We start from the raw sequence: 144,179 nt of genomic DNA, 5'->3' as shown, positions 1-144,179 counted from the left end.
CATCATTTTCCTCTAGGAGAAAACACCCAGGAGAAGGATGTGTTCAACATTTTGTCTCCATTTAGCAACCGGATACTCCAAATATCAGTTCAGAATTAGAATATTTTTATGCTCTATTAAAAGCCATTAGCTCTGTGGTAGAGCCTGTGCTTTGCATGCTGACAGTTTCCAGGTTCAGTCTGGAAAGACTCCTGCCTGAATCACCAGCTAGCCAATGCCAAGAAAAATAAGCAGTCCTGATTTTCCCTAATAGCCAGATCCAGTATAAGGCAAATTCTTATGTGAGTTGCCATGTTCTTCCTAAATAAACTAGCGTGATTCCTAAAATACATGAATGTAGAGAAAATGAAAGAGCCCAATCTCATGTCAAAAAATAGGGCTATCCCTTTGCCAAATGTGAAAAAGGACAAGTATTCCCCAACTTCCAAAGTTTCATAGATGATAAAATTATCCAGAGCAGCTTGAGTGACCAGCTGTATTCGCTTTCCCACCACTGTGTCCCCCAGATGTTTTGGACCACAACTTCCATCAGTCCCACCCAGCATGGCCAATTGTCAGGGGGTTTTATAACAGTTTTAACAGCTGGAAGTCACTAAACTAGAAGAAACTGAGCTCCATTTTCTCCCTCCTCCCTTCCCCTTGTTTATTTAAAAATTCTATACCATCCTTCAGCATAATTTTCAAGGCAATTTGCACAAACAAGATAAAAAGCGGAAGAAAATAAAACAAAAACAGCATATTAAATTGATTTAGAAGAAGAAAGGCAGAGGAAACATCGGTGTTATGAATTCTGGATTCTCTCCTTCTCCTTTGGAGCTTGCTTGGTGGAGGTGCAGTGGACACTATGATTCTGCTTCTTTTGTCCTGTGACTCTCAATAGATGCCCTCTTTTCCAAGGAGGGCTAAGCTAGTTCTCTCCCTGCTGTCCTTTTGCCAATAGGCAAGTGCCTACTTGTTCAGACTGGCTACTATTTGAACATTTAACGATTGACTAGCTACTGAAGATAAGGTTCTGAATGGCACAATAGGATGCTTTTTATTAAGGTGATTTTGTTGTTTATTCATTTAGTCACTTCTGACACTTTGTGACCTCATGGACCAGCCCATGACAGAGCTCCTTGTCAGCCATCACCACCCTCAGCTTCGTCAAGGACAAGCCAGTCACTTCAATGATACCATCCATCCACCTTGCCCTTGGTCAGTCCCTTTCCTTTTTCCTTCCATTTTCCCTAGCATTATTACCTTCTCCAAGCTTTCCTGTCTTCTCATTATGTGTCCAAAGTACTTCATGTTTGCCTGTAATATCCTTCCCTCCAGTGAGTAGTCAGGCATTATTTCCTGGAATATGGACTGGTTGGATCTTCTTGTGGTCCAAGGCACTCTCAGAATTTTCCTCCAACACCACAGTTCAAAAGCGTCTATTTTCCTTCGCTCAGCCTTCCTTATGGTCCAGCTCTTGCATCCATAGGTTATTACAGAAAATACCATTGCTTTAACTATGCGGACCTGTGTGTGATGTCTCTATTCTTCACTATTTTATCGAGATTGGTCATTGCTCTCCTCCCAAGAAAGAAATGTCTTCTCATTTCCTGGCTGCAGTCTGATACTTTAATATTATTACTGGTTGGTCTGTGTTTTAATATAAAACCTCACTATATGTTTTTATTAATTTATGTGGCCTAACTATCCTATAGGCACCAGCTCCTGTCTTATCTCAGAAGCTAAGCAGAATAATCTTTGGTTTGTATTTGTATGGAAGACCACCAACGAATACCAGGTGCTGTAGGCTATATTTTAGAGGAAGAAAGTAACAAAACCACCTCTGAGTATTCATTAACTTTAAAAAACTATGAAATTCATGGGATCACTATAAGTCAACAGGAGATGAAGGCACACACATACACATATTTTTATGTATGGCTTTTTAAATTCTCCCTATTCAGGGAGAAAGACAGGCTACAAATAAAAAGAATCAAAATAAAACTAATAAAGTTATCCCATCTTGGAAGCAACAATGTTCAAGATGGTTCTGATACACTGTGTGAGAATGTGGGAAGTGAATCTGATTTCTGTGGCCGCTTTTTGCTATCCCATCTTCCAAGATATATGAATATGCACAATGGACAGAGGCCTTCACCTTAGAAGATTACTTTGAGAAAGTCTGATGATCTTTGATTTAAACAGTCGGTAATATTCCTTTTAATCTGCACAGCAGGGGACACCAAAGGCTCTCAGTGTTCTCCCTAAAACACAGTGCTTAATTTCTAAAAATAAGAGACACCATCTCTCAAGCCAGCTTGAACATTATATTTAGAGATACAGAAGCCCTCTGCCTTGATCCCATGAATGTGGGCTTCTAATAACTAGGGAGGGAATGATGAGCACTTTGCAGATGCCCCACAGGAACTCGCTTTTGCACACGATGCTGAAAATAGGTTTTAGGACCAAGCCCCCTTGAGCCCTAATTAAGTTCTGAATTGCCTTGATAATAGAAGGAAATCTTCTTTGGCTCGCGGATGATATTTGTGACACACTGAGAAGTTGGATAGGGGCGGGGAGTCATAAAGGAAGTTTGGTAGAGCCAACGGTATTTTGCTGCTCAGGCAAGTACAGCTCAGAGCTCATGTCCTTGAAAGCTATTTTAAGTGCTTCTGGCTTGGACTACATTTTTACATCTTTGGTGGGACAAAGGAGACAAACAGCAGCAGCCAAAAAAAGAGGAAGAAGAATGGAGCCTGTTTCAGGCAGGTGCTTCAAAGACAATTGTGTTTTTGCACAGACATAGAAGTAATTTATCTTTACGCCCACCTGATAATGCCTGATGCAAATGTTACCAACTGCGGAACAAGAGTGGAGACTGCTGAGCATGTCTCTTCCAGTACCACAACGAAGAGTTTCAGGGTCATCAGATGTACTGACTTTTGTTGTTGTGTCTTTTTAAATTTGCAGTTTATGATTACCCTAAGATGGGGTTTTCCTGGACTCAGAGTGTGTGACTTGCCCAGGATCATCTGTCTTCCATCCACACTAAAGAATTATAACAGTTTGGCACCACTGTAACTGCCATAGCTCCATCCTATGGGATCATGGGATCTGTATTTTATTCTAGCACCACAGAATAAACTATATTCTACAGAATTTCATAGCATTGAATCTTAGCAGTTAATGTGGTGTCAAACTGCTATAATTCTACAGTGTAGATGCAGTCACAGTAGATTTTCATGGCCAAGTGGGTATTCAAACCGTGGTCTCCAAAGTGATAATCCAACACATGAACCACTATGCCACGCTGCTACACAGGGACTCTGGCCCCATCTACACTGACTTTTTGTTATCTGCAGCAGTCAGATAATAAAACTCCCACAAAAGTGCATGAAAGAAAGCCCTCAATGTACATTAATGCTTTGTGATTTGAGTAATCACCATCCAGACCTCAAATGAGTTTCAGGATTTCATAGAATCATAGAATCATAGAATAGTAGAGTTGGAAGAGACCTCATGGGCCTTCCAGTCCAACCCCCTGCCAAGAAGCAGGAAATCGCATTCATAGCACCCCCGACAGATGGCCATCCAGCCTCTGTTTAAAAGCCTCCAAAGAAGGAGCCTCCACCACAGCCCGGGGGAGAGAGTTCCACTGCCGAACAGCTCTCACTGTGAGGAAGTTCTTCCTGATGTTCAGGTGAAATCTCCTTTCCTGTAGTTTGAAGCCATTGTTCCGTGTCCTAGTCTGCAGGGCAGCAGAAAACAAGCTTGCTCCCTCCTCCCTATGACTTCCCCTCACATATTTGTACATGGCTATCATGTCTCCTCTCAGCCTTCTCTTCTGCAGGCTAAACATGCCCAGTTCTTTAAGCCTCTCATCATAGGGCTTGTTCTCCAGACCTTTGATCATTTTAGTTGCCCTCCTCTGGACGCTTTCCAGCTTGTCAACATCTCCCTTCAACTGCGGTGCCCAAAGTTGGACACAGTATTCCAGGTGTGGTCTGACCAAGGCAGAATAGAGGGGTAGCATGACTTCCTTGGATCTAGACGCTATTCCCCTATTGATGCAGGCCAGAATCCCGTTGGCTTTCTTAGCAGCCGCATCACATTGCTGGCTCATGTTTAACTTGTTGTCCACAAGGACTCCAAGATCTTTTTCACATGTACTGCCGTCTAGCCAGGCGTCCCCCATTCTGTATCTTTGCATTCCATTTTTTCTGACAAAGTGAAGTATCTTGCATTTGTCCCTGTTGAACTTCATTTTGTTAGTTTTGGCCCATCTTTCTAGTCTGTCAAGATCGTTTTGAATTCTGCTCCTGTCTTCTGGAGTGTTCGCTATCCCTCCCAGTTTGGTGTCATCTGCAAACTTGATGATAGTGCCTTCTAACCCTTCGTCTATGTCATTAATAAAGATGTTGAACAGAACCGGGCCCAGGACAGAACCCTGCGGCACTCCACTCGTGACTTCTTTCCAAGATGAAGACGACGCATTGGTGAGCACCCTTTGGGTTCGTTCGCTTAGCCAATTACAGATCCACCTAACTGTAGTTTTGTCTAGCCCACATTTTACTAGTTTGTTTGCCAGAAGGTTATGAGGGACTTTGTCGAAGGCCTTACTGATATCCAGGTAGGTTACATCCACAGCATTCCCTGTATCGACCCAACTCGTAACTCTGTCGAAAAAAGAGATCAGATTAGTCTGGCATGACTTGTTTTTGGTAAATCCGTGTTGACTATTAGCAATGACTGCATTTGTTTCTAAGTGTTTGCAGACCACTTCCTTAATGATCTTTTCCAGAATTTTGCCTGGTATCGATGTGAGGCTGACCAGACGGTAATTGTTTGGGTCGTTCTTTTTTCCCTTCTTGAAGATAGGGACCACATTTGCCCTCCTCCAATCTGCTGGGACTTCTCCCGTTCTCCAAGAACTCTCAAATATGATTTCCTATGGAATTATCTGCAAAGTAAAATCACTTTCTTCAATATCAGTTTGAAACTGCATTAAATGATCAGTGTAGATGGGGCCTCTCACTGCCAACCTTCATGCTGATTGCCTCTTCTAGGTTAGCAGAGTTTTCCAAAGTTTTGTTGAGCTTAACTTGCACATAATCCACGTGACCATGTTGGAGGAGGGTGTGCTAGGAACTGTGCTTCTGGATCAGAAAGGAGGTCAGATCAGAGCAAATTTTAGAGGTCATGTCAAGACAAAATGCATGGCATTAAAGCACCACACTGGTCATTGAGTCCTGTAACCGTGACATCAGTGGTCCCAAGTAAGTTCCCTCCAGAAACATTGAACCACATCTCCTATTAGCTCCAACAAGTATAGAAAAGTGGACGTTGTAGCCCAGCATCACCTAACAAGGCCTCAGATTTACATTACAATTTAGCAGGGATTTTCGCATTAAAGGAAATGTGTTGATGAGAATGCCTTGCTTCTGTCACTTTCAATTTCTATCAAGGACAACAAGGTAGGGAATGCACAAAAATAAGATAGAATGACAGGGTATGAAGGAGGAATGGGATCCAGTAACTTCATTGGCTTTGAAAAGTTGGTACTTTGATGGGTGAAGAAAACAGCAGTTGTTAACATTCCTTTGTGTATGAAACCACTAAACCTTTTTGTCTTTGTAAAAAGGTAAAGGTAAAGGTTTACCCTGATGTTAAGTCCAGTCATGTCTGACTCTGGGGGTTGGTGCTCATCTCCATTTCTAAGCCAAAGAGCCGGTGTTGTCCATAGACACCTCCAAGGTCATGTGGCCAGCATGACTGCATGGAGCGCCGTTACCTTCCCACCAGAGTGGTTCCTATTGATCTACTCACATTTGCATGTTTTCGAACTGCTAGGTTGGCAGAAGCTGGAGCTAACAGCGGGCGCTCACTCCGCTCCCCGGATTCAAACCTGTGACCTTTCGGTCTTTGTATCTCATAGCTAAAAGCCAAAGAGGAAATGTGGTTTGAAGGCACTATATCAGTTAAGCCCATAAAATCTTTAATTTTTCCTTTTTTAATAGTCCCACTATTTGCGCTTAGGCATGGGTTGCAAGACCCAGCTCTATATTATATACAGTTAAAATAACCTAGTTAAGAATGGAAAGAGCTAGTGTTTTCCAGTCCAGTAGTGCCAACATGTTTAGCTATCAATAGCATTTGGAGATGAAAAGTGCCGCAGATGCGTTAGCTCTTTCCGCCCCAGCTATGACTGCCCCACAAAATGCTGTCTCTGTATTTTGATGGTTCAGCTCTGGAACCAATAGAGATTTTTTAGAAGGCTAAATGCAATGCAGAAGAGATTATGAGAAAGGGGACAATTCTTCTCTCAGGTAGGAGATAAGAAATTGTTGGCCAGGAAAATCTTTCTGATCAGCCACTGATAGTAGATCTCAGATTTTTATTAGGTGGAATGGAGAAAACAGGGTATTGGGGGGGGGGGGGGTAGGGGAGAATTTGTATGAATGGAGGAATAGTTGGATCTTTCATGGACTGAGGTTCACTATTACTGCATTAATAAGATATCAACTTACAATGGATGTTCCTGACTTCTTATTAGTTGCTTCCACACTCCAATTCATCCCATTATTCTTCCAAAACTTGCAGTACAATCCTAGAATCAAGTAACCTGAAAAGTTCAAAAACAAAGTTTTACAGATATCTGCAAAATTCATCAGAGCCCCAAGATGGGTTCAGGATTTTGGACAGCTCATTTAAAGTCCAGACTAAAACCCAAAGGAGATTCACCCCCTATCTGATAAGACGTTACAAGCTGCTACTGCAACTTGCCAGTTTTTTTTTTATAAATGTGCTATGAACTATGTGATTTAAGTTTGGCAATTCATACACAATAGGTACCCAAACAAAATATGCTGGGTTGTTGTATGTTTTCCGGGCTGTATGGCCATGTTCCAGAAGAACATGGCCATACAGCCCAGAAAACATACAACAACCCTGTGATCCCGGCCATGAAAGCCTTTGACAACACAAAATATTCTGGCCTGCACATTTTGTATGCTCCTCTTTTTTTCTGTGTGAATAGGACTATTGAAAACAAACATGATTCTGTGCAATTGCGGAAACTAAAGAGCAGTTTCTCTCTTTTTTTAGAAAATGATTTTTCTCCTTCTCTTCCACTTGACTTTATTCTCATTTTACTCTGTTTTTGCTCTTAACTGTATACAGGGTATTCATTTATTTATCCAGAGGTTTCTAAATAATCCTATTAGCAAATAGGACAACTGGCTGCATTTTACAAGAACTGTTGTTGTTGTTGTTGTATTCATTTATACCCCGCTTTATCTCTCCCACAGGGGACTCAAAGCGGCTTAAGATAAAAACATTAACACAGCATTTAAAATATACAAATATATAAATATTGAAACAGAATTAAATATGAACAGTACTAAAAGATTCACAGTTAAAACCATTCAAACATAGTTGATGTGTATTCAAAGCTAAAACCACGGCACCTCCTGAATTGATCTGAAAAACCTTCATCTTTAAAAGCCTGACTGAAAAGAAAGGTTTTAGCCCGCCACAGGAAGGACAGCAGGGAGAGGGCCATTCTGGCTTCCCTGGGAAGAAGGGAGCTCCAGAGTCATCACTCCTTCCCACCAACTGAGCTTGAGATGGAAATGGGATCTTGGGATGGAAGTGGGAGCAAGAGAAGGGCCTCTCCTGAAGACCGCAGGACCCGGGTAGGTTTCTACAAGGGGATGCAGTCGGCCATTAAGAACTAAGGTGCTAGATCAAAACAGTTTACACATTTTCAGCTTCTCTGTAATGTAATCATAGTAATTAGCATTAGCTGATTGGCAAACCAGATCTTTGCAACCCTCTAAAATGTATAAACAAATTGGAAGGAAAACAATGTTTTATCTTTTCTCTCTCACACACCTTAAGCATGACAATGTGAAGATTCGCACTTCTGAAAGGTGTTTTTATCAATTCTCTTTTTTAATGTTTCACATATCTTTGGGGATATGATTTGAGTGAATCTAAACATAAGACCACTTGACTGACCTAGTTTTATTGACTCAGAAGGTGGAGAATTTTGGATCATTTGATAAAGTGGAAATTTACCCCAGGAGTTATAGCTTAGATTATGAAACACTGCAATACATATTTTCAAGTACATAGTCATAAAATATTGTATGCTTCCCACCATCCGAGAAAGGTATTTTTAAAAATAACTTAGGTAAAGGTAAAAGTTTTTCCCCTGACATTAAGTCTAGTCGTGTCCAAGTCTTGGGGTTGGTGCTCATCTCCATTTTTAAGCCGAAGAGCTGGCGTTGTCCACAGACACCTCCAAGGTCATGTGGCTGGCATGACTGCATGGAGCGCCATTACCTTCCCGCCAGAACGGTACCTATCAATCTACTCATTTGCATGTTTTCGCACTGCTAGGTTGGCAGAAGCTGGGGCTAACAGCGAGAGCTCATCTCGATCCCTGGATTCAAACCACCAACCTTTCGGTCAGCAAGTTCAGCAGCTCAGCGGTTTAACCTGCTGTGCTACCGGGGGCTCCTACCGAAAATAACTTAGGCAACTTGAAAGTAGCCAAGGGGGTGCTCATGAGACAGGGGTGTTACCTAGTGAGGCGATAACAAGTATTATAATAGCTGAAGTATACCAGGAAACCATTGTTCCCATTTGACTGGACTTTGTGGAGATATTTATAAAGGTCTTTTTCACACCATGCATCTGGGGATATAGACTTAGTTCACAACTTCATTCTCTCAGTTGTTCTCCAAGGTACTATAGGATCCCTTTGTATACTGTACTGATATTCCAGACTATCATGGCTATGTCTATAATTCTACTTCCACGTAGTACAGCCAATGATAAAATATGTTGAGTGTAATCTAGTCTAGAAGGCCACAGGTTTCTGAACCCTGTGCTAAGAGGTAGAAAGTTCTTAGTTCTTGGCGTTTCTTCTGCTTCAGAATAATGGTGGCACATTTATGACAAATTCCATTATGTTCTCTTCCAGACATGAACACATATAGCATTCAATTCATATAGAATAATAACTAGATTGAATATCAAGTTTCAGACTGTGGAAATACACCTTAAGAGCAGTTCTGGGGTCTCTGAGTTCACCTTGAGTTCAACTGGAGGAATGCCCAGTTTTCCGCTGGTCTTGCATCTGCTGAAAGCACACAAATACAGCCAGACCAAAGGAACTGCTTTAGTGACAGGATAGTACAGCCCAATTCAAAGAGCATTTAATTGGAGGTATTTGTGTTTTAGGCCCCTTCCACATAGCGGAATAAAATCCCACATTATCGCCTTTGAACTGGATTATATGGCAGTGTGGATTCAGATAACCCAGTTCAAAGTAGATATTGTGGGATTTTCTGCCTTGATATTCTGTTATATGACTGTGTGGAAATGCCCTCACCAATGCCCTGCCAGGAAGTAAATGGCATTTGTTTAAATGCATCTTAGAGCTTGTTCACATGACCACAGCCATATATAGACAGTCCCCAAGTTACAAACATCCGTGACATACGTGACTTACTGGTGCGATTGACTTAGGGCCCTTCCACAATACAATGACCTCTCTGGATCTTTAGGCCTCAGATATGCGATTTCCACCAAATGTTGATCTTCAGGTCATAGAGATAAAATGGCTGTGACGTGAACACAGATACACTGAAGCATCCATGCTAATATTGCTCCCATTTAATAATAGAATTGAACACCTGCAGATCCAGAGCACCCACTGTACACTGTTATAGTGTTTCAATTCCGATATAATGCCATGATTGCATCCTAAGGAATTCTGGGGTTTATAGTTTGGTAAGTCAGTGAAAGAGATCTCCGGCTAAGAATTCTAAATATCTTTCCCTAAACTATTAATCTTATGATTCCATAGGATGTGGCCATGACAGTTAAAGGTGAAATCAAAGTGGTATAATTGTGTGGTGTGAAAGGGACATTAGGCATCTAAGAATGAAGCCATAGGTAGGTAAGGTAGTAGGTTTCAACCAGAAGATGAATGTGGTACCTTCAGAACCCTCCAGTGCAGAAAGACGAATTGTTTCTCACAGCCATTTCTCCTCTGATCTCCTGACTTTGATACCACACTCTTAAGTTCCTGTTCATTACAGCAGGCAAGGGACAAATCATGCAGGCAATCTAACAAAAGAAGAAATGAGCAGGAAAAGGCTCTATGACGGTATGTATTTTCTCCATGCTACATTATATAAAGCTACAGCAATCTGTAACCCTTTCTGCTGGGAGCCATGTGGTACCAGAGCATACTATTTTTTCAGCACTTTTGCAATGATCAGGATTTGCCAAGGATCCTGAAACCCACTCTGTGCCTACTAAAGATACCCATTTTCTTTGGTCTCTCTCCAGTTTAAAGATCACTTTGCTGAAAAGTGAGAAATTCCAGGAGCAGCACAGAAGTGCTTAATTTCTTTCAGATAAGAGACTGATGGGATCTGTCTAAGATTTTTTGTTTACAAAATGAACAAGGGTCCCTAAAGGGGATAACTGTTAACATCAGGCCAGAAAAGGAGGAGGAAAGCCTTTCTCCTCCTCTCTCCTTCTTCCAGTTCATATTTTAAAACTTGAAAGAAAAAAATCCCTATTTCTCTGCAACTCTCAGAAGCTGCAATCCATTGTTTTCTAAAGTCAGGGAAAGAGATTTCTAGTAATTAGTTTCCATTCAGGGAACACTAGCTAATCATCTGTGTTAATTAGCATGCTATCACCCTAACCATGAATGGTCATACAGCAGCCCTGCAAGAATATTCCCTGCTCCCTCCACAAGCTATCCATCAGCATCATGTCTCACTCAGTCTCACCACATTTTGTTACACCCCCAATGCAGAGGCTTCTTCTGTCAAGGGCCACATTCTCTCACAGGTAATCTGTCATATTTCTGAGCAGAGCTAATAACAAAATACAGTGTGGCTATTATTTTCTTCTGTCTCGCTCCCTTGAATTTGCTGCCTTCTCTTTTTATCATCTTCTTCATCTGGTTAGATGTAAGGAAAAGGTCAGATCAAATTTGCCAGAGGTATCAAAAGATTAGTTGCAGAGGACTTTGGAATTAGAAATTAGACTACCAGGCATGTGTGGTTCTAGATTCTAGTACCACAAGTTGCTCACCAGAGTTGGACTGTGCATAAAGAAAACCACAGGAGCCAAAATTTGAATATGAAGCTAGTTGAACCAGTTTCCTGGATTTCATTAGCGACTGAAAGTGGGTTTAACTTTCATATCAGAGGGGTTCCTGTGTTTGCTGTTAATTGATTTCAGCATATGGTGGCCCTATGAATGAGAGACTGTCAAGACATTCTTAAATCAAGAGCCCTGCTTAGCCATGGAATCAATAAACCTGTAATGCAGTCTTCTTCTTTTCCTTTTCTTGCTTTTTCTAAAAAGTCACGTCCTATCATGATATGCCAAAGTACAATACCCTTTGTTTGGTCATTCCGGCTTCTAAACAGAGCTCAGAGTTAATTTACTTTCTAACCCACTTGTCTTTTTTACTTTTTTACTTGTCTTTTTATTCCATCGTATCTGTGGAATTCTCCACTCACACTGATATCGAGCTACAATTTGGTAGGGAATCCCCTTCTGAAGGGAATGCCCCGGCTGTAGGTTCGAAAATCCTGGCAAGGGGGGAGCCGCTATAAATCAAGGTTTTGCTGCAAAAATCTCACCCTCAGACATGAAGAAAGAAGACCGAGTTGTTTATTCAGTTCAGCTGAAAAGGATGACAGCCTGCGATCGTTCGTCAAGAAGCCATATCATGCATTACAGATCAGCAACTTTTATAATACAGAAAATGGGAGGCGCGTTTTGAATTTTGCGCTATTCATTTCCCCGCCTTCCTGCGTGCTGATTGGCCCCTGAGGGATTGGCGCGAATCCCTGTCCAATCAGGGAGCTCCTGGCATCTCGGTGTCCTCTCAATCAGAGGCGAGGAGGCGGGCTAAACTGGAAACAATGGTTTTGCTAGGGATTAGCGAGGGATTATGATTGAGTCATTGGGTAAATGTCCAGAAGGAAGTACCGAGAGTCTTTCCAAACTCTCTAGTTTCTAAACTGCTTCTTGGGGCGCAAATATATTTATTATTTATTCATTTTATTTACAGTATTTATATTCCGCCCTTCTCACCCCGAAGGGGACTCAGGGTGGATCACATTACATATATAAGGCAAACATTCAATGCCTTGACATAGAACAAAGACAGAAGACAAACGCAAGCTCCGAGCTGACCTCGAACTATACATATTTGTCTGTCAGGCTTTGCCAGATTCTGGTGAGTCAGGACGGATCAGATGGGCTGTATTTGTTTTTGAAAAGAGTCCAGTCCATGTTGACAGCCGGGACAATCGTAGGCTTTGATTGTCCCTATTGTAAGTGGTCCGAGAACCAGATTACCACCTTCCCATTAAATGGTCCTGTTTAATTGGGGGGGGGGGGGGGGAGAGACCAGATCTATTGTCCATGCAAGATTGAGTCTGACAGTTTCCTGGTGTGAGGGATTATCCCCTCTGGAGAGTGTTACAACTTATCTGTCCATTTGATTCCTAGGTCAGATTTCGGTCATTCTTTAATATAAAATATATTTCATAGTGATAAAGGGAAAAGGGGGCATGCAAGATACATAGGTCACATGTAGGAACATATTTCATCTTATTTTCCCAATCCCAAAGCCCAAGTTTTAATGTATGGAATTCATAAAGAAATAAAAGTTCAGAAAAAGGAGTTGAATCTGTGGCAATCTGGGTGAAGCAGCCTCACTGGGTCAAAGGTCAGCGGGGGGGGCACTCCGGAGATGAGGGCAGTTTATGGATGGAAGGCAGGGAGCCCTGGGTGGCCCCCTCCGCACCTAGCACGCAGTCCGAACCTTTGCGAGCCTGTCCTCGCAGAGAGAATCGCGCCATAGCACGGGGGAACTCCGTTTTTGACAGTTGACAGCTTTTGACAATCAGCTGATTTGCTTCCAAAAACTTTATTAATTTGCGAACGGGTGGTCTCCTTCTGACGGGGAAGCCTTTTGAGTTAGTGTTATGAAAGATGATCATGCTTGGGGTCAAAACAGGGGAGATATGACCGGAAATTGAAGCTAGGGTACCCGCAGCTCAGCGGCCCACCCAGCAAGGGAGAAAAGGAAGGGAGGGCAGAGCAGCGTGAGGGAATTCATGCTTCCATGCAAGAGAGGATACAAAATAGCTTTTATTAGAAGCTGCTACATAGTCAAAAGTTTTAGAAAGCAGAGGGAGAGCGAAAGATACATTTTAAGTTGCTGCTGGGGCATGCTTTTACGGTCGAATTGATCTCAGCATAGCTCCTTCCGATCTGCGGAACTCACTGCTGTGGGTCAGATTAAACTAAATGCAGATGGCCGCCCAGGTTCGACCACAACACCACTGAAATTAGTTCTCTCTTTTCTTGTGCATATTTATTCCTTCATTACTGAGAGCCAATCCTGTTCCACTCTAAATAATGATGCAACAGGGTATCTCTTTATGCTTAAAGTGGACCCTTGTTATCCACTAAGGTTTGGTGATGACCAAATTAAGGTTTATTTTGGGGAATTAATATATATATATATATATATATATATATATATATATATATATAGAGAGAGAGAGAGAGAGAGAGAGAGAGAGAGAGAGAGAGAGAGAGAGTATTTATACCCTGTCCTTCTCAAAGGGGACTCAAAGCAGCTTACAGAACACATATAAGGCAAACATTCAATGCCAATTATACAATTAACAAGGACAGACAACACAAACAGAGGTAAAGGCAGTTTTTCCCATCTTATTTCCGGAATCTTGGAGGTTGTGCACAACTCCAGCCATTGGGGGGGGGGGGAGGTGCTGTCACTTCATCTTCCATGCCGAGGAGCTTTCTTCCGATCAATGTCCTTAAGGGCACCTTTATTACCTCCCTACTAAAAGTGGTACCTATTTATTTACTCGCATTTCTGCTTTCAACCTGCTAGGTGGGCAGGCGAGCAAGGGTTAACTGCGGGTGATCGCCCCGACCCAGGCTCAAACTACTGACCCTCAATTGGCAGGATTTTTCTGCAGCACGGCTGTTTAGCTTGCTGGGTTGTAGTTTTTTTTTTAAGCCATTGATAGTTGAATCTGTGGCTACAGATTCTGATGCTATGGATGGCTCACTATACTTACTTAGGTACTTACACACACACTTTGAACTATCTATATTAAGAACTCTCATTCTTTCTATACATGCCATACTCATCAAGATGATAGGTGTTTTACTAATACAGGGATTCAGGGAAGTACTTAAGGCTGCGATACCAGGCATTACATGCCTCTTGGGGAGTGATGTTTAGAATTTCCTCATAAGTATGTGTTGCAACTGGACTTCTTCTGTTCTATGAAAGTTAAGAGACAGTAATGCCAAGGAATAGAGAAAGGTCAAAATGGGTATAATCCTGTTACTCTTGGCCTATTCACTTAAATGAAGTAAAACCATACTGCCTCAGACCCCAAAGCTGACATGTTTCATGACAAGTGACTTTCAGAAGTTTATTGACATAAAAGGAGCAGAAGAGGGAAACTCTCCCAAATTGATTGCAATTAATGTAATTAGGTCTTTATAGGATTTTTCCCTAGCCTTGTCTCTTTGCCTTAGAGACGTTCATTCACTTAAACGTTTATGTGCATCCTTAATTACTTTTAGTAAGTCAGCAGCAAAGGATAGATGCATCTCTCCCTCTCTTCATATTCCTCTACTCAAACAATAATGGCAGCACATTATTGGATTGAGCTGGAAATGAAGAAACTTGAAATGCGAACTCCACAGTATCAACAGGATCTGGATCCAATTAATGTCACTGTTTCTGAAGGATTATATTCAATCTGACTATTCAAGTTTGTCAGCCTAAACTGAGCAGCCAGTTATCTGAAATGATTGTGTGACTTCTCTGTTATCAATCTGATTTCCAGTTTCATCAGCTGAAGAATATTGGGAGTTATACAGTGTGTCCTTGGTATCTGCTGACGTCTGGTTCCAGGAAGGACGGATGGACACACACATAGGAAACCAAAATCCGTGGATGCACAACTCCCATTATATACAATTGAATAGTTTTTTCCGTGTCAGGAGCGACTTGAGAGACTGCAAGTCGCTTTTGGTGTGAGAGAATTGTCCGGCTGCAAGTGAAGTCGAGCCCCCAGGGGCCCCCTGCCTTTAAACTGATCTGACCTGCAGCAGGGAGTTCCGCAGATCCGGAAAGCCCCGTTGGGCCAGCCACTCATGAAATGTGCGCCCCAGCAGCAGCTTCAACGAACCGGGACTATCCTCATCTCTGCTTCTTCCCCCAACACTAACATTGTAACTAATCCCAAATAAAAGTATCATTGCATTTTAACTTTTTCCCTCTCATAGTGATACTGTGTGTCTCTTCACTGATACTACCTCTAACACATGAACCTTTCCTTTCCCGAGCTGCGGGAAGCTGCCAGCAAGCCAAAATTGCGTTCCTTTGAACCGTGGATACCGAGAACTCAGAAGACTCTGGTATCTGCGAGTCAACGGATTGGTTCCATTTTGATACCACATTGTCCTGGACTAATCCTAAGACTAACTGCTATCTCACTTTCTGTACTCTGGACTCCTACGCTTCGGGAAATAACCTTTGTTCAAAGGAACAGCTGATTGTCATCTGTGATTCCCCACCGCTGTGCTACCTCCACAGATGGTTTCTCGCTACCAGGGGAAGTTGGACTTTGTACTGGACTCAATGAATTCATCCAGATGACCCCCCCCCCCCCCCAATACTCATCAATCCCCCTCAGAACTTGGGCCACCTTTGCCCAACTATTTGAGAACCTTTCTGGAATCTTTTCTCCCCCGGACCCCATGTTTTCCCATATGATATATGAACTTATCTTTGACTTTTTGGATGGGTCAATATGATATATGAATATCCCTTGTGTGTCTCCCTTTCCCCAATGCCCATATATGAACTATAAAATATGAAGTGCCACCCTTATGTGACCCCAGCATCCCAGCCCCCAGGGAAACCTTCTCATCTCTGAGGGTGAATAATCCCTTAACAAAAATGACTCAACCAAAAACTCCTTGCATGGACAAGAACAATGAGCACCTCTCCAGGCTTTGGAGCAAGGCCACCTGGAGAAGGATGCCCCCTGGTAATCCTGTCATATTCCAATGAGGGACAATCTGCCTTCGAAAAGCTGAGATTGTCCCAACCGCTTCTTCCTTTGTCTCCACACCCTGGCCGAAACTGCTATCAAAATCTCACCTATTTGTTTCCATATCCAGTCCCCAAAGAATCCGGTTCCTGGCAGTCACGTCAGACTCAGATGTATATTCTCACTACTGGAAATAATACCTAGCTGGCTGGAGGACCCCTAGGGGTTATTGCCAGCTGCCGGACACCCATTAAGCCATTTTAATCCACTCAAATTCCACTCCCAGTCCTTTGTTTCCTGCTCAGACCACCTCCTCACTCTTGATTGGCTGAGAGGCCGAATCGGCGCTGGCTTTCTGATTGGCTGAGGCGTCCACGCCTCCTCTTCAGCTGATGACAACAACCAATCAGCACGGAGCCGGCAGAGGGGGGCAGGAGTGAGAGATTCAAAGTTTTTCTGCTATAAAGTGTGCTGTAATGCTTTGTGTGGTATGTCTGCTTGATGAATTATCGCGGTTTGACATCCTTTCCAGCTGGATCGCAATAAACAACTCGGTGGCACTTTCTTCAGCTCTGGTGAGATTTATTTGGGAAATTCAAGGGGAATTCTTTATATAGAGGCTCTATTTTCTCGCCAGGGTATCGGACCCTTATTTGATGGGTCTGTGGGCTCTCTCCTGTTGGGCGAGACCCTCCAAATTCTAGCTCGACTTCACAAGGATGTTGCCCAGGGGATGCCCGGATGTTTTGATGTTTTACCATTCTTGTGGGAGGCTTCTCTCATGTCCCCGCATGGAGCTGACAGAGGGAGCTCATCCGCTCTCCCCGGGTTGGATTGGATTTGAACGGGCAACCTTCAGGTCAACAACCCGACCTTCAAGTCAGCAGTCTGATGGCACAAAGATTTAACCCATTGCGCCACTGGGGATTCCTAAGTGAATAGTAACATCTTACCTATGCTTCATACACACACACACACACACACACACAAAGAAAGAGAGAGAGGGAGACGTCCATCCAAATACTGATGGCTGAGTATCAGGAAAGGATGTTTTCTGATGGCTGCACATGGCCTGATCTCATTGCCGTACTGCCACTGATTCACTACGTGACCTTGGGCACAGGCTGCCCTTGTAATCTCTTTGCAAAACAAGTCGAGTGACACTTGAGGAGATTCTTTTCCACAGAATCTAATCTGCTTCCCTCGTTAATGTTTGAAAAGGTCCTTCGTAGAGCAAGCCTCATTGTTCTGAAAAAGCAGTGATTGAATCCCTTTGTGCTTCCACAATTCAAAACAAAGCAGGAGGGGGAAGGGGGAACCGCTCCATTTCTTGAACTTTTCAAGCCATTAAAAACTTTTTTGTCAAAATGAATTAGAATATATAGGGCATGATCAAGCCCTTTGAAGCTGCGTGGAATTTTTGTACAGAGCTTTGAAAAGGGATTCTAAGGACTACAACTCACAAAATCCCCATCCTGCTATGGCCCTTGCAGTCCAAAATGTAACATTTCTGAGCTTTATGTGCTATTTTAAAACAATGGCCAATTTCTTAATTTGAACTCAAGGTATGGCTGTTTAGGGGGGATTATAGCAAGACAACACTTGAATTTCTCAGAACAGTTTGGAACTGTTCTGAGAAACCCTTCGGGACCATATTCTAATTTTGTGCTTAGTCAATATTCGCCAGCTGTGCGGATTGCTTCCTTTACTTCACAACTGCAGGAATCTAGGGACATCTAATGGAAAAGTTCTGCACTACAAATCTCAGTGCAAAAACAGGAATAGTCTTCTGTACAAACCATTGGCTTCTAGATTTTATTTTAAGCAGTTTTGCAAAAAACACTGAAATCAATTTTGGCATTTCCTGCGTTTCTGAAGTGAATTCAAACCAATATAAACAAATAGTTACAGATGGCTATCTTGTGCTTTCCATTCTTCACTAAGTATCATGCAATGGGTACAGTGCAGTTGCTAAGAGACCCAGGAACAAATCAGGAAGCCCCAAGTTCCAATCCTGCCTTCCCATGAACAAATCATGCCTTTGGAGGCAAGCTGTTATTGTCTAGATTTTATTCCATCCCCATCCCCTCAGAAACAGGCACACACATTCACACACACCTTTTTGGGTGTGTAGGCAATTTTGCTAATCCATATAAACAAAGCAGTTCAAGCAGATTTCAAACTCAGGGGCAAGTCTTTTATAAAGCTAATAGGTTGGGATCAGGGGTTCTCAAACTGTGCTCCATGGGGCTCTTGGGGCTCCATGAATGATAGTAAGGGGCTCCACAGTGCCATGCTGCTTCCCGCCTCCTCTTTCCTCCTCCTGAGAAATGCAGGGAAATTAAAGCTCTGAGCTACTGGAAATAACAACAGCAGCATCCTCCTCCTGGGGCACAGATTCTTTCTCCCCCACTTCCCTCGCTGCCCAAACTTTTTTCTCATTGCTCAGACCCCCCACCCCCACCCACCCCACCCCCATTCTTTGCTTCTAAAACCCTATTTTTCTCCCACCTATCAGAGGGTGCTTTGATTGTGTTTTTCCTGCATGGCAGAAAAGGGTTGGACTGGATGACCCCTGGTGTTTCTGCTATTATTGTTATCATCATCATTACAAAGGCTGGGTGGTCATCTGTTGAGGGTGCTTTGATTGTGCGTTTCCTGCATGGCAGAAGAAGATTGGATTGGATGGCCCCTGGGGCCTTGCACTGAAATGCTATTAAGTTTATGTTGGTTAAAATTGTTCTTCATTTCAGATATTGTATTGTTCTTTCTTTCCTTTTTTGCACTGTGTGAATTAATTCCAACAAACACCCCCCCCCCCCCCCCACCCATCCATCTGCTACTGGCCCGGCTCATGCCTGATATATACACATTATATATAATATAATATATATAATTTCTTGGGGCTTCATAAGAAATTTTTGCTTTAGAAAGGGCTTTGCAGTGGAAAAGGTTTGAGAACCCCTGGTTTAGATTGTAAGTTCAAGACGTAGCTAATCCAGCATTCTTTGCATTATGACAACAATGTCTAGTTGTAAGAAAATCCCATTCATCCCATCCCATCCAAAGAGGGGATTGCAGCTGCCCCAAAGGAAAAAAAGAAAAAAGATCAGGGGTTCTCAAACTTTTTCAGCCACAGAGCCCTTTTTGAAGCAAACGTTTCTCGTGGAGCCCCAAGCAATTTTATATAGTATAGCATATTATATATTATACTATATATACTGTATATAATGTATATATATCAGGCATGGGGAAACTTTTTGACCAACATAAACTTAACAGTATTTCAGTGTAAGACCCTAGGGGCCATCCAATCTAACCTCGGTCTTTTTGGAGCAAGATCGCCAAGGAAGAAAGGCTCTTGGCAGCGAGTGAGGCGGGGGAGGGGGAGGAGCAGGAATGAAGATGGAAAGCTTGGAGGGGGAGGGGGAGGAGCCAGGAGAAGGGAGAAGGCACAGAGCCCCTCAGTATCTTTCGCAGAGCCCCAAGGGTTGCACAGAGCACACTTTGAGAACCACTGGTATAGATGATAGCATCCTTGCTAATCAAAAAGTATTAGTGCTCTGATCTGAGAAAACTTGATGCTACTACACCATTGTTAGGAATATCCTTACAGTGCTATATAAATGTGCAGTAGTAATGCTAGTAGTTGCCAATTTTCTAACTACTAGGAAAAGTTAATTTTGGACTATAGTCCCTAGCCAGTATAGCCACTCTAGACACTATAGTCCAAAACATGTTTTTTCTAGTTCTTCAGGTGACATATTCCAGACTAAAAAGTCTTCTCAGTCTGTATCTCAAAAATGATCTGGAATAATTATTTTCCATTGGAAGTAAACTGTTTCTTATTGTTGTGGTCCACACCTTAGTTACTTCCCAGACTGGATTACTGCAATGTGCTCTATGTGGGGCTGCCTTTGAAGACGGTTCGGAAACTACAGCTGGTACAAAGATCAGCGGCCAGATTAATAACTGGAGCTAACTACAGAGAGTGGTCAACCCTCCTGTTTAAGTAGCTCCACTGGCTACCGATAAGTTTCTGGGTCCAATTCAAGGTGCAGGTTATCACCTACAAAGCCCTAAATGGTTCGAGACCTGCTTATCTCCGCAATCGCCTCCTCTCCTAGGAACCTGCATGGGCCCTAAGATCTTCCGGGGAGGCCCTTCTCTCGATCCCATCTCCGTCTCAAGCATGGTTGCTGGGGACGAGAGAGAGGGCCTTCTCAGTAGTGGCCCCCAAACTCTGGAACTTGCTCCCCAGGGAGATTAGACTTCATTGTCCCTCTTCTGCTGGAATCTGAAAACATGGATGTTCCTGTGCGCTTTTGAGTGAAGAGGCCACCAGCCATGTATCTTGTTTACAAATTTGTGCTGCACTTTATTATTGCCCCCCATTTTATAGGTTTTAGTGTTTTAACACGTTCGGTTCCTTGTCCTTCCCCGCCCATCCCTAACTTATTCATGGACCTTACTCAGAGTTTTTGCACTAATCACCCTCTATACGTAGCAACTGATGTCTTGGTGTTAATAATTGTCATGTTATGCAGTTTTATAACTATGTTATTGTATTGTGTTTTAAATTTATGGATTATATGTTAATTTATGTTGTGGTTGAATTATTTTCTCATGTAAGCCGCCCCGAGTCATAGAATCATAGAATCATAGAATCAAAGAATCATAGAATCATAGAATCATAGAATAGTAGAGTTGGAAGAGACCTCATGGGCCATCTAGTCCAACCCCCCGCTAAGAAGCAGGAAATCGCATTCAAAGCACCCCCGACATATGTCCATCCAGCCTCTGCTTAAAAGCCTCCAAAGAAGGAGCCTCCACCACAGTCCGGGGAGAGAGTTCCACTGTCAAACAGCTCTCATAGTGAGGAAGTTCTTCCTGATGTTCAGGTGGAATCTCCTTTCCTGTAGTTTGAAGCCATTGTTCCGCGTCCTAGTCTCCAGGGCAGCAGAAAACAAGCTTGCTCCCTCCTCTCTATGACTTCCCCTCACATATTTATACATGGCTATCATGTCTCCTCTCAGCCTTCTCTTTTGCAGGCTAACCATGCCCAGCTCTTTAAGCCGCTCCCCATAGGGCTTGTTCTCCAGACCGTTAATCATTTTAGTCGGTCAATTTGGGAGAGTCCCTTCGGGGAAATGGAGGCAGGGTACAAGAATAAAGTTGTTGATGTTGTTGTTGTTGTTGTTGTGCAAGTGATACAATAACCTGTTAACTCAGGCATCTGTGTCCTGCCACATTTCATAGTTGTATTGGTTCTTCCAAAACATGCAGCTATCTGTGGCATGTGCCAGCTCAGACGTCAGTGGAGGCATTGAGTCTACTTTGGGTTCTAGTTTGAACTTTAAAGAAGTTATCCAAAGGAGAAAACTCTGTCCCACTAATAAGTTTACTATCTTGGGTAGCTCTGGATATAAATTAACACACTTACAGTTTTCGTAAGTCAGATTCACAGGAAAAGTGACACAATTTCAATTATCCTGAGCTCAAGCTACTTAGGTAAAAACCAGTACCTTGAAATGTGACCAGAAACAAAGTAGACGCTAATGAAATTTTTCCAGGAGTTGTATAATGTAGTTTCCAACTGGCATTCCTGTCAAAAGCCTAGCTACTACATTTTTCACAAGCCGTAGTTTCCAAACATTTTTCATGGACAGCCCCACTTATAGCTCATTACAATAATGTAAATGAGAAGTGATTAAAGCATGAATCACTCTGACCGGATCTTCCTTCAACCAAAAGGATGCAGCTATCACACTAGAGAAAATTGGACAATTCACTTTTGGCCAGTGGCCATCACTAGCACCTGACCTTCCAGAAGCAGTGCTTAAACAATAAGCACTCCCAAGCTGTGTAGTTATTTCCATTTTTTCCCCAGGAGCATTCTGCTAGTTTTTCCACTTGTTTATTGTTTCTCTACAGACTGCAACACAGAAGAAAGGATTCAAATTGCAGGGGGGAAAATTCCATCTAAACATTAGCCAAAATGTTCTGATGGTCAGAGCTATTTGCAGTGAAATATTCTGCCTCAGAGTGTGGTGGAGTCTCATTCTCTGGAGGTTTTTAAGCAGAGCCTGGATGGCCATCTGTCAGCAGTACTTTGATTTGGGGGGGGGGGGGGGATTCCTGCATGGCAGAATGGGGTTGGACTGGATAGCCTTTGCAGTCTCTCCAAACTCTATGGTTCTATTAATATTGCTGCTCCCAGAGCAGGTTGCATCTCCAAATCCCACAGACCAACAAAGATCAGCAGGACCTCCATCTTGTCTGGATTGACCTTCCATTTTGTCACCCTCATCCAATCACTTATTACATGCAGCCAATTTTTAAGGCAGCCACTCTTCCTAGTATCAGTTCAAAAAAAAAGTTACAAATGGGTAACATCATCATATTGATGAGAGTGATTTCAAAAGTTCAGTTCACATCCAACAGCCCTACAGAATCATGTCAGGAAGTTTTTCCAAATATTCAAGTGGAATTTCTGACCAAAACACTGTCTGTTCTCCATCATCCCAGGTTTTGTGTCTGTGTAGATCTGCCCTTTTTCTTCTCCAGGCTAAATATCCCAGCTCCCTATACTGCTCCTTATAAAACATGGTTTCTATACTTTACCATTTTGGTTGCCATCTTCTGGACATGTTCCAGCTTGTCAATATCTTTCTCAAACTGTGGTGCTCAAAACTGGACGCAGTGTTCCAGATAAGGTCTGATCAAAGTAGAACAGAGTGGTCCTATTTCTTATCTCAATCTAGACACTATAGTCCTATCAATTCATGTTCAACTTTTATTCTGTTAAGTGTCCTAGATCCCTTTCACAAGTCCTAGTAGGTGTTGAAGAGCATAGGGGATAAAAGGAAACCAACAGACCAAAGGCAAAGTGTTCAGGGAGAGCACCCTGACAGATAAAATTGGAACCACCAGTAAATCCATTCCTGGATGAGCGTCACTGAGAGGTCCAGCAAAACTAATGGAGATGTCCCACCACCTAAGGCCATTTTCTGGTGGAAGTAATTGTATCTGTGTGACCAATGCTGCTCAGTTCCAAAAATTTGCCTGAACTCAGATGAAAAGGTCCAGAATTTTGTTGACAAAAGCTATATTAATCAGCAACATCAATCTTGCAATCTGTCTAAATAACAGTCCTCAAGATTTGTTCATTCAATGAGCCAGCATAATAGGAATTGCCATACTCATGTTACTAGTGCCATTGCAAGGCTCACCATGTAAACTGTTTGTGAAATATCATAAATAAAGTTCTCTGACAACAGAAGTCTTTATTCAGAAAACTAGGGAAATCAAGCAACTGTAAGTGTGCTTCCCATGTGAGTAGACCAGAAACCAGAGTTGCATTTCTGAACAAGCAACTGTCACTTCCATTTCTCCATCAGGCCACCCCAAAATTTTCCCACTAAGATGTCAAATACTTTATTTGACGGACAATCCTATTAAACCAAGTATGGGGAATTTATAGCTCCATAAATATAACTGGCTCCAGTTCTCATCCGCCCCAGCTAGCACAGCCAATTGTTAAGTCCAACATGAGTGACTTACTATGAGAAAGGTGGGATATATATTAAATAGATAAATAAGCAACAAATTAATTCCAAGATACAAACCTTTGTCCTTTGTGTAGTGTCTAGAACTATATCGAGTATTATAAATAAAAGCAATTCCAGGCAGTAAAATGTCTTTGACTGGCTCTGAATTCCAATCTACCTCAGTCTAGTCCTGACCAGGGAATATCCATTACTGTCCTCCAAGATTTTGCTAGTTCTCATAGTACGATGGGCCCTTGGTATTTGCTGGGGTTTGATCCAGGACTCTTTGTGGATACCAAACTCCATGGATGCTCAATTCCTATTATATAAAATGGTGTAGTAATATGGCATGCCTTATATAAAAAGGCACAATCAAACTTGGCTTTTGGGCTTTTAAAAATGTTTAAAGCCATGGATGCAATCCTCAGAATCTGTTGTTACAGAAGTCCAACTGTATTGTATAATGCTATTATATCCTGGTCAGAAGTAGAGGTGAGAATTACAATTCCCAGAAAATGTTGCAAGGAGATAGATCTCCATCGCTCCCTTGTACTCTCTCTTACAATCGAATCTCACACTTGCAAAATGAGCAATGTGAAGGACAGACTGGGAGCGATATACCTTTGCAGGAACTGTCTGCTTGCTTATTTCTAGTTGTGTACCTCACCACACAGTCTCAAGGCAAAGCTGAACAGTTCATTTCTTTAGATCAATGAAGGACACTCAAACAATTCACAGCCTTTCCTTCCTTTCGGAAGCACCTGAGAGTTACATGTCCACTGTGTTTTGGAGGAGGTGAAGGAGTAAAAAAACTTCAGCTCTTTACTGGCTTCTTTTTCTACCTTGACCCCACATCCTCCAGTCATGCACAGCTGCAGCCAAAGGTCCTATGTAGATGCAAAGAAGAGTGCATCTACACTGCAGATTTAATGTAGTTGACACCACTTTAATTCCTATGGTGCAATACTATGGAACCCTAAGATTTATAGCTTGGTGAGGCACCATCATTCTTTGACAGAGAAAGTCAAAATTTTATGAAATTACAATTCCTATGATTCCATAGCATTGATCCATGGCAGTTAAAGTGATGTCAAACTGCATTAATTCTACAGTGTAGATGCACCCTTAAGAAGCAGTGGTTTAATGCTCTGAAAAGAACAAATCAAAGACTTTTAGAAATTGTGAAAACCCATACAGGAGGCAACAGTGGTAATTTCATGCACTTCAAAGAAAGTGCATATACTGGTCAATGTGACAGATGCACAGTCAAGTTTTCAGGGAATGTCACTTTGGATTTTCTTCCTGAATCTGCTGCCTCCTATTTCATTCAAACAGACTGAAAAGTTTCAGTCTTTTCTCTTAGCTTTATACATCCCGGACTTTTTATTCCTTTCATCTTTTCTCTGAACTTGCTGCTTCTTTTCACAACCTGTTCTGGGGTCTAACTTCCCCCACCTCCAAATTCTGGAGCTTACTTTATCTTCTGGTTTGTTTATCCAACCAAAGAGTGAATCAGACCCTGAAGTGAGGGGAGGCAAATCCCTGCCCTTATCAGAAACTCTTTATCCACCTCTCTTTCATCAAGAGACACGTAATAATATGAACAATGAATGGAAGGCAGAATTCTCTACAAACACAACAGACAAGTGAATCGCCCGAGAAAATAATGTCACCCACAATATTGGGGTTCATAACATGCTTTGATACATGCCATCTATTGCCAGCCATCTGATATTTTTGTGTGGCTTCAAGTTATTTCACATACAGCAATCCTAGCAGAAGTTTTCTTTTGTTCAGACACTATGTGCCTTCTCCTTTCCTCTGAAGCTGACAGAATGTGACTTGCCCTACCTCATCCAGTTTATTTCTATGGCCAAGTGGGGATTCAACCCTGGTGTCCCAAGTCATAGTCCAATGCTTAAACCACTACACAATACTGCATTTTATATAGGTCAACAAGCCCAGTACCTATATATAAAAATAAATTGACATAAATATGACTACGTGGTATTGTAGAGCTGGAAAAGTCTGTAAGCTCCATTTATTCCCTTGCCATGCGATTGTGCTAAATCACCCCTAAGAGATGACTATTTAACTGTCATTTGAAGATCTCCAAATAAGAGTACACTTCCATCCAAGGCAATCTATTCCACTTCTGAGTGGTTCTTATAATCAATATGTTTTTCTAATGTTTGGGTGAAATCTCTTTTTGAATCCATTATCTTGTGTTTTATCTCTGGAGCAGCAGAAATTAGTTCACTTCATTTTCTACATGGGAAGGATCCAGAATCTTAAAGGTGGCTCTAATGCTCTGCTCAATCTTCAAAGACTTTGTTTCCAGACCTTTAACCATCTTGGTCAAAGGCTCAAGAAATCCAACACTTTTGCAGATATTGATGATGCACGGGGATTTTTTAAAGTCACAAAGGTAATCTATAGCCCAACAAATCATGGCATACACCTTCTATGTTCATCAAATGGAACCAAACTTCTGGATGATAAAAAAAAATCAATTGCACTACCTTGGAAAGGGCAGTACCATAACCTCCTTAACCGCAGCTCCAACATGGCCAAAGAGGTTCTCTTTCAAATCCTTTCAGCACTGCCTAGTTTGGAGGAAGTCAGGAAAGCCATCAGTCAACTAGAAAATAACAGTCAGAGGACCTAATATACTAGGTCAGCCTGTGCCTCAGGCAGAGCCGTCCTGAGGTAATTTTCCTTAGTAGGCAAAGGTACTCCCCCCCCATGGCACGGGAGGTGGGGCCACGCAGCACAGGGGGTGGGGCCAGGCCTTCCCGCCGTGGCCTGGCTGGGCCTTTCTGCCGTGTGGTCTGGCTAGGCCTTCCCCCAGCATGGCCCCGCCCCATGCCACGTGGCCCCACCCCCATGTGGCCCCACCCCACACAGCCCCGCCCCCCACAAGAAGGCCTGGAAAGGAGGAGATAGAGGCAGAGGGGTGGCACCATCTTCCTGGGGCCTCGATGGTGCCCACCGGATTATGGCGCCACAGGCAAATGTTTCCCTCGCCTGGCAGTTGGACCGGGCCTGGCCTCAGGCCTCTAGTGAGGAGTCAGGGGATGAGTTGCCTCTGGAGACTTTTCAGAGCCATGAGCAGGCAGGAATTCCAGACCCAAATCTGGATATAGATTTAGCCTCAAAGTGAGAGGCACAGAGGAGAATGGAAAGGTAGCAAAACCTCAGCCTGCAGAGACAGACCAGGAGCAAACTCTGGGTAAGGGTTTGTCTCCACTCTGTAATCAACCACCAGCTGTTCTTGAGCAGACCCCCAGCCCACCTGAGTCACTAAAAGAGCAGAGGCAACAGAGACTAAGATTTGCCTTAAAGTAAAGGCATAGAAGTGCTCATTCAGCTGCAAGGGAGCAGAGGAGAAGAACTGCCGAAGTGCTGTTAGGATCCAGCACATAGCTTGCTGGCTTACTATAAAGTTGTAAGTTGTGGGAGCAACTTGCATTCATTTTGTACCCAATGTTTATATTTCACTGGGAATTTCCAGACCTTGACCTCTGCTTTGGATCATTGTTGACCTGTTTGCTCCAGCCTTGACTTGTGTATTTGAAATTTGGACTACTCTCTCTGGATTATCCTTGGACTTGGCATAGTGGCTTTGGTGAATAGTATTCCCAGTTGTGTTCCTGTATGTTGGTGTGGCTGTTAATTGACTGTTCGTCTTTGGGATACCTAATGTCTAGGGTTAGCCAGCACACCTGATGGGATCCCTGCTGAAATCTTTAAAGAGGGTGGACCTGAGCTGACACAACAACTCCACCAGCTCGTTGAAAAAGTGTGGGTGACTTGAGAAAATCACAGCAGACTTCAAGGACCCCACCATCATTACCCTTTTCAAAAAGAGGGAAAGAACAGACGGTGGAAACTGTTGAGGCATCTTCTTTCTAACCTCTGCTAGGAAAATCATCCCAAGAATCCTTGCAAACTACCTTCTACCTATTTCAGAATACACCCTCCCAGAATCCCAGAATAGCTTCCGCCCTTCCAGGGGAAGAGTGGATATGATCGTCACTGCACAACAGCTCCAAGAAAAATGCAGGGAACAAAATCAACCTCTGTGCATGGCATTCATTGACCTTGCAAAGGCATTCGACACAGGGGATCATAGTGCTCTCTGGGCCATCCTCCAAAAAATCACATGCCCTGACAAATTCTTGAACATCCTGCAGCTCCTCCATGATTACATGCTGGCAACAGTCTTGGACAGCAATGGCTCTCAAAGTGACCCACTTAAGGTGGAATCAGGTGTCAAACAGGGATGTGTTATTGCCCCAATCTTATTCTCCATCTTCATCACCCAGATCCTTTCCCCCTCGCCTTGCTTGCTTTCAAAACCCTATTTTCCCTCCCACCAACTGGGGGGCTTTGTTGTGCTTTTCCTGCATGGCAGAAGGGGTTAGACTGGATGGCCTCTGGGGTCTTCCACTAAAATACTGTTATGTTTATGGGTCAAAAGGTTTTCCCATGTCTGTGATGTGATATATATATATATATATATATATATATATATATATATATATATATATATATCGTGTTTCCCCGAAAATAAGACAGTGTCTTATATTAATTTTTGCTCCCAAAGATGCGCTAGGTCTTATTTTCAGGGGATGTCTTATTTTTCCATGAAGAATTCACATTTATTGTTGAACAAAAAATTGAACATTTATTATATACTGTACAGTAGTTGTCATCACAAACCAGCATAACCAGACAAACTGTGAGTCCTATCAAGAATTTCTTGTTACTACCAATATTTCCATGTACAACACGTATATTTACCGATCCTGCATGCTCTGGTGTTCTGTTCAGCAGGCATGCTTCCAAACACAAACTTTGCTAGGTCTTACTTTCGGGGGAGGCCTTATATTTAGCAACTAGCTGTGCCCGGCCATGCGTTGCTGTGGCGAAGTCTGGTGGTATGGGAAATAAAGTATTGAGGAATTGGTGGTAGTTAAGTTAAAGGGTAAACGTTTTCCCCTGACATTAAGTCCAGTTATGTCTGACTCTGGGGGTTGGTGCTCATCTCCATTTCTAAGCCGAAGAGCCGGCGTTGTCTGTAGACTCCTCCAAGGTCATGTGGGATGTCTGCATGGAGCAGCGTTACCTTCCTTCCGTTTGCATGTTTTTGAACTTCTGGGTTGGCAGAAGGTGGGGCTAACAGTGGGGGCTCTCTCCGCTCTCCCAATTCAAACCTGCGGCCTTTCGGTCCAGAAGTTCAACAGCTCAGTGCTTTAACACGCTGCACCGTCAGGGGATATTATTTCCTAAAGGTTGTGAATATATAATATTTCTGATTGGGTTTTTTTTTGTCTGTTGGAGGCAAGTATGAATGCTGCAATTAGGGAAAATGATTAGGATGTAATGGCCTTGCAGCTTTAAAGCCTGGCTGTTTCCTCCCTGAGTGAATTTTTTTGTTGGGAGGTGTTAGCTGGCCCTGATTGTTTCCTGTCTGGAATTACCTTGTTTTCAGAGTGGTGTTCTTTGCGATATTTTATGTGCTTCTACTGTCTGTGGCCCTGAGAAAACAGAGGATTTGCCAGATTTGGTGATGGGAATACTTTGTTGGGAGGTGTTAGCTGGCCCTGATTGTTTCCTGTGTGGAATTCCCGTTTTCAGAGTGTCGTTCTTTATTTAGTGTTCTGATTTCAGAGATTGTATTGTTCTGTTTTATTATACCACATTAATTTTATATATTCTTATTTTAGTGTTTTTGAATACTTGGAGCCAGATTGTATTCATTTTCACGGTTGACCGCAACACAATAATAATAATAATAATAACAATAATACTAATAATAATAATAATAATAATAAAAGTAATGATAGTAATAATAATGACTTTAGTAATACACAGTGCTTCACTCCCTTCTCAGCTTCCTTTCTGGAAGAATCCTTTCTTGGGAGGTGTTAGCTGGCCCTGATTGTTTCCTTTGTGGAATTTCCAATTTCCCTGCTTTCTTTATTCACTGTTCTGGTTTTAGAGATTATATTGTTCTGCATTATTCTATCCCATTAATTATTTCATATTAAAGTAGAATCTCACTTATCCAACATTCGCTTATACAATGTTCTGGATTATGCAACGCAGTCTGCCTTTTCGTAATCAATGTTTTGTAGTCAGTGTTTTAAATTCATTGTGATATTTTAGTGGTAAATTTGTAAATACAGTACAGTAGATTCTCGCTTATCCAACATAAACGGGCCAGCAGAATGTTGGATAAGTGAATATGTTGGATAATAAGGAGGCATTAAGGAAAAGCCTATTAAACATCAAATTAGGTTATGATTTTAAAAATGAAGCACCAAAACATCAAGTTAGACAACAAATTTGGCAGAAAAAGTAGTTCAATATGCAGTAATGCTATGTAGTAATTACTGTATTTATCATTTAGCACCAAAATATCACAATATATTGAAAACATTGACTACAAAAATGTGTTGGATAATCCAGAACATTGGATAAGCGAGTGTTGGATAAGTGAGACTCTACTGTAATTACTACATAGCATTACTGCACATGGAACTACTTTTTCTGTCAAATTTGTTGTATAATATGATGTTTTGGTGCTTAATTTGTATAACGATTACCTAATTTGATGTTTAATCAGCTTTTCCTGAATCTCTTCTTATTATCCAACACATTCACTTATCCTACCGGCCTATTTATGTTGGATTAAGTGAGACTCTACTGTATATTGATAATCTTATATTATCTGCTTAGAACTGGATTATATGAGGCCCCTTCTTCACAGCTGTATAAAATGCACACTGAAGTGGATTATATGGTAGAGTGGAGTCAAGATAATCCAGTTCAAAGCAGATAATATAAGATTATAAATGGGTTATATAGCTGTGTGGAAGGGACTTGAGTCTACACTGCCATATAATCCAGTGCAAATTAGATAATCTGTGGAAGGCCTAAGTCTGCCTGTCCCCTGGGTTGCTAGGGGACCAAGTGGGCAGAGATTAGCCCACTAACTGACAGCAATTAGATAAAAACAATTAATCATATCCCTCTAATTAGGACTTTATTTTTCTTTTCTTTTTGTTGTATCAACCTAGAGGCATGGATGATGGGTTGTGTTGTAAAATTTCGAGGTTGGGGGGCCTGTAGTTTTGTTGTTTTGTCGGTCACTGTGATGCCATCACTGATTTATATATATAGATTCAGCAAAACCTCTACTAGGTCTTATTTTCTGGGGATGTCTTATTTTAGGGGAAACAGGGTATACACACACACACACACACACACACATTTCTTGCAGCTCTATGATAAACTTTTGCTTCAAAAAGGGCTTTGCAGATGAAAAAGTTTGACAACTCCTGATCTACTGATCTCACACTCAACTTTTGGAATTATTCCATCAGTGTTGCCTTCAAAAAATCCTGCAAATCCTTGGTAAGACAGATGGACCAATGTCAGTATCCTGGAAGGAACAAAGACCACCAGCAATTATCCTCTGCCACCAACTTCACTGGACTGGCCACATTGTCCAAATGTCTAATCAGTAATGGGCTGGATGAGGAAAAATAAATTGAAACTGAATCCAAATGAAATAGAGGTGCTTGCCACCAAGGGTCCTAATCTAGGATGGAGGTATGTCAACCAGTTCTAAATGGGGTTACACTCCCCCAAAGAACTGTGTTCACAGCTTGGGAGTGCTCCTGGATCTGTCTTTCCAAATGTCAGCCCAGATAGATGCGACAGTCAGGAGCGCTTACTACCAGCTTCGGCTGATTCAACAGCTGCGCCCCTTCCTAGATTTGGAGGACCTGAAGATTGAAGTTCATGTGCTGGTAACCACAAGGTTGGACTTCTACAATGTGCTTCACATAGGGCTACCTTTGTACCAAGTTCAGAAACTCCAGATGATTCAAAATACAACAGCCAGATTGGTTACAGAAACCTCTAGAAGTGAACATATTACACCTATCGTAAAGTCACTCCACTGGCTGCCAATTAGTTACCTCCAAAGTATAAAATGCTGGTTTTGACTCTTAAAGCCTTACATGGTTTAGGTCCAGGTTACCTTCTCCCATAAAATCAACCCAAATAGTAGGAAACAATTACACCAACCATCCAGAATCTGAGTGGCAACCACCACCCAGATGACCTTTTCAAAAGCTACCCCAAGACTGTGGAATGATCTTCTGGAAGAGCTCCAATAGCTAAATGAGCTGTCAGAATTTAAAAACCATCTAAAGACTTATATCTACATACAGGCTTACCCAGACAGTTTTAAGCATGAATTTTAAATTTGTGTCCTTTGTTTAATCTCTGTTTAATGTTATGTCAATATGTATTTTATAGAAATACATTTTAATATGTATCCTTTATAGAAATAGATTTTGATATGTGTATTTGTGATATTTTTACAATGTTTTAATAGAGAGCGAAAGGGAGAAACGTATCAAGAGAAAGGTGCACCAAGCCAACCCTTATCAGGACCGCCTTCCCTCTGGAAACCTGTCCTCACTGCAAAAGAACATGCAGATCACAAATAGGCCTCTGCAGTCACCTGCAGACCCATGGCCAAGACCCTACACTTGGAAGGCAATCATGATGATGATGATGACCATCTTGGTCACCCTACTGTGAACACATTTTAGCTTGTTAAAATCCTTTTTGAACTTTACTGCCCAGAGCTGAATACAAGCTAAGTATCATCAAAACAGTAGTTATTATTGCCACTTGGCTGTTCATTCTATTCCTGTTGATGCAACCTGGCATTGCATTGGCTTTTTAAGTCTCTATATCACACTGCTGCCTTGTGTTTAGCATGTCATCCACTAAGATACCTAGATCATTTTCACAGGTTCTGTTGTGGTGACATCTATGGTATATTCATGCATTTCATCTTACATTTCTCCCTGTTCATTTTGTTCAGCTCTCCAATCCATCAAGATCATTTTGAATTCTGACAACTGTGCTCCTGGGTATTAGCTTTCTCTCAAAGTATCCCATCAGAGATGGCAATGCTAAAAAAATAGTAGTAGATCATCTCAGTCCACTAGAATACTTCATCTTGGAAGGTCCAATACAGATTTAAGTAAGGAAGCAATGAGCAAGATTTTATCAGAAGGTTTCAGTCTATCTTCTGAGGCTTGAATGGGGAGAAATGCTTTTAAAAACTCAATGCATATGTTAATTTACTTATTAACTTATCTATTAATATATGTTTACATCACCACTCAACTTTTGATTATTTAGTGGCTACTGTTCAATCAATTTTCACCGCCTCTTTCTCTCCCCACCATACCTGAACTGTTGAATAGATGTATGTGTGAATGTCATATCTATGTTTAGAATATACTTGTCACCTCCAAAGACTGAATGATAAGCAATCACTGTTAAGACAATGTGCAATGTTTGCATTTCTTTTCACTTTTATCCTCACTTTCTGCCCTCAGCAACACTCCACGCCTCTAATGGCTTATGCCAAATAAAAATAGGTTGTGTTCAAGGTTCCACAAGTCTCTTGCATCCTCCAACCTCTCCTCACCCAATATTGAGTAAAAGACATGAATCCAAGAAACACCTATGGATGATGGATGAAAACTTCCTCATCTAGGCTGAAGTAGTTGATGCGGAAGATGGTGCTGACTGCCCATCAGTTGTTCACTAATATAATCAAGTTGGAAAACCTGAGTTATCACCAAGCAATTATTATCAATAATCACTTTAATTTTCTTAAGATTAATAACAAATGTCACAAAGTGTACATGTTTGCACTTCATTGCCCTGTATCTGGTGGTTGTTGTTGTATGCTTTCAAGTCATTTCTAGCTTTAAAAAAACCTACCACAGGGTTTTCTGGGAAGGAGAGTGTGTGACCCACCTAAAGCTACCCACAGGGCTTCCATGGCCCAGCAAGGAATCAAACCCATACTCAAAACCATTACACTCCAGGCATGTAGCCGGGGGGCGGGGGGGGGGGGCTTGAGGGGCTTCAGCTCCCCCCCCCCCCAAATTCTCAGAGTGGTCCGCGAGATGGCCTTACATTTATTATTAAAACTGTTATGTTTATTCATATCATGATCTGATCATCATGCTCAATATATCCCATATCCATGGGGGTATTGAGATAACGATACAAAAAGTTTGCTAGGGTAGATCCAATCTCACTCAGACTCAGCCCCCCCCCCCCCAAAAAAATCAAAATCCTGGCTATGGGCCTGCACCATGCTGGCTCTCTGTATCTGCATCCCTCCCCACAGAGTCTTTGTTGCTATGTGCCTTCACATCTGACTAATGTTGACCCTCAGGCAAACCCAGCATAGGATTTTCTTGCCAAGATTTGTTCAGAGATAGTCATTTATTGCTTTCCTCTGAAGTTGATAAAATGTGACTTGCCCAAGATTACCCAAGGGGTTTCCATAAACAAGCAGGAATTAGAACCCTGGTTTTCTGGAATCCTATACTCATGTAAATACCTGTCCACCAAAGATAATCCTTCATGCATTTGCCAAAGAGGATTTGAGCCCATAGAAACTACAATGAATTAATCAAGTACCGCCAATGGCTCTATCTGGTTTTGCATTCTTTGAAGCTCAGCTGCAATAGAAAAAAGATAGAATTGTTAATATTTATTCACTTTTAAAATGAATTCAGTTGTAATCATACAGTATTGCAGTCACCATTTGACTGCAAACTGTTTAAAAATCATAAGAGGAAAAACAATGCACGTGTTCACTAAATGGTACTATACACCATGCAAAAAGCAGTCCAGGTTTAGGCAGAAGGTAGGAGGAAATTTGCTGGCAAATGTCTGGATAATTTATAGATCAGCAACAATGTCGGATGCCTTTTTTTCCTTTTTTACAATGGCAGCAAATCGTCTCCACACCTACAAACCAGGTTAATGAAAGGAGAGGTTCAAGGGAAGGAATGGATTCCTGTGTGAAAAGATAGTGAGCCCAATTCCCATACTGAAAACAAATTACTGGAATCAAGAGTTCCTTTTCTTAATTCTCAATGTATATCAACCTTTTTGCTAAGCCATTGCTTTGTTCTGGGCTTCAGCTGTACTGTCTTAGGGTTCTAAGGTGTGTGTTTGTGGGGGGGGGGGGGGGGTACACAAAACTTAAGGGATTTTAGGAGTAGTATTTTAAAAGAGAATTCTGCCTGTTTTAAAAGGGGCATATGCCTGCTTTTTAGGCTTTATCCATATTGTATTAGATAGAAAGAATCACATATCTGTGTAGCTTGGATATGTGACATCCACAAAACAAACATACATGCCCAAGAAACCTAGATGTCCTTGCATAAATTGTTTATCAAGTGAACAGCAGAAGTCATTGTTTGGACTAGACTTAAATGCCCTTGAAAGAATTAAAAATGCAGTTTGGTTTGTCACTGCTTTTTCTGAAAGAAGGCGCTTCAAAATGAGCATAATGTGATAGCTGAAAAATGAGCAGACACGAGTGCATAGAAAACACCAGTTTTTACAGCAGAGGCGAAGACGGGGTGACTGAGGTTGATCTTTCCTTCTCCTATAGCATTAAGTGTTGACTCATACTTTTTTTTTAGCCATCCTTGTTCACATTCTCCAAGCAATCTTGTGTAGCCATAGTGATAACCAAATATCCACTATGCCACTTAATATTTGCATATCATTTTGATCTTGATATTTAGAATTCATTTCAGGAAAGAAAGATTTTACAATGGAAGGGAAAGTATGGCAAGCTAAAAGGTGTGTGTGTTTAGGTGCCTTCAAGTTGACTTGTGTTGACCCCATGAATTCCATAGGGTTTTCTGAGGCAAGGGCAGTGGGGGCTCATGAGCAAAACGATAAATACAGCAGCTCCCTTGAGCTGGTGCCCTTCAGATGTCTTGGTCTAAAAAAACTGTCTGGTGGATTCTGGGATCATGCTACAGCTGGCACATCTGGAGAGTATCATTTTGTAGAAAGCTGATAGAGAGGCAGAGGCAAGGATATTTTTTGTGTCCCGATTGGGCTAACTTGCTAGACCACACAGGGAAAAACATCACAATTCCAGTTTCTTACACTAGCTTTCTGTCCCCACTGTTGATTCACACATTACATAATTTCCTGTTAAATTATTATTTAATGTTTGGTGACCTGCATCAGAATGTGTGAACTAACCGAACCAATGTTACAGCCACCAATTAAAGATCATATCTGTGTTACTCAGAACTTTACCAGAATGGAAGTAGCTTTAAAATCTAGCTATTGTTGAAACAAAAGCAAACTGAAGCATCTGTTTCCATGTGCAAGAGTCCAAATTCAGTGAACATTACTCCCATGCAAGGGTACTTTGAGCTGCCCAAGATCTTAGAGACAAGCCAGGATATAAATTGTAATTTGAAATTAATTAAATTGATGGGTTGCCAGGGCCCATGTGACTTCCTGGTTCTCTCTCAAGATTCTTGGAAATGTTCAGATCAGCCAGATGTTTCCTCCTTACTCACATGCACTGGGTGTGTCACATTTCTGTGCCAGAAAAGAAAGGAACCAATTGCCTCCTTAACTGGTAATTTAATGAGAGATACCAGAGGCAGCTATCACCCATATCTAGTTGAGTCAGAGGGAAATTGATAAATTTGCAGCCAAATGAGACCATAGTCAAAGGAGAACCCAGCATAAAAGTAATGGCCTCCTGAAACACACAAATGCTGAAGAATGCCCTAACCACTGAGCAGAGCACGAACGGCTGGGAACCAAACAGTTTTGCAACTTTTGCCATCTTCCAACCTGCCTCAGGCTCCTGTATTTAGAAGTCTTACGAGTCAAAGAGATTCCAGGGAAATATTCATCCCTTAGGAGATTAGTTGCCTTAGGCTCTTTACAGATGACAGCTTTTCAGAAAATTTTATTGCAGGGCGTTCTTGGCAGATACGGTTTCTTTTTACCTCTCTCTGCTTCGTGCTCTGGTCACTGTGGCTAGCCAAATATAGCGTTCTCTCACTACTTCATGGTTCACTTTCTGCCGACTCTCTGTTTTGCGTTTTTTTAATAAACACTAAAATAATATTATAAATCATAAAAAATTATGATTTACAATGGCGGTGGTCTCAGTCGGGTGTGGGCGACAGGGCGGAGAAGGAGCCCAAACGGCAGCGGGAAGGAGGCAGAATCATGTTCCCCTGCCTCTTTCTTCCCTTCTATCTATCCTCCCTCCCTCCCTCCCTCCCTCCCTCTACTTTCTTCCTAAGGAGAAGCCTAGTGTCCCTACTTCACAGATTTTCACTTATCGTGGGTGGTCCTGGAACGTAACCCCCGCGATAAGTGAAGGAACACTATACATTTTGGGGGCAAGTTTTTACAGTACTGCCAGTGGCTTCCAGAAAAAGCTGGAATGGGTGTCCCGATGCACAATGTTCTTTTTTACTGTAGTAAATATTTATTTTATTTTATTTATCTATTTTATATACCTCCCTTCTCCCCCAGGGGGACCCAGAGCAGTCTTACACAATGGCAAAATTAAAAGCCACATATAATACAAAATGTAGTAAAAACCAACAATCATAAAACATATTTAAAAACCAATATCATATCCAATTAAAACAGTAAAACACCATGTGACCATTACAGCAGAGCCAGTAGAATTGAGCCAAAAGTCAGAGCCAGTCCATATTCAACTTCACATTGACATCGAGCTAGAATTTGGAGGACCCCTCCCAATAGAGAGGGAGAAGCTGAAACCCCTTCAAAAGGGTCCGGTTCCTCTGGCGAGAAGGAGAGAGACGCTAGAATCAGGATTACCAGTTCCCAAATAAATCTCACCATAGGCTGAAGAAAGAAACCATCGAGTTGACTTTTATTCGATCCAGCTGGAAAGGATGTCAAACCGCAATCATTCATCAGGTAGACATGACATACAACAGAATACAACACTCTTTATAGTAAAGAAACGGGGTGGTGAGGTTTGAATTTCCCACCACGCCTCCCTTATCCAGCTTCGGGCTGATTGGCTGTCATAATCAGCTGGAGGAGAGGCACGAACGCCTCGCCCAATCAGAGTGCCAGCAGCGCTTTGGCTTTGCAGCCAATCAGGAGCGAGGAGGTAGTCTAAACCATAAACAAAGGGCTGCTGAGTAGATTTGTGAATGAATCAGTGGGTCTAATGTGTACTTGATAGGCACCGGTTACTCAAGAGTCCTCAAGGCACCCAAAGATTATTTCCAGTAATGAAAATATACATATTGGGTCTAACGTGGCTTGTCAGATTCCGGTTTTCTAAAGGCTGAATATGGGAACAGATGGGCAAGTTCTTTGTCAATGGGTTCGGTCAGGTATATTGACAAAAGGAATGACTGTTGGGACAATCTTAGCTTTCCGAAGGCTGATCATCCCAGATCTGAATATGACAGGAGAATACCAAGCGGGCACCCCACCCAAGTGGTCTGCTCCGAGGCTTGGAGGAACATCCATTGTTCATTGTTCATGCAAATGTGTTTGATTGAGTCCTTTTGTAAGAGGATTTCCCATCTCAGGAATGCGGCAGCCGAGGTCAAACAGAGGTGGCTCTTAATATTACATAGTTCATATATCAGGGGTATAAAGAAAGGAAACATACACGGGTACATAGGATACATTCATAGAGTCAGAAATCATATTCACTCATCCCACCCCCACCAGAGTCCAGGGTAAGTCCATAAGTCTCATAGGAAAATATGAAGCCCAAGGGAAAAGGAAAGGGTTGCATTGAGTGTCCATGGCATGGCCATGCTGGCCAAGGTTCAGTGGGAGGGGGTCAATGGAGACTATGGCAGTAGACTGAGGCAGAGAGAGACACTTGGATGACCCTCTCCAAGTCCATCATGTAGTCCAAACTTCCATGAGCCAGGAAACAGCAGTGTGGCAAGTGACGCAGCAGCAGAGAGGCTCCGTTGACAATCAGCTGTTGCCCCTTTAAATTTTATTCTGTTGAAATAAAGGCGATTCCTGGAGCGGAGAGGTCTCAAATGCAAAAAAAAAGATAGCAGTTATGATTAGAATTAGTTCAGGAAGATGTGATATGAAATTGGTGCCAATCCGTTAATTCGTGGTTACGGAGGTCTTGAGATCTCAGTAATTGTGGTTTAAAGGGAACGCACCTAGCCAGTCGCCAGCAGCTGCCAGCAACCTGAGAAAGAAGAGAGTATATTATGAGAGGCTTGTTTCAAGTGGAAAAAGGGAACGCTCTCATGCTGAAGTCAAGAAAGAAATACATAATAACCTCCATGAGAAGAGAAGGTTAAAGGGTATTGATACTTTTATTAGGGATTAGTTACAATGTTTAGGGTTAGAGGGGAGGGGGGGGCAAAAGAAGAGATTCAGACACATTGAGAACTGCTGCTGGAACACACATTTCATAGTTGGCTGGTCCAACAGGGCTCTTTTCTGGATCTGTGGAACTTCCTGCTGCAGATCAGATTAGGTCAAGTGCAGGAAGCATTTTCTCAACCTCAACATTAATCCAACGAGTACATCAGGTCCTATCAACCCATATCCTAGAATGGGCCAAAAGCTTGGGCCCACATCCAGGTCTTCAGCTGCTTCCTAAAAGACATGAGTGAGGGGGCTTCCCTAATCTCCCTTGGCAAGGAGTTCCACAGCCATGGAGCCACCACCGGAAAAGCCCTATCTCTCGTCCCCGCCAACCGCACCTGTGATGGCGGCGGGACCGAGAGCAGGGCCTCACTCGAAGATCTTAATCTGCGGGACGGCTCATAGGGGGAGATACATTCGGAGAGGTAAGTTGGACCAGAGCCGCTTAATATGGCTAATAAACTTAGTTAGAATAGACTCATTGAAAAATGAGAACTAGGCAACTCTGTGTTTATGTAAATTCTAGTGCTTCATTGGACCTTCTCTTGTTAGATTTATGCTGAAGGGATCTGTTGGTCGAACTATTAGGGATCCTGGCCCATAGGAGGCAAAATGTAATTCATTTGGCCAACTGCTATGTTTTTGTTTAGAATGGGACTGCCAGGATTCAATGGCAGTTTAGAAACCAATCTCGCCCTTAAATGAGGAGATAAGCAATCTATTACTGCTGTGATAGGGTTTTTTAAACCCTACATTGACAGAACTTGGAAACTGAGATAAAGCTAAACTTCCACTTCTTTTCCAAAGAAAGGAAAGCTAGTAGTTTTAGGAACTGAACATCTATACTATAGTGATTTGGGCTCAGAAGGATAAAGTGCCAAGATATTTTAATTAGCAGGGACTATGACATCCCATGCCATTCCTCCAATCCTGGAAGCTATTCCCTCTGAGCTTAGCTGCAATCCTCACAGTTGATTTTCCCAGCAGCAAAATCCTGTAGTGGAATAGCCATCTGGTAGCCCAAAGTATTTTACAGGTGGTCTAATCTTGAAAGAGCAGCGAAAACCACTCATTTTACAAAAGACCTCCTCCAGGCACTCATGTGATCTCTTGAGAGTGGTTCTTTGATTCAGTTGCTTTTCTTTTGGGTTTCACCTTTGGCACATAGCTACGTATTGTGTACTATAATAATGAGTCACTGTACTTCAGAACTGGCCAATACAATACTGCAGCAGATCCTCCATAAAATGATAGGTATGCAAAACTATGATGATTACCAGTCTTGGTAACAGCACTGTAATTATTCTCAGAAATTGAAGTGTCTGTCCTTACAAACACAGTTTTATGCAGCTTGTATGTTCATTGGGATTAGTCATTATTACGTGCCTTCAAGTTGACTCCAAGTTATGACGACCTTCTCACAGGACTCTCTTGACAGGATTTCATCAGCTTGCCATCTAACTTTCTCTATGGTTTTGAGCAGGGCCATAGCAAAAAAAAAAAAATTCAGGGGGAGGGGTTGAAACTTTTTAATGGAATCATGAAGAGTAGTTCCATAATGCAAAATAATTTAGAAATCAGGCTCCATCGATAAACTTCAGTGGACACTCAAGACAGATAAACTTCAGTGGACACTCATGGGGGTTTGGTTAATCAGTTAAAATTCATGAGTAAACCAGTTTTCTTTTTAAACCTGAAAAATTTCCAGGGGAGGGGTTGAACCCCTTAGCTACAAATACAATCCAGGAGGTTCCCATGGCTAAAAAGAGATTTGATTTCTGGTGTACCGGAGTCTGAGTCCAAAACTCAAACCATTACATCATGCTGGCTCCATGGCCCCTGAAAGCAATTTACTTTAACATAAGAACATATGGTGGGGGGTAATTTAAGTGTAAAAATCCTTTCCACATCATGTGTTTTGTACATCTGAGTGGTTGCAAGATAGGAAGTGATTCTGAGGAGCATTGTATTAATGGTGAAGTGACTGTTGTTGGAAAGATGAACTCAATACTAGTGTCCAAACCAAAATATTAATTTTATTATATATTTTTTACATATATCAAGTTTCACAATGATAAAGCATCACCTTTCCAAGAGTCCACAACATACTTCATGTTCTGGCTGGAAACTATACATTCTGGAGGGGATTGCTGCTGCTGCTCAGTTGTTTAGTCGTCTCCGACTCTTTGTGACCTCATGGACCAGTTCACGCCAGAGCTCCCTGTCGGCCGTCACCGCACCCAGTTCCTTCAAGGTCAACCCAGTCACTTCAAGGATACCGTCCATCCATCTTGCCCTTGGTCGGTCTCTCTTCCTTTTTCCTTCCATTTTCCCCAGCATCGTGATCTTTTCCAAGCTTTCCTGTCTCCTCATGATGTGGCCAAAATACTTCAACTTTGCCTCTGATATCCTTCCCTTCAGTGAGCATCCGGGGAGGATGGACTGGTTGGATCTTCTTGCGGTCCAAGGCACTCAGGATTTTCCTCCAGCACCAGAGTTCAAAAGTGTCTATCTTCCTTCGCTCAGCCTTCCTTATGGTCCAGCTCTCGCATCCATAGGTTACTATGGGGAATACCATTGCTTTGACTATGCAGACCTTCGTTGCCAGTGTGATGTCTCTGCTCTTCACTATTTTGTCAAGGTTGACCATTGCTCTCCTCCCAAGAAGTAAACGTCTTCTGATTTCCTGGCTGCAGTCTGCATCTGCAGTGATCTTCGCGCCTAGAAATATAAAGTCTGTCACTGCCTCCACGTTTTCTCCCTCTATTTGCCAGTTATTAATAGGTTTAGTTGCCATGATCTTGGTTTTCTTAACATTTAACTGCAACCCAGCTTTTGCACTTTCTTCTTTCACTTTGGTGATAAGGCTCCTCAGCTCTTCCTCGCTTTCGGCCATCAGAGTGGTATCGACTACATACCTAAGGTTGTTAATGTTTCTTCCAGCAATTTTAACTCCGGCCTTTGATTCCTCAAGTCCACATGTTGCATGATGTGTTCTGCGTACAAGTTGAATAGGGAAGGTGAAAGTATGCAGCCCTGCCGCACTCCTTTCCCAATCTTGAACCAGTCTGTTGTTCCGTGATCTGTTCTTACTGTGGCTACTTGGTCTTTATACAGATTTCTCAGGAGACAGACAAGGTGACTTAGTATCCCCATACCACCAAGAACATGCCATAGTTTATTATGATCCGCACAGTTGAAGGCTTTAGAATAGTCAATAAAGCAGAAGTAGATGTTTTTTCTGAAACTCCCTGGCTTCCTCCATTATCCAGCGGATATTGGCAATTTGGTCTCTCATTCTTCTGCCTTTTCTGAACCCAGCTTGGACATCTGGCAACTCTCGCTCCATGTATTGCTGGAGTCTGCCTTGTAGGATTTTGAGCATTACCTTACTGGCATGGGAAATAAGTGCCACTGTACGGAAGTTTGAGCATTCTTTAGCGTTTCCCTTTTTTGGTATGGGGATATAAATTGATTTTTTTCCAATCTGATGGCCAATCTTGTGTTTTCCATATTTGCTGGCATATGGCATGCATCACCTTGACAGCATCACCTTCCAAGATTTTAAACAGCTCAGCTGGGATCCCGTCGTCTCCTGCTGCCTTGTTGTTAGCAATGCTTCTTAAGGCCCATTCAACCTCACTCCTCAGGATGTCTGGTTCTAATTCACTCACCACACCATCAAAGCTATCCTCTATATTATTATCCTTCCTATACAGATCTTCTGTATAGTCTCACCACCTATTCTTGATCTCTTCAGCTTCTGTTAGGTCCCTGCCATCTTTGTTTTTGATCAAGCCCATTTTTGCCTGAAATTTGCCTCCGATGTTTCTGATTTTCTGGAAGAGATCTCTTGACCTTCCTACCCTGTTGTCTTCTTCCTCTTCCATGCATTGCTTGTTCAAAAATAGTTCCTTGTCTCTCCTGGCTAACCTCTGGAATTGTGCATTTAATTGGGCATATCTCCCCCTATCGCTATTTCCTTTCGCCTTCCTTCTTTCTTGGGCTACTTCCAGTGTCTCAACAGACAACCATCTTGCCTTCTTGGTTTTCTTTTTCTTTGGGACGTACTTTGTTGCTGCCTCCTGAACAATGTTGTGGACTTCTGTCCATAGTTCTTCTGGGACTATTTATTAAATCTAATCCTTGAAATCTATTCTTCACCTCCACTGCATATTCACTGTGAATATTTGTGAGATCATATCTAATTGGCCTGTGTATTTTCCCCATTCTCTTTAGTCTGATTCTAAATTTTGCAATAAGAAGTTTGTGATCTGAACTACAGTCAGCTCCAGGTGTTGTTTTCACCGACTGGATGGATATCCACCACCTTTGGCTGCAAAGGATATAGTCAATCTGATTTCAGTGTTGACCATCTGGTGAAGTCCATGTGTAAAGCCGTCTTTTAGGTTGTTGGAAGAGAGTGTTTGTTATGCACAGAGAGTTTTCCTGGCAAAATTCTATCAGCCTACGTCCTGCTTCATTTTGTTGTCCCAGACCATGCTTGCCTGTAATCCCGGTTATCATTTGACTGCCCACCTTAGCATTCCAATCTCCTGTAATGAGAATAATGTCTCTTTTGGTGTGTTATACACTAAGTGCTGCAGATCCTCATAGAACTTATCTAATTCTGCTTCTTCAGCAGCTGTGGTTGGGACGTATGTTTGGATCACTGTGATGTTAAATGGCTTGCCTTTAACTCAAATTGAGATCATTCTATCATTTTTGGGTTGTATACAATCACTGCTTTTGCAACTTTATTATTAACTATGAAGGCTACTCCATTTCTTCAGTGTTCCTCTTGTCCGCAGTAGTAGATCTGGTGGTCATCTTTTGTGAAGTGGCCCATTCCAGTCCATTTCAGTTCACTGACTCCCAGAATGTCTATCTTTAATCTTGACATCTCACCAATAACCACATCCAGTTTGCCCTGGCTCATAGATTTTACATTCCAGGTTCCTATAGTGTGTTGATCTCTAGAACATCGGATTCGTCCTTCACCTCCAGCACTGTCGGCTTTGAGCTAACTGCGTCATCACATCTGGGGCTACTTGGACTAGTCCTCTGCTCCTCTCCAGTAACATTTTGACCATCTTCCGACCTGGGGGTCCTATCTTCCGATGGTATACCGACATTGGAGGGGATTAGTTAACCTTTTAGCAAATTAATCCCCAGGAGGAAGTGAAGAGGAAATGCACGTACACAAAACCCAGAACAATGAGCCTATCCCAAAACCCTTAACAAAAAGTGTTTCACTCTGAGCTTCAGAATTACAGTAAAACCCCGCTGGTCTGAGCCCCGCTGGTCCGAGCCTCCGTGCAACGCTGGCTGGCTAGGTGTGCGTATTGCTAGGTAGATAGCAAGCTACCTAGCAACATGCACGGGGCACCTCCCAAGGGGCGAGCGCCCCCTGCGTGTTGCTAGGTGGCTTGCTATCTACTTAGCAATACGCACGGCTGGCTCCTTCGCCATGCTGGGCGCCGGTGCTGCCAGCCCCCAGCGTGATGAAGGAACCAAGGCACGGGTGGGCGGGTGAACGGGGAGAGCCTTTGTGGCCCTCCCCCTTCACCTGCTCGCTGGTTGGCCCAAACCTTTCTATTTGGCAGCCGCTTGGACCCAGGGAAGGGCGAAGCATGCAGCTTCCCTCTTCCCTGGGTCCAAGCGGCTGCCAAAGGGAGGGCGCTTGGACCCAGGAAAGCTTCTCTAAAGGCCCAAACACCCGCCAAAGGGAGGAAACCTTTCCCTTTGGTGGGCACCTAGGCCTGGTAATCCGAGTAATCCAGGTATACCGAGATGAGGTCCGCTCGTTTAACTTGGATTACAGAGGTTCTACTGTATATATAGTTTAAGTTTCCCTTAAACTATCATTTATAATATATACATAGTTATAACCCTTTTGAAATCCATACATGTGTATGGGGACCTGCTCTCAGGTCCTGATTTTTTTTGTCCTCCTTATTAAACCTGCATTTTGGCACAGTCTGAAAGTGCCCTTAAACAAATTATCCTGCTTGTGTATGCGCCTGAGGGCTTTGCCAGCTGCCCATCTACTAAGAGGTGAATCCATCAAGGATTCGAGAAAACTCAAATCCTGTCAACAGAGGCTTCAATCTCCTGAGGGAATATGGAGATGAGAGGCTGCCAGGCTCCAACAACATACAGATTTTACCTGTTTTCATTGAACTAATCATACCTGCTTAACAGCCCTATTGTGCTCTGAGGCCCACTCTTTGTACAAACTGGACTTGATCAACAATCCCATTATGAACTGTTTACCATACTGATTTACCATATGTTTGCCTGTCCATTCCCTTTCCAGGTGGATCTTTCCAAATGACTCCAACTCCAAGTCTACCAACGACAGCTTTTTATTTTCCCATCAAATAGGAGACTCAATCCACCTTTGATGTTGCAAGGATTCCTCAGCCGACAAGGACCTGGATTGGAGCTGGGCCGATTTCTGACTAATCGGGGGGGGGGGGGGGGGAATGGGACTTTTAATAGCTATCAAAGTGGTTAAAACGTCTTGCACTGGTTGCATGGTTATGTCCAATTCCTTTTGAACAGAGACTTTCTATCAGACATCCTTTCAGGCCTGAAAGTAAATAAACCTGTTTCTGTTGCCTACAACCTGGTTTGCATGTCTTCATCTGACTGGCAAAGTAGCAGGGCACGCCAAGCATCAGATCCTCCACCCACTCCTGGGCGGGTAGTTGAATTTCATCTTTACTACTAACCCAGCCACTAAAAGAAAGAAAAAATATTGCTTTGTCTGATTCTGGGATGGCATAACAATGTTCGTTATCACATCTTTTGGTGTCAAATCCTACTATATTAACAATTCATTCTTTTAATCTATTTTGAATCTAACATCATTCAGCATTATAAGATGTCCTTAGATTTTAATCATAAAAAAGACTTTTTTTCTCCAGAGCAACATGTTAAGAAGCTGTTAAGTCCTCTTCCTCGCACTTATGTCTAAACAGACCAGCCTCAAACTAGCCTCAAATTTTGTCATTTTTCTACATAAAGGAGTTTTTCTAGCCGTCATGTGACAAGATGGCAAATGTTTTTAATGAGACATAACACACAAAGTAGGAGAGACTACAGCTGTTTGCTCTTAGCTGAGCCTACTGGGAAGGGCAAGATTCTGCACCACCACCACCGAGTTAATTGAATGTATTTTTGTACTTTTACTCGATTTGCAGCGGTTGAGGTAAGCCAAGGATAAAAGAGGGGAAGGGAGAGGGTGAAAGAATCCAGTACATTTTAAACGCAGCTTAAAAGTGGGACAACAGAGGATTAACTGGGACTGTCTCTGCCATATCAGGACAGTAAGAGGGCAAACTGTGGTCTACGTAGGACTTGCTGATCTCTCATCACAAAATATCTCTCAATCTGTTGTCTGCACAGGATTTGCCAATCTTGAATCACAAAACATATTTCAATACATTACTACAAAGTTCATATATATATATATATATATATATATATATATATATATATGTATGTATATGTATATGTATATATGTATATATATATGTATATGTATATATATCCTAAATTATACCAGATATGTGTTTAATCCAAGCATGACACAAGGTGTGGGTGTCTCCTCCCATATCGCCTTATAGCATAGAGTGTCTGCAAGATGCTTTGTGTTGATCAGCCAAATATAACTTGTCAAGGAATGTATAAGGTGTATATATAATACTAGTTGTGCCCTGCCACGTGTTGCTGTGGCCATTTGGAATTCCACTGCTTCCAAGCCTGGGTGCTTTCTATATAGGGACCTCCTTGCTTCGGCTGGCTGAATGGGACGGAGTGGCCTGATAGCTTCCAAATGTGAGGATTTTTTATGTAGGGGAAATATTGGTTTGACAGGAGTGAATAGTGTTGGTGCTTTGAAGCCTGGCCGCTTTCTACCTTGTGGAATTGTTGGTTGGGCAGGTCGAATAGGAATGAATAGTCTGAATGCAGGAAGTATGAATGTTGCAATTAGTTACCTTGATTTGTTTTGAATGGCCTTGAAGGTTCGAGGCCTGGCTGTTTCCTGGTTGAGGGAATCCTTTGTTGGGAGGTGTTCACTGGGCCTGATCGTTTCCTGTGCGGAATTCCCGTGTCTGGAATGTCTGTTTTTTGAGTGTTGTTTTGTATTTAGTGTCCTGATTTTAGAGATTCTATTGTTCTGTTTTCTTATTAGACCATAGTAATTATTACATATGATATAAAGTAATGTTATGTATTAATTACTGTTTTTACAGATTTAGCATGCAAACGTTGCAACATTTAGTTCAAAAACATTGACTACTAAATGGCAGACTGCCTTGGATAAGTGAAGCTTGGCTAAGTGAGACTCTACTGTATTGTCTGTTTGGAGGCCAAGTGTGAATGTTGCCATTGGCAAGCTTGATTAGCACTGAATGGCCTTGCAGCTTCAGTGCCTGGGTGCTTCTTGCCTGTGAAGCTGTTGATTATTATTGTTGTAATTGTGATTGTTTTTATTATAATTGAGGTGTAGAGGAGGAGAAACTGAAAGTAATTGAGGGAGAACTCTTCCTACTTCCCCCTCCTCCTGGGCCCCGCCCCTCTGTACCTCTGTGGCACAGGTGTGCCTGTTTGACGGGGTGACGTGGGCAAGGCCCCTCCCTTCCTCCCACCTCGCTCTGTTTCCCAGACGACAATGAGGAGGAGGAGGCTCCGGAGGAGGGTGGCCGGGGAGGAGGCCTGGCCTCCGGGCCCTCTCCTGGCTACGTCCTCCGGCCCCGGTCCTGGCCAGGCCTCACCGGAGGGTGGCGGTGGGGGGCTCCGTGCAGGCCTTGCTGGTCCCTCCTCCCTGGTGCCATGTTGAGAGCCGCTGGGTGAGTTTTTGTTGGCAGGCGGTGCCTTGGAGCAGGAAAAGGGGAGTGCACGGGAGTGCCTGTTGAGGGGAGGGGTGGGGGTTGTTCTGTCCACGCCTGGAGTTCGTTTTGGCGGAGGCGCACATGGAGCGTTTTTGTTTTTTGGTTTTTTTAGGCCCCATGGTGGTTCCTGTTGTTTATTTTTATTGTATGAACCTAGAGGTGTGGATGAGGGGTTGTGCTGCTAAGTTTTGAGGTTGGGGGGTGTTTAGTTGTGTTGTTTTGCTCGTTGCCGGGATTCCAACACTCATTTATATATATAGATTAGGAATATATAAGGTTAATATTTAATATATAAGGCTAATACATAATATATAATGTTGTTAAGAAATGTTCTTTTTCAAAAGGACATGAATGAGTTGATAGTCACTTCTTCTTTTTCTGTTCCTGGCATGGGATAAGGATGTTGCCCATGAGAATTCAAAATTGTCTGCATTTTTATCCATATAGAATGAAGGGATAGCTATTAGGCTTGCTCAAATAATTCGTTTTCCCCGTTTACCGTTATTGATTCGTTATTTTCGGTTTTTTTGAATCAATATTGAATCTTGGTTGTCCACACGCCTGGATATCGCGGTTTCGAACCGCGATTGGCCGTTTTCCGTAATGGCGCCTTTTTTTTCGTTTTTAAAAAATGCTTTGTCAAATCATCCAAACTTTTTTAAGTCCACTGGGGCAATCTAGTGTGTTGTTTGCACCTTGTAGCCAATCAGAGAGCACGTTTAACCAGGGGGAGGGGCTGGTAGGACGTGCTTAATGAAAACAGCGTGCACACGCCTCGTGGCTCAGTCGCACTGGGAATTTTGGAGAGGGTGGAAGGGTAGATTAGATTTTGGTGCAGGCAGGCAGGAAACATTGCTGCGTCACAGCATGGCTGTGTGAAGACCAGGACAGGAGAAAAGGTGGGGTGGTCTGTGGCTGAGTTTGGTGGTGTGGGTCTTAGGTCTTTCTATTTCTTTTGTTGTTGCAAAGGGCTGTCCTGTGGGTGTTTTTCCTGTTCAAAATACAACTCCTTTGGGGGAAAGAAAAGGTTCCCTTTGTGCCTTTCCCAGTCTCAAACACCTCCAGGGCTGCCTGTGTGTGTGTCTGCCAGGGACGCTTTGGGAAAGAGTTGCATATCCCATACTTTGCTGTTCAAAATACAACTCCTTCGGGGGAAATAAAAGCTTGCCTTTGTGCCTTGCCTTCCCCAGTCTCAAACACCTCCAGGGCTGCCTGTCTGTGTGTCTGCCAGGGACGCTTTGGGAAAGAGTTGCATATCCCATACTTTGCTGTTCAAAATACAACTCCTTCGGGGGAAATAAAAGCTTGCCTTTGTGCCTTGCCTTCCCCAGTCTCAAACACCTCCAGGGCTGCCTGTCTGTGTGTCTGCCAGGGACGCTTTGGGAAAGAGTTGCATATCCCATACTTTGCTGTTCAAAATACAACTCCTTCGGGGGAAATAAAAGCTTGCCTTTGTGCCTTGCCTTCCCCAGTCTCAAACACCTCCAGGGCTGCCTGTCTGTGTGTCTGCCAGGGACGCTTTGGGAAAGAGTTGCATATCCCATACTTTGCTGTTCAAAATACAACTCCTTCGGGGGAAATAAAAGCTTGCCTTTGTGCCTTGCCTTCCCCAGTCTCAAACACCTCCGGGGCTGCGTGTGTGTGTGTCTGACAGGGACGCTTCCTGATTTTCCCAAGCCAACTTTGGGAAAGAGTTGCATATCCCATACTTTCCTGTAGAACTGGAAAGTACAGGTATCCCCTTGTAAATAAATAAAACTAACTAAATGTTATAGACTACGCTTTTGCAACAGTATATTGGCCAGAATATAACACGTTGCCAATCAAGATTCAACAAATATTTCCCACCAGTAACACAACACCTTACCATCATCCCTTCTGTTACCTGAAAACACTCCCCTTGTCATGAAGCGCTCAGCTGTACGCGGGTCTGGGGGAGCAAGTCCTGGTAGTGGTCAAGCCACGGCCAGGACACTGTGGGGGGCCAAAAAAGTTAAGGTGGGTCCCATACGTCTGGAACGCCGAACTATGGGAGTGGGTGGACTTGATGAAGAACCAGGCTGTTCTAATGCAGACAGTTCACAGGCATCCACCCGGAGCCGGCTGTCGCATGGAGCTGAGACAACTGGACGATCATTGGAACATACAGGTGTTGCCGTCCTGGAACTACAGGTGGTGGATAGTGAGGATATAGATAACCCCACCCCTCCACCAGCTACTGACAGTGAGGAGGAGGTAGAGGAGGTACTACCATCAAAACGTAGACTTTCTCATGCTGCTGAAAGGGTGCCCACGACTCCCATCTCTGAGGGCGTCGCCACAGTGGCTGTGGGGAGGCCAAGGTCATTTATTTGGGACCATTTCCATGTCCACTCTCAGAGTTCTACTTTGGCAGTTTGTAGACACTGTGGAGCAAACATCAGCAGAGGCAGAGACACGAGACATCTTGCGACCTCGGGGTTGAGCTCTCACATGAAGCGACACCATCCCTCCATTTCGCTTGGAGGGGGAACTGCAAGCCCTTCCAGTGGCAGCCTTAGCACGCAAAGTTCACCAGGTGAAGATAGTGGAAGGCGGACACAGTCCACCATGGAGGATTGGGCCATTCCATTACCCAGAAAGAAAACGGGGGAAACATTGCTCACACCCCAGCAGATAACCCAAACTGTGGGAGAGATGATTGCCCTAGATCACCATCCCTTCCGCCTGGTAGAACAAGAAGGCTTTGTACGCCTTATGAAACGACTGTGCCCCCGCTACAAAATCCCCTCCCGTCACACCTTTTCCAGAAAAGTAATCCCCGGCTTGTACGAGGGCTGTAAGGAACGCATTATCCAGATGTTGCGTACCGCCATGGGAGGACACATCCATTTTACCTCTGATATTTGGTCAAGCTTGGGAGGAGGCCACTCCTACCTCTCTCTCACGGCACATTGGTGGGAGAAGGAAGGCACTATGGATACATCCCATCGTTGGGCACTCCTCGCATTGGAGGTAGTTGATCGTGATCACAAGGCAGAGACCATCTGCAACTATCTGGAAAACATGATGGGGGAATGGATGCAGTGTAGGCCGGAAGAAATGAGGAGGGGCTTTATGGTGACGGACGCAGGGAAAAATATGATCAAAGCGGTTGAAAGTGCCGGGTTTCAGAATGTGTCCTGCATGGCCCACTTGCTTCACAATACCGTCAAGGAAGGTTTAAAGAGCCAGGAAGAGCAGTCGGGCAGCAACACAAACATCTCCCTGCTGATCGAGCGCTGTAGAAAGATCGCGGGCTACTTCCACCAGAGCATCAAGGCAGCCCGGCAGCTGAGAGACAGGCAGAGCCTTGAAGGCCTCCCGCAGCACAAGCTGCTCCAGGACGTCTCGACTCGGTGGAATTCAACCTTAAAAATGCTGGAACGCATGGTCGAGCAGCAGAAGGCGGTACACGGCATCTCCCTCACTTTGGTTGCGCCTGTTAGCAAGCTTGTTCCAACTAAGCAAGAGTGGGACACCATCTCCCAGCTAGTAGACGTACTAAAGCCATTCAAACATGCCACTGAGACACTTTCGGAATCAAAAGCTCTTCTGAGCCAGGCAGTGCCCATGGTCTTGAGGCTAAGGAGGCACCTAGAAAGGCTTGGGGCCGGTCGAACAATGGACTCCCTGGCTGGACCGCTGACACCGCCGGTCCAGGAGGTGGTGAGGAGGTTGTCCTTTGCTGTACGGAAACGGCTAGAGCCACTTCTTTCCAGCAAGGTCCATATGCTGGCGGCCTTGTGTGATCCACGGCTAAAGTACAACGTCTGCCCAAAAGACTTTACCATGTGGAAGGCCCAACTTGTTGACCTTGTGAGGGAGGTCTTTGCTGCCAGGGTGGAGGAAACGGCCACAGCGGCCCCTCTTCCAGAACTGCCTGTCACCCCAAGCACTAGCGCTAGTGGCGAGACGGAAAGTCCCGCGGAGCCGGTAGGGGGTTGCCGTAGGGATACGGATCTCCAGCCGCGAACAGGAAACGTTTTCTTTGCAGAGACGGTGGCCATACTTGCCTGCTCTGAAGAATCCTCTTTGCTGGCTTCTGCTCAAAAGGTAGACTCGGCCGAATGCTCGGTCAACAGGTACTTTGAGGAGCCTCCTGAGATAATTTCTTGTGATCCATTGTCCTATTGGGCTTCACGCGAACACATGTGGCCGGATCTGTCGCACGTAGCCCGCCAGTTCCTCAGCTGTCCTCCCACCAGCGTCCAGAGCGAAAGGGTCTTCAGCATAGCGGGAGATGTAGTCACGCCCCACCGCAGCTTGCTGGACCCTCAAACAGTTGAGAAACTTGTTTTCCTGAAGGCCAACCTTCCTGTGTTGAATTTCCCAGATTTGGATTTTGAGGCCGACTGCTCCTAGAGCAACAGTTCTCCTCCTTTAACCAACTCTGCTTCAGAGTAACTTTGGCCAATTTTTTGGGCGTCCGGGCGGGGGGGTGGCCCCTTTGGACTCTGTCCAACAACTCTCTCCTCTATCCTACAATGCTTTCCTCTCTCTTTTCCCTTCCTTTCTCCTCTTTTTCATCACTCAACGTTGCCCCACTGACGTTTTTGGGTTCATCCATCTCAAGGGGCCGTTTCACGAATCATGTAATCATGGAATCATAGAAAAGTAGAGTTGGAATAGAACTCATGGGCCATCGAGTTCTCCCCCAAGACAGACGCAGGAAGTTTCATTCAAAGCATCCCCGACAGATGGCCATCGAGCCTATGCTTAAAAGCTTCAAAAGAAGGGGCCTCCAACACAGTCCGGGGGAGACAGTTCCACTCCCGAACAACCATCGCGGAGAGAAGTACTATCTTTCATTTGTCCCTGTTGAACTTAATATACTTTTGGCCCATCTCTGTATTCGGAAGTTACAAAACGTTTTCTCTCATGTAATACTGGCTCTGTAGAGGTTGAACGATATTCTGTGGAAAATTAGACCATAAAAGCCAAGGTAGATAATGCTTCCTCTTTGTGTTCTGTTCGGATTTCATTCAATTCCCTTTTTATTTGGGGGGGGGGGGGGGAAATATTACCATCACGAGCCATGACTGTTTGGTCTTCTACAGATCCTCGCAGCTCCTGTACAGAAAGAGCACTGTTATATTTGATGTGGATACTTCAGATAATCATTTCAGGTGTAGGAATACGCCAGACTCTCACTTTACAGAGGTATACTATCTGTCCATCTGAACCTTTGAGGATGTCTTTATCCACTGGAATTACTACACCTCGACTTGGGACAGAACTTCTCTAAATTGTCATCTTTCAGTGTCCCATTGTCTAGAGCGGGTGTGGTTGCCGCAGTGGTCATGGGACGGCCGCCTTTGGGTCCCCTAGCCCTCTGCCCGCTTACGCGGAGGGTGCCTTTATAACTCGGAGGGGGGAATCATCAAAGACAGTGGTACTCCTCCGCCTTTGCCAGCATTTCTCCAAATGGTTGTCTAGTGTCCCTTCTCCTTTATATGCCGTGGTCTATGCTGTGGTCGTTAAACGGCCGCTTTTGGGTCCCCTCCCCCTTTGACCTGGCACGCAGAGGGTGCCGTTCCCCCTTCAGGGCGTGTTCCTTTGCGGCTGCTTGCAATGTGTGGGCGCAGGTTACCCAGAGTGGGAACTGCCTTTTGCTGGCTTGTTGGCAGGACGATAGAAGAGGTACACGGCCTTCCCCTGGGGTGGTGGGGTGTTGCTGTGGGTAGAGGCTTAAGTCGCAAAAACAAAAAACTTTGTGGGAGGGCCGTGCCGAATTCTCCGGGATGCATGCCGGCCAACTGTGGCCGGCTGGCTCAGGGTGGGTTCTTTGCTGCCCTTTTTTTTTTTCCCTTACTCATTTTTTCTTTTTGCTGCCTCTCGGACTACGTGACGCCAGACTCTAGAGGTATATGCCCTTCCCCCTTCAGGGCGTGTTCCTTTGCGGCTGCTTGCAATGTGTGGGCGCAGGTTACCCAGAGTGGGAACTGCCTTTTGCTGGCTTGTTGGCAGGACGATAGAAGAGGTACATGGCCTTCCCCTGGGGTGGTGGGGTGTTGCTGTGGGTAGAGGCTTAAGTCGCAAAAACAAAAAACTTTGTGGGAGGGCCGTGCCAAATTCTCCGGGATGCATGCCGGCCAACTGTGGCCGGCTGGCTCAGGGTGGGGTCTTTGCTGCCCTTTGTTTTTTTCCCTTACTTTTCTTTTCTTTTTGCTGCCTCTCGGACTACGTGACGCCAGACTCTAGAGGTATATGCCCTACCCCCTTCAGGGCGTGTTCCTTTGCGGCTGCTTGCAATGTGTGGGCGCAGGTTACCCAGAGTGGGAACTGCCTTTTGCTGGCCTTTGGGTAAAACGATAGAAGAGGGTGGAACGATCAAAGACAGTGGTACAGTCTCCCATCACCCTGAGAGGTTGTGATTGACGCTGTTGCTGCGGAACGTCCGCCTTTGGTTCCCCTTGCCCACTGTCCGCGCACACGGACGTTGCCGATTGCCCGTCAGGGCGTGTGCCTTTGCGGCTGCTTTCAAGGAGTGGGCGCAAGTTCCGTCTCGTGGAAACTGTTTCTTGCTGGTCTGTTGGTAATAACGAGGGTGGAGTGATCACAGACTGTGGGACAGTGTCCCATTCACCTTAAAAGGAAGTGTACTCAACGATGTGGCGGCAGAACGGCCGCCGTTGTTTCCCCTTGCCCTCTGGCCGCGCACGCGGAATCACTGAAAGAAGTGGGACACCTTGGCCTTTACCACTTCTCAAAATTGTCTTCTTTTACTGTACCATTGCCTTGTGCGGGTGTAGTCGAGAGTATGTGATGATAATCTTACGCAGAGTAAGAAGTAGAGAATCAATCCACTCAGAAACTCTTTTGCTATTAAAAACAATTACTTAATAATGCCTTCATGTTTCCTTTGGAATCAACATTTCTGCTTTGTTTCTACTTTGAATTACTTTCTACTCCATTACACACTATATCTTTCATAATTGTACTTCCTCAAGTTTACTTAAACTGTATACCAACTGAAGTCATTTCCCTCTATCCAGGTCATCTGCAGGAGAACTTTAATAACCCCTGAAGAACACACTAGTCTTCCCTGCAGTGGAACTGCATGGAAACATGTGCCTAACATCAGAGCCTTAAAACCTTCCTCCTCCAAAAAGCATTATAGGTCTGTGTGGTCGTTTGTAGCCTATTTAAGAATAGGTTGACAGGCCAATAGTATTTCGCACTGTATAGTTTTTTAACTGTCAAACTACCTCCTCTTCAGTCCTCGGACTAGAGCCGTGTTTTTACACCACTGTTTTTTAAGCTGGTAATGCTGTATGCTGACTGTGACTTCAGTTATATCTTATGTCTTATTGACCCAACATGAACACAGAAGAGTCTCACTGTTCAAAGCCGAACGGGCCTACCAGTGCTGAAATAAGCAAATTTCTTGGATTGGACTTGTTGAAGAAAAGCATATAACACATCATATCAGGTTATTATTTTCCAAATAAAGCACCATAAATGCATGTTATACAACCAAGGAGACATAAGAAGTCGTTCTATATGCTGAAATGATATGTTGCTATTGCTTACTTTATGAATTTAGCTGCAAAATATCACAATATAATGGAATCATTGACTACAGAAATGGCTAGATTTTTCCAGAGGCTAGACGGTTTGCTGTTATGGAGTGTATCTTTGTGTCATGGGTTGTGGTGTGTGGGCGTGGGGCCGGCCAACGGTGGCCGGCCCCCCGGGTCTGATGGGCTTGGGCCCACATTTTGAAAGCAGACGTGAAGAAAGCATGCCCTTCCCCCTGTGGGTTCAGCGGTGTGGGCGTGGGGCCGGCCAACGGTGGCCGGCCCCCCGGGTCTGAGGGGCTTGGGCCCACATTTTGCAAGCAGACGTGAAGAAAGCCTGCCCTTCCCCGTGGGTTGCGGCGTGTGGGCGTGGGGCCGGCCAACGGTGGCCGGCCCCCCGGGTCTGAGGGGCTTGGGCCCACATTTTGCAAGCAGACGTGAAGAAAGCCTGCCCTTCCCCGTGGGTTGCGGCGTGTGGGCGTGGGGCCGGCCAACGGTGGCCGGCCCCCCGGGTCTGAGGGGCTTGGGCCCACATTTCCTTTTTTTTTTCTTCTCTCTCTTTCTCTGGGAAGCGTGCCGGCCAACGGTGGCCGGCCTAGTATTTTAAAGTGTGGGCCTTTTTGGCGGTGGCTTTTTCTGTCTTTTCTTTGGTCTTTGCTGCCTCTCGGCCTACGTGGCCGAGTTTCCCCCGATGCACCGCCTCTCTCTTCTCTCTCGGCTGTCGTTCTTTACCCCTTTATGCGAGTTTGCACCGAAGCCTCCTTTGGGGCGGCGGCCCCTCTTTCTTCCTGTCTGGGAATCGTGCCGGCCAACGGTGGCCGGCCTAGTATTTTATAGTGTGGGCCTTTTTGGCGGTGGCTTTTTCTGTCTTTTCTTTGGTCTTTGCTGCCTCTCGGCCTACGTGGCCGAGTTTCCCCGATGTACCGCCTCTCTCTTCTCTCGCCGGCTGTCGTTCTTTAGCCCTTTATGCTATTTTGCACAGAAGCCTCCTTTGGGGCGGTGTCCTCTGTTTTTTTTTCTCTCTCTCTCTCTCAGGGATGCGTGCCGGCAAACAGTGGCCGGCCCGGCTTAATGTATGGGCCTTGTCGCCTGTGGCTTTTTTCTTTCTTTTCTTTTCTTTTCTTTTCTTTTTGCTGCCTCTCGGCCTACGTGGTCGGGTTTCCCACGATGCACCGCCTCTCTCTTCTCTCGCCGGCTGTCGTTCTTTACCCCTTTATGCGATTTTGCACAGAAGCCTCCTTTGGGGCGGCGGCCCCTCTTTCTTCCTCACAGGGAAGCGTGCCGGCCAACGGTGGCACGCCTAGTATTTCAACGTGTGGGCCTTGTCGGCCTACGTGGTCGACGTGTTTCCCACGATGCACCGCCTCTGTCTTCTCTCGCGGCTGTCGTTCTTTACCCCTTGGTGCAATCTTGCACAGAACCCTTCTTTGGGGCGGCGGCCTCTATTTCTTCCAGTCAGGGAAGCTTGCCGGCCAACGATGGACGGCCTAGTATTTCAGTGTATGGGCCTTGCCGGATGTGGCTTATTCTTTCTTTTCTTTTATTTTCATGAAATCAGCGGGGGAGGATGGGCGGGTTGTGTTTCCACAGAACACCACTCAAAGAAACAGTTAGCGGTATCCTATACTGTTCTAAATTGCTCGACAACAAAATGATAGAATCATAGAAACATGGCACCAAACATCATATAATCATAAAGCTAGAAGAGACCATCCAGTCCAACGCCATTCTGCCATGCAAAAACAATATACAGTAGAGTCTCACTTATCCAACACTCGCTTATCCAATGTTCTGGATTATCCAACTTATTTTTGTAGTCAATGTTTTCAATATATTGTGATATTTTGTTGCTAAATTCGTAATTACTACGTAATATTACTGCGTATTGAACTACCTTTTCTGTCTAATTTGCTGTTAAACAAGATTTTTTGGGGCTTAATTTGTAAAATAACCTAATTTGCTGTTCAAAAGGCTTTTCCTTAATGTCTCCTTATCATCCAACATATTTGCTTATCCAACGTTCTGCTGGCCCGTTAATGTTGGATAAGCGAGACTCTACTGTATCCAGAAATATCTGATGCTGTAACCGATATATCATTTACCGTCCCGGAATACTAGCCAGATGGCCCATGAATGGTCACAAAAGTCATAGAAATATGGTCACAGAAGTCATGGAATAATAGAAACATGGTCCCTAAAGTCATAGACTCAAAGAACCAAGTAACAGAATCATCCCAAAAGTCCTAGAATCCTAAAATGATAGAATCATAGAATCATGGCGCCAAACATCATAGAATCATAAAGGTAGAAGAGACCATCCAGTCCAATGCTATTCTGCCATGCAAAAGCAATATAACACTCTTGCAGGCTTCATCATTACTGGATCCGTCCTTCAGGACTTTGGCAAACGTTGGATGTGCAATGTTGCTATTTCATCCAAGGCAGAAATTCAACTCATTCTTGGATGGACAAACAGAACCACAACTGCTAACGTTCCCTTAAGGCAGTGTTTCTCAACCTGTGGATCTCCAGGTGTTTTTACCTACAAGTCCCAGAAATCCCAGCCATTTTACCAGCTGTTAGGATTTCTGGGAGTTGAAGGCCAAAACATCTGGGGACCCACAAGTCGAGAACCACTGCCTCAAGGGAGAAACTGTGGCATTACCTCCGAAGTGAAAAAATTGGAAAAACCAAACTCTTCCTTGAAAAGCTGTGATTGTCTAGACATGTGGGGGTTAAATCTAGGGCAAAGGAGGGTAAAAATAGATGGGAGGGTCCAATGTGAAAGGTTTGGAACCCCTCCCCTTATATATAAAACAAAGACTCCGCCTCCAATATGTGGCATTCAGTGTGTGTCCACACCAGGGTAGAATTGGCACCATGCTCTCCAGATCAGCCATGCACGTGCCACATTATGCCCCTTCCATGTTCAGGGAGTTTGACAGATGGAAGGGCTATCTGAGCCTTGCGAAAGTGGTTACGGAGATCATCGCGGAACGCAAGAAGGTCCCATTTCCATCTCAGAGTTGGGACACAATGGAGTACGACATGCAGCTAGTCCTCAACGAGGACAACTTTGAAACAGCATCACAATGGGTTAATGGAAGCAGTTCCAGCAGCAAGAGCTCCAAAGGTAGTGCCAATGGCCAGGCTTCCCAAAACAAGGAGATTTGCAATTTCTGCAAACACAACGGGGAATCCAAGCAGGTCTATTCGTCCCACCGGCTGAAGGGGATGGACAGCACCGTGGAGTGCCCCATCTTGCGCAAATACACCTGTCCGCTCTGCGGTGCCACAGGCGAAAAGGCCCATACTTTAAAATACTGCCCACTGAGCCAAGGGAAGAGGTCGCTGTATCGCAAGTGCGGACGTAACTCGGCTGGACGCAAGGTGAGGAGATAAGAAGATCAGGAGAAGACCGAAGCATTTATTCTTAGTTTTAGTTTGACTTTGTAAAAGAACAACATTTGATTTCGAGCATCATTAACACTCTTTACATTTCCTCCCACTTTGTTTCAGGTTTGGAGAATGGAAGCCCAATTCTCTTAGACTACATTTGTGAGTCCAGAAATGTTTTTTTATGTATATTGTTGCCTTCTTTCACATTTGTTGTACCTAGGTTATATTGTGTTTCTTTTAGATGTGTCAGTTGCCTAGTGTGATGACTCATGGGCCCTGCAGTCCTATTCCTGACAGTATTGTGGCAGATGAGGAGGAAAATATGGAGTTTTCCCCAGATTTCCGGTCGGAGTCAGAGCCTTGGCAGCTGCCTGAAGTTCTAGTCCAAGAACCAATTAAACCTGACCTTGGTGGGAACTCTCCCCCTTATGGGAGAAAACAGGCTTACACGACTGATAGAGGATCGAGAGAAAAATTTAGAAGTAGTGCTCGCCTTGCTGCCAAATATGCCACTGATTAGAAGTATTTCCCCTGAGAAAATACGGGGAGTCTTGCACCTGCAAGCTGGTTTCCTTCGCTCCCTGTTCTCTAGGGAAAGTGATTGTTGTTTGGGGAAACGAGACCCAATATAGGGAAATTGCGCGAAGGATTCCTTGCGGAGTCAATTCGTCAGCTCCTGGAGAGAGGTCATGTGTGTGTGGACTTCGAATCCTGTTCCTTGCCTCCTGAATCTAGTTCCAAGCCTTGTCCTCGTCTCACGGATTTACCACAGATCTTGTTCCATGCTTCAAGTTGCTTTGCCTTTAGCCACAGCTCCAGCCACGTTCCAAGTAACTTTCAGCCTTGTGTCAAGCTTCATTGGATTCAAGACTTTTGCTGTTTTCCCAACGCTTTGCTTGGCAAAGCGTGTGTTGCGGTTATTGGATTATAATCTTTGGACTCTAATATTTCATATTGGACAATAATCTGCTGGACTATATTTGGCCTCATTTGAAAGGTCTGCTTCTGAACTTTATTCTACACTTGTTTTTATTGACTTTATATATTCCTTTAATAAAGATATTAGATAGAATCTGGCCTCAGTGTATGGTTATTGGTGCCCAGCAGCCTAGATCCTGACACCTTGTATCATGCTTTTTTATACATATAATCATGTTTTTTACATATGTAATATCACGTTCCTTTTACATCTGTAATTGCCTTATATCATATTTTATATTGTGTTTTATATATGCAGTTACTTTACATGTTTCTTTTATGTATGGATGTATAATTTTTACATGTTTAATTATATTATTTGCAACTATAATTGCCTAATATCATGCTTCTTTTATATATGCAATGACATCATGTTTATTTAACGTATATAAGTGCCTTATATCATGTCCGGGTTATCATGTGTGTCTCCAGAGGGATGCAGCCCTATCCTTTGCAGGGAAAATATAGAAATATCTTCTAAATGGCTACTGTCTAGAATTTTGTTTTGTAAACAAAGGAAAAGTTTATATGCTATTGGAAAGAAAGATACTATTTTATGTTTAAATTTTGGAAAGGAATAGAATTGGTTATTATTACTGTGGTCTAACCTTCAATTGTTTGCAAGTTGTTCTAAAGTTTGGATCGTAGAGTTTAATAAACAGAGTTTATGGTTTTGGCATCAAAACTGTTCATGTTGTGCTTAAATGGGATTGAATTTTCTTTAATTTGTGGCCCATAATAGGCTGGTTATAAGCCTGATCTGGAAGGCAGCCAAGGCAAAGACCATTGAGCTGCTGAACTTGCAGACTGAAAGGTCCCAGGTTCAAATCCCGGGAGCAGAGTGAGCGCCCGCTGTTAGCTCCAGCTTCTGCCAACCTAGCAGCTTGAAAACATGCCAATGTGAGTAGATGAATAGGTACCGCTGTGGCGGGAAGGTAATGGCACTCCATGTAGTCATGCCGACCACATGACCTTGGAGGTGTCTATGGACAACACTGGCTCTTGGGCTTAGAAATGGAGGTGAGCACAACCCCCAGAGTCAGACATGACTGAACTTAACGTCAAGGGATACCTTTACACACACACATATGCAGGGACTACACCAATTTAACAAAGTTTCAGCCACAAAAACAAAGTTTCTAAAGTAGAGCAATGACTTTCACAGTAAAGACAACCCAATTTAACAGGAAATAAGACTTTCAAACCAGGAACAGATTTCTGCAATTATTAAAAAATGGTTTATTATAAAAGCTATGAAAATTTGCCAAAAATCAGAGGATAAGGGAAACGTTCCACATTTTGGTGAGCTATCAGTGTTAAATGTGTTCTACCACTGTACCAAGTTTGAAGAAGATCACTCAAAAAATGAGGGCGGGAGAGCCCCCTAAGTCCCCCCCCCTTCGGGCTGTTTTTGGGCCACCGCGCATGCGCGTCCGCCATTAACGAATTAATTTCGAAAATAACGAATTTTCGTTAATTTCGAAAAATTTTGGGGGCCAAATTCGTTATTAGCAACAAAAACGAAAAACTGCCCCCTCTAGTTTTGAAACGAGTTTAGAATCAAATTTTTCATGGATCGATCAAGCCTAATAGCTATATTATCGAAGTCTTTTTCTTGTATCATGACTCCCCTCTCCATATTGCTCAATTTTCCTCCCACAAAAAAGTAATTGCATTTAGCAGCTTAATATGTGGGTTTAAACTAACTCAGCATTTTGTTTTATACTATGAAAGCACCTTATATGATTCTAGCTTCCTAAGAATCAGGGAATTTGCCTGGAATTTTGGATAAGTTTGTTTCTTTCAGAAAGGAATGGTCAACTGCTGCTTCTCTAGATGTTGTTTGACTACAAGTCCCAACAGCCCCAACCACACAGCCAGTGGTGAGGGATGATGAGGCATGAAGCCCAAAAACTCCTGGAGGGGACACAAGTTACACACCTATAATTTAGAACAATTTATGAGAAGAAAGCTCTGTTTTTACAACAGTCTGGGCCAACGACAATTCAGCTGAAGAACCTTAAAACACCTTTCTACAAACCTGGATCTTTTCAGATGCTTGTTAGTATAATTTCCACCATCTTCAATCCAAAAAAGTACAAATTTCAAGATCTGATCAGGAATGCCACGTGTCTTCCAACTCTTCTCTTTTCTTCTAATCTCCCTTTGATGTTTCTTGGTTCTGCAGTGACTGCTTTTAAAGGAGTGCCCTGAAAAACTGGAAGGTTTCATCCAGTAGTTTAAATATTGACATTTCTGATGCTAGATTTGTGTCCATTTATCCTTTTCGTGTAGTGATTGGCCTGTTTGCCCTCCGTAGAATGGAGAATGGCATCACTGACAGAAGATAGCATATGTTACTTTGTAAGATGTACATGTGAATGAAATCATGACTTTGTGGGTGACATTAAAATGCCAGGTGCTCTGTGCTATATTTCAGAGAAAGGAACTAGTAAAATTACCTCTCAGTATTCTCCCTCAAAAAACCCTATGCAATCCATGGGGTTGTCATAAGTCAGCAGGTGATTGGAAGACACATACAGTGCTATTGCCAGATTAGATAGAGGGTTAGAGTTAGCATTTAGGTTTGTTGGAAAGTCTAGTCACTTTATTTATCATGTTGGTCTATTGTTGCTAGTGAATCCTTGTTTAAGGCAGGAGGGCTGAATATCATCAGCAAGGAAAGGTGTAACACTTAAATTTTATGACAGGGAAGTGTCATTGTTCAGGATGAGCCACTGTAATTCATTTATGATATATTTTAGAAGGCTTTCTCTGAGGACATGCAACTGACAACATGTGGTGCTCTGTCATTTTCTTTTCTGCCCAGTTGTAAATCATTTCAGAATCCCAGCCTAACCTTGTTGATTTGTGCTTGTCTCCCTTCACGTAACTTGGAAGGTAGATTTTGTAGTTTGAGCAATGCCTTACATAAATCCTTAAGTTGCGATTCAATGTTTACATCATTATGATATTTAAATCAGATTCAATTTCAATTTGAGAAATCTCTACTGCATAAATACAAGCTTGTTAAAAAATGTAAATTATTCCAGTTCTGCAAAGGCAGTGTCTACATGCCTGCTTCTTGCATTGAGAACAGAGAACAGGTATATTCCAGCAAAAGTAATGTTTCCAACCTTTTTATGCAAGCATTTGACAAGTTGATTAAGTCTTTAAAGTCATGACATACTACCTAAAGAGATGCCTTGATGTCATGAATGTATAATATTCCAGGTCTGAAGGAGTCAATTACACCAGGCATTTGTATGTAGTCACTCCATAACAAGGTAACATTATTTCAGCGTACGGTGATCATTTTTTGGCTTTAAAAGCTGTTTCTTGGTCTGTTAACTTGCATTTTTCAAACTAATGTAGCTTGCCACTGTAATTTTGTTAATGCAATGGAAAATAGACGAGGGACAGGCATTTTCATTTTTCAGGGAAAATTATTCTCAAGCAATAACCACGCATGAAATATTTTGTGGTGCATTATTATTATTATTATTATTATTATTATTAGGATATTATCAATGAACAAAAATAGAAGCACAACACATATTAATTTGCATCATGATTATTAAAATGTTTTTGTTAATTTTATATTGTTGCAACTAAATCTCTGCTATTCAGCATTTTGATCTGCTATCAAGTGTGAAATTTCACTAGCCATTAGAACAGAACATTAGCGCTCTCATAAGATGTAGAAAAGTTAGAAATAGAAGGGTGCATTCTGGGATAGACAACTAAATAAAACATTCCTTTGTTTTACTCTTCTTATGAAATCACTGAGATGATGATAGTTAGAATGGGAATTTAACTTACTAGCCAACCTGTGGTCTACATGAGCAGAAATTCAAAGCTGTATATTATCTTGGAAGCTAAGCAGGGTCAGTCCTGTTTAGTACATGGATGACAGACAACCAATTAATTCCAGGTGCTGTAGATTATATTTTAGAGTAAGGCACTGAGAAAACAACCTCTGGGTATTATTTGCTTTTTAAAAAACTATGAAAATCATGAGCTCTTCAAAAATCAACAGGTGTCTTGAAGCAACATATATACACACACATATTCAAGAGTAAAATTCTAGAGTATACATTTTAAGCTCTAAAAAGACAATCTTTGGTAGTGTCAGGGTGATTTACAAGGGCAGCTAAAGCAGGCAGTAGAGGATACCCAAAACAGCTGAAAGGAGGATGTGGGTTACAAGTTGTCCCTGTGTGATCTTGTGATAAGATGGGGGATTTGTCCTGTGAGTCAGAGAAGCACACTTGTTAAGTAGACAGCAGTTGGAACAAAAGATTATTGCTAGATGAGAACAAGTTTCCATTTAGCCCAGCATCAGTGGTCAGTTGGGTGCTCTTGAGAAACCCACATAAAGAGTTGGAAGCAATGTGTTTGTTCCACTGTTGCTCTCCAGTCACAAGTATTCAATATCATCACACCTCTGAGTCTGAAAAGTCCCTACGGCAGTCATGAATAATGGCCATTGATAGATCTATTTCTCCATGAAATTCTCTTTACACTTCATGTTGGGCTTTGGCCTGCCATTGCCACGTTTCCAACACTTTGTGAGAAGTGTGACAGGTCAGAGCTCCAGAGTGAATGGTGCAGATTATCCTAGAAATCATTTTGAGAAACAAAATAGAAGCAACAAGAAAGAGGGACAATTTCCAGTGAGGTAAGATATCTCAGTATTTAAATGAAGTAGAAAGATGTAGAGATTTGGACACCATCTACATTTCATGAGTCAGAATTTCTCACACTAAATATCAAAGAAGTAAGAGGTCCTTAATCTTTATCATCCCACCAAATTATTGCAGAAAGAGTAACTGAAAATGGTTAACACCTTTGCTGTCTATCTATTCACTTGGTCACTTTTCCTGTTGTATTTATTTGGATGACTGAACTGCATTTCTAAATGCTCATTTGAGCTTTGAAATTACTGCAATACTAGAAAACCTCCAACTGAAGGAAATTCATGGGTGAAAATTCCTATTTGGGGGCAATATTTTTTTACACACACAAGAGGTACTACACTGCAAGTCCTGATCAAGTTCCTTACTAAGAGCCCTTTCACACTACAGTTATAGCACTACATCTGTATTACACTATAATTGCCATGGCTGTATCCTGTGAAATCCTGATCTTTGTGGATCTTTGAGGTCCAAGAGCTCTCTGGCAGAAAATTCTCAATCACCTGTTTTAATTCACTTCTTTCCAAGGAAATGTAGAAATTTCAGTTAGGACTGCAGTTAGAGAGGTCCATGCCTGGCAAGCATACACTCGACCAGATAGGTCAGGACAGAGAAACAAACTCATCAGTTTGAAGACAAGCTACAGAGATTCAAAGACAACTAGCTAAAGGAAATCATAGCATGATGCTATGAAAAGTTATATATCAATAAAGAAACTGAAAGAGAAGAGGGAATTATAACAAAATTTCTAGACTCTCAATCACAACTACTACTTAAAGGGAAAATAACTCAATTAATAAATCAATGAGGTAATCAAAAGTCTTAAACCAGATTAATCTCCTGGACTAGATATTCTCACCACAAACTTCTATAAAACTTTTCAAGTCAAAATTGTCCCAAATTTACCAATCCTTTTCAATGCGATAATAATACACAAAATAATCCCTGAAACATGGAAAAGATCAGAAATAATAATATTAAAACCAAATAAGGAGGAAGATAACCCCAATTCATATAGACCAATCTATTATGTAACATATGACATTTTTACAAAAATATTAGCTAACAGACTGAAAGAGAAGACCAATATGGATTTATTTTAAAAAGAATGCTGGCTGAACCAGTCAGAGACATAATAAATGTAATCAACCAAGCAACATTAAAGAAAGAGAAATTATTGATACTAAAATTGAACCAGACTATCCTTACGATCCAACAAACAGAATGAATGACAAAGGAAATGTATGACTATTCCTGGAGGGAGGGGGGTGATCGGATGAGGGAGGGGAGAGGGGGAAAATAGTATAAAAGGGATGGAAACAAGTAGGGGATGAAGGCAATTATTTACTTTTCTCTCTCTTTTTTGTTTAAATTGCAAAATATATATATACTGTATACATCACCTATGTTATCTTCTAAACTTCCTCAAAAGGAAAAGTGGTTATGTTATACTCTACTTGTTTAACCCCCCCCAAAAAAAACAACAGAAAAGAAAGAGGCCAGCCAGGATCTGCAACAGCATTAGCTGGGGGTTCCCCTTATATCACAGCTTACAGGTGGGGATTCCCATGGCGGGAAGAATGGCAGCTGGGGATTGGTCTATCCAAGGAGCCAATCTGCTGCAGAAACAGCCCCTGGGAGGGCGCAGTCCATGAAGAAACAATAATACAGATATGCTGATGAGTTTTTGATTAACTGAAACATCCAAGTCTGTGCAAAACTAAGCTGTAGAGCTCAAAAGACAAAGGTGTAAGAATTAAGCACATTGTTACATTTTATTAAAGGGTTAGACACGATAGAGTTTGAGGGTCCATTCCTGATCCTCTCAAATTTTGAAAATTCTTAGATTCAAACCTCTGGAAAAGGTCTTTAATAAAATGAAAAAATGATATATTTACTTGTGGTCTCTTAGTAAACAATAATTTTTTGGGGGGTGGGAGTGGTTACCATGGCTAAATAACAGAAAGACCACCCACTTTAACTCACTTCTTTCCGAGGAAAGACCCCCTGTAGCAACCAAACTCCCAGTGGCCTTCTAAAAACATGCGGGCCTCAGGGAAGCCCTTTGCAGGCAGCATCCAGACCCAGGGGCAGTTCAACTGCCAGGCGAACTAGGCAGTTGCCTGTGGCACCATCCTGTAGGGGGCGCCGTCAAAGCAACTCCTGCCTCTGCCGCTGTGCCTGCCTCCGCAAGGAAGGAGGTCGCTGCTTCTCTGCTCTGCAAAGCACCCAACACTTTTTTGGCGAGAAGGAAGACGTTCACCTCTTTGCAGAGCAGAGAAGCACCGCTTCTCTGCTTTGCAAAGCACCCAATGCCTTCCTAGCAAGAAGGAAGACGTTTGTCACTTTGCAGAGCAGAGAAGCACCGCTTCTCTGCTCTGCAAAGTGCCCAACACCATCCTGCTCGCCAGGAAAATATTGGGCGCTTTGCAGAGCAGAGAAGCAGTGCTTCTCTCCTCTGCAAAGCGCCCAACACCTTGCTGGTGAGCAGGACAGCGTTCGCCGCTTTGCAGAGCCTTCCGGCCTGTCTGGGCCTTCCGGCTGGCGTGGGAAGCTGCCTCCCGCCGGAAGCAGCGGCGTGCGCTCTCTCCAGGAGGCTGCCTCCCACCGTTTGAAGCTTCCAGAAGCTGCCTTTTGGAGCAAACCAGGGAGGTACTCTAGGGTATTTTGATTATTTTAATTTTAAATGCTTTAAGGGATTTTAATTGACTGGTGTGTTTAATTATATTTTAATAGTTGTGTGCTGTGGGTTTAAAATTGCACTGATTTTTTAAGTGTTGTGAGCCACTTTGCATCTCAATTGAGATAAGAGCAGGGTGATGATAACAATAGCAGAGTCCCAGGACTGGGAAAACAGTGGACTATACATTTAAATAGATTTTTAATGTTATACATACACACATATAGATATGTATTTAAAATCCAAAAGGTAACCCTCTATCACATTCCTTCCCCTTGACCTTAAGTGCATCATCCCCTTATTGCCCCAATTTGCAATACAGAGTAAATCACAATGGCCTACTTAGCAGGGGAGTTGTGTGGATGCCAAAATGCAATTGTCCTTCTGCCATTGTGGGTTTGTTTGTTTATTTGTTTGTTGCAGATTTGATCATTTACAGATTGAATTAAAATGTTTCCTCTAGCAATTTGTAGGTCCTCTAAGGCCAACTTCCTCCTATGATGCTCTCTGTCCTGGATGCTGGTGGTATACAAATGGTTTTATATGTTTTATGGATTTAATTGGAATTGGGTTGCTGTGAGTTTTCCGGGCTGTCTGGCCATTCCAGAAGCATTCGCTCGTGACGTTTTTGCCCACATCTATGGCAGGCATCCTCAGAGGTTGTGAGGTCTGTTGGAAACTCCCTCCCTAGGGAGATTAGGTTGGCGCCCTCCCTACCATCATTTAAGAAACAATCGAAAACCTGTATGTTTGGGCTGGCCTTTGGAGAGACAGCCATTGGATGACCAGTCTCATTATAATTCTATTCTGAATGCTATTAGGTTCCTTTCATCGGGGTATTTTAATCTAATGATTTTATCTTATATTGCTGCTATAGTCCCCCCCCCCCCCCCCGCCACCTTTGAAGTTGACTGAATGGCATTGGTGGTTGTTTGATATTATTACCGTTGTAAAAACCTTTGTCTTAACTTCTGTTTTATTATGTTCTTGTGTTTTAAACTGTGTATATTGTTGGTGTATTTGCGCTGTTACTTTTGTAACATTGTGAGCCGCCCCGAGTCCCCACGGGGAGATGGTGGAGGGGTATAAATAGTTTTATTATTATTATTATTATTATTATTATTATTATTATTATTATTATTATTACTACTTGGCAAGTGGGGTTTGTATATCTGTGCAATAATGTCCAGGTTGGGAGAAAGAGCTCTTGTCTGTTTGAGGCTAGTGTGAATGTTGCAATTGGACAGCTTAATTAGCATTTAATGGCCTTGTAGATTCAAAGCCTGACTGCTTCCTCCCTGGGGGCATCCTTGGTTGGGAGGTGTTAGCTGGCCCTGATTGTTTCCTGTCTGGATTTCCCCCGTTTTCAGAGTGTTGTTCGTTATTTAGGCTTTTCCTTAATCCCTCCTTATTAGCCAACATTTTTGCTTATCCAAAACTTTTATTTTTCAGAGATTGGTTTTTTTTGGGGGGGCAAAATTCTGTTCGCCTACACTTGAAAATTACCTTGGGCCGGCCCTGTCCAGACCCCAAGACATATGTTATGTAGGCCTGCTCTAAACTTTCAAAAGTTTTTTTGAGAGAAGGTGGGTATTAGATCCAGAAATGCCTAGCCAGCATATATTTTCCTTCATGCTTAACTAGACCCTAGTAAAACAAACACCAGCAATGAGTGATGTGGAAAAGCTGCCCCAGTGTCTCCACCAGCCATCCCCACCAAGATTTCCAAGAATCGGAAACCAAATGATGCCATCTACCAAATAAATCCTCCAAGACCCAAGGAAAGACCAGTTCAGGGAAATAAGGCCATGGTAGCTAGAGGATCCTGGAAGCTGTATTTCCCCAAAATTTTGTTGGGATGATTTTGTTGGAATTAACTTTCTCCAGGCTCTGACTATAATTCTAATCACCCACAAGAAGAAAGTTCATAGTAATGCAGACCCACACACCTGGAAGGCAGCAGGTTGGGAGAAGGTAGACTGGCAGGAGTGTGGATTGGTGCTACTTTAAAAGGTTGCTGCCTTCACTGCCCCACTTTGGGAATCTTTCTGCTGCTCTTCCTCAAGGTCTTCTCTCGCTGGCTGATTTCTTTGATGTTGGGCTTGAAGTTAAAATAAAACCAGGAAAAACTCTTTACATACACATATACTCCAATTGCTCTTCCAAAACTACAGAAGGAAATTAAAGCTATGATTAGAGAGCCAGAAGAGAGTTTTATAGCATGTAAAAGCCCTTAGCAGAGATGATTTCAGCATCATTCCAACAAAAGAGTATGGGGGAGTAAGGGGGAATTTACAATGAAAACAAGCAAAGCAAGCGTTGCATATTATTTCCCTAGGCTTCTAGATAGAGAAGCGGCACCAACTGACTTCCCCACCCACACACTGTGCATTTCCATAAAATCATTCTTGTGGGATGGCCAGGAGGACTGACTCCTGCTTAATTGTGCGTCATCATTACACCACAAGAGCTCATTGAGTCGGGAAGTTTGATTATTGGTTTTTTAAATCCTGATGCCGTTTTTCATCCTGATGGCTCTTTTACCTGACACTAAACTACCTTCCTGCAAATTAAATACAATAAAATTGCTAATAAGCCTATTAGAATATGCTGACGGTGTGGAATCTGTTAGCTGGAGAATAGTACCCGCCCTTCAATGCCTTTTTTTTTTTTTTTTGCACTAAACCTGCACAAACATCAAGTGAATCCAAATGTCCCTCCTGTTTATAAAGGCTGTGTGCATACCTGTGGATAAACAGAAACGGATCATTCACTGTGTTCCGCTGTCATTCCACATGTAGTGTACAGTCGTCCCTCCACAGCTGCAATATGGATTTTTGTGGGTTTGATTATTTATGGATTTGATTTTTAAATGTTCTCTCTAGGAATCTCTAGGTCATAAAATCATAGACTCATAGAGCTGGAAGAGTCTACAAGGGCCATCCAGTCCAACCCCCTGCCATGCAGTCAAAGCACTCCCAACATATGGCTATTCAACATCTGCTTAAAAACCTCCAAAGAAGGAGACTACACCATGCTCCAAGGCAGCATATTCCACTGCCAAACATAATTGTCATAAATCTAATGGATAAGTGAATTTTAATTATAAACATTGGGATATTTTAATATATATTGTATATTTGATGGTTGCCTTGAGGCCCTGAGAAATGAAAAATGTGAAACTATAGCATTATTAATATTAACAATATTGAAGTATTACAGAAATTGATCCTCTTGTTGTTTCCTTTTATTTATTTATTTTGGGAATGCTTTCTTCCCCTTTGGCAATGAGTAGTGGCATCTTCACCACTCTGCGTGTATCCAGCATGACACTATGGTCAACTTCCCGCAGTCATGTTGGAGGACCTAACATCTCTTTAGGAATCTCTAGATCCTCCTATGTGATTCTATGCTCAGCTTCCAATCAAAGTTGGAAGATCTAGAAATTTCTAGAGAGATGTCGTGGCCAGCGCAAAAAGCAAGCTGTTACTAGAAAGGCCAGCAGAGGAGATGAAGGCCAGCAGCTCCCAGCAGTCTTTCTTGCCTAGCTCAGCCACTGCTGAAGATGAGTCTTCAGCTGCAGTGGTTCCCAGAAATCCTAGCCAGTTTACCGACTGTTAGGATTTCTGGGAGTTGAAGGCCAAAAACATCTGGTGACTCCAGGTTCAGAACTACTGAGCGAAAGCAAACACTCCCCAGCAGTCTGTATAAGCTGCTCTAGAGGAAACTGAAGCAAGCATGTCCAAGCAAACTCTAGAACATCGGATAGAGCAGGCAGAGTATTGCAGGTCTCTCAGAGATTAGCTGAAAAATGCTCCTTAATCAAGCAGAAGCCTAGATCTTAAGATATAAAGCTTCTAGTGTGGTGACTCTTTGGCAGCAGACAACATTGTTATCTGACTGGAGTCTAATGCCTGTTTGTTCCTGATCTGACTCTGTTACTTTACCTGTTCAACTTCAAGGAATTCTGACTTTGGCTACTTGGACTTTGGATCTTGGCACTGGCTCGCACATCTCTGTTTGTGGTTTGTACTTGTGCTGCTGATCTCGGACTCCTGAATTTGGCTTCTCTGACTCTTGACTTTGGCTGGCTTGTTCCCATTCTTTATTTTAAAAAAGCTTCCAATATTATGGCCATGTTTACAACATAAAAAGGGAATAGCAATTTTTTTATTTACCTGTCCTGTTTTGTCTTTCAAGAACAGCCTTAAGACACTGTGGTAAGTAAATGAAAACTGCTTTACTTCAGCAAAACATAAAGTACAGTACACTCAGTGAAATAATGTAAAGGAAAGCCAGGAAGTCTTACTTCAGACAAAGAAACAGGCATAAATCCAGATGCAGACTTGGAGCAGGCACACAGAAAGTGAAGGCATTAGAATCAGTTTGTTACCAGTAAGAGCTGGTTGCACCTGTTTCGGCTTTTATAACCCTGGGTCCCCACACAACTGCTAGGGCAGTTCCTAATCACTCAGCTGCATTTCTGGCAGCTAATCTAGCTGAATGACGCCTCTGCTCTGTTTCCTTTTACCTCTCCTGGAATAAGGGTACTACAAAGTCTCCTCCTCAGACTCCAACTCACCCTCAGATTCATTAACACTTTCCTGCTCCCTTTCCTCTTCTGAAGAAGAGGAATCCCTGACATTACCTTTTTAAAAAAACTTTCACAAGAGTCCTGTGTCCTAAGCCCAAATGTGAGATTGTATATATTGTATATACAGTATTTTTCTTATTTGGTAGACTGCCTAGTATTCTGTTGCTCTAGGTTTTAAAATGGCATATTCATACAATCTAACCTTTCACAGACGAACATTGGAACACGTGCTGGCCAACGTCTGAGTGTAGTCAAAATTGCAGGAATCAATGAGGAAGAAAATACAAGCTAGGCCAAGCTGCAGCACATTGCTTTTATCTGACCCTACAAGAAAGGGCATGATCCCATCTGTTCATCCTCTCCTTTCTGAGTTAAACTGAGTGCAAACTACTTTTGCACTTCAAACTCAATTTGTAACAACTGAAGAAAGCTGAGGACAAAGGAGGAAAGTAAGAGGGAGAGAGAGAAATTGGAACATTTTGAAAACAGCTGGGAAAGTGGGAGGGCAGAGAATTAATCAGCACTGTCCCTACCAAACTAAGTCAGGTAGAGTCTTTGCATACTTTACTTGGGACTTAATGTGTCATGCTTAAAGACATCACCAGGGGCTGCCCTTTGTAACCCTACCAGAATTTGTTCTTGGGACATGCAAAGAGGATCACCCTAGATCTGAAATCTCAAAACCTTGATGGGACAATTTCAACATGCCTCATGGAGAAAGACAGTAATGGATTCGTAGCGATTTCAGGTTTTCTGGTTAGTGTAGAGAAGTTCCAAGATGACATTATAGTCATTGATTTGAAGAAAACATCAATTCCGTCCAACAATTTACAGATAAAAATAGGGCTATATGCTGCCAAACAACATCAGAATATGATTGAAAGGGTATGGCAAGGCAACAACAAATGGAAAAGTTGTTGATGAAGAAGTAAATGCACCACCATGATATATGGTTTAAGTGGTGGGAGATTCTAAGAGACCAGGGTTCAAACTGCTGTTCAACCAAAACGTGGTATTTATTTGCAAAATTTAGAAAAGCCTGATTTTAAAAAAAACAATACCCTCTTATTTTGAATAAAACACACATATCTAAATAATAAATAATGAATATTATATAATACTATGCTGCAAAACTAAAATGCCTTTATGCCTGCTCAAAAGTACAGGTTCCCTACGATACATGATCACTGCATGAGTTACTGTATGTTTTCACACTGATACGCTCTGCCCCATATATATTACATATAAGATCAATCCCATCTTCTCTGAAACACTAATGTGGAGGGAAAGTGGGGGACAGATGGACAAATACAAGTAAAGGTGAGTTTTACAATCAAGTAAATACAGTAGTTCTGTCTTAAATCAAAGGGGATCCCCTTTAAGGCAGAGCTCTCTACTTCCCACTGTGTGTTATATTTATTCTGTTTTGCTTATCAGAAAGAAACTATTAGGGTCATACAGTCTGCAGAGGCAGAGCAAAACTCTTGGGGGCCAAATAACCTCTTTCTTTGCTCTTGCCTTTATCATCTTCTTTCCCCCCTTTTCTACAGCAGGAGTGCACATTTTTCTTGTTGAGCTAATTGACTGCATAGTGTTTTGAAGTCTAGACAATAGGAAGCAACATCTACTGAGAGGCAGGAGGGAGAAACAGGGATGCTTTAAGACTATCTACACAGGGCATATACCCTGGTATTGACCATAAGTCATAGAATCATAGAATCATAGAGTTGGAAGAGACCACATGGGCCATCCAGTCCAACCCCCTACCAAGAAGCAGGAAATCACATTCAAAGCACCCCCGACAGATGGCTATCCAAGCCTCTGCTTAAAAGCCTCCAAAGAAGGAGCCTCCACGACACTCCGGGGGAGAGAGTTCCACTGCCGAACAGCTCTCACAGTGAGGAAGTTCTTCCTGATGTTCAGGTGAAATCTCCTTTCCTGTAGTTTGAAGCCATTGTTCCGCATCCTAGTCTCCAGGGCAGCAGAAAACAAGCTTGCTCCCTCCTCTCTAGGACTTCCCCTCACATATTTGTACATGGCTATCATGTCTCCTCTCAGCCTTCTCTTCTGCAGGCTAAACATGCCCAGTTCTTTAAGCCTCTTCTCATAGGGCTTGTCCTCCAGACCCTTGATTATTTTAGTTGCCCTCCTCTGGACACCTTCCAGCTTGTCAACATCTCCCTTCAACTGCGGTGCCCAGAATTCGACACAGTATTCCAGGTGTGGTCTGACCAAGGCAGAATAGAGGAGTCGCATGACTTCCCTGAATCTAGACACTATACTCCTATTGATGCAGGCCGAAATCCTGTTGGCTTTTTTAGCAGCTGCATCACATTGTTGGCTCATGTTTAACTTGTTGTCCACAAGGACTCCAAGGTCTTTTTCACATGTACTGCTGTCGAGCCAGGCGTCCCCCTTTCTGTATCTTTGCATTCCATTTTTTCTGCCGAAGTATCTTGCATTTGTCCCTGTTGAACTTCATTTTGTTAGTTTGTTAGTTTCGGCCCATCTCTCTAGTCTGTTAAGATCGTTTTGAATTCTGCTCCTGTCTTCTGGGGTGTTAGCTATCCCTCCCAGTTTGGTGTCATCTGCAAATTTGATGATCGTGCCATCTAACCCTTCGTTAATAAAGATGTTAAACAGAACCGGGCCCAGGACGGAACCCTGAGGCACTCCACTCGTGACTTCTTTCCAAGATGAAGAAGACGCATAGGTGAGCACCCTTTGGGTTCATTCGCTTAGCCAAATACACATCTATCTAACCATAGTTTTGTCTAGCCCACATTTTACTAGTTTGTTTGCCAGAAAGTCGAACCTGGACATCCAGACTAGGGATTTCTAGTCCATAACACGAGACAAAACTGGTTAACGCCGCTTTATCGCGCATTAGGAGAACTCAGAAAGTGCTCCAGAGTTTAGCTGAAACTTTGGAGTAGCCTTACAATCCAGAGTTAGTATGGAGAACTGAAACAGTCTACTGTCCATATGACCTGACACTGCCATCTCCTTTCATTGCACTCTGTAGTACAGGAGAGAAAGGATGGATTTGAGTTGTGTCATTGTTATCACTGAGGCAGCTGACCAGAGATCTTAGGAGGGATTCTGGCTATTGCTAGATATTTTTGCTGGCATCAGCAAAGGTGACCGTAGGACCAAGGAGACAGAGAGGGGACAGAAACAACTGGTCAGATAAGGGTAACTTTCCGGCCGTGCTGAACAGAAATTGGCTCAACCGAACAGTCCAGACTTTGCTTGCACTGATGCCACAATTGAGAAGTAGAGTATATGAACAGCTCCCCGGAACAGAAATGTTATAGCCAACATTGGATTTTAGTGTATGTGTGGATGAGACCTGAAAATCCAAGAATGTCTAAAGCAGTGGTTCTCAATCTGGAGTCCCCAGATGTTTTTGGCCTTCAACTCCCAGAAATCTTAACAGCTGGAAAACTGGCTGGGATTCCTCGGAGTTGAGGGCCAAAAACATCTGGGGACCCCAGGTTGAGAACCACTGGCCTAGAGCTATCCAGAGCTGTCGCAGCAAATCTGTGGCTGTAGATGGCAAGGACCATTTTCAGTGCTGCCCACTCAACACCCCTCTCCTCCAATCTGCCTTCTTTTTAACACCTGATATCGGCATACAGGCATCAAGGAGGTAAGAGTCAGTGTAGTTTGCACAGAGGCTGGGAATGGGTAGGATCTAACTTTGGCCATCCCCAACAAGGACCTTCCACCCTTAGAGGGAGAAATCCAATCTATTCCATGTGGGCCTCCCAGGGACAATAGGATTCCACTGTTATTATTCCATACTGTTTCCTCTCTAGCCACAAATAAATGCAATTCATTAAATTTACTTTTGGAAGATTTTACTATAGTGATTGCTTCCCTTGTTTTTAGACACACATCTTAACTGTGGACTAACAACATCTAACAATTCCTTAGCTATTGAAAAAGTTAATGAACTGGGAGTGTAAAACTGGGCCTTCTGTTTAACTTGCAAAGCAAGGAGTCTCTGTGGTAATCAGGAAGGCAATTTATGTGCCTTTCTCCCTCCCACAAGGACAAGCTAATTGGAAAACAATAATTTTTGGAATGGAAAAAACCCTCTATCAGGAATAGCCAGAGATATAATCCTCTTATATAACAGATCAAAGAATAATAATGTATAATAAAGGTGCTTAATTTCATTTGTAAAACTTCCGTCCGTAAATGACATTTTAATTACATTATTAGATGCAGGTCTAAAGAACTTATGTCCAAAATACATGTCATTAATATTCATAAAATAACAGTATGAGAGAATGGAAGTCGTAAATAATATTTTACTAAGCATCCTCGCTACTCAGATGTCTCAAAGGATATCCACTTGAATATCATTGCTAGGTATACTTAATTATTTTCAATATTGTTCTAAATGACAGGATGGGAGAATATTAACACAAGGAAATCACCAATACAGTTATTTTTATATCACGGCCACTGTCCAATTCAGGCTTAAGTGTGCTTTTGCCAATTGGAATTAATGGGCTTTAACTCTCTATTAGACTATGACCCATGCCTTTTCATATTTCTGTAAGCTGACACAGCTTGCAAACATACGGTCTAAACTTACCTAAACTCTTGGCTGTCTGACAATTTGGCCTCCTGTGAACACAATCTTGAGTACTTCTGTATTTCTGAGTACAAGGTTTCTCCAGACTGCCCAACAACCTCAGGAACTATCAGGGATTCCCTTTTGTGATTTTACACTTGTAACAGTTATTCCTGCTCCTCCATCTATTTGTACCCTAGCTTTTTGCCTTGATTTGTTGCTGGTTGTAGTGATTTTATGATATTCCCAGTCAGCACATTCCTGTTCAGTCTCTTTTCTTTGCCTTGAGGTGCAGTTGAGGGATAGTGTGGGTATGACTTCCCATCGTCTCCCCTTTGATGAACTCAATGCCCCTCCCATAGCTCATTTGCCATCTTGCACATTATATTTATTTTCTATTTCTAATTTTCCATTCACTTATTTATTTATTACATTTTGTTGTAGTCCGTGCTAAAGTGATAGAATTCTACAGAGGGAATGTTGGGAGCAAGAGGCATCAATGTTTGTAAAGCAATTGGTGAGAAAGGAAAGTCTGTCTTTTTATTTTTGCCCCTCTGTATGTTTTTTTTTTAGTCTCTGTGCTCAAGCTTTTTTGCTTCTTTCTTACATCACTTCCATCTTCTCTCAATACTTCTATTTATCTCTTTGTCCTTATTTTGAAGGGGCATTCATGAGACTCCAGTCCCAGCAATGGATGCTAGCTTACATTCACACATGAGAAACAGCATTTAGGGGCTCTTCCAGCCCAGTAGAGGCAGTCTCCAAGTTATGAGTAAGATAGGTTCTGGAGGTTTGTTCTTAAGCTGAATTTGTATTTAAGTCGGAACAGGTACAAAGTGTAACCCCAGCCAAATATCTGTGTATGTGTGTGTGTGTGTGTTTTGGGCTCCCAGTGGAGCAGCAGGTTAAAGCTTTGAGCTGCTGAACTTGCAGACCGAAAGGTTGGCAGTTCGAATTCAGGGAGTGGGGTAAGCTCCCGCTGTTAGCCCCAGCTTCTGCCAACCTAGCAGTTTGAAAATATGCAAATGTGAGTAGATCAATAGGTACCGCTTCAATGGGAAGGTAACGGCGCTTCATGCAGTCATGCCGACCAGATGACCTTGGAAGTGTCTATGGACAACGCTGGCTCTTCAGCTTAGAAATGGAGATGAACACCACCCTCCAAAGTCGGACACGACTGGACTTAACGTCAAAGGGAAACCTTTACCTTTACCTTTTAGGGAAGGGTTAATATCCCTGTGGTGTTTGTTTTGCCTCTGGCCCTTGTTCAGAAGATTTCACCTCACTTTCTATCCCTGTGATAATTGGATTTTGAAAAATTTGGCATGTTGTGGAAACAAGGAGTGGTGATAAAGCTTCACTGAAGACACCTTTCTCCCGTGATAACTATTTCAGGAATAAATTTACCTTCTGAGGGGTAGATTTCTCTCACTTCCTGTTGTCTCATCCTGTTCTTAACAATGAGTCATTTGTAAGTTGGATGTTTGTAACTTGAGGACTTTCTATATAGGTCAACTTCTTTACCTGTCTCCTTTCCTTTAATAACATGGATTTCCTGAGACAACAAACATAATTTCTTTTTCTTTTTTCTTTTTTTACCTTACAAGGGCATCCAGAGTTATTTCTTCTGTTTCTACCACAAGCTCATGCTGCACCCTATTTAGTATAGATACCAAATATTCCGACAGGTAAAACACCAAAGCTCTAAAACTTTGCTAGCTAGCCAGCCAAAGAGGGGTTGGTGGCACCCAATAGGAAGCAAATATGTTTGGTAATTAGTGTAGGGCAGAATGGAAAGGAGAGAATAAGGACAATAGTGCATGGAAATGCTTGTAGAGAAATTTTAAAAGTCAGTAAATTCCCCAAATGCTACAGGCAAAGAAAGTGGGCAGAATTGTGCTGGATAGTTAGAAACAGGAAACCATGGGCATAGCTACACTGATAAAGCCAGTATAGAAGGAAGTGGTTTCACGGTGAAAATTATTACATTGCAAGTCCTGGAACTGGTATGGAGGCAGGATGGTGCTTGCACACACTACAGAGGCTGGACTCAAACCAGTTACAGGAGCTGCAGGAGTTGGCAATGCCAAACCAGAGAATGTGTGTCTTTTTAAAATGCTCCCACCATAATGTGAATGTGCTTCGAGCGTCTGCACAGTAATTCTCATTCTGCAGAGTCTCTTTTGTCATGCAATGTGGTTTATACTAGAGAATGTTGATGCACATTAAAGGCTCCATTTTGGGGTATTCCTGATTCTGCTTATTCCTGTTTAAAGGTCTTAAATTGTGCTGCAGCACATGTTTGCAGTGTGTGTTACATAACAACCATGCTGTCAAGCTGCCTTCAAATGCAATCAATGATAAGTGCAGATGTGCCCCTAGAGCAGGGGTCCCCAAACTAAGGCCCGGGGGCCGGATGCGGCCCTCCAATGTCATTGACCTGGCCCCTGTCCTAAACTTTAGACTTAGGGTTGACCTAAGTCTACCTGGTCTTTGGAAGTCTCTTTGCTTAGCTATGGCCTTATGAGACCATCACTTTCCTTACCTGTGGTCATAGGAGACTATCTCAATGGTCTTTGAGGTCCCTTTCCTTATCTATAGTCTTATGATGGCCTTATGAGATCATCTAGATGGTCTTTGAAGGTCCCTTTCCTTACTGATGGTCTTATGAGACCATCTGGATGGTTTTTGGAGGTCTCATTGCTTACCTAAGGTCTTGAGATCATGTAGAACAGGGGTCCCTAAACTAAGGCCTCATTTACCTGGCCCCTGTCCTAAACTTTAGACTTAGGGTTGACCTAAGTCTGAAATGACTTGAAGGCACTCAACAACAACAATCCTAATTTTGGACTGTTTCATAGTCCGGCCCCCCAACAGTCTGGGGGACTGTGAATCGGCCCTCCACTTAAAAAGTTTGAGGACCCCTGCCCTAGAGGGATGCATTTGTGACAGCTTCATATTCATAGGCCCTACATATCCCTTCATTTAGGGGACACAGTGGGTCCTTGCTATCTGCTGGAGTTTGGTTCCAGAAATGGATACACACACACACACACTATGGATACTAAAATCCATGGATGCACAAGTGTCAGTATATAAAATGGGGTAGTATAATTGTACATAGGGACTATGAAAGTCCCCCAACCTCCACTTACTGGCCTGCAGTCACTATGATTAACATTAGTCTGTTCCCAAGTCATTTAGGGTTCCTGTCACAAGCCTACAGTGATTGGGAGGAGGTGAGAACATCAGGCAGTCAGTCACTACCTATTTTATCCTGTTATAGCAGAGATCACTCATGTGCGAGGTGGAAATGTTAGTGAACTGCTTCCCGACTGACAGAGGGGAACCTCATTGATGGCAGTAGCTGCTGTGGAAGGGGGCAGGGTGGTCAAATCAGGATTCACTATGTGTCTGTGTAACTAATGTGGTTATGTAGCAACATAATACATAGAGGATTCCAACCCATAATCATACTTTTCCTTATGGCCCCAACATCCAAGGTCAGCTAGTTTCATGCCTTCCAGGGAGACAACTAGTACAAGACAATAATCAAGGCCCAGATATGTGCTTTATCTTGCTTCTCCACACTTTCTAACCAACACCATTTAAGGAATGTTAGCTTTAGTTCTATAATTCTAAGAAGGGTGTGAAAAGAAGAAAAGACTTTCAGCATATGGCCCAGTCTACACCATGCCCACCCTTGTTTTATATGGTGGTGGTTCTCAAAATTGATAGCTGGAGAGACCTCTTGGGGTCATGTCACAGCCGTTTGCATCAATGCTCTCTGCAACTGGGAGAGCACTGGAGTTGTCACTTCCCAGCGCTCCAAAATGCAGCACCTTGGAAACCCTTTGGTCAGGATGTTTCCAGGCTTTACCGTAGAAGTAGCTTTTGTGGTTATGTTCGTTCATTAACAACTGTAAACATGACTTCCAAAAGTTACAAGTTTGCAGCCCAATGCTTACTGAACATGGTGTCAAGTCAGGAAGAATTGAAATAATTGAATCAAAGAGCTGGAGGAAACCACAAGCCATCCAGCCCTCTGCCATGCAGGAAAAGCACAATTAAAGCACCCCCAACAGATGGCCATCCAATCTCTGTTTAAAAGCCCCCAGAGAAGGAGCCTCATCATCACACTCCAAGGAGGTGAACTCTACTATAGGCTCTTTCAGATTGATCTTTAAAAACACACTTTTTCTTTGATTTTGACAGTTTTGTCACCACTGTGTATCTATGCAGTCCATTCTTTTGGAGAACTATTTATAGTAATTTCTTGGATTTGCATTAGGGCTCTTCCAAAAATCATAGAATCATAGAATAGTAGAGTTGAAAGAGACCTCATGGGCCATCCAGTCCAACCCCCTGCCAAGAAGCAGGAAATCACATTCAAAGCACCCCGACAGATGGCCATCCAGCCTCTGCTTAAAAGCCTCCAAAGAAGGAGCCTCCACCACAGTCCAGGAGAGAGAGTTCCACTGCCAAACAGCTCTCACAGGAAGTTCTTCCTGATGTTCAGGTGGAATCTCCTTTCCTGTAGTTTGAAGCCATTGTTCCGCGTCCTAGTCTGCAAGGCAGCAGAAAACAAGCATACTCCCTCCTCCCTATGACTTCCCCTCACATATTTATACATGGCTATCATATCTCCTCTCAGCCTTCTCTTCTGCAGGCTAAACATGCCCAGTTCTTTAAGCCGCTCCTCATAGGGCTTGTTCTCGAGATCCTTGATCATTTTAGTTGCCCTCCTCTGGACACTTTCCAGATTGTCAACATCTCCCTTCAATTGTGGTGCCCAGAATTCGACACAGTATTCCAGGTAGCATGACTTCCCTGGATCTAGACACTATACTCCTATTGACGCAGACCAAAATCCCATTGGCTTTTTTTTAGCAGCCACATCACATTGTTGGCTCATGTTTAAGTTGTTGTCCACAAGGACATCAGGAGCCCCCGATGGCTCTAGCTCCATGTGGGGACATGAGAGAAGCCTCCCACAAGGATGGTAAAAATATCAAAATATCCGGGCGTCCCCTGGGCAACGTCCTTGCAGATGGCCAATTCTCTCACTCCAGAAGCAACTCAAGTTGCTCCTGACACGAAAAAAAAATCCATGAGGACTCCAAGATCTTTTTCACATGCCCTGCTGTTGAGCCAGGCATCCCCCATTCTGTATCTTTGCATTCCATTTTTTTCTGCCAAAGTGAAGTATCTTGCATTTGTCCCTGTTGAATTTTATTTTGTTAGTTTCGGCCCATCTCTCTAGTCTGTCAAGATCATTTTGAATTCTGCTCCTGTCTTCTGAAGTGTTGGCTATCCCTCGCAGTTTGGTGTCGTCTGCAAACTTGATGATCGTGCCTTCTAACCCTTTGTCTAAGTCGTTAATAAAGATGTTGAACAGAACCGGGCCCAGGACGGAACCCTGCGGCACTCCACTTGTCACTTCTTTCCATGATGAAGACGACGCATTGGTGAGCACCCTTTGGGTTCGTTCGCTTAGCCAATTACAGATCCACCTAACCGTAGTTTTGTCTAGCCCACATTTTACTAGTTTGTTTGCCAGAAGGTTGTGGGGGACTTTGTCGAAGGCCTTACTGAAATCCAGTTAGGCTACATCCATGGCGTTCCCTGTATCGACCCAACTCATAACTCAATTTTAAAAAATGATCAGATTAGTCTGGCATGACTTGTTTTTGGTAAATCCGTGTTGACTATTAGCAATGACTGCATTTGTTTCTAAGTGTTCGCAGACCACTTCCTTAATGATCTTTTCCAGAATCTTGCCTGGTATCGATGTGAGGCTGACCGGACGGTAATTGTTTGGGTCATTCTTTTTTCCCTTCTTGAAGATAGGGACTACATTCGCCCTCCTCCAATCTGCTGGGACTTCTCCCATTCTCGAAGATGATTGCCAGTGGTTCTGAAATAACTTCAGCTAGTTCCTTCAATACTCTTGGATGTAGCTGATCTGTCCCTGGGGGCTTGAATTTGTTTAGAGAGGCCAGGTGTCCTGGACAACTTGTTTCCCTATTTGGGGTTGGATTTCCCCTAATCCTTCATCCATTCCATGTTGCTGAGGTTGAAGACGGCTTTCTTTTTGTGAGAAGACCGAGGCAAAGAAGGCATTAAGTAGTTCTGCCTTTTCCCTGTCCCTTGTCACCATCACCCCATCTTCTCCTTGCAGAGGCCCTATTGCCTCCTTGTTTTTTAAGGGGGCTGTATTATTTCCTCAAGTAAACCTACAACTTCAAAGGCATTTTTCCTCTTCCTTTTAGTGCTATACTGCAAAAGTAACATTTCACAAATGCACTATAGCACAGCACTGTAACTTGGATTTTTTTTTAAAATCCTATGTCTCAGAATTAAAAATAAATCCACTTGGGGTGGTCATAAAATATTACCCCTGGTGCTGGGAATTGCCAGCATAAATGTCAACCCAGAATACTACATTAAAAGAAATACCACAAATTCGTGACACACTTGATGCACCTAGAAGAATGCTATAACAAATTAAAAGCCTACATTTGAAGTGTACAAAACTCTGTCAATAAAGCATTGTGTGCATATATACCTTCAACTCACCTGTTAACTTATGGTGACTTCATGAACTTCATAGGGCTATTTAAGGCAAGGAATGCTCAGAGTTCATTTGTGAGTTCTTTCCTCTGAAATATAGCCTACAGTACCTGGTATTTATTGGTGGTCTCTCATCTAAGAACTAACCAGGGCTGATTCTGCTTAGTTTTCAAGGTCAGACAGAATCTGATACATTTACAGGCAATTATTTCTGAAAGGTACACACAGAACCACACCGTCCTTGCATTCATCAACACAGCCAATCCAGAAGGCAGGCTGGATTGGGAAAGATAAACTTGCTTGGGCAGCCCGAGTGAAAAATAAGATAAATTGCCTGGGCAACCAGGGTGCTCTGCGGGTGAATTGGAAATAGCTTCCATGTAATGGAAATAACCTACATTTAATCCCGGCATTCTAGCCACTGCACCACACTTGTATTGAGTTGTAAGACCTTGACTGGGGATTCGTTCATGGCACAACACATAGACAACACCTCCAACATTTAAAATAAAACTGTCTCCAACCATCAACGTAGAATGTATTACATGTATAATGCCTAAAATACAATGCTTGAATATTTGACCATCTAACATTTGAGGAAGGCAGGTATCCGTGCAGATTTCATACTGTTAGAGCAGTTTTGAAGGGGATTTTCCTCACACTCAAAGACCAACTACGGATAGGGCCAAACTCACCATCCATAACTCCTCTGATCCCATAACTCCATCCATAACTCCTCTGATCGATATTAGGTGTACTTTCATCTTATTTTTTTTCCAGAAAAAGATGTAAGTACATTTTGCTTTACTAGATTTTACCAGAATTTTGCAGATAATGCATATGATTTTCCTGCACTTTGCATGTGCCTTGAGTCCTTGACTACTGTCCCCTACTATTTTAAATCTTATTAGCTTTAAATGCTCTTTTAAAATTGTGCAATGCCATTCCATTGTGCTGGCTTGTACTGGCAATTGTCAGCAGTTTACAGACTTGTGAAAGTGCTTTTTGTAAAAAAAAAAACCAAAAAAAAAAAAAAACCAAACCAAAAAAAAACCTGTTCTGGTAAGTAATTTTTGGCTAGAATCAACTGTTAGCTAGCAGCTGACCTAAACTGCAGTAATTCCTCTGGAGCTTCACATTCTAATGATAGCTTGCTTCAGGAAAAAGTGTTATAATTATTACTTGAAATGTTGTTTTCTGCTATTAATGGCTACATTTTGCCATATGCCTCACAATTTGCTGCCAGCTATTATTCGTCAACAGAACCTGGAAATAAATCTTTTCCAATACAGTGACATTGGCAAGACAAATTTGGAGCACAAGAGAACACCAGAGTAACAAAAACTCAATTTCTACATCAGAAAAAGAATGGCTGCTCTACAACTTAAATGCTTAGAAAAGATCACCAATTTTCTTACATTGTTTTCACTTTTCCCATATTTGTGATTAGAAAGCATAGAGAGGATTCCAAGTTCTGGATAGGGAGCTGGGTTTCAAAGCAGAAAAAATTATATGTGTTCTTACTTTTCAAGCACACACCTGCTCCCAAGAGCCCATTAAATGGACAATTGCTTGCAAAAGAAAATAGTGGATACTTCCTTAGTTCCACAAACCTTATTGAAATGAAGGGACTTATGGAGGACCTAGAAAATGTCTTGAAATCATATTTTGTTGAACATGGATAAATGAAACTGTGAATACCAGTCCTTCAGATAGAGGGATCAGGCTGTAACTATGATGCTTACACACATGTAACACCTCAAAGGGATTCTCAAGGCTTGGGGTTCTACAATTGTGATGGGAATGAAATATCTTCAGCTTGCCTCATAGGGTTGCTCTGGACGTAGATAGCCTAAAATTTACCATAGATTTAAAAAAACAAAAAAAAGCCCTGATTGTGTTTAAAAAATAAAGGTGACTCAGATTTTGATTTGCATCCAGAATAAAAACTTGTTTGCCAAGAATCGAACCAATAAGCTTTCAAGCTGCTGAGATATTAAATGCGCCAAACTGAATGCATAATAGAAATGCTGGCAGGTTTTTAATTATTACTGGATGTGTGGGGCACTAATATAATTTCAGGAGGAAAGTTCTGCCTTGTCTTGCCTTTTTTCCTAATAAACGGGCGCAGGCTCCACAGAGGAAATGTCCTTTCTTGTCCTTCTCCCCCTCTTCTTCCCTCCCTCTCTTGAATTTTGATTTGACCAAGAATGAAATGATTGCCCACACTCTCTGTACCCTTCTATTACTAAGCTTTAAAAAAACAGGATCATGTTCAAATTGTGGATTTAATACCATTCTTACTTAAGCCTGTGGTTGCTTTCTATTTATTGTAGAGCGTAAATTGAATTGCATTCAAAGTTTTCTTCCCCCTGAAAACAATTGTGGGGGGTTATTGATTTTGCAGTCACCCAGTCTTCTCTGTGTACTGGTAGGAAGGTTCCTCATTAGGAAGAGCAAGGCTGAAGCAGTGCTGCAGGCTTCCCTACAGCACTGCCTTTGATAGAGCCGGCTGCTGTCCCAACAGAGGATCTTTCTGAGCAGGGCGCAGATGTTCCCATTTTCTATGGCCAGATGCTCTGGAGACAGATACCAGGCACATTATTACCCCCCTCCCCGCCCCACCAATTTCTTTTTGAGTGACATGAACGAGATCAGAAACTGGGACCTCTTTGTTTCATATGGGTGATGAGGAGAAGGAAGATAATTGCCCAGGATAATTTCTGCCATTCAGTTGTTTTTATGCAGGATAAGCTCAGCAGCTGAAGTTAAACAGGATCTGCAGAATGGCTGACCCCACTGTCTCTGGGCCACTGAAAACAAGGAGCTTGTCAAAGGCATGTATTTAATTGGACTCCTGGCTGGCAGATTGACATGTCAACACTTGCTCCCGGCAGCTATTCTACTGCAGGAAATGCCTCTGCCTCCATTTGCTATTCTATTATATCTTTATGTCCAAAGTTACTGACTTGCCGCTGCTGCTTGAAGGCTGATGAAATTGTTCCCAACTTCTACTGCACCCCACGCGCCCATTCTTCTAATCAATGGTGTATGGTTGCTTTAAAAAATGAAGACGAAAAAGAAAAATATTGTACCATTGAATCTAACTTGCTATTCAGACTGCCCATTCTTGTTAATAAATGCTATCCCGGTGGAATATCGGTGTTCGCATTCAATTCACACAACACAAGGCATTCTGATGGTAAAACTCTGGATAGGACATTGAGGCAGGAGTGCTGCTAACTCAGCCCACGCTGTTTTGGGTAGAGCAGTATTGTAGTAGCATAGAACATTTCTGTTCTGTTATTTTCTGACCTGAAAATAATAGGGAGAGGTGTGAACATGCATAAGAGTATGGGGGACCATTTGTGTCAAGGTTGTGGGATGTGTGGTCCTTCAGAGGTTGGACTTCCATGTTCATGGTCCCTCACAGTAGACTGTATGCTAGCGAGGGCTGATGTGAGTTGCAACCTAGTAAGGACAGGGCACACATTCAGCATTCCAGATTTACATCCTACAAAGGAAGTAAATTCTTAATGAATGTAATGTATTGCTTGCTTCTGAACTAGCTAATCCTGACTAAAGCTATTCCAACAGTTGGATTCACTTAAGTGTTCAATCACCACCAATAGATTGATTGGGCATACTCTGGGACTAATCAACAGAATTCTAGCCAATTTTTCTGTAAATATGGTGGTAGTCATCAATACTGAAACATGATTTTCATTATTGCTGTGTGCCTTAAAGTCATGTCCAACTTATGGCAACCTTATCCCAGGGTTTTCTTGGCAAGATTTGTTCAGGGAGTTTGCCATTGCCTTCCTCTGAAGCTAAAACAGTGTGACTTGGCAAAGTTACCCAGTGAGTTTCCATGGCTGTGCAAGGAATTGAATCCTGGTCTCCAGAGTCCTATTCTTCAGGCAAACCAGTATACTATGCTGGTTCCACTTCAATACTAATTGATAGGAACACAATCACATTGCTTTAGTTGCAGTTGTCCAATTATGGCTTTTACTCTGGCTGTGGGACACCATTGTTTCCCACAACCTTGTCTACGCTGTGCTAACATGCAAGCAGAACATTTTGATTGTTTAAATTAAGGAACATCCCTATGAGCACATTACAACACAGCTCATGCAAACTCTTTATTTCATATTTACCACCATTTGTGGTAAATACTTAAAATACGAGGGTTGAATGAAAAGTAATGCCTCCACCTTCGTTACTTCGGTTTGTATGGGAATATTTTAATAAATCAAATGCAGAAATAATCCTTAGAATGTGCTATTTAACTACCACTAATCACTTTTCCACATAATCACCAGACAATTGGATACATTTCTGTCAACAATGAACAGGTTTTCTGAAGCCATCATGGAAGAAGTCGACACTCTGTTTCCGCAACCAGTGTCTCACAGTACCTATCGTGCACAGATCTTCCGATAGCCAAGGAAAGCAATAATGTGACCCACACATTCTTGTGAAATGCCGATTATGCTTGAAATTTCTCTCTGAGTGATACGATGATCATCTTGAATCAATCTGTCAACCTTTTGCTTGTGAAACTCGGTGGTGGCTGTCACAGGACGTCCAATTCTTTGTTTGTCAGGCAAGTCAGATGTTCCCACCTCAAAATCTTTAAACTTACTTGTCCAACAATGCACAGTACTCACATAAACACAATCACCACCAACAGCTTGCATTCTCTGATGAATCTCCTTTGGAGTGACACCTTCTGCTGTCAAGAATTCAATGACTGCACGTTGCTTAAGTCGCATTGACCGACCGTCTGAGCAGGGTTCCATACTTTGCACTTTAACAACACAACCGTTCAATGCTAAGGCTTCCTGCCAAATGGAACTGTAGAGGAGAGTCTACTGAACAAGCCAGTACCTGCCGCATACCAGTACTGCCATCTGTTGAGGAGTTACGAAGGTGGAGGCATTACTTTTCATTCAACCCTAGTATTTATTCTATGGGTAAAACATGCATGTTTCATAGGACATTATAATTACAGATAGTACTTTTATTATCCAATAAAATATACTGTAATCCATATGCCAACAGCATATACAGTCAGCCCTTAACTTTCACAGAGGTTAGGGGCATAAATCCCTAAGACACTGCAGATTGCGTTGGAGGATCTAAAAAAGCCTAGTGTCCTTGCCTGCCCTTGCCTTTCAGTGTGTATAGTAATTAATTATTTCACTGACCAATGACTAATGTTTTTGATCCATTATCTCTGAGTTCCAGTTTTCAGTCCGTGGTTCAATGTTGCCTTGGTGGAAGAAAGTTTAGTTTTTGAAGTAAAATCTAGCCTGTTCTGCAGGGCTCCTTGAAAAGATTACATAAAAAACAACGAGACCACAAAAGTAAACAAAAATAATGCCACAAGGTTGGGTGAAATCTGTATAGCAATTAGGATTTAAGATAGAATAGGGATGAATAGGAGTTTGAATTGTTTGTCTTTTGGGCTGCCTTTGACCAGTTCTAAATACACTCAATACCTTACACTTTTTTCCAGCTGAATGGGTAAAACACTCCCTGGAGAAGACTCTACTTTAAAATACACAAAGAAGGGTCAATATCCTATATACTTATGTATAAGTTTAAACATTTATTCAAAAAATCAACCCAAAAAAAGTGAGTCGACTTATCCAGCGGTCAACATGAGTACTCTACATTAATAGTTATCAAAAAAGGCACAATCTCCTTTTTTGAGTAGAAGGGAGAAAAGCAAAAGCTCATTCCATCCTGGAAGAACCTAAAATAAGCACTTACCCCTTCTCCCCTCTCAGCCATAGAGCTGTTTCTGGCCTTTTTTGAATGCCTGGGCAGGGAAACGGCAGCAGTGGTCTGGGGCAACTGGCCCACTGAGGCTGCATTGGTGCCTCTCCCTCCCTGTGGAATGATCCCTGGCTTATCCACGGGTCATAAAAAAAAATCCCTAATTTTGGCCTCAAAGCTTGCCCACAAATTATACCTGAGGTCGATTTATACATGACCATATAAGATGCATCAAATAAATAATTTTTGATCTGGGATGAATATATGGCACATATACACAATGGTATTTATTTCAAAATGAACAAGAAAGGGCAAAGTAATTTTGTGGGATTTTTTAAAACCAACCAATTTATTTCAGCATACACTAAATTTATTTTAAAATGTAGCATCTCTCCCTCTCCCCCCTCCCTCTCCCTCTCCCTCTCTCTCTCTCTGCTTACAATGGATACAACTTAGCTAGTAGGATCAGACATTTAGGGGCATTTTGAAATATTGTAGCTGAATCAAATTTTAAAAAGTTATTTCCCTGTTTAAAACTCAGTGGGGTGAGGGGGGGGGGACACAAGTTGTGGATATGAATTCTTTAATATTGAAAACCAACTGTTCAATGATTAAAGGCCAGGTATGTGTCATGAGGGATTTTCTTAAACTTCCTGTGACATTTATTTTTTGGTAAAATATTAATATTTAATGTCATGCTGATTAGCTTCCCTCTAGTTGCTAAGCAATGCAATGTATTTGAATGAGACTGAGGAATACATTCATATAAGCTTTTCTGTAAACAATGCCACACCTTTCTTTTCAGGAATGCAACACAAAGTCTATCACATCAGCTTCTGTGATGCAACATACCTACTCAAAGAGATGACATGCGGAAAAAGCTGGAAAAGAGATTCCTCTGATGTCTATGAACAAAGACAGGGCAATTCAAGGAGCCTTGCAGGAGAGTGCCAACAGACAAAGGCTCATTTCTGCCTCAAATGACCTTATAGCTCACACTGTTCTGGTGGAAGAGATTAATAAAACCCAGAGGGGAGAGAAAAAATCCAAGTATTGAGATTTTCAGAATTCCTGCATTAGGAGATATTAAAAGTGTTTATTAAAAGTGGGTGCTTCTTTATATTGGTAATATCTAGATTAATCAAACATACATATTTTTATTTCTTTTTAAAAAGAATATCCAGTAGTAGAAAATGGAAAGCCTAAATGGCTATTAGAGGTAATTAAAGTGTATGAGTAGAAATAGTGGATGGTGTGGTTTTCAGAGGCACTGGTGAACTCACCAGAGATGTTTGCAACAGAGATTGGGATGAATATACCAATGCAAGTTACATTCATTAAGTTTTTATATTTAAAAACGTCTGGCATATGAGAGCCACATCAGCAAGCAGTAAAGCAATGAGCAGCAAAGAACAGTAAGGTCAGGGAGAAGCACAGAGGATGTCTGCAATACACTGCCTTATATTGAAGTAGTGTGTAAAGGAGATGGATGTGGACAAGTAGATTTGAGAGAGATACAGCAAGAGGGAGAGGAAGGAAAAGTAGCAGAAGAAAGAGATAGATATATGGGGCTAGAAAGAACAAAAAATAAATGCAGAACAGTGATCATGGACCAGGTGTCTAAGGCATGTTGAATTGCTCCTAGCAAACAGGACATCAAAATGGTATCTACATAGACTTTACTGAAAATATGAGAAACGCAGAAAACTTTGAAAGAGTTGAAAAGATCATAAAAGATGAACTGGAGAGAAAGAGGAAGAAGATGGGGGTCTGAGTAAAAAAACAACATGACCCATAAAATTAGGCATTATTGTATAATTTCCAACATTTACAGCAAATGTATATATTTGGACAGAAATAAAGAATGCACACAAATAACTTGGCAGTTTAAAAAAAGAATTCTATTTTTCCCTATGGAACACTAATATAACAAATGTCCCGTCCAGAAGGGGAAAAGGTCTAAGGATCAAGAGTTTCCAGTTGTTTTTGTTTTGATTTTACTTGCACATTCCCAGATTTGCATCCAAATTCTTTCTTGAAATAACTTGGATTTCCTTCTCTCCTGATTCCCAAAAGTGACCATAAATGACTTACACACACAAAATGGCAATGTATCACATGTTATGACTGGATGCGCCAAAAATGGCACTGTGACCTCAGTATATGCCTGTCTGCATCTTATTGGTTTCAGACAAGGTTTTTTTTTCTCTGTTGCCTGGAATGCTAAATAGAGATGAAACTAGGAATTTTTCAGGAATTTTTGATACCCAAAACAAGTATTTATTATTTATTATTTATTAACAGCATTTATATTCCGCCCTTCTCACCCCGAAGGGGACTCAGGGCGGATCACATTACACATATAGGCAAACATTCAATGCCTTTTAACATACAACAAAGACAAGACAAACATAGCTCCGTGCGGGCCTCGAACTTATGACCTCCTGGTCAGTGATTCATTGCAGTTAATTGCAACTGGTTTGCTCTCCCGTCTGCGCCACAGCCCCGGTACTCTTGTCACAAGGATTAGGTAACCAAGCATATACTCAAAAATATGATGATAAAAAGATAAAAAGAGCACTGAAAGCTTCAAATCTCAGAAAGTGTATTCTAGTGTTCTAGTTGAGTGTTTCAACTTCCTACTGAGGTACTGGATCATGGGATAGCATGGGATAGTCTGAGGTTTAGTCACCAGTATCTCCAAGTAGGACTGGAAATGGATAATGTCTGAATGCCTGGAGAGCCAAGGCCAATGAGTGTTAGAAATACTTGGTTACCTGTATCAATGGTTTTAAAACTGCTTCCTAAGATGCAGCTCATATTGAATCCACATTTTCTGCTGAGTATATTGAATGTTTATTAATAACGAACACACTCAAATGTTGATTTATACACTGTTATTTGGCTGGAGATGGGGAGGTATGAATCAGGGTCAAGACTTAATTCTTTGGGACTTGGAGAAGACCTGTTCTATAAAATGAAATTTCATAAACTGGAGCCAGTGATACTGTGAAACTGAAGTTTCTAGGCTTTAACGCCATTGAGACATCTCAAAAGGGTCTGAAATATAACACTTCACTAATTGAAAATAAATAAACATATCCATTATAACGAGAGCCTCTAGTGTGCGTGTGATTTAAAATTCAAGAGGGAGAATTCAAGATAATGTGATCCCAGAGAAGGAAATTTTGCCACTGTGAAATGACACAAGCCACAGCCTTCTTTTAAATAACTCATTCTCCATGATCTATTTTTTTTAACATAAAATGGAAATAATGATGCTTCCCCTTTTCTATATTCAGCAGTTCTGTTTTCATGCAGGAAATCAATAATGACAAGGTTGAAACAGAATGCAAAATAGGCATGGCAAAACATCATTGGCTTTTCTAGACCGTGCACTTTCAGAGTTAATAAGAGCTTCGTGTTTGATACCAATCACAGAAGAATTTACCCCTTCATAATATATGCAGTGCCAGTGTCTAAACACTCCACTAACATACAAAGTCAAAACATAAAATTAGAAAAATTGAAATGCAAGAAAAAGTGAAGAAATGCAAAGCTGAATGATTTTAGGCTTGGTGGTCATAATACTAGAGCGTAACCCAAGCATGTGAACCTAAAATACAGGTGGGCCTCAACTTTTGCAGGCATTAGGGGCACAGGATCCCAACAAAAATGGAAAAATCATGAATATATATAAAATGCCATTTTTCACATGAAAGAAATTTCTCTAGGTATTTCTAGATCCTCCAATTTTTCTCTCACTATGAGTAGGTGTTAAAACTTATAGAAATGCTTTCCTGAATACCTTAGAATTCTAATGACCTTATAAAGGGAAATATGGTCCTTCAAATAGCATGGAGACAAGCTATATAGGGCTTCATATATGATCACCAGGACTTTTCTGCTGGACTTTAAGGTGGTTCAATAGGTTAAACCCTTGTGTCAGCTTAACTGCTAACCTCAAGGCTGGGTTGTTGACCTGAAGGTTGACAGTTCGAATTTGTGAGATGGGTGAGCTCCTGTCTGTCAGCTCTAGCTTGCAAGGACATGAGAGAAGCCTCCCAGCAACACATCTGGGCATCCCCTGGGCAACATCTCTATAGACGGCCAATTCTCACACACCAGAAGCAATTTGCAGTATGTTCTCATGTCACTTCTGACACAATAAAAACCAGGACTTTCAGTTGTGCCTGAAAATAGACTGGCTCCACTCCCAATAGCTAGCCCCAAACGGCAATCTGAATGCAGCTCCTGGGCCAACTGAAGTTTCTGAGCACTTTTCAAAGGCAGCCTCACTTAGAATGCATTACAAATATTGGTGTTCGGTACAAGGGATTTTGTTGAGTGATAATTAAGCATACTTCCATTAAACCAATTTTGTCACATTTTATATGATGAGTAATCAGTAACATTTTAGACTTTAGCTTGTGAAAACCTCTGGCTTTGTAAATACTATCAGCATGTTTTTAGCTCTGTACATTCAGTTTGTAGCATATCACTTCACCTCAACAGTTGCAATGGCTTCCAAAAGAGTAGGCGTCATGTACTGATGGAATATGCATTAAGACTAGTGACATGCCAGCTTCACATACACTCACAGAACTCAATATGGAATAAGGATTTTCTAATGGTAGTCAATTACTGAGAAAGACACATGGTTTGGACCAATTAGTTTTTTACGTTATTGAGAATTTTCTGCTAGAGAGATCACATGCCTCAGTAAACTTTAAATCCCAGGATATTGTAGGATATGGCCATAGCTATTAAAGTGGTATAACTGGGCAGTGTGGAAGGAAGTTACGTTCCTGTGTGTTAATAACAAAAGTCATTTGCATTTATTTATGGCAATGCAAACAGAAGAATTTAGTACACTATCTTGTTCATTACCTCGTTGTTTATCATGACTAGGATGAGCCCACTACTGTCACCTCTGGCCAGATCTTACCTCCTAAACTCACTAGACGTTCTGCCATAACCTCAGCCTAAGGTAGAAAACAACATACTGTATACATGGCAAAATATAAGATACTTTATTTTTAATGGTTACAGTGTTTATATAAGCTAGCTGCAGCTTTCCCCTACTTCACACCCTCCAGATGTTTTGAATGGCAGGTTCAATAAGCCTCTTTCATGTTGGTCATTGGTCAATAACCAGTCTAATTGGGATTATAGTCCAAAACATCTGGAGGGGAAGATGCCCTACTGTATGCAAAAGTTTAGTGTATGTTACTAAAGGTATACTGAGGCTCTTCAAGGTTCCTCCAATTAATTTTAGAGCCTAATTCAGTGATACAGATCAAGCTGCATTTTTATATGGATTAATTTGGACTGATCTGGTCCAGACAGACTGCTAGAGTCCTACATGTTTTTAGCACTGGTGATGGGTATTTCAAGAAAGCTGCGAGATAAACAGGCAGAACAATAAATGCTTTAAAGAATACTAATTAATAGTATGGTCCTTTCTTGTTGCTGCGCAGGGTAAATGGGGCAAAGTGAATGAGATAGAAACCGTTCTAGAAACCATTCAAGATATATGGATTGCTAATTATCTAATTAGTAGTATCTATTACAAATCAGTTTCAGATCACTTTTAAAATGTAAAGTGACTTGCAGTCTTTTATTTCTCATCTTTACAACAACCTGGCAGATAAATGATAGCTTCTCCTTTACCAATCCAGAAGCAATGAAGCTTAGAGACAGTAACCTGCCCAAGGCCGCCAAGCAAATCTATGACTGACCAGGGATTAATTTCATTCTTGGCAAGGTTAGTCAATATCACTGTTCAAAGCTCAAGTATTATAAATCTTGCAATCATTTTTTCTCTTCCATGCCTGCTGACTAGTTGCTTCTAGGTAGATTATCCAAGGAAATCTGAAAGTTGGTGCACAACCTAGAAACAAAGCTTGAGGCACAGGCTTAGTGAAAGCATTTATTAAAAGCTTTAGGTTTTCTGTCTGTGTTGAGGATTCAGGATATTTTATAAATAAAATGAAGGATATGTAGCCTTAACAATTGTATTCCATGAGTACACTATGCTTTATCAGGATCTGGACCACCCAGTAGTCAAAAGTGGTTTAAGTAATTCATATTTGTGACTTGTTACGGTATTTAAGAAGGGAATTCATGAAATCTAAAGAACTGCAGGCAAATGAAATTATGATTAAAAAAAATAGCAATACAGAATAAAAATCCTTCCAAAGGCAAACATCCTCTTACTCCAATGTACTCCCAAAAATGTAATCCATTAATGCTCTAATCCACTGCTTGAAAGGTTATTTTTCTGGACAATTCCTAGAGCCCCCAGATAGCTTGGTCACTGGTAAAGCTAGCTGCACATTTTGCAAGTTATCCAAAAAGTAACTGTTCCAAGCCCACTCTTAGCGATTTTATCTTGATTACATGTCCTTTTTAGAAAGCATGTTTATTTCAGTATTCAAGTTGCCAACAGTTAGAATATACAAATTTTCCTAGGCTGATTTGTTTTGCACAAAATGACAAAGGACGATGCCCTCCATCTACCTTAGCCTTTGATTGAGCATCCAACTTGCTTCTGCCTTGAATTGATGTGCATTGAAGTATTAAAATGAGTGCTTTCAGGACGCCTCCAAGGTATGTGTTCCTGTGTATAATAAGCTCTATTTAACCAAGAAAAACAAAAGAATAAATCTAGTGCATCGTTTTTTCTGGAAAGACTTTGAAAACATTCACTCTTCATGAAAGATTCCATTGCATGCTCACTTGCACCCCAAATTCCAATTTGTGATTGAACGGCTGCCATATATTTAGGCATGAAAATTTTATCTTCCATGTCTGACTGCAATTCCAGCATGAATTCCCAACATCACAGGTATTTTATCTGTACAGACACCTTCCAGATGCTCATGCTAGAAATATTACCTAATACACATCTCTGATTTTTTTTTCCAGCATCAATAGTGCTTTTCATGCAAAAATATTATGTGCTATAAAAAGTGGCTGGCATTTCCAAGAAGAGTTGGGATGGATCTCTGAAACCTGGAAGTGCTACTACTACCAATCAGCGGGATGGTCAAAGTATCTGACTAAATATAGACAGCTTTCAATGATCTTAAATTTTATGCCATTTGCAAAACGATCATGGGACTCTGGGGTCTAGTCCTGTCCCCTGCCTCATCAAGAGGGATGGTTGCAAGGCAAGACAACTGAGGGAAAAGGGAAGATCATTACAGGACATTTGGGGGGCACATTCCCCTTCTTCCTCATCTCTCAACATAACACTCCCGCCCATTCAACAAGGTCACCCATTCTCTGTGATGGAATTTCAGGGTATTGTCACTGAAGCCCTTGGAACCTCGAAGCTGCACCAGTTTGCAGAAGAAGTCCCATGGTACTAGGCACAAAGCCCCCTTTTTTTGGAAGACTATTTATATTTTTGTTCAGAACTTGGCATATCGTTCCACATAAGGTTATTGTTTTGCTAACCAGCCAATGCGCCATATCTTTCATACTTCTAATTGGTTAATGGAGCCCCCGATGGCACAGCAGATTAAACTACTGAGCTGCAGAACTTGCTGACTGAAATGTCAGCAGTTTGAATCTGGGGAGTGAGGTGAGCTCTCGCTGTTAGCCTCAGCTTCCGCCAACCTAGCAGTTTGAAAACATGCAAATGTGAGTAGATCAATAGGGAATTGTACTTAGCACAGATCAGAGGATTTGGCTTTTTGTTTACAGCAAGATATAGCCACAGCCATTCCCTCCTTTGATGAGTGTGAGAACATCTATTGGTGTCTACTCACTTTGTATAACTGATTACTCTCATATTTAATTAATATATTAGTGCTCTGTCCTGTATCAAAAGATTTCTTGGTGTCTAACCTATTAGTATGGTGGCTTTAGAGTATATGTCCACTCTATTACCTCTGTATGGCTTATCTAACCCACACATGTGTATGTAAGGATACTTGCTTGCATTTCCTTTTTATTCATATGATACGTAGTAGACTCTCAGTTCATGTGCTCCCATGTGGTTGTTGTCAGAAAAATGTAGTTCCTAAGTGCTTAAGTTATCATTAAAATAGGCTTAACTATTCCACCTTGTCTCTTTGCATCAGCTGGAGGCCCCTCCCACCAGTAACATGCTATGCTAATTGTGTGTGTGTGTGTATACATATACACACATATACATATATACATATATACAATATAATTTACAATAATATATAATATTATAATATATTGTATATGCATATAATATTAATAATATTATTTTGTAATACACTATAATACTAATAATACAATATAATATTAATTATGTATATTACAATATATTGATATAATACAATATAGTAATTTATTGCCAGTATTGTGCTATGCTAATAATATAATATTTTATGTAAATTTAATTTGTAAGCTGCTCTGAGTCCCCTTCGGGGTGAGAAGGGCGGGATATAAATGTAATAAATAAATAAATAAAGTTATTTTGTCTAGAAATAGTAATGTTAAAATTCTACAACATAACCATATTGAAAGATTTGAAACATCTTCCAGCTATGAACACATGAACACATACTCTGGGTTGTTGTGAATTTTCCAGGCTGTATGGCCATGTTTCAGAAGCATTATCTCCTGACGTTTCGCCTAATCCTTAGAGGTTGCCTGCCATAGATGTGGGCGAACGTCAGGAAAGAATGCTTCTGGAATATGGTCATACAGCACGGAAAACTCACAACAACAATCAATTTATTTTTTTATATCCCACCTCCATCTCCCTGAAGGGACTCAGGGCAGCTTACGTGGGGACAAGCCAATATCCTCAAAATAAATAAATAAATAAATGTTATTTATATCCCACAACCATCTCCCTGAAGGGACTCAGGGTGGCTTACAAAAGCACCACAAGCTACAGTGTACATTGTAAAATGGTACATGAATATAAAACAATATCATATAAAAATTATAATAACAAACCACAACCGGCGCATATAACATAAAATCAAAATAGCACAATTTAAAAACACAGAACATCTAAGGATAAACTAGCTGCCATCAATTCACAACTCAAGTGCCAGAGTGTCAGCCTCAAAAGCCTGTTTAAACATCCCTGTTTTGAAGCTTGATCTGAAAGATTGAGGTTGGGGGTTAATCTAATTTATTTTATTTATTTATGATATCTCTATCCTGCCTTTCTCTACCCCGAAGGGGACTCAAGGAGGCTTTACATAAAGGCAACTATTTGATGCCTTAATACAGTATTAAAATAGACATTTAAAATAAAATAAGATACAATTAAAACAATTGAAAACCATAGTCATAATTGATCACATCATCCACAAACATAAACCGGGCCGTCCCTATAGTCATAACATGTCAATCCATATCCATTTATTGCACAGGTTCTCCAAAGGCTTGGTCACAGAGCCAGACACATTTTTACTTTCTTGCGGAAGATCAGAAGGGGGCTGATCTAATGTCCCTGGATCGGGAATTCCATAATCCACTTTGGGAGGGTATTCCAGAGCCGGGGAGCCACCATAAAGAAGGCCCTCTCTCTCATCCCCACCAACCACACTTGAGATGCCCACAGAAAGAGATGCAGTCTCAAAGATAGATTGGACCCAAAGCACATAGTAATAACCTGGACCTTGAATTGAGCCCGGAAATTTGTCGGGAGCCAGTGGAGCTGCTTTAGTAGGGGTATGGTATGTTCCCTAAATCTAGCCCGTTAGTAATCTGGCAGCCGACCTTTGCACTAGCTGCAATTTCCAAACTGTCTTCAAAGGCAGCCCCATGTAGAGTGCATTATAATAGTCGATTCTGGATGTAACTAAGGCGTGGACCACCGTGGCCAAGTCAGGCTTTTCGAGGTACGGAAACACATTGTTTACTTATTAAATATTTATAACCTGCTCTATAGTACAAAACAGTAGGCTGGTGTACAAATAAGATCAATTTTAAACAATTAAATCGAATCAAAAGTATATTGTGGTAAATAATTTCATACAAATGAAAAACGTTTATATTTAATGTGTTCTCGAAGGCTTTCATGGCCGGGATCACAGGGTTGTTGTATGTCTTTTGGGCTGTGTGGTCATGTTCCAGAAGTATTCTCTCCTGACGTTTCGCCCACATCTATGGCAGGCATCCTCAGAGGTTGTGAGGTCTGTTGGAAGCCAGGCAAGTGGGCGTTCACAACCTCTGAGGATGCCTGCCATAGATGTGGGCGAAACGTCAGGAGATAATACTTCTGGAACATGGGCACACAGCCCGAAAGACATACAACAACACCGTTTATATTTAGACAGCAATATTGGATTCCAAACACTGTATATGCGGCCCAGCTTAGAGGGGAGAAGGCCTAAGAAGCCCCACAGCGACGAAGGCCCTTTCCCACCTTTGCACGGCTTATATCTCCCCTGGTTGAAATACAAACACAAAAGCGCTTTCAGCTATAACCCGTGCCTACGCAAAGGGAGATTTCCCCCCCCCCCCTTCTCGTTCTTCTGGGAGTTATAGTGCGGGAAAGCGCATCGCCTACACAGCATCTCCCATTTCCGGCTCTGACCCCACTATCTCCTCTCAACAATTTCATTGGACTTGGTCGCCTTCGGGATCCTTTAGGCTTTCATTGGCCAAACGCCCTGTCAATCCCACCGGAAAACTTCCGCCTCCATCGTAAAAATGTCAGCGGATGTGAACGTTCCTTCCCATTCTAAATGGTTAGATTTCCTGTCACTAAATGGAGATGGACCCGCCCTTACATTTTGGGCACGCCCTTCGTTTTCCTATAGGTATGCTTTGGAGGAAGAGCCGCATCGGGAATAGCGAATATTGCTGTCACTCAAGCTGAAGTTTCACCCTAAAGTCCCGTGGTATCCCGTGAGCCTCTGAACTGAAGTCGATAGGCGGGTTTTTTATTTGGTGCTTCTATTAGTCACTCTGTTTGTCATTCACACCATAACTCCGCCTTTATTCGGCTGGTTTCGAGATATCCGCTTTTGATTGGCTAGGAGTGCAGTCAGTTAGTGCCAGAGGTGGGCGTTGTCTTGGGCCTCGGGACCAGCTGGTTGATACTTCCTCTTTTTCCGGTCTCGAGTTCATTGAGGCAGTGACGAGTGGGGAGGATGGGGCGGCAGTGGAGCAGCCTGGCCCTTTGGCTGGTCTCGGCGCTCGTGGCAGGTAAGGCTTCGGGGCCTGCCTCGCTGAATGGCCCGCTGCTGGCGAGGAGGAGAGGCGGCGGGAGGAGGGGGCTCCAGGGCCTAGGCCACACTGAGGGCTCCCACGGGCCTTGGGGCCCAGTCAGAGACGAAGCAAGCTTAGGCAGGTGTTTTCGAAGGACAGGAGCACAAACTCTGGAGAGGGCGAGCAATTTGTGGTCTCCCATGTGGGAACAGGCTGCTCTGACTGGAGGAAGGGAGGCATTTGGGAATTATCGAAATGTCAAGTGGTATTCCCCCCCCCCCCCCGACTTGTATGCAAATAGTTAATGTAGGATGTGTTGTCGAAGTCTTTCACTGCTGGAATAACTGTGTTGCTGTGAGTTTTCCGAGCTGTATGGCCATGTTCCAGAAGCATTCTCTCCTGACATTTCACCCACATCTATCACAGGCATCCTCAGAGGTTGTGAACTATTTTGGACAAGGGAGGTCTATATATCTGTGGAAGGTCCTGGGTGGGAGAATGTCTGTTGGAGGAAAATGTGAATGTTGCAGTTAATCACAGAAAGAAGAAAACCATGAACATGAACAAAATCTGGCTACCAGTATTTTAAGAAAAACTCTAAAATCAGGACAGTAAATAAAGAACAACATTCTGAAAACGGAGGAATTCCAGACAAGAAACAATCAGGACCAGTTAATGCCTCCCAGCAAAGGATTCCCCAGCAGGAAACAGCCAGGTTTTGAATCTGCCAGGCTATTCAGTGCTAATCAAGTTGGCCAATGCAACAATTGCCTCAAAAGACAAGAGTTCAATTTTAGAGTTTTTTAATGCCTGTAGCCAGATTTTGTTCATTTTCATTGTTTCCTCCTTTCTGTTGAAATTGTCTAAAATCAGGACAGTAAATAAAGATCAACACTCTGAAAATGGGAATTCCAGACATGAAACAATCAGGGGCAGCTAACATCTCCAAACAAAGGATTTCCCCAGGCAAGAAGCAGCCAGGCCTTGAAGCTACAAGGCTTCTCAATGCTAATCAAGGTGATTAATTGCAACATTCTCACTTGCCTCCAACAGACAAGAGTTCTTTCTCCCACAGATATATAAACCTCCTTTGCCTAGTTTCCAATATACCTCACAACCTCTGAGGTTGCCTGCTATAGACATGGGTGAAACGTCATGAGGGAATGCTTCTGGAACATGGCCATACAGCCCGGAAAACTCACAGCAACCCAGTTCATGTAGGAGCTTTTGGATAGGAAAGAGCTGCTTTCTCTCGCATTGCTCCATTTTCAAAGAGCCTCCAGTAAACAGACCCTTAGGGGAATGTCCAAGGTCTGCAGCAGCAGATACAATCAGAGTCTTATGGGCACTTCATAACTAAATGTGGTAGCTTTATGTGGCATGATATTTTATAAGTATCAAAATTAAGTTTTTACACAGGTTGTTGTGTAGCCGGTATCTCCAATTGACTTAGTATACTCTAAAGACATTTCCCCCATATCTATTAACTGTGCATTCATATTTACTTTGTCTCTTCTAATATAAGATATTTCAAACAATATTCCTAATCAGCCAAATTGTTGCAAAAGTGTGGCATAGCAGTGATAGTTTATCAGGTTTTCCCCCCAGGCAGAGCAGCTACTGAAAGCTTGAATGCCTATTGAAATTCCACCCTTCCTTGCTTTTGTGTTTGTATTTTTCCTCTGCCTTCATGGAAGCAACAACTCAAGAGCCTCTTCTGGTGGAAAGGCAGTGTTAACATTGTGAAAGAGTTCTTGAAGGCTTTCATGGCCGGAATCACTGGGTTGCTGTGAGTTTTCCGGGCTGTATGGCCATGTTCTAGAAGCGTCTCCTGACGTTTCACCCACATCTATGGCAGGCATCCTCACAACTTCAGAGGTTGTGAGGCCTGTTGGAAAGCAGACGAGTTCTTTCTCCCACCACTTGCCTATTTTCCAACAGACTTCACAACCTCTGAGGATGCCTTCCATAAATGTGGGCGAAACACCAGGAAAGAATGCTCCTGGAACATGGTCACACAGTCTGGAAAATTCACAGCAACCCAGTGTGGCCGAAGTTTCCTCTCTCTTCCTTGCACCAGTATCTGTGCTTAAACAGGCAGTGTGTCTGCTACTTCTAAGTTTAAAGCATCAACTTCCAAACTCTGATCTTCTTGGTATTTTCAGCTTCAGTTCCCAGAATACTTGAAGCTTTTGGGAGTTAAAATCCCAAAACCTGGAGGCCTAGAGTTTGGAGACAACTGCTTTAAAGATCCAAGTTACTCATCCTCCGTGTTACTTCTCATTTGGTTCCCAGGTTCCCTGTTTAGATTAAGGCCTACAAAATGAAATCCTTGTTAGTTCCCTTTACACAACAGAACTTGATCTCTTAGTCATCCCTCTATGATATTTTTTTTCTAATAGTTCCACTTGCATTACTGTATTTCAGTGCATGTACGTTGCTAATTCTAAATTTGTCTAAACTCAAAAAGTCAAGCGATTTAACCTTGCGTGAGAAGAGGTTAGTTCATAACACTTTGTGACTTGATGCTCTTTATTTGTGTTGTTGGGATAAACCAAGTGTCATTGTTCTGTTCAGTTTTGTACATGCAATACCAGTTTGGTTGTGCCCAGTTCAGGGTGGTATGAATCTACAAGAAGTATTCAGTAAATCACTTTTCTCTTTAATTCTTGCTGCTTTTGGTGTTATAAATGATAGATAAATTAGTTTCATTCTCATTTAAGGAAAGCTCAAGCAGCTGCTGGCTTCTAAGAATATCATCTGACCATGAATTAGAAGGCTTTCAAGCGCATACTTTTCAATCTTGCCATTAAAAGAAAGAGACAGGAGATTCTCTTACTTCAGACAATAAGCCAGCATAAGTAAAATAGCAATTGCTTTAAACACTTGTTTCTTGAATTAAGATTCTCCCTCCGGATGTAGCAGAAGGCAGTGCCATTAACTTGTTTTACTTAGTTTGAATAATTTGTCTCAAGTTTAGTAATGGGAAATCAAGGTAGCCTGAGGATTTCCCCAATGATACATTGTGTTAATGAATTTCCATTGCCGACTTGAATAGAATTGTTTTGAGAACGTGAAAAGAAGACTGAGCAGTGACAGGATTGCTCTGTTTTAATACTTCAAGAGTTGTCACAAAGAGAGGGGGCAGCTTTCTTCTTTTCTGCCCGGAGAATAGAATCAGGTCTAATGGTTTGAAGTTACAGCCGTGTAGATTTCAATTGAATATTAGGGGGGGGAAGTCTTAACAGTTAGTTCAAGTAACTCGTCATTACCTAGAAAGGTGATGGAGTCTCCTCCTCTGGATGTCTTCAAAAAGAGGCTGGACTGCTGGGAATGCTTTAGCTCAGACCTCTTCAAACTGCAGCCCTCCAGGTGTTTTGGACTTCAGCTCCCAGAATTCTTGTCCATTAAACAAGCTGGTTAGGGCATCTGGCAGTTGGAGTCCCAAACACCTAGAGGGCTGCAGGTTGAAGATGCCTGCTTTAGCTGGAGATTTCACATTGAGCAGGTGATTGGACTCAGTGGCCCATGAGCCCCCCTCCAGCTCTAGAATGCAATACCTTTGCCTGTAGTGTCCTTTCTAACTGTGATTCTATGTACAGTAGAGTCTCGTTTATCCAACGTAAATGGGCCGGCAGAACGTTGGATAAGCGAATATGTTGGATAATAAGGAGAGATTAAGGAAAAGCCTATTAAACATCAAATTAGGTTATGATTTTACAAAATAGGTTATGATTTTACAAATTTAGCACCAAAACATCATGTTATACAACAAATTTGACAGAAAACGTAGTTCAATACACAGTAATGCTATGAAGTAATTACTGTATTTACGAATTTAGCACCAAAATATCACGATGTATTGAAAACATTGACTACAAAAATGTGTTGGATAATCCAGAACGTTGGATAAGCGAGTGTTGGATAAGTGAGACTCTACTGTATATATGATTTGAGTATGCTGTATAATGTTCTTGGAACTGTTCATATTTGTAGATTCTGTTATTTATGATTCTAGCAGTCAGAACTTGTATTTTGGTAAACCTTGATTTTTGTAACAAAAGAAACCCCTTGTTCTTATGCTTTAGTATATATACACAAAAATATGCAGACTATGCAAAATAAATATGTTTTTGGAATCAAATGTGTGTTTCTTATCCTTAGCTCATATAGTCAGTCATATTTGTCTACTGCCCTCACACAAGAGAGTAATCTGAAAAGGCTGTGAAAATCACAAAATGCTTTTTTGAATACCAAATATGCACCTGGTGGACAAACACAAATGTATGTATTCTCATGTCTAAATGAGTAAAAGATTTGACAAATCCACTGTGGATAGAATTGAAAATCTAGAGATTCTTCTAGAGAATGGCTGGAGAAAAATAGTTCCACAATTCAAATTTCTGAGGAGACATGGTGATTGGAAATCATCAGTTGTATGGCAAATGCTTGTTGTTTAAACAGCAAAAAAGGGAAAAGAGAATCTGGGTTTCAGATACACTACATATATTTAGGTGTTTCTCAAATACTGATCTGAGTTTTGGATTTCAGCTTTCACAATTCCTAACAGCTGATAAACTGGCTGGGATTTCTGGGAGCTGAAGTCCAAAACGTATGGAGGAGCAGAGTTTGAGAAACACTGGTTTAGATACTTTCGTGCATAACTGAGTAGGTAACCTAGCAAATGCCCATTCCAAAGAAATAAAAATTTTTTCCATATTTTTCCTGAAGGAAGATTTTTACTCTTTTAAAGAGTTTTAATGTTCAATATAATATTGAAAATATTTTCAATAACAGGCTTTAAACTAGTTTTGAGACTGCTGAGGAATGAATAGCCTTCTCCAACTGTTAACGTGACTGAGTAATAATAAACTTAAAATGGTTTGGAGAAGGGAAGCTTATTTTTAAAAAGATTCTAGGATTTTGAAAGTCCCAAAATCTTGACTCTTTTACCTTGTGTCACACAACCTGTCAGGTAGACAATGTTTACAGATACACTTTTATGTTAGTGTAAACCTAGTTTTATAGGCTGGCACATATTTACTGTCAATACCCAGGGTATTTACACATAACGTTGAATGCATCTTAAAACTTGCTCCAAGGTTGGAAAGGTCAGAATAACTGAATTACAATAATGAATGTAGTTGAAGAATTATACATACAGGAGGGTTTTGTATGCTTGTATCACACTGCCTGGTTTTAGTGTAGGCCTAATGTGTCTGAAGAGTGAATTGATTAGGATTAAATAACTGGAGGCATTGTGACCAATGTAAGACTACTAAATGGTGCTAATATACCCCCAAATGTAAATTCTGCATCTTTCAAAAGCTGTTTTACTCTAGGTTTCTACTCTCTTCCCTGCTGAAGTGTTTCCAGGATTTTGTACAATGGTCTTTCTGAATTCTGACATTATTAATGGAGGCACAAGTGCATTTAGGTGTGACCTCTATGGTTAAGCTATGAACCCTCCCCGCTAGCATTTTTGGCAATTATAGGCCACAGATTGCTTCAAAGGGCTGGGATTGGGTGATAACCCATTACCTCTTTCTTCTAAAAGTGAGGTTCCTAAAAGAATATCAAATCTAGCAATTCCTGTTTTAAAAACAGAGAGCCTTTCATATGCCTACACCCACTGAGTACATGCAACAGTTGCATGTAATGTTTGTGAGCTGGAATTCTCTGTATAGGTGTATCTTGCATCTTGGTAGTTAATTGTGCCATTTCAGATATTATGTAGGGGCTATGCTTGCTAGTACTCTCTGTGTATTTCGGGCAGGAATCCTGCAGGTCCAAATAAGCACAGCAGGCAGAACTGTTATTGCGAGCTGCCAAGTTGTTTCTGACTTATGGCAACCCTGAAGCAACCATTCATGAGATTTTCGCAGCAATATCTATTTAGAGATTCACCTAATGTAGACCCATTGAATAAATTACCAAGTGGTAAATCAACATGCAAAACCCCTTTTGCTAATTGTAACTACCTTTTGATCTATGCTCTGGACCATAGTCCTCCTGTTGTAGATACGTTTTGCTTCCATTTATTGAACCTCATCTATTTTTCTGCTTCATTTCTGCTATATGTCTCCCCAAACAAAGGTTTCCCTAAAGATATTGTTTGAAGGAGTAATTTTACTACTTTTGTCTTCCTATTTCAGGAATTTCTGCTAATAAATTCAGTGTGTTAAGATCTCCTGAATCGGTTGTTTTTCGTGAAGGAAATTGGCCAATACCCGGAGAACGGATTCCAGATGTGGCAGCATTATCGATGGGATTCTCCATTGAGGATGTATGTAGCCAGTGGATCTCTCAAATCACAGTACTGATTAACCTATTTGAAAATCCCTTTAGGTCTAGCCTCTGTTACTTGGCATTCTGATTTTGGAATTTCAAGCGCAACAATGTCATGATTTTCTTATTTTTTGCTAAGACAAATGTATTTATAGATAAAGGTAAAGGTTTCCCCTGATGTTAAGTCCAGTCATGTCTGACTCTGGGGGTTGGTGCTCATCTCCATTTCTAAGCCGAAGAGCCGGCGTTGTCCGTAGACACCTCCAAGGTCATGTGGCCGGCATGACTGCATGGAGCGCCATTACATGTATTTATAGAAATGGTGAAATGACAGACAACACTGCATTACTTCAACAATATGCATGTTCTTTTCACCAGAATTCCCTAATTTGATACACTGCAACATCCAGAATTATCCACACCAGTGCCTGAGATAATGACACCTTTGCTTTCGGATGGTTCAGTTTTCACAAACTTTTCTTCGTGCATCAAATTATTTAAAATATTGTGTATTGTGTATAAAATTACTTTCAGGCTTTTAAAGATGTCAATGAAACAAATGAATTTCAAGTTTAGGCTTGGGTCTCTTCTCTTAAGTATCTCATTATGTATGTATATGCAAATACCTATATTCCAGATTTTTTAAAAAAAAATCCCAAATTCTCTGATTCCAGGCATTTTCAATGAGGTAGATTCAACCTGTGTAAATATCCAAAGTAGTATGCTATCCTCATAAGACAAGAAACACTTTTTTCCTTGTGCCTCACCATCAAGCAGTGGTTTTCAACCTGTGGGTCCCCAGATGTTTTGGCCTTCAACTCCCAGAAGTCCTAACAGCTGGTAAGCTGGCCGGGATTTCTGGGAGTTGTAGGCCAAAACACTTAGGGATCCACAAGTTGAGAACCACTGCCATAGAGTAAGTACTAATTTTTATGTGAGCTTAGCTTTTTTATTTGTAACTAAATGTGCGCCCGCCCTCCAATTGCAGGATCTCTCTTGGCCTGGATTAGCAGTTGGGGATCTCTTCCGGCGTCCTCGAGCTACAGTTCTAGTCACAGTGACAGGGATAGACAAGTTAATATTGCCTAAAAGTGGTATCTCTTATCCAGTTGAAAATGTAAGTACTGTCATAGTTTAAATTCAGATATCTGTTCCAGGGGGCACAGTCTTTATTTAGGAAAATGCGAATTTTCTGTTTTTTGACTGCTTACATTTTGCATGCTTTGCTGTGAATCCATACATATAATATGAATTACAAGCTTTAGTAGGCAAATCGAATCCCTATCTTTTGAAGAGTTGTTTCGGTAAATCTGTGCCTATTCACTTTAATAACTTTTTTTGAGATTACAGTGGGACATTTCTGTTTTTAGTAGATGGTGTTCATGCTTCGGATCCGTATAGACTACTAGTGTTGAAAATGCATTGAGTTTTCCTTTCTGTGGCACCAGAAGAACCCAGAAAGGTTTTTGTTTTTACCTGATTGTGGGATATACTCTGTTTTTTATTATTTATTTATTTATTTCCAGTATTTATATTTTGCCCTTCTCACCCCACAGGGGACTCAGGGCGGATCACAATGTACACATACATGGCAAACATTCAATGCCATATGAACATAGAGACAGAGACACAGAGGCAATTTAACATTCTCCAGCTTCCAGTTTACTGAGGGTATGCTCGATACCAGCCACAGGGGGAGCAGCTGCTTCATCATCCACTGTGACACCAAGTCCTTGATGGATACTTCCTCATTCCAAACGCTGCTGGACGATTTTTATGGTGTCGTAAATTAGTTAAATTAGCCTCCCCGTATAAGCGGTACCTAAATTTCCTACTTGATAGATGCAACTATCTTTCGGGTTGCTTAGGTCAACAATGAGCAGGGCTATTTTTTAATGGTCGGGTGCTCACTCTGACACGGGCTGGCTTTGAACTCATGACCTCTTGGTCATAGTGATTTATTGCAGCTGGCTAATAACCAACTGTGCCACAGCCCGGCCCTTATTATTTCCTTGTTTGAGGTTTTCCATTGCCTCCATAGTCATGTAGATCACATAGATCCTAATTCTGCTTTTCCAATGCTTGTCTAATTCTACTTTTTCTGTGAGAAATGTTTGTTCTGGAACTTGAGGAAAGGATTGGATGGACAAATGGGAAGTATGTGCTGACCTTGAGTCTAGCCTAATGGATTTTTTTCAAGAGTGATACAGCAACCACCATTTTCAAGCTAATGGGAAACAGCAATTTAAGGATGTGTAGTATTGTTGGAGTGGGTCATTCTCTTTGTATTGATTGAAAAACATCTAAGGAATACCAATACAAAATAATAGAAGAGGAAAAACAGAAAAGTAAAATTAAATTCATCTTGGTATACAATAAAACAGCATGCTGTAGGGGTTTATGTGCTGGACTAGACCTCTGGGGGAACAGGACTCGAATCCCTAGTCACACTAGGCCAGTGGTTCTCTTCCTAATGCCGCGACCCCTTAATACAGTTCCTCATGTTGTGATGACCTCCAAACATAAAATTATTTTTCTTGCTACTTCATAACTTTAAGTTTGCTACTGTTATTAATCTTAATGTAAATATCTGATATTCAGGATGTATTTTCATTCACTGGACCAAATTTAGCACAAATACCTGATATGCCAAAATTTGAATACTTTGGTGGGAGAATTCCAAAAAGGAAGAGAAGGACAGGTGGAGAGATCTTCAGCCTTCTCTGCCAAAGGGGTTCCTAAGACCATCAGAAATATGTGTTTTCTGATGGCCTTTGGCGACCCCTCTGACACTCCCTCATGACTCCCCCAGGGGTCCTGACCCCCAGGTTGAGAAACATTGCACTAGGCAGTGGGAAGCTCCTTTTGAAATGATCTTACTGAGAAAACCAACTGATTGGTCCACTTTAGGATACCCACAGTTTGAAAATGACTTGAAGTCGCATAGCAGTAAATGCAATCAATCAAAAAGAATAAACTAGATTTGGAAAATATAAGTACAGATGTGAGAGTCAACCCGGTATCAGTCATTATATCAAAGAAAGACGTTAGCTTATTTAAAACGTTATTATATAAGTTAGAATTGACTTATGCATGACTTGGACCAGTGATCTGACTCAGTATATGCCAACTTACCATGTTTCTGGACGCAGTTACCCATATTAGAATGAATTGCTTAAAGGCTCCTGATTTATTTATTTATTTCGTGTCAAAAGCATTGCATAACAAATACATTTTAAAATGATGGGGGGGGGGAAAGGAAATCACAAGCAACTAAATAGTTTTAGACCAAAAACGGGCAACAGCAACCGCATTGTCCGTAGCTTTAAACAACTCCTCCTCCGTGCATGAGGCAGGACATTGTGGGCAAGCATACATATGCGGAGTTGTTTGTTCTGCTCCACAGTCACACAAGGTGGAGGATTCCTCCAGATAGTGCCACCTTGCCAAGTTGTCTTTAGATCTGCCCACTCCGCTTCTGAGTCTGTTCAGGGACTTCCAAGTTGCCCATTCTTGGTTTGCCCCTGGATGGCTCCTGATGGGCTTATAAGTAGATCATATGTACCTGATTCTTGCTGCAAAGGATTGTAACTTAATGCTGCTTATATTGCTCCATATATCATGCAATTGCTCTTTTGTCTTGTGTTTTTTGTGGATGCTAAACTATCTATATATTTTTTGCAACAATGCATAAATGGTAGTGTACTTTTCCATAAATTTGAGGCAAAATGTCTAGTATTATTTTATTGTCCTAGGCGGTTCCTTTCAGCCTGGATGGTGTTGCAAATGCAATTCATACCTTGTTTTCTGAGGAAACTCCTGTAGTTGTACAGCTTGCTCCTAGTGAAGAGGTAAGTACCAATTCAATTTTTAAAAAAACAAAACAAAACACTGAAATCCTTATTTGAAATAGGGATCATAGTCCTCGTGGGTATCTGCACACCCAGCAGCACATTTTATGGTGACAGAGTGCCTTGATGATACTTACAGTTGATTTATAAAGAGGACAGAGAAAAGAGATGGTGTGTATTTGAAAGTGATCTTGAAAGAACAGAAAAGTGAACAGCTGAGCTCATATTTTATGTGTTCCTTATTTTTATTGGAACTGTTGAGTGTCAAAATGGGTTTGTGACTAGCTGCATCCATTGCAGCAACTATTATTGTGACATCATTTCGACAACACATCATTTTTCATGCTTCCTAGACATTTTCAATGGGCCTCCCAGCCTTCATTAGGTCACACGCCATGCATGCTTCCAGATAGAATTAGTGTAAAGGCTTTTATGATGGAAAACAGTTGCCTGTTCAGTAAATATGTCTCAGGAAAATAACCCACTGTTAATTCGTTCTCATGATGTACAATGGTGATTGTTTCAGAGAGTATATATGGTTGGAAAGGCAAACTCCGTATTTGAGGATCTTTCTGTCACACTCCGACAGCTCCGGAATAGATTATTCCAAGAAAATTCTATTCTTGCATCCCTTCCACTCAACTCACTGAGCCGAAACAGTGAGGTAAGTGCCACAAAATACTAAAGTCTCATTTTCCACTCCTATATCACTCAGTTTAGTAAAGAGAGGTGTTCTAGTTTGGCAGTAGTGTGTGTATATTGTATTTTCAAGCAGATATTTTAGAGCAGGGCTTTTAAAACTGTTTCCACTCCTTTCCACCCAAGAAATGTTTACATGTTCCTGGGTATATAGGTATATAAAATAGATATAAAAAACAAACATTTACTGATAATAATGCAGTATTTGCAAGACTTGCTAAAGCTCTTTCTTTTTTGTTGAGTACAGCTGAGGCATCTTCTGCAGAGTCCTCTGTAAACACTGCATGATGTTGGCAACAGATTTGTGTAAATAGGTGGCATTCTGCTGCTGCCGTGAAATTTTTCATGACTGCAACATTGAGCTAAGGGGATCCCATCTGGAGTTGGGACCCACAGTTTAAGAAGCAGTGAGATACAAAAGTTAGACTCTTGCTGAAATACTAGCTGCTTGCATTTTAATTAAGGAAAAGTAGTGATGCACAAAATGCATCTCTGATGCTCATCATTGGTAAGAGCTGACCATAGATGAAATCCATTTGGGAGTCCCTTGTACATTACGTGATTAGTCAGAAGTGTTTTGAATAACTTTCATATTTGCCATCTGTGGTGATAACATGATTTCTAAATAGGCTTTGAGTGTCTTCAATATAGATAAAATACTCAGTTCTTGCTCAAAAATACTTAAAAGATTGTTCTTTCCTTAGGTTGATCTGCTATTCCTGTCCGAATTACAAGTTTTGCATGATATCACAAGCTTGGTAAGCCCAGACTTTGTAAACAAATGCTTGCTTCTACTTGCAGTTGGCAACCAATGATCCATTGGCAGAAACTGGACCAAAGATAGTTGCCATTTGGCACCAGGCACAGTAGCAGCAGCCACATGTAATTTTCCGGTCATGTAATTCTCTTCAGCTGAGAAGGTGCCAGTTTCCTGAGGAAGCCTCAAACTAAAAAAAAGCGAGGGGGGGGGGAGAGAGGGAGAAAACACTTGTAGTTGCTAGGCTTCCTTGCAAATGACTGAGGGAACAGGACAGAAGAATGATTCTGTCCAGCCTTTCTTTAAAATGCAGTAGCAGAAAATGCTATGTTTGTAAATTGAAAGTACCTGTGGACTGCCATCATTTTTTTTTTCTCTCTGCCTTTTCCAAAGCTCTCCAGGCACAAACATTTAGCCAAGGATCACTCACCAGATCTATATTCTCTAGAGCTTTCTGGTTTGGAAGAAATTGGCAAGCACTATGGAGAAGATTCACAACAGTTCAAGGATGCCTCTCAAATTCTTGCAGATTCCCTACAAAAGGTACCATGAACAGCGATCCTGTTAGATAATTTAATGCAAATTTACTAGCCTAGGTAAAGGGAATACCTAATAACAATATGGTGCAGTGTTTTTTTTCTCTTAATGAGTCTTATAATGCTTCACTGCTGCCACAGTGATGGTTTTTTGGATTTTTTTCAATTTAAAAATTGATGGCTAGCTATAATTAATGGCCAAGTTAGTGGATAATCCTGGTCATTATTAATAAGATAGATGTTAGTTATGGCATTTAGAAAAAAAAACAAATAGTGATAGGAAATTATACAGATGCAATGATATTGGATATTGTTTTGCAGTTGTACAAATCAACTATTCTTTATAGGTTAACAAATGTAGTCATAAATGGTTTGAATAATCTGATCTTTGCAAAATTCTCCACTTTTTGTGAGCAGTTAGTTACATAAAATTTATGTTCAGATGCTATGGCAAGAATGGTAAAAGATTGCAACTGAGTTCTGTGAAATATTTCATCCAAATATACTATTACTGGCTTAGGTGGTTGTTGATCTTAGAAATTTGTAAAATTGTGACCAGGTGTACAATCCATTTATGTTTTATGCAGAACTAGGTGGTGTTGCATTTTCTTTTCATATCCCAATCTCATGCTAATTTACTGGAAAATGCTGCTGAAGATTTGTTCCACCATTCCCTTTTTAAGGGATGCTAGGCATTTCTCTTGCCTAGTTCATATTACTATTGGGACTATAATTTAAGAAGTATGCAGGCCTAAGTATGGAATGTCAGTTGAAAGAATTTGCAACTCGTCAAAGATCAGTACCTTGATTTAAAATACAGGACCTAAAAGTATTTCCATTAAAATTTTGTGAAGTTAATTTGCAAATGATTTCTGGGGGATAAAGGTTTTGCATTAAAACCCATGGGGCATTTGTGCTTTTCTCTGTATCTCCCTGAGACTCCCAGGTATAGGACAGGATAGATTGAATGTAATAAGGTCTCTGTTCCTGACTATGCCAATACCTTCTAAATAAGTTTAAATTTTCAGTTTGCAGATGAGATGTACAGCTTATATGGTGGGAATGCAGTGGTAGAGGTGGTGACTGTGAAGACGTTTGACACTCCTTTTGTGAGGAAGTCGCGATCCATCTTGCAGTCAACTTCACAGGTTGGACAAGCTCTCACAAAACAATCATGGAAACCTAGTATCTTAACCCTAAATAATTAGAAATTTGGGGGATGTGATGCATTTGTCTGGTTTAATTAAAAATTGGATAACTCATTTCAGCATCAAATTAAAACCTTTTCATAAAAATTTTGAAGCCCATTATCTTGATTCTAGGCTGATGTATTGTGGGTTTTATCTTCTGTTCATTTTGTTTTTTGTTTAATGCATTTTTGTACATACTGTATTTTGTTAAAAAGCCACAAATCTCAGAATAACAGTGAGTTGTGTCTTCATTATGAACTGTTAACATTGTTTTGTGTTTAGAGCATAGTTTGTTATTGGGAGTTTTTACAAATGCTCATTTCTTTATCCTTCATTAAAAATACCTTTTTCTCTTCTCACAGAGCAAGACTGAAAATCCATATAATCTAGCATATTCATATAACTTTGACTACGCAGTTGTCTTCAACATAGTGTTTTGGTTCATGATAGCCATGGCTATAGCGGTGATTGTCATCTCCTACAATCTCTGGAATATGGATCCAGGCTATGATAGCATCATTTATAGGATGACCAACCAGAAGATCAGGATGGATTGAGCTTCAAATTCAAGCCTGAAAGGCATAAGGATTCTTCCAATGATTTGGCATCGTTCAGTATGGACAGTACAACTATTTCTGTGAAGCATCCTCTTGTGTTTCCCTGACAGATATATTTAAAAATTAAGCAGTGGCTGTGCTCAAGTGGCAGAGCTGAACTATGAAATCATGAGTTAATGCCTACTGACTATATGTGTAAATGATTCCATTTTGTGGTTGTGCAATAATCCTTGAGCTTTAGAGTTGCTCTTCTGTATTGTGTGTAACCATGTGAAACAAATGCACTGAGAATACACTGGAAATGTAGGACTGTTTCCTGAGACTTTGTTGTAAATCATCAGTTACAAAGGCTTAGTTCATGTAAATATTTCAAATTGCTGTTCATGGGGATTTAGTTCTGCTTATGCCGAACTTTCAGTATAATATCTTTTAACTAGACCTGTTCTGCTAAAATAGAATATGGCTTTAGATTACCCTGCATCAGCCTGGGCAAATTCTCGGGGACCTGGGAACCACTTTTGCCCTCTTATGGACTTTCCTTTTTAGTGTTAGGTATGATTCCTCCTACCTACCCCAATACTGCTCCTGTAGTCAAGTCACGTTGGAATAAATAGGAAATTACTGGCTTCTCTAGACATGATTTGCTGTCTTGGGGGTATTTTTTTTTTTCATACTCAGCCACAATTGATAGCCGATGATGATTAATAATAAATATTTACTCTAAACTTACATACAGACATGACCTGGAACAAGAGAAGAATGTTGGTATATCAGTAAAGGATCTTGTCATTATATGTTACTGAATTTGACCAAAAACAAATTTATCGCGTTCTGTTAAAGATTCAATCTTTAAACACTGGTCCGCTGTAAACTGGAAATAACACATGGTTTTTTTCTCTAATCTTTGGTCAGTCTAATGTTTTACAGGTACATCTTGTAAATTGTGATTACATTCCCAATAGGCATACTGTGGATCAGATTTTATTCCCACAAATTGGCTTTTCAAATCTGCCACAGTAGAACTAAAATGGTACATAAATAGGCTTTGAATTAAAAAAATAAATGAACCCCATTCACCTTAGTCTAGAAGCAGTGAGAACTGGGGGGAAACCTTGTAGCTTGTGGAATGCTTTCTGTATTAAACATGAAGAGATTCTGTAGTGAGATTGTAGTGAATGTTTATACATCACAAGTTACTCAGCTTTCACATAATACTGATGTTCAGATTGGATGTAGAGCATGGTCAGAATATGGTTCAGTATTTATTTGATATTCGGGTAATATTATAGATGTGTTAAGCATAGTGGACCAGTAAACAACTTCATATTAAACTAATTACTTTGCCTAGTCGGATATATTGTGCTAAGCTTGTGATTTGATAAAGTGGTCTGCAAGATTAATGAAGAACTTAAACATGCAGCTGGATAAAGGAGCGTAGACTTCACTCCTGATCTCTACTGCAATAACAAGCACCACCATGCTGCCAAAATGAAATTCTTGTGGAGTTTCACTTGAAGCATGGTAAAAGAGAGAGTTGTTCCTAGTGTGTATTAGATATCTATTCAGATAATTAAATAGTGAAAATCCCATATATTTATAAACAAACTGAAAATACTTGAATTCCAGTGGGAACAAACTTTTCATCTCTAGCAATAGGTTAGTTTTTCCTGTTTTTATTTTGCAGTATTTTTTCATGTAGATGAAGACTGAAAACTTATTTTGATTTTAGCTAATGCCTTGCTGGCTTAACAAAAATAAAAAGAAACCTTCCTCGCACTGGTGGTTAGTGCATACATAGGGGAATGCAGGAAACCTAAAAAGATTTTAAGATATAGTACTGAAGACAAATTGATCAAGATTATGTCTAATCTACACTTTCCTAAGTCTACACTTTCCTAAGTGTAGACATGATTTAACCTAGTTAAACATACCTAATTCCATTGATTTTAATCAGATGTGTCCCCTGTATAAACACTTGATCAAAACTCCAGGCTTTGACTTGAGTTGGTGTCTGTAGATTAGGCTCTGAGAAAGAGGGAGCTAAGTCTTCAAGCCCCACTGAAATGCCCAAATTCATCATCACTAGATCTGAATGTGGCTGATTATGGCCTTGTTGGAGACTTTGGAAACTTCAGTACAAAAGATCATACAGAGATAGCTGAAAGAGGGGTAGATTTGCTTTGACACCATGCTGGCTACTTTATTAAGCTAAATAAGTAGGGATAAGAAATGAAACTATATCTCACCAAATTAAGTGGTGTTGCACAGTTTTAATATCAGAGTTGACAAATTCATTTCACCAATCTTGAAGTTACTAAATTTAAACTCAATTCTGAAATTCCAATCCTTTGCTTCCTAAATCTTAATCTTCTAACTATCCCAACAGAAAATTTTTAAAAATGTCAATATCTCATCAAATAAAACATGCATGAATTACAGGATTTTGTTTGGTATTTTTGTTGAATAATAAATGTTTGACATTGCCAAGAAAATGTGTGTCCAAAATGTTCTTCTTTTTCTTCCCACTGACATGCTCAAGGTAAGAGCATATTAGAAAATTATTGATCTTATATGGTCAAACTCAATCCTACTTTATTTTCATAAATATCTAACGGAGCAATCATATGCATTATGTATTCAATAGTTCCACAATGTTGATTGGGATCTGCATAGGATTTTATCTCTAATGTCTTCCTTCAGACATTCCTACAAAATCTTTAAATCTCTTAATAAAGCAAGATACTCTCCAATCTGCTTTACATGAAAGTTATAGTTGGTTGCAAGTAAGGCATTTGGCATATTGGAACAGTTACCTGGAATATTGCATTGAATGCTTCTTGGCAGGGGGTTGGACTGGGTGGCCTACAAGGTCTCTTCCAAAACTATGATTCTATAACCAGAGATTAGGCTTTTGTGAACAGCCTTTGGGGATAAAAATATCTTTCTACTGTATGAAGAACCAAACACAAAATAAGGATTCATAGTTGGTGTAAGAATTACATAGTTCATTATTTCGTTTTTTACATATTCACTGAGCAAAATGATACACAATTTCTTTTTGACTGAAGTTATTTTGGTTCAACAGCATTAATAACTTATTGTCTCAGTGTTGTCTGTTCTTTCCAAATGCAGCACTTAAGGCAGTCCTATTTAAGGGATGGGAAGAATTCCAGCCTGGTGCAGCTTTCATCACATAAAGTGAATCTTCACAGATCTTTTTACTGAGTTAAAACAATACAGACAGAGTTTTTAATCAGAATTCCAAAATACTCCAAAATAACATCCATGGGTGGTTGAGATATAGTGACTTTTGCTTTCTGATAGCTCAGTGTACACAAACTATGCTTCATGCGCAACATTATTTTTAAAAATTGTATCTATAATTATCCACAATTTATGTGCATAAAATGTATATGAATTTTGTGCTTGTATCTCCCAAGATATCTCTTTATATATGTATATACAAGTATTCCAAAATCTTTTTTAAAAATCAAAATACAGATACTCAACCCTTTTGGATAAAGGATAATCAACGGTACTCAGTAGTACAGAGAACTAAGGAATTGATATAGTTCTGGAGGAGAGAGAGTTTTTTGGTGTATGTCTAATACAAAACAGGAAAGAGAATTGAAAAATTGATTGTTTCATTTCCTCTGAAGAAGCATAATAGAATTTTTTTGTAATTAATATTACCACCATTGGTCCTATCTGGTATTATATGACAACAAACAGAACCGAACCCAAACAAACTGGCCTGTGCAGAAGGAGCATCATTCTAAGTTACTCAAAGCAAGACACAGTACGACATCAAGGGATTTGGCATCAAAACAAAGTGTAATATCCCTCTTGAAAATTATTTTCTTAATTTGTAAGAATTGTTTATGTTAAAAAGTTAACTCATAAATGGTTCCCTTGATGATAAATGCCTTGTCTTTTCACAGTAACAATTCTTCATACTGTGCGCTTCATTTTTTCTAAAGGACAACCTAAAATGAAACAAAATTACATTTAAATCAGTGTTAAGTAAGTCTTATTCCCTGCTACCTTGGGTTGAATGTGAAGATAAAACTTTGGAACTCACTGACTTTCAGTGGAATCTAAGTAACGGAAATGAACTCAGATAAGGAATCTGAAAGATGACAATGAAACAACTGAAGGTAAGTTGCAAACAATGTTTCAGGGAATTAGTATGGGACTTATTGCTGTTTAAATGGTCTCATACCTGTGAGGAACAAGTTTTGAAAGCTGTATACTCGGCAAGTAATTTTGGAAAATATATTCAGCTGCTGCAACATTACTAGGTAGAGGAGCCTGTGAAATGACCACTTTGCATTGAAACTGATGGGCAGTGGGACACCCTGAAATGCATCTTTGCAATTCACTAGAAAGCTTACGAAGTGCCTCTGCTGTGTTGCTAAGTATGTGTTATGCAAAGTAATGCAACATAGACTGCGATATAAAATCACAGCCATTGAAAGGTGAATTTTGTTATGCCCAAGATGAAGGGCTGGATGCTACCGGACAGGGAAAATGCTAGGGAAATGGCTCAAGAGAATCGACCTGAAATATAATACAATAAACTCTCAGTTAACCAGCACCCATGGAGATGGAGATGCCAGATAAATGTAGTTTCTAATTTCTATAAACATAGGTATAATTAATACTATACAATACCATAAACTCTGTATTGATTTACATGGTATGGTATGGTATATTACAGTATATAGTACTACATTAATACAGTAATTAAAAGCAAATTAAGAGAAGTAAAGACAAGCTTAGCTTAATGTACCACAGGTTTACTGTATTATAAAAACAGCTTTGGGAATGCAGTATTATTTCTTTGCTTATTTTGGCTTGTTCCTTGGAAGTTCTGGTTTCTTGCGTTCCAATTAATGGAGTCTACTGAATATCACAGAATAGATAATAGTTTGAAAATGAGGAACCTGAGGAAATTGTGACAGCTGAAAAAATAGATTTCAATAATAATGCTAATTGGGGTAATACAGCTTGTCAAGAAGTGTAGTTTGGACAGGTAAGATGAAGGGTTGATCACCATGGCATTAAAAAAAAGGCTGAAGCCTTCCACAATCATTTACTCAATGTATTGAATCAACATAAAAAGAAGAGAGTGCACTGGACCCTAGTCTAGATGCAGACTCTAAATTTTGTGATTCTCTACACATAGAGATTAATGAGTTAAAGCAAGAATGTTTCCCCTACTTATGGTGCTCTCCCTGTGACTTGCAACTCTGATCATACGGACAGCCTCCACGCACAGGAGAGAACTGTCCTATTCAGACTTTTTCTCCCCGTTATTACAAGAATAATTGAATTGGAGGGAAGCTAGTAAATGTCCATCTCTGCATGTTGATTAGACGTGCTTACGTGTATAGCGCTATAGAATTACAGAGTTTAGACCAGGGGTGGAGAACCTCAGACCCTGGGACCAAACCCATCTCCCCAGGTTTCTCAGAAGGCCCACCTTTCCTCCCATAAGATCACTGTTGTGTGGTTTATCAGCTGTTGTGCAGGGTTTTGTCAATTTCAAAAGAGATTCAAGAAAAACATATTGGAATTTTTGGTTTCACCCACCACTGAATCTGGCCCCTTAGAACATCCCCAGAATTGCATTTGGACTTGAAAGAGTTTTCATCCCCTCAGTCCAGATTCTAGAGCAGCCTAATAGAGGACCTGACAGTTGTAATTTCCACAGTATCATTGTGACCACACATTTCTAAGAAAGCAAATAAATAGAAATCACATCTGTGTATGTCCATGTAAACTAACTAGGGAAATTCTGATTGAATTGAGCCTTTTGTATGATGGTATTCATACCCGCTATCTGCTCAAATGCTATGGGGGGGGGGAAATGTAAACTTTAAAATGTGTGTACTTACCTTCATCACTTTTTTGTTCACAATTTACTTCTTCTGTCTCTTTTACCACCTGTTCTTGACTGTTCATTTTTTGTACTAAGTCTTCTAGGTTCTGCACTTCTTCCTGCAAATTTCTTTGAAGGTCATGATTGCTGTGGATGAAATTCCTTACAGCTTGTATTCTGTTGGAATCCTGAGAAGAAAATACACTGCAAGTTTTTAAAAAGTAAAATGAGTATTTTAAAGGGACACACACTAGGATTCGATAGCAGTTAAAGTGGTGTCACATTGCGTTAATTCTACAGTGTAGATGCATTCTTAGTCACTAAACTCACACTGTGACACTGGTCTAATGCTTTCCACTTTACCCCTGCAACATCTCTTAAAATATCACTGCTTTCTAAACTTCCATAAATTAATAGTAAACTGTTTTGTCGAAGGCTTTCATGGCTGGAATCACTGGGTTGCTGTGAGTTTTCCGAGCTGTATGGACATGTTCCAGATACAGTAATAATAAATAGTAAAATAAAAAAAATAGTAAAGTAAAAAAATTGATAATAGTAAACTGATTCCCTGGTCAGTTGTATTGAGCATAGTATTACAACAGGAATGAGCCCTTGGATAGACGGCAGCTCTCATCAATTTTACTATTGACTATACAGGTTAGAAGTGACAGCAGATGCAATCCAACGACATTTGGAAGTCTGTAAATTGCCTGACCCAATCTAAACAGGGAACAATACTGGCAATATTTCATTAAAACCAAACTATATTTTATGTTTCTTACCTCTTTTGACATTGTTCCCTGTTCCTCCATGCAAAGCCTGATTTCATTAAGTCTCTCTTTTATCAGCTCTGCCTCTATTTCAGTCATCTGGCCTGGGCTCATTTCACCTTCCAGTCCATCAAGCTGATCTTCCCCTGGTACATGAACAGCCCAATCAGATTTCAGGAGCTATTTGATTGGTTAAAAGACAGACAAACAGAAAACTATGCTATAAAAAGCTATTTGACTTGATAAGGAAGTCATGACTGAAAAGACTAGACTTTAATGTCAGGACTATAAGTCATATCAGTACCATAGTCTATAAATAGAGATACTCTTTTTCAGGTGATGAGGAACATGTAGCACTTTGGATACTGTTGGATGGTAACTCTCAGCAGCCTTAACCAGCATAACCAATGATAGGAGACAACGGAAGCTGCAGTCCAACAACATCCAGAGGAAAACACATCTCTCCATGCCTAATATAGTATATCCATACTCTTTGGAATGTGATTGTGAAGATGCCTTTACCAATCAGATCCAAAGATTCAACGTTGCACAGGCATCTTCATCTTATACATCTTTGAACAGACACTGTAACCTATCATGAACTGCTAATGAAATTTTAAATGTTTAGTAGTAAGCCTAGGAAACTACTGTTTGAGAAACACAAACAGAACTTGTAATGTAATTCAAGGTAATTTATTACATTAGAGATTTTTAATATGTCATTCCACCAAAGTATGCTAATCAGATTGTGATATTCCTGTGAAGCTATTTAATTGATTTATATTTGGGTTGGAGGCTCTGGCTGGCATTCTGCTAGGAACATATACCAATGCCCCTCTACCTTGTGACTATGTATGGTTTTTGGTAATTTTAGAGGATGGCGTTCTCTTCCACCCCTCCATAATAACCAAAGCACACAAACAAACCTCAAGGACTCATGGTTTTGTTGCATTAATACCCTTAAAGAATCTATATGGAGAATACAGTAGACTGGAAAAGAATATGGCCATGGACACAGACTGACAACATCATCCAATGAGACACTTGATGGGTGACGTGATCCGTCTGTGTCTGGCTTATGGGACATAGCCTGAATTTCCCCACACTTTCCACCAGCCATGGAATAGTTGTTCAGGAGGGACACTATGGGAAAACCATGAGTCTTGTTGTTGTGAGCTTACAAAAACTCTTACGCTCTGATGGGCTGTATGGGATCTTAACCAACAAGTCCATTGTGAATGCACATTGTTGTAAATGATTTAGTCATTTTTGAGCAGTGGAGATCAGCAAGCCTATCCTGCATTAACATCCTTGTATTTTATAAATGTTTTGGAAACTGTGGCCTAGAATCCTGCATTGGGCATGCAAAACATAAAAGCTTCATACATATAGTTCTGTGTCCTTTAGCCTCCTCAGCAGCTATCAAGCCATGTATGGTGTTGCTCCAGTTGATAATGGCCAAACGTTTTCCCTTCTGTAACTGGGGAACTGCAGCAAAGACAAGCCTTGACCCTTTGTTGCTTCATTCTCTCTCTCTCTCCTCCTGCTAGCCACAGCAGCATACCATGGGATTTGACTGCTACTCAGAGAGAGATTTTAGAAGATGCATAAGGAGACTACAAATAGTGCCTTCCACAATGAGACACACACATATCCCAAGCTATCAAGAGGATTCCAGCAAATGCTTTTCCTTTGATTCTGCTACAATTCTTGACACAAAGTTTCAAGAGCAATTTTTGTGATAAACACAGGTGTCAATGGCACAGCATAAAATATTTCATTTAATTGGAATGTTTATTTTTTATAAATTTGAAATTGCTTTTTTGCATCTTGTTTTTTGTTTTCTTCCACATGAAGTGGGTGTGTACAGAACAAGCCTTCTATTTTCTTCAAGTGTCAAACATTTTAATGCTTGCCATCTCCTCCAAAGCAGTCCTACAGTAAGCTTATTTTGCCATAACAGAAACTATCATTGTTGGTACTTTCTGCATTGCATTTCAATCCACTTCACCAAGTTGATTGTTTATTTATACACCAAAAGGGTGACCAAAGAGTGGTTCTTGAGAAGTCTGTCGACTGCAACTTCCAGCATTCCTTATTGGCTATGCTGAATAGGTGCTGATGAAAGGTGCAGTGCAATATTATCCGGAATATTGCCCATCCCTGTACAAAGATTGAGGAGCCCCGGTGGCGAAGTGCGTTAAAGCATTGAGCTAGAGACCAAAAGGTCCCAGGTTCAAACCCCGAGAACAGCGTGAGCGGCCGCTGTTAGCTCCAGCTCCTGCCCAACCTAGCAATTCGAAAACATGCCAATGTGAGTAGATCAATAGGTACCGCTTCGGCGGGAAGGTAACAGCGCTCCATGCAGTCATGCCGGCCACATGACCTTGGAGGTGTCTATAGACAATGCCGGCTCTTTGGCTTAGAAATGGAGATGAGCACCAACCCCCAGAGTCAGACATGACTGGACTTAACGTCAGGGGAAACCTTTACCTTTACCTTATACAAAGATTACAAATCTGACAAAGTTAATTCCAATACATAGAAGCTTATGTTATATATAAAATATCAGTCTTAAAGGTGCTATGTGATTCTTTGTTATTTTGTATTCAGGACTTGCAATAATTATACTAAACTCTTTGTTGATCCATACAAATGTTTTTTGTAATGCATTGCTGTTATAATGCATAGGTAAAGGTAAAGGTTTCCCCTGACATTAAGTCCAGTCATGTCTGGCTCTGGGGGTTGGTACTCATCTCCATTTCTAAGCTGAAGAGCCGGCGTTGTCCATAGACACCGCCAAGGTCATGTGGCCGGCATGACTGCATGGAGCGCAGTTACCTTCCCGTCAGAGCGGTACCTATTGATCTACTCACATTTGCATGTTTTCGAACTGCTAGGTTGGCAAGAGCTGGGGCTAACAGCAGGCATTCATTCTGCTCCCGGGATTTGAACCTGGGACCTTTTGGTCCACAAGTTCAGCAGCTCAGCGCTTTAACACACTGTGCCAAGGAATAATGATGATGATTATCAACAGCAGCCAGATTTGCATTAATAATCATTTAACCTTTTCTATACTTGTAGTAGCCATTTGGGCCTCGGGAACATGTTGAAACTCAGCAAGCAAATTCTGAATATGGTTTCCGAACTGCTTCAGCCAGGAAGAGGAGACTTTCATATCTGAAGAGTGCATTAGTTCATTGCGGCACTTAATCACCTAGAGATGTAAACGTAAAGAAAAACAGGTGGACTGTAAAACCCAGCAGGGGCTGTGGAAAGCAATTACTAAGTTATAGCCTTGCGCTGTGGGAGGTGGCAGGGGAATGAGGCCTAAATGAGTGATATATTTCTACCCCAGGGCCACACGCTGCTGTCAATTGCAATGAGATGGAAATACTCCATGTAGTACAGACCATGCAGATTACTAAAGGCATCAGTGCTTCTAATAGCTTTGAAAATCAGCCTTTAAGCTTATTATATTTTACCACATCTATCTATCTGTGGGCATACATAATCTACTGTAATGAATAGTCTCTTTGTGTCCCAAATTTGAGGAAAAGGTGGGGCAGAAATAAAGCAATAGCAATGGAACTGGAAATTGGAGAGGCCTCTGGACTTCTAATGGTTGCATTGAAGAGGGAATTGCAGCAGGTGTTTGCTACCTGGTTGTATGAAAGCAGCATCTGTGAGAATTCCTGTTTCAACACAACAATTAAAGGTACAGGAGCCTCTCCAGATTTCATAGGCAACCCTAGTAATAATATTCTGAAATCAGCTCATTTAGGTAAGCAACCTCCCACAGGCTGCGTGGATAGACTTCACGGCATTGGTAATGGCATCATGTCACTTCCATTTACCATTTTCACCTGGCTTGTAGCCTAAAAGCCAGGACTGGGAGTCTGGGGTAGACATGTAGCTTTTATATGTTTTTATGTTTATATGAGTTTGGGGCAAAGAAAAAAAATCATCTACAATCATTTTAAAATGAACTTTTGGAGGAGTCTGGGAGACTTCCGAGGTCATTGACCAGACGTTCTCTGCTGAATCTTGAAAGAGTTCCTCTAGAGGGAATGGAAATCACTTCTTCCCTCTCCCTAATTGTCCATAAGCAGCAGAGATTTCAGGAGAAAGAGGAAATGCTGGTTTCATGGACTTTTCCAGTGAGATCCTGCTTCTGGATAACCTATGATTCCTTATACAGAGAATTCATGGGAGCAGCACCATGCAAAGTCTAGGTCAGGGGTCCTCAAACTTTTTAAGTGCAGGGCTGGTTCACAGTCCTTCAGACTGTTAGGGGGCCAGACTATGATGAAATAGTCCAAAATTAAGGTTGTTGTTGTTGTGTGCCTTCAAGTCATTTCAGACTTAGGTCAACCCTAAGCCTAAAGTTTAAGACAGGGGCCAGGTCAATGACCTTGGGGACCCCTGATCTAGATGATCTCATAAGACCATAGGCAAGCAAAGAGACCTCCAAAGACCATCTAGATAGTCTCATAAGACCATAGGTAAGGAAAGGGACCCTCAAAGACCATCTAGATGGTTTCATAAACCATAGGTAAGGAAAGGGGCCCCCAAAGGCCATCTAGACAATCTCATAAAACCATAGGTAAGGAAAGGGACCCTCAAAGGCCATCTAGACGGTCTCATAGGACCATAGGTAAGGAAAGTGACCTCCAAAAGCCATCTAGATGGTCTCATAAGGCCATAGGTAAGGAAAGGGACCTTCAAAGGCCATCTAGATGGTCTCATAGGATCATAGGTAAGGAAAGTGACCTCCTAAAGCCATCTAGATGGTCTCATAAGGCTGTAGCTAAGCAAAGAGACCTTCAAAGACCATCTAGACGATCTCATAAGACCATAGGTAAGCAAAAAGGTCTCCAAAGACCAGGTAGACCCTAAGTCAACCCTAAGTCTAAAGTTTAGGACAGGGGCCAGGTCAATGACCTTGGAGGGCCGCATCCGGCCCCCGGGCCTTAGTTTGGGGACCCCTGGTCTAAGTGTTTACTAGAAGAGGAGGGAGAACACTGGTGGGAACGTCGGAAATGCATTTGAGAAACATATTCAGAACGAATGAGGGGAAAGATGTCAACATCAGCCTTCAAATTACCTCTCTGACCTTCTTTTGATCAATGTTGCTGAAGTAATCACAAAAAGTAAAAAGGTTTAAGAGTCCTGATGCGTCACACTTGTCAGGACCACAGCTATCAGCTTTCCCAGGAGGCATGTAAGCCTAAGCAATGAAGAAGAACACCAACAGTCAATGGGGCATATCTGCATCTCACACCAAGCCTTCAATATCCTTCAATTCAATAACCTTCTACAATGACACACTTAAGAATTTACTGGATCGTCTCAAAAACCAACTACCAATCTGTGATTTATAGCACCCTTAAGTAACTACTGCATTCATTTTCCACAATCAAACATCAAGACTGTACAGTCAGCTCTCCACATTTATGGATTAGGTTATTCTTGGATTTGATTAAAATGTTCTCTCTGGGAATCTCTAGGTTTTCCAGTGCAACTCTATGGTCAACTTCTACCAGAAATAATTTTAATCACTTACGGTATAAATTTATGTTAGTGTTTTTAGATTTATGTTTAGTCATGATAGAAATGTATATTTGTGTGATCATTCATTAACTTACGTAATGCTAAGATATTTTGGTTAGGTAGATATATGTTTAGGTATTTGTTTTCTTTTTATATTGAAATAAAAATAATACAGTGTTCCCTCACTTATCGCGGGGGTTAGGTTCCAGGACCACCCGCAATGAGTGAAAATCCGCGAAGTAGGGGTGCTATATTTATTTTAATATTTATACATTATTGTAGTAGTTATACACTATTTTAAGTCTTTATCAACCAATTGTGTGTTGATAAATCGCCTCCTTCTCCTCCCGTTGCCACTTGGGCTCCTTTTATCTCCCTTCGGCTTCTCCTTCCTCCCTTCCTTAGGCTGTAAATTGTAATTTTTTATGATTTATAATATTATTTTAGAGTTTATTGAAAAACCGCGAAACAGTGAATCCGCGAAAAGTGAACCGGGAAGTAGTGAGGGAACACTGTACTACAAAAATAAATAAATGGATTCATGCTGGAGGATCTAGATATTCCTAGAGAGAAAATCTCAATAGGAATCTCTAGGTCCTCCAATATGGAAGTTGACTACAGAGTCATGCTAAAGAATCTAGATACTTCTAGAGAGATGTTAAATCAGGTAAACTTTTGTTGGAGCCCTATGCCTTTAATCCCCGTGAACATGGAGGGTTGGCTGTATATCGTTTTTAATTTCAATCAGGAGTGTAGAATCCATAGTTGTAGGGTTGCATATGGACTTTAGACACTGTATGCACAAGGTTGGTGAGATCCAACTACTTTTCACAGTCTCCGTGGTTCCCGACCTTTTCTTTACCACAGACCACCCCTTTAAATACCTTTTGTGGCTGCATACCACCAAGACTTAACTCAAAATTTAAGACACTAGACTGCATCAAGTAGTTATTTCAATTTTCTCACAAAGGTCCTTCGAATTTAGAGAGAAGAGCATGTAAGTTAATCTGTTAATACACACACTCCTATTATAATATAATATCTTGATTATAATGATTCCAAATAATAGTATCAACACTAATGATATATGACATCAATCCTTTGTGGACCCCATGACGACACTATGGCCCTCCAGAGACCACAGGTTAAGAACCACAACTCATTCCCTGATTTCTGAAATATTTGTCTTCCTGTCTCTAGTAGCTATGGAAGATAACAATCTCAATGGAGATCATGAAAGGGTAAGAGAGAGATTTGCTTCCATAATCGCTTCCCACCCTGGATCCCTATGTTTGAGTGAGTGTAGAGTGGAGTTTTAAATCTCCCTAACCATGTGTACTGAGGTGTGGGTGTGTGCTTTTGTACTTACTTAGGCAATCCCTCATAGTTCGAGGACGATTGTCTTCCATTTCTGTTGTCTTGGGGGTATGTCCGTAGGTGGCTGAAGAGACCTATTCTTGATCTGCATGTTCTCCCGCAGTGAGGACATCAGTTTCCAGGTGGAAGGCGGTCCCGGTCAGGGTTGGCTTGAAGGGCCTTCCTCTTGGCGCGTTTCTCCCTTAAGCCCTTCATTCATGCCTCTTCAAACTCCTCAGCACTGCTGGTCACAGCTGACCTCCAATTAGAGCGCTCAAGGGCCAGGGCTTCCCAGTTCTCAGTGTCTATGCCACAGTTTTTAAGGTTGGCTTTAAGCCCATCTTTAAATCTCTTTTCCTGCCCACCAACATTATGTTTCCTGTTCTTGAGTTCGGAGTAGAGTAACTGCTTTGGGAGACGGTGATCGGGCATTTGGACAACATGGCCAGTCCAGCGGAGTTGATGGCGTAGGAGCATCGCTTCAATGCTGGTGGTCTTTGCTTCCTCAAGCACGCTGTCCACCTGTCTTCCCAAGAGATTTGCAGGATTTTTCTGAGGCAACGCTGATGGAAACGCTCTAGGAGTTGAGTGTGACGTCTGTAGACCGTCCACATTTTGCAGGCGTAGAGCAGGGTTGGGAGGACAATGGCTTTATAAACAAGCACCTTGGTATCTCTACGGATGTCCCGATCATCAAACACTCTCTGCTTCATTTGGAAAATGCTGCACTCACAGAGCTCAGGCGGTGTTGTATTTCAGTGTCGATGTTGACTTTTGTGGAGAGGTGGCTGCCAAGGTAGCGGAAATGGTCAACATTTTCTAATGTGACACCATTATGTTGTATTCCTGGCTTTGCAGAGGGATTAGCTGGTGCCTGTTGGAAGAGCACTTTGGTTTTCTCGATGTTCAATGAGAGGCTGAGCTTCTCGTATGCTTCTGCGAAGGTGTTTAGAGTGGCTTGTAGGCCTTCTTCTGAGTGCACACAGACTACGTTGTCATCGGCATACTGGAGTTCTATAACAGATGTTGTGGTGACCTTGGTTTTAGCTCTCAGTCTGCTGAGGTTAAATAGCTTGCCATCTATCCGATAGATGATTTTCACAACAGTGGGAAGCCTCCCATCAACAAGGTGAAGTATCATAGCGATGAAGAAGGAAAATAAGGTAGGGGCAATAACACATCCCTGCTTGACATCTGATTCCACCTTAAATGGGTCACTTTGGGAACTGTTGCTGTCCAAGACTGTTGCCATCATGTCATCATGGAGGAGCCGCAGGATGTTCACAAATTTGTCAGGGCACCCAATTTTTTGGAGGATGGTCCAGAGAGCACTGCGATTCACTGTGTCGAATGCCTTTGCAAGGTCAATGAATGCCATGTACAGAGGTTGGTTTTGTTCCTTGCATTTTTCTTGGAACTGTTGTGAAATGAAGATCATGTCCACTGTTCCTCTGGAGGGGCGGAAGCCATTCTGGGATTCTGGGAGGGTGTCTTTTGAGACAGGGAGAAGGCGGTTTGCAAGGATTCTTGCGATAATTTTTCCCAGCAGAGATTAGAAGGGAGATACCGCGATAGTTCCCACAGTCTGTTCTATCCCCTTTCTTGAAAAGGGTGATGATGGTGGCATCCTTGAAGTCTGCTGGGATTTTCTCGGTCACCCACACTTTTTCAATGAGCTGGTGGAGTTGTTCTATCAGCTCAGGTCCACCCTCTTTGAAGATTTCAGCAGGGATCCCATCAGGTCAGCTGGCTTTGTTGTTTTTTTGTTGGCTGATGGCATTGCTGACTTCTTCCAAACTAGGCAGTGCTGCAAGCTCATCCCTGGTTTGTTGTTGTGGGATTTGTGAGAGGGCCTCTTCAGCCACATTGGAGTTGCAATTCAGCAGGTTCTGGTAGTGCTCTTTCCAACGTAGTGCAATTGATGTTTTGTCCTTCAGAAGTTTGGTTCCATCTGATGAGCGTAGAGGCTGTATGCCATGGTTTCTTGGTCCGTAGATGATCTTTGTGGCTTTGAAAAGTGTTGGATTTCTTCAGGCTTCTTTGTCCACCAGATGTTCTTGAGTTCTCTGGTCCTTCTTTGGACCTCAGCTTTTGCACTGGCATAGATCTTTTTCTTGGCAGCACAGTTGGCGTCTCTCTGCCATGTTTGGAAGGCTTTCCTTTTGTTATCAATTAGCTGTTGGATCTCTTCATCGTTATCGTCAAACCAGTCTTCTTAGTTTGGTATCCAATGGTTTCTTCACAGGCTGTGATGATGGAGGTCTTCAGTTTGTTCCAATGTTCCTCAAAATTTTCGGGGTGTTATATGGGTAGATGATCCTTGAGTGTTGTTTGGAGAAGGGCTCGTTTGGAGGGCTCCTGAAGGGCTTGAGTGTTCATTTTACGCCTTGTTTTTCTTCCTTGGAGTCTGCGTTTGGGGACGATCTTGATAGCCATCGTGGATCGGATTAAGCTGTGGTCTGTCCAGCAGTCATCAGTACCTGTCATGGCTCTTGTGAGAAGCACATCGCGGCAGTCTCTGGCACGTGTAATTACATAGTCCAAGAGGTGCCAATGCTTTGACTGGGGGTGCTTCCATGATGTCTTGAGCTTGTTTTTCTGGCGGAAGAGCGTATTGGTGATGACAAGGTTGTGCTCTCCACATTTGGTGAGAAGCAAGATGCCATTCGAGTTGCTGTTTCTGACCCCGTCTTTTCCTATGATCCCTGGCCACAGGTCAGAGTCCTGTCTGACTCTTGCATTAAAGTCCCCCAGGAGGATGATTTTGTCCTTCTTAGGTATCTCCGATAGGATGGTGTCCAGCTGACAATAAAAATTTTCCTTGATGTTTTCGTCAGCATCTAGTTTTGGTGCATAGGCACATATGATGGTTGCCTGTTGGTTTTTGACAAGGTTAATTCAGAAGGTTGGGAGTCGTTCACTGATGCCAGTGGGTGCTTCAGTCATGTGCTTCACCAGGTCATTTCTAATAGCAAAGCCAACTCCGTGTATTCTTCGCTCTTCTTCAGGCAGTCCCTTCCAGAAGAAGGTGTAGCCTCCTTTTTCTTCCTTCAGCTGTCCCGCTCCTGCTCTCCGGGTCTCCTGAAGGGCTGCTATGTCAATGTTAAAGCGTCCCAGCTCCCTTGCAATGATAGCAGCAGTCCTGCATTTGGTGCGTTTGCTGTCAGTGTTATCCAACAGTGTCCGTACGTTCCATGTTCCAAAGTTCATTTTAATTTTTTGGCTGCAGAGTGGTGACCCCTCTCGATGCGGCAGTCCATTCAGGGATAAGAGAGGCAGACTATGTTTAGGGCACCTTTTCTAGCCCCTTCCCCATGTGGGGTGAGCAGAGTGGATCCTAAAAAGGGCTGCTCAGTCATGGATACAGTTGCCGGACTACTCAACTGCCTCGGACCTTGAGGTAGAACGACTGAGTCCATATCCACCGCCCATGTGCCAGCCTGTGACTAAGGGCTTCCAGATTCACAATCCTGCCCCTGTCGCTGCTCGCTGATTGTCATGGGACTTTTGTTGGTTTGTTTTTATTTTTCTTGGAAGACGCCTGTGCGTGATTTTTTTTAATGTGTGGAAGTTGGTGCACGGCCGGTCAACACACAGTCTTCACAGAGTGAGGTCCCAGCAGTGGTGTGGTTAACACAATGAGAGTGGCTTCTTCCGCCTTCACAGCCATTGTAACATGTACCATGTTATCCTCCGCCTGCTCCGCCATTGAGGTCTTAGGGTCTTCGGATTGTGCTTGGTCTGGATCCTCCCCTGTGGCCCCTCCTGGGAGTGCATGACTCCAGTGGTTGTGCCCACAGGTTCATTGGAACACGCAAGCCCCCTCACCACGACAAGGTGACAATCCATCAAGGGGGTGTGTGCTTTTGTACACATGTGTGTATATAAAAAGTGTAGGCCACGGGAATAATGGAAGTTGCAGTTGAATGTATCCAGACAGCACCTGTTTGGAAAGAAAAAGTATTATACAGTTTGTCTGATTCCTCTTCAGTGAACCTTACAAACACTCATTCAGTAAATCGTCTGTGTTTTCCAATACAAATATAAGAAAATGACTAAACTAATCAGTTACAAAATAAGATATCAAGTGGGACGGGGAGAGGAAAGGATGTTGTTTGGCTGCTTTCAGACAAGTCTGGGTCCTATAATTCTGCTGGACCCACCACATGTGTTATACTTGGTTTTTGTTTATGCCTTACCTTGATATACATGCATTCAGCCCACTATTATACACACAGGTGAAACTTAGGCCCCTTCTGCACTGCCATATAAAATTCAGATGATCTGCTTTGAGCTGGATTATATGGCAGTGTAGACTCATATAATCCAGTTCAAAGCAGATAATGATTATTATCTGCTTTGATTATCTGGATTATATGGCAGTGTAGAAGGGGTCTTAGATTACAATTTGACTCCAGGTCTGGTTATACCATTATAAAAAATTAAGTTAAATCAAGTTTATTCTGCATTAGCCAACAGCACTTTTGTGTATTTTAAGAAATATATTTAGTACTAAGGTCCAGTGCTACAATTTTCCCATCACTTGTATGAATTAATGATACTGTATCTTGAGGAAGAATGAAAAACAATGTTGTCACCATGCTTGTAAAAAGGGAAAACCAGCAGGCATTACCTTTGCAATTTCCCAAGGATTAGAAGGCCAGAGCCAAGGCCTGCAGTTTCCCCAGTTCACCTCCCCATTCCTGTGAGTGTGATGTTTCAAAATCTCCTTTTTCCATTCTTTACACAGGGTGCAGACAGGCTGAAACTACAAATTAACAGAAACAGCAATATACAGTCAGCTCACTGTATCCATGATTTTTTTTGCACCCACAAATTCAACCAACCATGGCTTTAAAATATTAAAAAGAAATCCCACAGCAAATCTTGATTTTGCTGTGTATCACTATGCTGATGTGTAGGCATACCCTGTCAACTTACAGTGACCCAACTAATTCCATAGGATTTACTTAAGCAAGGAATATTCAGAGGTGGTTTTGACAGTTCCTTCCTCTGAAATATAGCCTTACAGCATCTGATATCCGTTGGCAGACTCCATTCAAGTACTAACCAGGGCATACTCAAATGTAATTTGTAGGCTCCCTGTTGTTTAATGTTTTCCAAGCATCGTACTTATTGCTAAAAATATTACAATTTTAAAAGCTTGTGACAAGCAGAAATTCAACAAGCATTGTTGTTGGTGCATGCCTTCAAGTCATTTCTGACATTTATAACTTTAAGGCGAACCTATCATGAGATTTCTTGGCATAATGTATTCTAAAGGGGTTTGCCTTTGCTTCCCTTTGCATGTGTTTTTTTTTCCTTGTCAGGAGCAATTTGAGAAACTGCAAGTCACTTCTGGTGTGAGAGAATTGGCCATCTGCAAGGACGTTGCCTAGGGGATGTTTTGATATTTTACCATCCTTGTGGGAGGCTTCTCTCATGTCCCTGCATGGAGAACTGGAGCTGACAGAGGGAGCTCATCTGTGCTCTCCCCAGATTCGAACCGGCAACCTTCAGGTCAGCAACCCAACCTTCAAGTCAGCAGCCCTGCCGGCACAAGGGTTTAATCCGTTGCGCCACCAGAGGCTCCTTTGAGTGTGTTGAAATGATATCAGAGTTGGTGTTCATCAGGCCTCCAAAGGGAGGTCATTCAAAAACTGGCATGTCACCAGAGACTAATCATTTTCCCATGTCCTGTGTATTCTTCCTATCAATGGGACACAAAGAAGGGACACTGCAATAGGTTTCAGTTCTTGAGTAAGCATATATAATTATTGTATTTAACATAATTGATTCCAATGCACCGTGAGCCTCAAATACCACCTTTGTTATTAAGGAATGTTTTCCTCACCACAACATTGTTACCAGTTCAGAGGAGTATCCGTTCTGAAGGGATCTTTTATATTGTCAAATAGTTTTTGCGTTTCAATGAACATGTCTAAACCATTGCGTCAAATATTCCTGCAGTTTGGCGGTTTCTTCCTCTGTCATGACATGCAAGCAACTAAACACATGGCAGAAGGAAATCTAACTCTGTTGAGGCTGCTCCAGATGGCAAGACATTTTTTGTGCAATGTGGTTGCTTCCAGTGGGGTTTCATATAATTCCAGAACAATTTCGCCCATTCTTCTGGGTCCTTCCACTCAACATTTCATACCCAGAGCTGCAAGGGTGGCATGCAGAATTGTTTCACAGCAGCTTGTCTGTGAATGTCCTCTGAGTGTGTATTTTTGTCATGTAAGAATCATAAATGCGTACAGTACGTCAATGAGAGATAGAAAGATCATAGATGTCTTAAAACTCGAAGGAGGGAGTAAAAACCATTCAGCTACCTCTCTAAAATCTAGCTCACATGAACTTTTTAAAAAAATTGACATCCTTTCAGTGCTCATTGGGTTCAATCAGTCTTGAGAATGCTCCAAAATGTGTTATATTCTACCTCTTTCCAAGAAATTCAGGTCATTCTTCCGTATTTTTATATCCCCAAAAGCACTATGAAGCAGGCTAACTTAAGAGATGGTGATTGGCCCAAAGGTACCCTTGATGGGCTTTAAATCCAGGCCTTCCCAGTTCTAGTCCAACATTCTATTATCCCATGATTGTAGTAGCCTAGAATACAAATGGTTTTGTAATACACCTATGATAGCAAGTCAGCATAGTAGGTTTGAATGCTGGACTACAACTCTTGAGACCAAGACTCAAATACCTGCTCAGTCACAAAAAAGAAAGGCAAAGGCAATCCTCCCCTGAAGCAATCGTGCCAAGAAAACCCCTTGATAGGTTCACCTTAGGGTTGCCACAGGACAGAAATTGCTTGAAGGTACAAACAACAACAACAACAATGCCACAGAGCTGTGGAGTCTGGACAGGTCACATTCAATTTGTGAAGCCTTATCCAACGTGCAGGCTTAAAGCTAACTTACATGTACACCAAAATCCAAGGTTGGTCTAGACTAGCAATTCTTTGGCTGGCCCCAGATGCCACAGAACCGTTCAGATGTGCTGCTCCTGACTGACTGACTGTAGTGGTGGCAATGGAGTCTAAATGTCCAATGGGACTAAAACTAGTTCAACCCTGCAGGCTGATTACCTGCACCTGTCGTGTCCATCCTGTTAACTTGGCAGCTAGTTGGAGAGCTCTAGAGAACTCCTGGCCATTGCTGGACACCTCTGCTGGTATCAGTAAAGGTGGCTATGCTACTAAGGAGAGGGGGGCATCACCTACCTCTTTCTCCCTGATCTTGAAAACTAATGATGTCAGCAAAGGTGCCCAGCGATGTCGAGGAGCTCTCTGAAGCTCCCCAGCAGGCTGTCACAGGGATGAGAACGACACAGCCCTGATGGTGGTGCTGGCCCATGTGACCAGCAGACAAATGAGCTTTGGAGCTGATCTGCTGTGTCCACACTCACCACAAAATGTGGAGCTGCTCCAGAGTTTTGGTAAAATTCTGGAGCATTCCCTGACTTCACTTTAATAACACGGGGTAAATCTGGGTTAACACATTTTACTCCATGTTACAGACTAGACATCCCTGGATGTGGACTTCTGTTTCATGCAGACAAGCTCTTGGGGTAGTTAAAAGTTGTGAACCTTGAATTGCTGCTTGTCACATTTAGTCTGGCAGGAGAGAGAAAAAGCTCTCTATCTAAAATATTTGATGCTTTCTTTATAATTTGAGTGAGGTTTATCACCAATATGAATGATGCCATTTTGGCATCAGTGAGTAATTTTTAAATTGCCACCACAATACAGAGTCCATATGAGCACAGGTTGGCTGCAGAACTTCAATTACTTAATTAACTGTGATGTACCTCCTGCCCAACCTCTTTTGACAAATTATGTGCAGTAACATTATGTGAAGCAATCATTTGAGTGATGGCACCTTGGCACCCTTGAGCTATCAATATTGATGATGACTGCCAAATTAGTTTGGCAGCTCAGCAAAGAATCAGGAAATGCTGCCCACCAAATGCATTTTGAGTGTTTCTTGTCAATGCCTCTTCTAACCTCTCTCTCTACTTATTTTCAAAGATTTGAAATAACTGACATGCCACACAACTCTTGCTCTCAGTTCCAAATATAGACCTCTCGATGTGGGAGAAATCAAAACTTGGAATCAAAACAAGAAATGTAAAGCCTGTGATAAAGCAGTCAGTAGGAGTTGCTCTTTTCACTGCTTAGAAAAATCATTTCCTTGCCATGAGTGTACTCATTTCCAGAAATGTTTCAAAGCAACGATTTTCCCTGTCTTCAAACGCCTTTCTGTAAATCAATCTGATTTCATTTTTGACCAGACATGTTCTTTTGTCCAATTTGCATTGCAACCTTCATAATTGTCACCGGTTTTAATAAGATATTAAATAGAATACCCCAGCAACAGTTATCTAAAAGTATTCCTATAGATACTTAAAGTCTTGATCCAGAGTAATTGTACAGCTATACACTGCTTCACTGTGAGAAGACAGCCTTCCCTTATTTTTTACAGTATGTACAAACTGGAAAGACCTACTAAAATCAGCATAAGCCAACATAGGAGCCTGAATCCAGTGGAGGCAAATACAGATAGCAGGACTACTTCTGTCAGGGGAGATTTGTGATGCAGTATAGTTCTCCCATTAGCCTAAAAGGGAGAAGATAATCTTGACCAATCTACCTTGAGCTACCCGTTTCCTCCTCCCCCAAATATATATGTATATGTACAGTATACACATGTATATCTCAGGTATAAGTTTTCCAGAGGACTGTAAATATTTCAACACAAATTGGAAAGGGGTACTGGAGGTTGGTGGGGTGGTTAACAGATAAAAATCACTCCCTTACAACCCTATATTCAGAGTTTGGAAAAAATCACGTTTGTTTTACTACAACTAGAAATTGTTTCTCACAAGAACTTCATGATGAGCCAATACCCGCAGTTTCTACACATACTTTTGATCAATCTCCCATCACTATGAAAAGTAATACTAAGAATACCTTAGTTCAGAGAGCAGTTGTACTTGTGTCCTCCTTCTGCCTTCCCACAGGGAACACCTACAGCAGGCATGGGCAAACTTCAGCTGTTAGGAATTGTGGCAGTTGGGAGTCTAAAACACCCGGAGGGCCAAAGTTTGCTCATGCCTGATTTATAGTGTAGAATTCATGTAGTTTGACTTCACTTTAACTGGCATGGCTCAATGCTCTGGAACCATGGGATTTGTAGTTTGATGAAACACCAGCTCTCTTTGGCAGAGACAGACAAACTACCTTTCTTGTAAAACTACAACTCCCATTATTCCATAGCATTGAACTATGGCAGTTAAAGTGGTGCCAAACTGCATTAATTCTATAGTGTAGATGCACCCATAGGCATCTGATAGGCAACTGTGGAAATAGAACATTGGACTAGTTAGACCTTTGGTTTGATCCTGGACTACTCTGTATTATGTTCATTCATCCATCCAGTATAATTTGTTTCTGATGAATTTACTGGAAACTGTGTGGCATCACTTGTATTTCTGATAGGAAACTAGCTATTTTAAATTCCTCAAAGATGGCTAGCAGCATCACTCCAACTGCTTGGCGGAGGGTTATGGCACACAATTCATCAACCAGAAGGCAAGGCAAGGCAAGCAGTACTTCACACTCACAATAAGGAACTGAAGCTTCACAAACCAGATGAGAAAAGACTCAGGCAGGGGGCTAGGATGGAGGCCTGGCAAGAGAACTGGGCTTCCTACCTAGCACCAGAGTGTGTGCAACACAAAACGGGCAAAATAATTAGTTACAAAGATATAGGAATTAGGAAAATATGAAGTTTTATACAGGTTGAGTACCCCTTTTTCCAAAATCCTGAATTGTCTACAAAGGTGGCTCAGAAGGTGGCACTTTTGCTTCTTGATGGTGCAGTGCATACAAACTTTTGTTTCATACATAAAGTTATCAAAGAAAGGTATAAAATTACCTTCAAAGCATGTATACAATATGCATACGGAACAAAAATGGATTACTGGGTGGCTGTGAGTTTCCGGGCTGTATGGCCATGTTCCAGAAGCATTCTCTCCTGACGTTTCGCCCACATCTATGGCAGGCATCTTCAGAGGTTGTGAGGTGTTGGGAACTAGACAAGTGGGATTTATATCTGTGGAATATTCAGGGTGGGAGAAAGAAGTCATGTCTGCCTGAGGCAAATGTGAATTCCAGCCACGAAAGCCTTTGAGAACACAAAAATGGGTCGTATTATGGACATATACAGGCATTTCAAGCATTTTCATGTCACGGCTCAATACTATGGAATGGTGGGAGTTGTAGTTTTAGAAGGTCAGCTGGCTGTTAGGAATTGTGGGAGTTGGAGTCCCCGCCTGAACTGAGTGGTGGCGCCTCTCCAAGCCACGAGCCTTTCCCTTCCCTTCCGTCGGGGCCTCACCTGCTTTCCTCGCGGGAGGCAGTGCCCGCGGCAGCGGCTTCCCGGCGGCGACGGGAGGCGAGCGGCCAGCTGCTGGTGGAAGGCGTGGGCCTGCTCGCCGGCGAAGCGCTGGAGGGCGGCGCGGAGGAGCAGCAGGCTCTGCCCGGCCTTCAGCCAGTTCTTGTACTCGGCGCAGTTCAGCCGCGCCGCCAGCTCCGCCGCCAGCGCCATGAATGGGCGGGAGACAGACGGAAACAGAAACAGAAACAGAGAAAGGGAGGAGAGAGGAGGCTGCCTCCCTCCGCCTGGCAGCCCGGGAACGCCTCGCTCTTTGTGCTCGCTTACACACCACGCGGCGGAGCTTCTTCTCTCTTCTCGGTGATCCAAGACCTCCTTAGCTCAATGCTATGAAATCCTGCGGGTTTTGCCGTCTGTTGAGGCAACAGAGAAGGCTAAAGGCCTTCTCAAAGTACATAGTCAAACTTCGGCCCTCCAGGTGCTTTCTTGGACGGTTAGGAATGGTGGCCGTTGAAGTCCAAAACACCTATAGGGCTGAAGTTTGCCCATGCCTGTGACCTATATGCTTTGGTCAGGCCTCACCTGGAACACTGTCCTATTCTGGGCACCACCATTCATTCAGCTGGAAGGAGCCTCCGGTGGCCTAGGGATAAAAGCCTTATGACTTGAAGGTTGGGTTGCTGACCTGAAGGCTGCCAGGTTCGAATCCCACCCGGGGAGAGCGCGGATGAGCTCCCTCTATCAGCTCCATGCGGGGACATGAGAGAAGCCTCCCACAAGGATGGTAAAAACATCAAAACATCCGGGCGTTCTCTGGGCAGCACCCTTGCAGACGGCCAATTCTCTCACACCAGAAGCAACTCCGGTTGCTCCTGACACGGAAAAAAAAGCTGGAAGGTTGCTGTGAGTTTTCCAGGCTGTATGGCCATGTTCCAGAAGCATTCTTTCCTGACATTTAGACTGCATCCTCAGAGGTTGTGAGGTCTGTTGAAAACTATTCAAGTGGGGTGTATATATCTGGGATTATCAGGCTGGGAGAAAGAACTCTTCTCTGTTGGAGGCAAGTGTTAATTAATTACCTTGATTAGCGTTGAATAGCCTGGCTGTTTCCTGCCTGGGGAAATCCTTTGTTGGGAGGTGTTAACTGGCCCTGATTGGAATTCCTCCGTTTTCAGAGGATTGTTCTTTAAGTGTGCTGTGAGTGCTGTGAGATGTATGGCCATGTTCCAGAAGCTTTATCTTGACGTTTCACTCACATCTGTGGCAGGCATCTTCAGAATTGATGAGAATTTCTCAGATTTCCCAGATGTCTGGAATTTCTCTGTTTTCAGAGTGTTGTTCTTTATTTACTGTTCTGATTTTAGAGGGTTTTTTTAAATACTGGTAGCCATATTTTGTTCATTTTCTCTAAAAACAGAGAAATTCCAGAGATGAAACAAATCAGGGACAGCTAATGCCTCCAAACAAAGGATTCTCCCAGACAGGAAGAAACCAGTTCTTGAGGCCACGGGCCATCAAATGCATATCAAGGTGATTAATTACAACATCCACAACTGCCTCCAACAGATAAGAGTTCTTTCTCCCACCCTGGACCTTCCACAGATATATAAACCTCACTGACCTAGTTTCCAATATACCTCACAACCTCTGAGGATGCCTGCCACAGATGTGGGCAAAACATCAGGAGAGAATGCTTCTGGAACATGGCCATACAGCCCAGAAAACTCACAGCAACCCAGTGATTCTAGCCATGAAACAACAACAAGCTGGAAGTTGTTAAGAGAATGGCAACTACAACGATCAAAAGTCTGGAGACCATGAATCCCAATGAGGAGCATCTTAAAGAGCTGGATATGTATAGCCTGCAGACAGGACCGTCGTCTCACTCGTTCAGTCGTTTTCGACTCTTTGTGACCTCATGGACCAGTCCACGCCAGAGCTCCCTGTTGGCCGTCACCGCCCCCAGTTCCTTCAAGGTCAAGCCAGTCTCTTCAAGGATACCGTCCATCCATCTTACCCTTGGTCTTCCTTTTTCCTTCCATTTTCCCCAGCATCGTGATCTTTTCCAAGCTTTCCTGTCTCCTCATGATGTGGCCAAAATACTTCAACTTTGCCTCTAATATCCTTCCCTCCAGTGAGCAGTCGGGCATTATTTCCTGGAGGATGGACTGGTTGGATCTTGCGGTCCAAGGCACTCTCAGGATTTTCCTCCAGCACCAGAGTTCAAAAGCGTCTATCTTCCTTCGCTCAGCCTTCCTTATGGTCCAGCTCTCACATCCATAGGTTACTATGGAGAATACCATTGCTTTGACTATGTGGACCTTCGTGGCCAGTGTGATGTCTCTGCTCTTCACTGTTTTATTAAGGTTGGCCATTGCTCTCCTCCCAAGAAGTAAACGTCTTCTGATTTCCTGGCTACAGTCTGCATCTGCAGTGATCTTCGCACCTAGAAATATAAAGTCTGTCACTGCCTCCACGTTTTCTCCCTTTATTTGCCAGTTGTCAATCGGTCTGGTTGCCATGATCTTGGTTTTCTTGATGTTTAACTGCAACCCGGCTTTTGCACTTTCTTCTTTCACCTTGGTGATAAGGCTCCTCAGCTCTTTCTCACTTTCAGCCATCAGAGTGGTATCATCTGCATACCTAAGGTTGTTAATGTTTCTTCCAGAAATTTTAACTCGAGCCTTGAATTCGTCAAGCCCCGCACATAGCATGATGTGTTCTGCGTACAAGTTGAATAGGTAGGGCAATAGTATACAGCCCTGCCGTACTCCTTTCCCAATCTTGAACCAGTCTGTTGTTCCATGATCTGTTCTTATTGTGGCTACTTGGTCTTTATACAGATTTCTCAGGAGACAGACAAGGTGACTTGGTATCCCCATACCACCAAGAACATGCCATAGTTTATTATGATCCACACAGTCAAAGGCTTTAGAATAGTCAATAAAGCAGAAGTAGATGTTTTTCTGAAACTCCCTGGCTTCCTCCATTATCCAGCGGATATTGGCAATTTGGTCTCTCGTTCCTCTGCCTTTTCTGAACCCAGCTTGGACATCTGGCAACTCTCGCTCCATGTATTGGTATGGGGATATAAATTGATTTTTTCCAATCTGATGGCCAATCTTGTGTTTTCCATATTTGCTGGCATATGGCATGCATCACCTTGACAGCATCACCTTCCAAGATATTAAACAGCTCAGCTGGGATCCCGTCTCCTGCTGCCTTGTTGTTAGCAATGCTTCTTAAGGCCCATTCAATCTCACTCCTCAGGATGTCTGGTTCTAATTCACTCACCACACCATCAAAGCTATCCTCTATATTATTATCTTTACTATACAGATCTTCTGTATATTCTTGCCACCTATTCTTGATCTCTTCAGCTTCTGTTAGGTCCCTGTCATCTTTGTTTTTGATCAAGCCCATTTTTGCCTGAAATTTGCCTCCGATGTTTCTGATTTTCTGGAAGAGATCTCTTGTCCTTCTTATCCTATTGTCTTCTTCCACTTCCATGCATTGTTTGTTCAAAAATAGTTCCTTGTCTCTCCTGGCTAACCTCTGGAATTGTGCATTTAATTGGGCATATCTCCCCCTATCGCTGTTACCTTTCGCCTTCCTTCTTTCTTGGGCTACTTCCAGTGTCTCAACAGACAGCCATTTTGCCTTCTTGGTTTTCTTTTTCTTTGGGACGTACTTTGTTGCTGCCTCCTGAACAATGTTGTGAACTTCTGTCCATAGTTCTGGGACTCTATTTATCAAGTCTAGTCCCTGAAATCTATTCTTCACTTCCACTGCATATTCATTAGGAATATTTGTGAGATCATATCTAATTGGTTTGTGTATATTCCCCATTCTCTTTAGTCTGATTCTAAATTTTGCAACAAGTTCGTGGTCTGAACTACAGTCAGCTCCAGGTCTTGTTTTCACCGACTGGATGGATGTCCGCCATCTTTGGCTGCAAAGGATGTAGTCAGTCTGATTTCGGTGTTGACCATCTGGTGAAGTCCATGTGTAAAGCCGTCTTTTAGGTTTCGGCTTTGATCTAACTGCGACATCACATCTGGGGCTACTTGGACTAGTCCTCTGCTCCTCCCCAGTAGCATTTTGACCATCTTCCGACCTGGGAGTCCTATCTTCCGATGGTATACCGACATTTCTCTGGTTGTACTAATCCACTTAGTTTTCATGGCAAGAATACTGGGGTGGTTTGCCATAAGAATGGATCTGCTCACCCTATCCTTATGCCGGGAGGAAAATGAGACATGCAGCGACTACCTTGATCCTCCTCCCCAACCCCCCCCCCCCCAAGCTTCAAGCTGTCCTCTCAGCATAATGAGGGCAAGACAGGAGATGGCCAAGAGCTCCAGAGGGCTCTCAGCTGCTGCGTTCCTTCCTCAGGCTGTCCTCTCGGAATAAGGACAGGGCTGCTCGCACCATCCTTATGCTGGGAAGAGGGCAAGACATGCAGTGGCTGAGAGTGCTCCAGAGGGCTCTCAGCTGCTATGTGCCTTCCTCCCCGTCCTTTCTGCATAAGGATGCAGTGGGTCACCAAGTCCTTATGCTGAGAGGACAAGGAAAATGAGGAGGGTCTGAGGTAAGCACCCAGGAGGCCGCATCCGGCCCCAGGCCTTAGTTTGTCCATGCCTGTGCTAGAGCCTTTCCTGCATCTCATATGGTGGCAAATGAGATTTGTTTTGTCCTCTTATGTTTTAGTAGGCAAACTGGTTGGTAAAGGCATGAGCAGCACTGCAGATTTTAAAGATGTACATAGGCATGGCAAACCTAAAAGTGCTCCTCAGAAATGCCTCCTATTGAGTTCAGTAGATTTATTACTCCTAAATAATTTGAGCATTAAAATCAAGACATAGATGGTTGGATTTGCCTTTAAATAACCATTTCATGCATTGGTTTTGAGACTTTATTTTTAAACTTTTTTAAAATGGAGGTCACAGACCTTCAAATTTCCAGTGGAGGGCCAGTGCATTCCACCCCACTATAAAACCAATTGATATCACCATTTCGGCACAGAAGGGGCCAGGCCAACCGCATCCTCAAGGAGCCTGGCCCTTACTACTTCCACATTCTGATCTGCAGCTCAGGAGTGATCCACATGAAATAGGTGCACAATGGAGCTGTACAGCAGGTCTCCAAGACTTTCCCATAGCACTCAGGCTACAAGTAAAGAGGCTTTGTGAAACGCTTGATTAGGACCTCATCACAGTGTAGATAAATTAAGAGTATTTGTAAAAGTATGAACCACACCAAGAACATGACTCGTGCATTCCTCCCACATGCCTGTGTCCTTCACTGAGTACTAAAGACATGACATTTTACCTTCTGCCTTACCTTAACCTTGCCCTGAAACCCTTGTCTTGTGCCTTCAAGCCATTTCTTACAGCAACCCTATAATGGGTTTTTCTTGTCAGGATTTGTTTAGAATGAGTTTACCTTTGCCTTCCCCAAAGGCTGACAGCATGACTTTCCCAAGATCACCCAGTGGGTTTCCATGGCCTAGCGAAGATTCGAACCCTGGTCTCCAAAGCCATAGTGTCATACTCCAACCAATACACAACACTGACTCTTCTTGAAATCCTAGGGCTCTGCAAGAAGTTACAAGTTCCATAAAAGTCAGTGATTGGAGAAAATGTTTTTGAGCTGTAGATACAGATGTTAATGCTTCCTGCGGGGTAAAAGGTTGAAAAAATGCAGCTTTAAGCTTTGAATGATGTATTACATTGGAATTAATCTTAAGCAAGTTTTCTGAAACAAAGCCAGCTTTAGGAATTCTGGTTTGTTACAACTCACTCTAATACTGTTAAACTATAGGACATGAGACAGCTCTACACAAAATCAATCATTTTGACTTCTCAAGAGCAACCATGGGCTGTGACATAAAGTCTTTTAAAGAACATAATATATTGACTGAGTGGGCAACTTACACAGGATGAAAGACAGGATCAGCATTGTTAGTAAGTTCAGAAAAAATGTGAAAAGTAGAGGAGGCCAAGTTTGATATCCAAATACTCAGGCTGGTAACGGCTAGAGTCAACATAGGGAAAAATCAAAACAATCTATTCAAAACGTGTGAGAAAAAACAAAAATGATAAAAGTATCATATAATGTAGATTGTTCCAAAATTGTAATTTTCACATATGATGCAGTATGAGTTGGGAGTGATTCAACAGGAAAGTTCCTGGTGTTCTGTGGTGAGTAGCTGAGTGAGAACATGAAATATGGTAAATTAAGAATTTGAAAATAAAACTTCCAGTTCCATATGCTTTTACCACGTACAGGTTTTGTTGCCCCACCTCAGAAGTGCCATTATACAATATAGCAGGAAAGGGTTATAAGTGAATTATCTTCAGTTATTTATGAACGTTATTAAACATTCTGAATTTCTTTCCATGTGCACTGCTTGTGGGAGCCATTTATTATAAATAGGAAGTTCA

At 41.9% G+C, this 144,179-nt stretch overlaps 2 protein-coding genes and 1 long non-coding RNA gene across 3 annotated transcripts; 2 read left to right on the top strand and 1 right to left on the bottom strand.

Annotated features, from left to right (window-relative positions):
• The first annotated feature begins 47,037 nt into the window (after nt 1-47,037).
• On the top strand, nt 47,038-91,845 carry LOC134297490 (uncharacterized). Its single transcript, XR_010004249.1, has 2 exons — nt 47,038-47,850; nt 89,535-91,845. It is a non-coding gene; the product is annotated as an uncharacterized LOC134297490 (long non-coding RNA).
• A 7,885-nt stretch (nt 91,846-99,730) lies between these two features.
• Nucleotides 99,731-116,259, top strand: atp6ap2 (ATPase H+ transporting accessory protein 2). The gene is made up of 9 exons (XM_003218923.4): nt 99,731-99,886; nt 106,045-106,175; nt 107,166-107,294; nt 109,933-110,028; nt 110,555-110,692; nt 111,432-111,485; nt 111,878-112,027; nt 113,049-113,168; nt 113,573-116,259. Exons 1-9 carry the CDS (start codon nt 99,832-99,834, stop codon nt 113,765-113,767), a joined length of 1,068 nt encoding a protein of 355 aa, XP_003218971.1. The 5' UTR covers nt 99,731-99,831; the 3' UTR covers nt 113,768-116,259.
• c3hxorf38 (chromosome 3 CXorf38 homolog) lies at nt 116,018-138,095 on the bottom strand. The gene is made up of 7 exons (XM_062975187.1): nt 137,737-138,095; nt 131,964-132,098; nt 125,529-125,651; nt 123,489-123,638; nt 120,434-120,601; nt 119,668-119,839; nt 116,018-117,753 (listed from the first exon to the last, which is right to left on the bottom strand). Exons 1-7 carry the CDS (start codon nt 137,944-137,946, stop codon nt 117,719-117,721), a joined length of 993 nt encoding a protein of 330 aa, XP_062831257.1. The 5' UTR covers nt 137,947-138,095; the 3' UTR covers nt 116,018-117,718.
• Nucleotides 138,096-144,179: the final 6,084 nt, after the last annotated feature.

The sequence above is a fragment of the Anolis carolinensis genome, chromosome 3, assembly GCF_035594765.1.
Source record: "Anolis carolinensis isolate JA03-04 chromosome 3, rAnoCar3.1.pri, whole genome shotgun sequence".
Classification (NCBI taxonomy): domain Eukaryota; kingdom Metazoa; phylum Chordata; class Lepidosauria; order Squamata; family Dactyloidae; genus Anolis; species Anolis carolinensis.
Note: the sequence above shows the minus strand (reverse complement) of the source record. Positions and strands in the feature narration are given on the sequence as shown.

What these genes read in the sequence shown, in the direction of transcription:
- atp6ap2 (XM_003218923.4), top strand. Translation starts at nt 99,832, where the DNA reads ATGGGGCGGCAGTGGAGCAGCCTGGCCCTTTGGCTGGTCTCGGCGCTC. An exon ending in TGGGATTCTCCATTGAGGAT is followed by an intron (nt 106,176 to 107,165) that starts GTATGTAGCCAG and finishes CTCCAATTGCAG; the next exon opens with GATCTCTCTTGGCCTGGATT. An exon ending in CACTGAGCCGAAACAGTGAG is followed by an intron (nt 110,693 to 111,431) that starts GTAAGTGCCACA and finishes TTCTTTCCTTAG; the next exon opens with GTTGATCTGCTATTCCTGTC.
- c3hxorf38 (XM_062975187.1), bottom strand. Translation starts at nt 137,946, where the DNA reads ATGGCGCTGGCGGCGGAGCTGGCGGCGCGGCTGAACTGCGCCGAGTAC. An exon ending in ATCAAAAGAAGGTCAGAGAG is followed by an intron (nt 123,639 to 125,528) that starts GTAATTTGAAGG and finishes TTACATCTCTAG; the next exon opens with GTGATTAAGTGCCGCAATGA. An exon ending in AGGGAACAATGTCAAAAGAG is followed by an intron (nt 119,840 to 120,433) that starts GTAAGAAACATA and finishes TTTTCTTCTCAG; the next exon opens with GATTCCAACAGAATACAAGC.